Source organism: Rosa rugosa, chromosome 4, assembly GCF_958449725.1.
Source record: "Rosa rugosa chromosome 4, drRosRugo1.1, whole genome shotgun sequence".
Lineage (NCBI taxonomy): Eukaryota > Viridiplantae > Streptophyta > Magnoliopsida > Rosales > Rosaceae > Rosa > Rosa rugosa.
The window spans coordinates 13,148,063-13,253,307 of NC_084823.1; the positions used below are offsets into that span (position 1 = coordinate 13,148,063).

The window sequence follows — 105,245 nt, forward strand, 5'->3', positions numbered from 1 at the left end:
TATAATAAGATACTTTAAAATGACCTATTTTATCATTATTCCAAAAAAATAAAAACAAAAAACAAAAAACTTCTTCTTCGGTTCTCTAGACTTATTTCTTCTGTTTCCCAACTTTGCCAATTAAGAGGGGTGTATTGTATATGGAATTAGTGAAAAAGTTCAAGAAATCTATGGAATTTAAAAGTCTGAGTGTATTCAATATAGACTTTCAGCAGTCCAGGAAAGTCTTGGGATATTCGATTAGGATTTTTAAAGACTTTATGAATTTCACCAAAATCTAGGGGTGTTCAATTAGGACTTTTAAAAATGAATAAAAGTTCAGAGGTATTCAAAATTTCATTCATACTTATGGAATTAGAAAATCAAGGATAATCATGGACTTTATATACATACCAAATTCCAATAATTCTCTAGCCACCAGACCAAAGATTTGAAAAAGTCTATCAAAGATTTTTTTTTTTTTAAATCTATCAAAGTTTTCTCTCTGTGCGCAAAGAGGTTGGTTATCTATCATCTTTCTTTCTTGTTTCTTCTTACCTTTTCTCTAATATTTTATGATATCAATATTTTTTGATACCCAACATGTTCGTTGTAGTTGTTGAATGTGATTTTTTTTTTTGTTCAATTGTGATACTTGGAACCCTAATAGCAATAAAAAATGATTTATGAAACCCTAAGACCCAAATATTGTGGTCTACCCCTAAAACCTTGAATAGTGTTGCTATGAAATACTAGGTTTTGTCTTATTAATTAATTATTCTCATCAATTTGAATTTATATCATGGTTCAAGGAAAGCTTGAACAATTGAATTTTGATTGATTGATTATAGATCAAGACATTGATCAATATTTTTTTTTATATATGTTAATAGGTGAAAACAAAATTGATGAGAATAATTAACCATAAGCATCAAGTGATCTATATTGTATCTTTAAGTTGATTGGGAGATTAGAAATGAGAATAAACTAGCTAGACAGAGTAATAATCATTCATTTGAGACAAGTTCTACTAGAAGATACTTGACCATTGAAGAGGTAACGAGTTATTATCTTGTTTTGCATTTGAATTGCATTGGTTGTGTTCTTTGTTTTTTATTTTTATTTACTAGAAAATCTATAGAAGTCATTCATAATAAAGTATATAGATTTTCAAGAATCAATAAAAAGTCTGTTGCTAAAATCAATGCTTTTAAGAAATCAATAGCAGTCTATATCAACTTTTAAAAGAGTCTGTGAACTTTTCAAAAAGTCTGTCAATTAAAAAAAGTCTGCACAAATACAATACACCCCCCTAAAGATAAAAACGGAAGCGATTTTCTCTCTCTTCTCCTCGCAACTAGAACGCTTCTCATGACGTAGGTTTAACATATCGAAATAGCCTCTCTCTCTCTCTCTCTCTCAAAACCTAGCTGGCCTATTTATTTCTCTCCATGACTCGGCCTATCTCTCTCTCTCTCTCCCTCTCTCTCTCTCTCAGGGCTGTGGGACTGGACATGCTGGCCGATGAGAAAATAGAGAAATCCAAATCCAGATCCAGAAATACCAAGTGAGAGCTCACACGGCTACAAGCCCAGAGGTGAAAAGCTCATCGGCCAACATGTCCAGTCCCGTAGCCCTGAGAAGTCCACCAGGCTCTACTTGACCAGGAGCCACGAACAAGTCGTTCGTAAAAAGATTGAAGCCGGCCAAGACAAAAATTGCACGATCCTCGTCCTCGCTCTGGGGGCGGACTATAAGCTCTGCCAGATGGCGACGGGCTTCTCCACGCTTCTTCTGGCCACTGTAGTACCCGGCTCCTTCAAAGACTTTGGCTCCCTTTTTCTTTCCGGATGAGAAGCGGAAGCCTCCGGAGTTCCGTTCGAGCTTCTCCATCTCGGCCACAGCCACTTCACGACTCGCATCCTTCATAAGATCCCAACGGCGACCACCCATTTTGCTCTCACTTTTTCTTTTTGCTCTCTCACACTATTTTGACTAGCAATGTGCACAATCTGTTTGATTCTCTCTCTCACTTTCTTTTTATACTTATGTTCATGGATAGCAAAATAGAAGTTTATTTAAATTTGTGGCCGGGATGGGCTTTGCGTTTGGATCTTCTATATCATTTTTGTTTAGTATTGACCTACACAAAATTAGTGCTCAATTTAAAACCCTATCAATGTAGTAAGAATAAGTAGGGATCGTTCTCAACCGGGGATTAGAGACTAATTAATTCCTGAAAAATAAAACGTTAGTAAAACATAACTATATATTATACATATATTATTTATGAAAAGTACAAGAAAGGGATTTAGGATTTATTTTCTAATTTAACATCTAAGTAAATATACACATGTGACACATCAAAAACCATAATCAAGTAGAAATATGAATGGAACGATTATTAACACGTTGGCAAGGCTTCAAACATCAAATCACGAATCAAAATATGCTAAAGCATAGAATTAATCAAGAACAAAGATGAACGCATACAAAGTTCTTTTTACTTTTCTTAATTAAATTAACTAGATGAACGCACCATAGTTAACTCTATTAATCATGCAATTACTAGTGGTAGCTAATCACTAACAAAAACACTTTCAATGCATTAAGAATCATGGAAGTTTGATCAATGCAAGCCAAGAACACAAGTTAGAACGCTAATCAAGCATACAAGACTCATTGGTAATTTACCTAAGTAATTTTAGGTTTTCCACCTAAATTATTAAAGCCTAGAACGCTAGTACCTTAATATGGATTCAATTACATGTTCATCAACCCAAGTATGCATCCAAAGATAATTGAAGATGGGATTGAAGCTCGAAATTAACAATCATGCTTAACATATATCCACAATTTTCAATTTAAAAACCTAAAACCTAAAACATGCTTCATAGTATTTGAAAATCACATAACTAAAATCAACACTTCATCAACCATAGAAATCGCAATTCATAGAACAATAAAACAAAACCCGAAATCAAATTAAAATCGAAAATTGTTTTACAAAGTTCTAAAAACCGAAAACATAAATAGAGTTTCATGGTTACACTTTTTTATCTTCAAGGACGCAAGAAGCTTCAAAAGGTGATGGAATGGATGAGGATCACAGCAAGGATGCTTGAATGGAGAGGAGGATGCTTCACGGCTGTTTGGACCCAAAATGAACATTTTGGCCTGACAAGGCGTGTCTTGGAGAAATTGAGCCAATGTCAGTGGCTCAAGCTATATATTGTCGACAAGCTCGAAATATATATTTAGAGGCTAAATAAAGCCTACTATGGAAGTATGACAAGTCAACTTTAGCATATTTTCCTACTTCGGCTAGGAAAAACCGAGCTAGACAAGGAAGGAGGGGTGGCAGACTAACCAAATGAAATCGAAATGTGCTGAAACTTTCCAGATCCATTCTAGACAGCCCAAGGATCATTTCTTATGAAGAGTGCAAGAGTTTTTTTTGAGTGGAAGGCCTTCAAACAATCAGCCCAATTTTCTACAGAAGCAAAACTGGAAAACTGGACCTGTAAGAGGTCCAGCAGCATTTTCGGCCCAACCACATGGAAGAAAGCTCTGAAATTTGGTCAGCATGATCTAGATTCATAGTGGAACATTTTTTATGAAGACATCATGGCCAGAATCTGAATTTCTGATGGAGATATACATGAAGGAATAAAGGAGTCGAAAGTGCTTCCTTATCTCCCAAATTCATCATTCCTATTAGTGCTCCACCTCCATCTCCACCTCCCTTATCTCCCAAATTCATCATTCCTATTAGTGCTCCACCTACACCTCCACCTCCCTTATCTCCAATTAGTGCTCCACTTTCATTTGTTTAATGCCAAAGTAGTTGGCATGGTAGCCTATAAATAGAGGTTACATTGAAACAAAAAACACATTCACATTCAACAACAACATCTCTAAGATGATCTAAGTTCTCTCTAGAGCAAACCTCTCTAAGAGCAACTCCTCTCCTTCTCTTTCTCTTAGCGGTGATCACACTCCTAGTCATAGTCTTCTCAGAAGCCGACTTTCAGTGCCACCAAACCCTCTGTCAACGTGCTTCGGTCCTAGTCTCCTCGGGAGCCGACGGTAGTGCCGCGACCACAACGGTTACAGAACCAGCCAAGCAAGGGTAACGCCCTAGCAACTCAGCCAAGCTAAAGTCACGCTTTAGCAAGTTCTCCTCACTTCCCGGTGGTTCTCGCTCTGCTCGATCTACAACATCGAGTATCGATTGTGATTTTCAAGAAGCTCAGCAAAAGTCCTCACCACGAGGCACAAAGAATCCCACGACGAGGTTGGTGCTCTCCTCGTCTACAATCGCTTGATAGAAGTCAGGTCAAGGGACACCCCCGATGACCGCACCCGAACGGTGCTGGCACGCCCGCGCAGAAAAGAGACTGTTGACCAGCTGCAGCAAAATTGGAGCCAAACAACGGCCTTGAACTTGGAATTCCTTGAAGTTGCCAAAACTTGGAAGAGAAGGGGAAGTGTTTGTGGCTTTTTTATTCTGAATTTTGTGATGTCTAGAAGAGCTTCACAAACCTCCTTTATATAGTGAATGGCAAGGGCTAGGGTTCCCTTGAATTTCTCTTCAATTGCATCACTTTGGCCAATAAGAAAATTCCTTGAAAATTGGTTAGCAAGTAACCTTCTTTTGCCGCAATCTTCCATGTATCTAGACTTTAATTCAGCCTCCTTGCTTGTAGAATGGAATTAGGACTCCAAATTAATATTTATTCCTATATTTTCTTCTCCAAAATTCCATAGAAATCCAAAAATATCCCAAAAAGATACTTGCCGAAAATCCTTGATATTCTCTTTATTTTTCACAGCATAAAGCAATTAGAATGGGCCATGGACTCCTCAAGACGTCATAAAAGGATCTAGAGACTCATGTGCAAGTCACATGCTTCAAATTTCGGGCCAAACTTCCCCAAAATGGGCCAATTCGAGATTCCTCTTATGTATTGCCGAAATTCTTCAATAATCTAGAACAATCTTGAACTATCTTGAGACATCTTTAAGACACAGCATGTCCTAGTCTCACCAGGTCTCCTAGCAGCTTCAAGACTCCTAGTGTCGTCAGGTTTCCTAGTCCAACTGGGACTCTGTCATTTCTTCATTTCCGAACATCATTTTTCCGAGCTCATTCCTAGTTGCATTAGGATTCCTACTTCAATTGGAATTCATTTTCCTGGTAGAACTGGGAAAACTTCATTTCTCCATTTCTTCTCATTTCTGCGCATATAACTCATTGCCTTCCATTTCCAGACTTAAAACTACCTAAAAACATAAAACAAGTTAGAAATGACTTTGTTAAGAAAATAACTAAGCAAATTGTAGAGAGAAATGCTCTAAAAATGTAGTAGAAATTAGTCTCAACAAGTATTGATATATTTTGCTATGGGTTGGTTATAATGATGCTGATGATAGATGATGTGTGTACTTTTTGAGTTGATGGATGGATGATGCGTGTATATTTTGCACTACTTCAAGCTCCGAGTCCATTCTGTTTTTCTCACTGGCTTATTGAGAAGCAGATGGGTGGAATTGGAAAACTAGAATGATTTGATTCAATGTGTTTGCATAGATGTTTGTAGGGATTGGGGTCTGCATTCTTTTGCCAGTTGTTAGTCTTCTGAATCTTAAGTTACTATTCAGATTACGCATTAAGATAACTCGCAAGTTGCGTTGTTGATTTGCCTAGACAAATTTCCTGTCGTCTTATCTCATGAAGATCATAATTTGTGTGGTCTTCCTTGTATTCTCTCATTGAAGTCTGATATAGACAAAATGTTTGGGAGAAGAAGTGAGTTCTTTGTCCTCAATATTTTCATACTTCCTGCCCTTCCATCTTGGACCAGTATTGTCCATCACTGCTTCTAGTTATAAGGGGTGAGTTATTAGTATCTTTTTGGGCACTGAGTGTTGCTCTGTTGCTGATAATCTGTGATCATAAAAAAGTTCACATTTTCTGTTGTTTGTCCTCGTCATTTTCATTGTTTCACCCTTCTCTGTTGGACTAGTGTTGTCCACCTTGAGGTCCTGGTTATAACTAGTTGTGTTTATGCATGGTTGAAACATCCTTGCTATGGATTTAAGGGGTTAACTAAAACATGTAAGCAATCAGGGTTTTGGGTATCTTTGCTGTTATAGTTGCTGTACATTCTCTGTTTTGAATCTTGTTTAATGAATTCATATTCAGAACACTATAGATTGTTGGTTTTGCTTTTGAAGCAACCTCCATACTTCAGCCATATCAATTATGCTAACTGCATAACCTAACATTGGTTGTATCCTTCTCTGACTTGTAGTTAGCTGAAGGTGATTTATATTCTCAGTTGCGCTGATCGAGCTTTTTCTTTGATATATTTACTTGCATAATGTAGGAACCATCATAGCGATCTTCCATTTTACCAGCTGAAATTCTCTTCTTGTATAGCTTAACACATCAGTTCCATCCATTCTCATTTAGTTTGATCTATGAAGTTTAACTAGTAAGTCGATCTCTAAGCCTAGTGCTCCGAAACATTATTGTTTCTAGGTTTTACTCAGTATCTAACTTGTTTACGATTCTCCTGAACTTCATTCATTAGAGCATGGTTACACCATAACTTCTGTTCGTGCTTTTATATAAAAAAACTCGCATTTGGTACCACAATCTCATAGTGGTTCATTTTACAAATGAAGCATTATTATTTTCCTTTTACATTTCAGCCTTTCGTTAGACATTACATGAGATTGATGTTTTCTAATTCCGTTCTAGGGATCCATTTTCTCAAGGTTGTGCTTGCCAGATACTTCTAAGCTTGACATTCTGCATTTTTAGAAATCAGTTGGAGAATATGTTTGTTGGATGGGATACCTTACAAAAAATTCATTTTATCTATATCTAATTATTTATTCCCTTCTTCCTCAGTGATTGGATAACATTTAGATACATAGGACATACATGCCCTCTACAGAAGGCAGCAAACAAGGCAAGATGAGCTGACCTTGGCCTGCCTATGCCTAAGATGCTAAGATCCTATAGGCATGCTTTCTTTTTGTTCTGTTGTCCTTAACTTCGACCCCTAGCCTATCTGGGTTAAAAAAACTTGGAGGCTTTGGTGGATAAGGTCTTTCTCAAATTGATTGTGTTTGCTTTGGCCTTAGTTTGTGTTTGCTTGCTATCTGTTGTGGTTGTTGGTGGTGGTTTTCTCGTTTGCAGAGAAGGCTATTTTCTTGTTCGGGAATTGAGGTTATAAAATCAATCTGGATCCTTGATTTTTGGAGCCAGGTCGTTCATGTCTCAGAATTTCATTACCTATCTCTCTTACGCTTGATCCTAAGCCAAAAATGTTTAGCCTTAAACCATGAAACATCATTCTGGACATAGTTAAAATCATCACTACAAAATTCTTCTTACTTTTCAATGAAAAACAATAAATCTTGCATGCTGGTATCTAAAACCACTAGCAATTATTGAAAGCAATTCTTATATTTTTCACACGCTGCATTCTGCAGTAGGCAACTAAATGAGTCTAAATCAGTATATTGGCTTCGTTCACCATTCATAATTCAGCTGTATATAGCTTCCAACATATGGTTTTACTCGGGACGAAACTGAAAGAACGTTGTGCATAAGGATTTTTAAGGTACAGTTCTTCGGTGGAGACTAGGCAAAATCTGTTCTTCCTACAATTGTTCAGTTTTTCAACGAGGCGGTTCTCTATTTCAAGTCTCTTCTTCACCATTAATGCATACTTGTTAACCAAATTTTTGTCTGAAACCGCTTCAAGTTGGCACTTGACAGACGTATTTATTTTCTTGTTTTCATACAAAGCAAGAGATCGAAGGGCACAAAAGTACCTTCTGTGCTGCATAGCCAACCATGAGCAGCCCTCAATATTGCAGCTCCAAGAGAAGCTGAATCTGTAAAGGACTAAAGGGGGAGAAAGAAACAAAACTATAGTTATATTGATTTTATTCATCAAGAAAAACTTACCTTTTAAAGCAAGACACTAGTATCAAATAGAGAATCCATCTGGTTCATTGTTTCACAAGCTTTTTTCTAGTGTGGTTTTAGAACTCATGTATTACAAAATTTGGCTTTGTTGACTATTCTAGATTCGAATGTAAAAGAATTTGGTAATTAACTAGAAAGGACTCAAAAGAGGAAATGAGACCACAGAACACACACTGCTTACCAGCTCTATGAACTGTGTACCCCTCACATCCAAATACGCATGCTGCAATGTACAGGAAGGAACGATTCACTGATGCACTTCTAGTTGCTATTATTCATTCTGGAGGAGAAGGCATTACAAATCTTTCTGCATGAAGAGAAAATGCCCTAAAACAACTCAATAACACAGAAGACGAACACTTGTCAGGAGTAATCTAGTAAAATTTCAAAGAATGTAGGGGCGAAGTGGTCCGGTTACTATTGAATGAATAGTACTAACAAAACATTCTAGTTTAGAAAAATTCCAAAGAATGCATGGGCAAAATGGTCCGGTCACTATTGAATCAATAGTACCAAACACATTCTAGTTTAGTAAAATTCCAAAAAATGCAAGGGCAAAATGATTCGTCACTATTGAATGAATAGTACCAAATCCATTTTACTTATATATATATATACAATTCGGATGCCCCACCATTTTTATCCTTTCTCATTTAGATAACTAATGTTAAGCAATTCGATCTCATCAAAACTTCCAAGAGATTGATAATCGTTCGCTTTTAGCCACCAAATACCATCAACTTAGCATCGCCCTCCAATGGTGCGCCCCTTGCTTTCTCATGTATATGTCGAATCGTATGCTGAATAACTTAGTTCTAGTATACATGGACGCACAGATTGCAAAATTTGTTGAAGAAGCTTATGTCGCACGCGTAAGGAGTATAAGTGCTCAATGTAAACTGCAAGTCTGATGTGCTTTTTAAGGATGCCGAGCATGACCCTAAGCCAAATTGATTGAAATAACAATACAAAATTCACTAATATTTTGGAAATGGAGCAGTCCCTTAAGGATTTGTAATTATATGGTTTTGTAAGTTTGGATTGTACAACGTTGCAAGAAGTTGATGCTGAGATGGCTAGCTCTTTTTTAACAAATTAATATGAGCGTACGTGATAGAAAAAAAAATATTTTCGTTAGATTTGATAATGCTTGTGCAAGGGTGGGAACATTTATTGAATTTCAACACAGATAATAACACAGAAAAGAAGATGAAGCACATATATAATATGAAAAATTTTAAAAAATAGACTATACCGGAGTATTGACAACACGTTATTTGAGTTGCTACGAGTGGAATGACAAGATAGCATAATATATTCTCTATGAGTCTTTCTGAGAGTTGGAAATATTGATACATGCCATTAAGAGATATCATCCAAGAAAAAAAAAAAAAAGTCTCTTTGTTTCTCATGTATACCAGGTCATGGTTAAAATTCATAGTCGTAAAAAATATCACGGTGGTCTTGATAAGTCAAAAAAAGGATATTTGAGAGAAAATCCCGAACATATTTAGAGACAGTTGGATGACAACATTTTGGGTGTAACTAAGTTGAGAAGAATTTTATTAGTTTTAAATCTATGATAAAGTGACAAACGTACTCAGAGCTTCACTTTGATCAAACAAACATGTAGTAGCTTTTGGCTTGTTTTGACCGTTCTAGTAGATCATTTTATGCTAAAACTATTATTTAGTCCAATACAAGCTAGTTTAGAGCTAGGGTGATGGGTTGTTTCAAAGTTTAAGTCGTTGGTTATCGGCTAGCCATTCAAGTTATTTTCCTTGTAACCTAATTTGGTTTCAATTGTTTCCACTGCTACTTTTTGGTAGTAGTGTTTTTTTTTTTTTTCAAGCCGTTTACTTCTTGGCATTCATTTTCTGAATAATTATACCAGTAGTCAGTAAGGTTGAAACCACTTCATAAACTATTTCAACAATAGTGACCTACACATTTTCTGAAACAAGTTGGTCTTTCAACACACCGAAGATCATACATAAACCTGTAACCATAAATAACATAAAGTTGTAAAAGTGGTTGTTGTATCACGTTCCATGAAATGCAAAACAAGGAGGCATGGAGTATGTTGGCTTAATCATTCAGATCCTATTTCAATTCCATAGGAACTCTGGACAAGTATGTATTTCCCATTTAGGTCATCTTCCAAGCATACAAAAACCTCACAGTGAAAATCATCTCCATACGCACAAGAGAGACACAGGCATGTATACTTCTTTTTTAGGGACTGATGCAATCAGGGTCTTTCATATAGTCATTATCACGATATTTGCATTTAGCCCCGCCTTTAGCCTTCACTATTTCTTTGACAACTCTTTATCAATAATGCCCTACAAAAGAATTTATGATTACCAACAAATATGACAGAGACATAGAGGAAAACCAATAATCAAGTGGCTTTTCATTAACAAATTAAAATAAAGTTGACCTCATGGGGAAATGAATCGGCCAAGTACACTATTGTAACACAAAGAGGATGGTCTCTGTTTAAAGCTCCCATTATGTTCGTATAACCACTTACACAGTAAACTGCCCATTCCACTGCTGTAGCATAACAAAAACTCAACCGCTCTGAAGAAACAATTGATCTTTAACTGCCGGGATTTTAGATTCCTTCACTACACCATAAACTTTCATTTATAGCGCTAAAAAAACGCTATTTCCCGATTTATGATTTAAGGTTATTCCCAATTTTAATTGTAGTAAACATTTACTGTAATGCAGCTAATTTAAATAAATTTCTATTTTGCTATCTGTGAACATAAGTATAAAAAGAAAGTGAGAGAGAGAATCAAACAGATCGTGCACATTGCTAGTCAAAATAGTGTGAGAGCAAAAAGAAAAAGAGAGCAAAATGGGTGGTCGTCGTTGGGATCCGATGCTGGAGAGCAAAATGGGTGGTAGCCGTTGAGAACCGATGTTGGATGCGAGTGTTCAAATGGCAGTGTCTGAGATGGAGAAGCTTGAATGGAACACTGGAGGCTTCCACTTCTCGTCCTGCAAGAAAAAGGGAGGGAAAGTCTTCAAAGGAGCTTGGTACTGCAGTGGGCGGAAGAAAGGTGGCGAAGCCCGTCGCCGTCGTACAGTTTGCCGTGGGCGTTCCCAGAGCGAGGACGAGGGTCGTGCACTTTTTGTCTTGTTCGGCTTCAATCTCTTTGATGACGGCTTGTTCGTGGCTCCTAGTCAAGCCGAGCCTGGTTGGCTTCTTAGGGCTGCGGGACTGGACATGCTGGCCGATGACCTCTTCACCTCTGGGCCTGTAGCCGTGTGAGCTCGCACTTGGTACTTCTGATCTGGATCTGGATTTTCTCGATCTGGATCTGGATTTCTCTGTTCATCGATTTAGGTTTTTATCACTACTTGCATATGGATCTCTATTTTGTGGCCGGGATGGGCTTTATTTCTCTGTTCGTTGATTTAGGTTTTTATCACTACTTGCATATGGATCTCTATTTTGTGGCCGAGATGGGCTTTATCTGGATTTCTCTGTTTGGCTTTGATCTTCAATTTGCATACGGATCTCTATTTGTGGCCGGGATGGGCTTTGCGTATGGATGTTTATATCATTTACGTTGGTTGTTTAATATACGAAACGCAAATGATATAAACGCAATACGAAACGCAAATGATATAAACATCCAAACGCAAAGCCCATCCCGACCACAAATAGAGATCCGTATGCAAATTGAAGATCAAAGCCAAACAGAGAAATCCAGATAAAGCCCATCTCGGCCACAAAATAGAGATCCATATGCAAGTAGTGATAAAAACCTAAATCGACGAACATATATAAACATCCAAACGCAAAGCCCATCCCGGCCACAAATAGCGATCCGTATGCAAATTGAAGATCAAAGCCAAACAGAGAAATCCAGATAAAGCCCATCTCGGCCACAAAATAGAGATTCATATGCAAGTAGTGATACAAACCTAAATCGACGAACAGAGAAATAAAGCCCATCCCGGCCACAAAATAGAGATCCATATGCAAGTAGTGATAAAAACCTAAATCGACAAACAGAGAAATCCATATCCAGATCGAGAAAATCCAGATCCAGATCAGAAATACCAAGTGCGAGCTCACACGGCTACAGGCCCAGAGGTGAAGAGGTCATCGGCCAGCATATCTAGTCCCACAGCCCTAAGAAGCCAACCAGGCTCGGCTTGACTAGGAGCCACGAACAAGCCGTTATCAAAGAGATTGAAGCCGGCCAAGACAAAAAGTGCACGACCCTCGTCCTCACTCTGGGAACGCCCATGGTAAACTGTACGATGGCGACAGGCTTCGCCACCTTTCTTCCGCCCACTGCAGTACCAAGCTCCTTTGAAGACTTTCCCTCCCTTTTTCTTACAGGACGAGAAGTGGAAGCCTCCAGTGTTCCGTTCAATCTCAGACATAGCCATTTGAGCACTCGAATCCAGCATCGGTTCCCAACGGCTACCACCCATTTTGCTCTCCAGCATCGGATCCCAACAGCGACCACCCATTTTGCTCTCTTTTTCTTTTTGCTCTCACACTATTTTGACTAGCAATGTGCACGATATGTTTGATTATCTCTCTCACTTTCTTTTTATACTTATGTTCACGGATAGCAAAATAGAAATTTATTTAAATATATTTTGCTATGGGTTGGTTATAATGATGATGATGATAGATGATAGATGATCTGTGTACTTTTTGAGTTGATGGATGGATGATGGGTGTATATTTTGCACTATTTTATGCTCCGAGTCCATTCTGTTTTTCTCACTGGCTTATTGAGAAGCAGATGGGTGGAATTGGAAAACTAGAATGATTTGATTCAATGTGTTTGCATAGATGTTTGTAGGGATTGGGGTCTGCATTCTTTTGCCAGTGGTTAGTCTCCTGAATCTTAATTTACTATTCAGATTACGCATTAGGATAACTCGCAAGTTGCGTTGTTGATTTGCCTAGACAAATTTCCTGTCGTCGTATCTCATGAAGATCATAATTTGAGTGGTCTTCCTTGTATTCTCTCATTGAGGTCTGATATAGAAAAATGTTTGGGAGAAGAAGTGAGTTCTTTGTCCTCAATATTTTCATACTTCTGCCCTTCCATCTTGGACCAGTATTGTCCATCTCTGCTTCTAGTTATAAGGGGTGAGTAATTAGTATCTTTTGGGGCACTGAGTGTTGCTCTGTTGCTGATAATCTGTGATCATAAAAAGTTCACATTTTCTGTTGTTTGTCCTCATCATTTTCATTGTTTCACCCTTCTCTGTTGGACCAGTGTTGTCCATCTTGAGGTCCTGGTTATAACTAGTTGTTAGTTGTGTTTATACATTGTTGAAACATCCGTGCTATGGATTTAAGGGGTTAACTAAACCACGTAAGCAATCAGGGTTTTGGTTATCTTTGCTGTTATAGTTGCTGTGCATTCTCTGTTTTGAATCTTGTTCAATGAATTCATATTCGGAACACTGTAGACTGTTGGTTTTGCTTTTGAAGCAATTAACCTCCATACTTCAGCCATATCAATTATGCTAATTGCATAACCTAACATTGGTTGTATCCTTCTCTGATCTGTAGTTAGCTGAAGGTGATTTATATTCTCAGCTGCGCTGCATTGAGCTCTCTTTGATATATTTACTTGCATAATGCAGGAACCATCATAGCGATCTTCCATATTATTACCAGCTGAAATTCTCTTCTTGTATAGCTTAGCACAGCAGTTCCATCCATTCTCATTTTGTTTGATCTATGAAGTTTAACTAGTAAGTCGATCTCTAAGCTCCGAAACATTATTGTTTCTAGGTTTTACTCAGTATCTGACTTGTTTACGATTTCTCCAGAACTTCATTCATTAGAGCATGGTTACACCATAACTTCTGTTCATGCTTTTATATAAAAAAAACTCGCATTTTGTACCAGTCTCATAGTGGTAGGAAGTAAGAACTAGCATTTTGCAAATGAAGCATTATTCTTTTCTCTTTACATTTCAGCCTTTTGTTAGACATTACATGAGATTGATGTTTTCTAATTCCGTTCTAGGGATCCATTTTCTCAAGGCTGTGCTTGCCAGATACTTCTAAGATTGACATTCTGCATTTGTAGAAATCAGTTGGAGAATATGTTTGTTGGATGGGATACCTTACAAAAAATTCATTTTATCTATATCTAATTATTTATTTCCTTCTTCCTCAGTGATTGGATAACATTTAGATACATAGGACATACATGCCCTCTACAGAAGGCAGCAAACAAGGCAAGATGAGCTGACCTTGGCCTGCCTATGCCTAAGATGCTAAGATCCTATAGGCATGCTTTCCTTTTGTTCTGATGTCCTTAACTTCGACCCCTAGCCTATGTGGGTTAGAAAACTTTGGAGGCTTTGGTGAATAAGGTCTTTCTCAAATTGATTGTGTTTGCTTTGGCCTTGGTTTGTGTTTGCTTGCTATTTGTTGTGGTTGTTGGTGATGGTTTTCTCGTTTGCAGAGAAGGCTATTTTCTTGTTCGGGAATTGAGGTTATAAAATCAATCTGGATCCTTGATTTTTGGAGCCAGGTCGTTGATGTCTCAGAATTTCATTACCTATCTCTCTTATGCTTGATCCTAAGCCAAAAAGGTTTAGGGGGGTGTATTCAATTCAGATTTTAAAAGATTTTGTTTGAGTTTTTATAATCCATGGATTTACTTAATCCATGGATTGTTTAAATTCTATATGGACTCTGATTGATTCTAATGGATTGATTTACTAGTATTTGTTTAGATTTTACAAGTTCTTATGATGTTTTTGGTAGGTTATTTTTTTTCTTCTTCTTTAAAAGCAATGGATGTATGGATCCAACTACAATGCTAGATCAGTGACAAAAAAGTGTGTGTGTGTCTATATATATATATATATATATATATATATATATATATATATATGGCAATCTACCATTCTTTATGTTGTGTATAATGATATATGAATAATAAGAGAAAACTAATCAACCAAAATGTTACACAAAAAATAAAGTAGTAAACTAATGACATAATTTATTTCATATCTAATTTACAAAAGAAACATGTGTGTATGTAACGGCCTATTCTGGTTTTAGATGAATATATGTATATATATCGGCGGCACCCGGCTTCGGGTTTGATTAAAAAAAAAGAAACATGTGTGTATGTATCATCTTAACAATACCATTGAAAGTGAGCTTAATTAGCTAGAAGGATTAAGGCTTCCAGAGCTATAGTGATAAAAATAAAAATAAATTATTAGATGAGAGCAGAGGCACAGGCAGAGGAGGATAGTGGGAAGATAGGTTTAAGACAAAATAGATGGGTGTCACCTATTGAGAGCTGCTTCTTGTTCTTGTTCTTTTTTTTTTTTTTTTTGGTGAAGAGCTTCTTCATTTTTTGAGTGAGAAAGAATCCATCAAAATCTCTTGGAAAATGGTTGGATTGTTTTTGAGTTTTGATAAGTATAAAAAGCACTATAAAATCATTCAAAATCCAGCATTTAATGAAATCCTTAAAAATCCTTTTACTTTTGAATATCTGCAGATTTGAATGGATAATTTTAAATCTTAATTGAATACATCAAGATTTTAAAGGATTGTTTAAAATCTCAATTGAATACCCATAGATTTTCAAAATACAAAAAAATCTTGTAGACTCTTAAATGAATACACCCCCCTTAGCCTTAAACCATGAAACATCATTCCCATCATCACTACAAAATTCTTCTTGCATGCTGGTATCTAAAACCACTAGCAATTATTGAAAGCAATTCTTATTATTTTTCACACGCTGCATTCTGTAGTAGGCAACTATATGAGTCTAAATCAGTATATTGGCTTCTTTCACCATTCATAATTCAGCTGTATATAGCTTCCAACATATGGTTTTACTCGGGACGAAACTGAAAGTATGTTGTGCATAAGGATTTTTAAGGTTCAGTTCTTCGGTGGAGTGATTAATTGCTCAGACTAGGCAAAATCTGTTCTCCCTACAATTGTTCAGTTTTTCAACGAGGCGGTTCTCTATTTCAAGTCTCTTCTTCACCATTAATGCATACTTGTTAACCAAATTTTTGTCTGAAACCACTTCAAGTTTGCACTTGACAGACGTATTTCTGTTCTTGCTTTCATACAAGCACAAGAAGGGCACAAAAGTACCTTCTGTGCTGCATAGCCAACCATGAGCAGCCCTCAATATTGCAGCTCCAAGAGAAGCTGAATCTGTAAAGGACTAAAGGGGGAGAAAGAAACAAAACTATAGTTATATTGATTTTATCCATCAAGAAAAACTTACCTTTTAAAGCAAGACACTAGTATCAAATAGAGAATCCATCTGGTTCATTGTTTCACAAGCTTTTTTCTAGTGTGGTTTTAGAACTCATGTATTACAAAATTTGGCTTTGTTGACTATTCTAGACTCGAATGTAAAAGAATTTGGTAATTAACTAGAAAGGACTCAAAAGAGGAAATGAGACCACATAACACACACTGCTTACCAGCTCTATGAACTGTGTACCCCTCACATCCAAATACGCATGCTGCAATGTACAGGAAGGAACGATTCACTGATGCACCACCAGTTGCTATTATTCATTCTGGAGGAGAAGGCATTACAAATCTTTCTGCATGAGCTCGCATTGACATGAACTGGCCCAAATTAGACTCTCTTAAGAAGAGTTCATGTAGGATATCATCTACCCATGTGAACAATTGCTATCTTAAACAATAGACCTCATCAAAAACTGGTTCAAAATTGGTGTCAAATTTAACAAGCTCTGAGGTAACAAAATTGAGATTGGAGTCTAGCACAGTAACCTTCAATGACGTTAGAGTACAAATCAATAGCCAAAATTCATGTTTTGTTGTCTACTAGCATAAGACGCTTATCAGTGAGGTTACTTGCAGGTTGAAATGAATTCCAGGAATTGATGACAAAACTTGACGAATTAATTGCGTCATAAATAATTTTTCATTTTCTTTTTATTTAATTTTTTAAAAAAAGAAAAAGTCATCTGCTTGGGGCCGAAGTAAACAGAAGGTCGGCCAAGCAAAGCCGCGTATATACCGATTATACCCTTTGACCCCAGCGATCAAAGTCTCATCCAAAGACGTAACGACCACCGTCTTCGAAGGCTATTTCCGTCATTTCCCCTAAAGCCACAAACCGCCAATAAAAGCAGAAACGCAACTCTCTAGTCCCTCGATTCTACGAGTTTCTGATTCCCTGCGATCGTCTCCGTCCGAAGCTCATAGAATCCATGGCCTCCCACGCCGCCGCCGACGACGACCAAACCCTCAGGGCCGATAATTTCGTCAAGGCCGTCACCGTTAGGGTTCCGTCGACGCCGCGGAAGCTCCGCGACGACGACGACGACGGCGGCGACTCCACTTGTTGCTCGGCGCGGAGTAGTCGGGCCGAGCTGGCCTCCAATTTCAAGCGCAGCGTGGCGCCGGCGCGGTTCATGTTCTACGAGAGCGGGTCGTGGACCAACTTCCCGGGCCGGGTCGTGGAATTACTCCGGTCGGGTTTCTTTGAGCGCAAGGCGGTGCTCCACTTGGAAATCGAGGGGTCAACGTACCTGTTTGACTTCGCGCGCATGCTGCAGATTGATTCCGGCACCGGGAGTCAGCGATCGATTGCGTGGATTGACGACAACGGGAAATGCTTTTTTCCGAGGCGGTTTATCAGCGACGAGCTGGGCTGTGGCGGGTCGGATAGTCCGAAGATTGAAATCGAGATCCGGGTCGACGTTTCGGGTCGGAATTCGGGTAAGAGAAAAAGAGAGGATGAGGTAGGAGAAGAAGAGAACGAAGTGTCGTCGTTTAAGCGGCAGTCTCAGCCTCAGAGCTCTTCGGAAACTTGGCCGAATGTGAAACTGTTGAGAGAGGGAGAGAGAGCTTACACGGCGGTGAGCAATTTCTTTCTCAAAGGGATTAGAAGAATCGATTCTGCGGCTACGATCAGTGCCATTCGTCAGTGTGTTCGCTCTGGGCCGTTGGATAAGGCTCGCTTGGAGGTCTTTCAGAAGCAAATTGAAATCACCAAGGCAGCTCGGGGCTTGGCGAATGTGGTCCACGCTTGGTACGGCGCGTCGTCTAGAGATATACAGGGGATTTTGACTCATGGGTTTGGCTTGCCCAGCAAGGTTTCTGGGTCTCATGGTGTTGGTCTCTACCTATCTCATTTATCTTTACCTTTTAGGTAAATTATGTGTTCTTTACTTGTGTACTATTATATTTTGTTGGGTTGGGGGTTTTGGGTTTTACAGTTACTTATGTTTTGATGGTTGAATTGTGTAGTAGTGGGCTCTTACAGCCCGATGATAATGGCGAAAAACATGTTCTTTTGTGCCGAGTTATATTAGGCAATGTTGAGAAAGTTGAGGCAGGGTCTCAGCAATGCTACCCTTCTAGTATGGAATTCGATACTGGTGTGGATGATCCTAGGACTCCTACGCGGTATGTGGTATGGTCCACTAATATGAATAGGCATGTTCTGCCCGAGTGTGTTGTGAGCTATAAACCTTCTGATCATGTGCCGGGTATGAAGCATTTCATTTTTTATTGTAGTGGTTTCTGTTGATTGAATGGTCATGACAATTTTCTTTCGTGTTCCATTTATGGAAATTGTTTTTGATAGGTTCTCTGCCTAGAAAGTACCATGTTTCGGAATTGATTTCGAGGGTCAGGAATTCCCTACCCCCTTCAAAAGTTCAGCAATTGTCGAATCTGGTAAATGGTTTAAAGGTTAGTAAGCTTCCTTCTATGGTGGTTCATATTTCCGTTTTGTATATTATGGAAGAACCTGAATGTAATGATGAATCTTGATACAGGCTGGGAAGTTAGCAAGAAATGATTTCTGCAGACAGTTTCGATTAGTTGTTGGGGAGCAGTTGCTGCGTTCTGCAATTCCTGAGATGCGTGGCTCGGAACAAGGTTCTACTTAGGTTTTATTTTTCTAGGTGGGCATATAGAAATGTGTTTGTCATGGTCTAGGAAATGATAGAGCATGTGTAATCTCGTTTCTTATAAGTCATACTAGGATTAGAGTGAAATGCCAACAATACAGTATAGCGAAAACTTTTTCTTTTGGGTTCCTTATTTTTTCTGTTTTTGTTCTTTTGGTTCACTATATCAATGATGTAGCAAATATGCTTCCAACTTTTATTGGTAATGATGTTCTGGGTATGTGATGCAACCTGGCTTACATAGCTTTGCACCTTGTAGCTACACCTTTATGTATGAAGTTGAGTATATGGTTTTATTTTTTCCTTTTTTATCTTCGTGAGTTCTTGCTGATATGCTCTTATTTATCGAGTGACTATGTCTGCTAAGATCTATTTGTTATGATCAGACATGATACTTACGTATGAGCTTGCTTGCAAGTGCAAGTTAATATCTCAGATTTAAAATAATCATGATTGGAGTTTGATTACAACCTTATTATTTCCCATTGATGGGAAGTTTATGTTTCTTGCATAACCAGTATAAGTTCTATTATATACAGATATTCTCTAATTAAGGGGATGTAAATGTCATATTCTTATACATATTTCTCTTTCTATATTCAAGTATTTTGAAGAAGAATAATAAGTTACACGGGATTTCAAAGTCTATAACCAACTATTCAAGGATATTCTATAGCAATTGTACTTTTTACATGATGTTCCTCTCTCTCTCTCTCTCTCTGTTTGCGTCTCCTAAATATTAATGCTACGGTGTTCAGAAATTTAGGGAGCCTTTGTTCTCTGGCCCCTTAAGGAGTCTGACCATGGTCTTTTGTTGACATCCATTTTCTCTGGTCTCTATTTCCAATCAGGTCATTTCTGTTCTATGACCCTAGTGTGTGTAAAGATTACGCACATGGTGTTGGAGTCAAATATCAGCATGACTTTGATTAAGAGGTTCAGGGACTGATACTACAAACTTGGGAAGTTAAGTGGACCCAGAAGGTACCTACGGTATAGAAATACTTATATAACCAGATGCCATCATGTTGGAGTCAAATATCACCTTGACTTTGATCAAGTGGTTCACATTGATATAGCATATAACAAGTTGCTGAATGTGATACTGGTTTTTAGAATTCCTTAGCTGTAAGGATCAAAAAAAATTTACATTTGGTAAAGCCTATTATAAGTTGTAACAATTTTCTTAAACCCTGATAGTAATTATACGCACATATTCTCTAATGGCATTGTAAAGAAATCGTGGCCACTGGCAGTGCTGCGGTACTTTGTATTATTTGTTAATGTTTTTCTACCACTGTGGCTATGGTAAGCTTCTTTAGGAACATATTGCTGATATTATACCTCAAGTGACGCCCTACAGCCATTCCATATTAATGTGCCTGTTGTAATGAAGCTTTTATGGTTAATTCTTTATCCTATTTATGCTGCCCAGTGTTGTTTACGGATGATGGTTTCAAATTGAGGGGTGACAATAAGAAATTAAGATTTCATGCTCTTCTGAGTGCATTTGTGGGTTGAAAACTTTTTTTTTTTTCCTTGGATGAAAAAAAAATGCAGATAATGACTGCCAGGAGATGAACTTTCTCAATTTCTCCTACTGAAGCATTCATTCATACATGTGTGAAGTATCTTGGGTATCAACACTTGGTACATCTAATTCTGAAAGTTAAGGAAGAAATATTTAGTCTATGTTATTACGTTTTTCTGGGGATATCTCTCACATGTCGCTTACCCTGCAAGTCAGACATAGGGGACTTGTGTTCATACAGTTGCTGGGTAACCCTTCTACAAATATATAGCATACTGTACCATGTCAGTGCCAGCTGCTATGGATATACCTTGAAGTTCTCATGTGCAGGATACGATCATTGAAGTTTTTGTGGTATGTTGTGGAATCTTTAGTTTTCACCAAATATATATAGTTTTCAATCTGTTTTGAGTTGGTCTCTACTCATAGTATGAATAAGGGGTTTTTCACATCTGTTTTTCTGATCTTCAGATGGCATGTTCTCTTCAGTATGAGTACACTCTTTCATCAGGAAGTACTTATTTTGCAGGTGTTAACTTAAACCAAAAAAAGAAAAAAAGAATTCTGCTTAAAAAGAACAATAATATATAGAAAAATAAGAGATTTTTAATCTTAGATTATGGCTTACTTGGGCTGCAGTTGTTGTTGTTGTAGGATGGTGGTGAAAATTGACTGCGCATAAAAGGAAACCAAATGGGCAGGGTGCCTGGTTTGCAGTACTTAAATGCTTTGGTTCTATATCGCTGAATACATTGGAAGCCATTAGACAACGTATGGCTCTGTCAGAGATGAGGTATGATGTTACATCAGTTCTCTAACATTGAAACTATTCTTGGTGGAGCACTTTGCAGTTGCTGAGCATGTAAGTTAAATATTAATAACATGCGTATTAGATTTAAGTTCGACTTAAAGAGTTGATGTTTGAGAATATTTCCTTACTGATGGGAGATTTGCTGCCTTGATAACTATGTATTTTTCCTTAACCAAGGGGATATAATAGAAGTAGATGTAGATTGATAATTCAAAAGGGAGTGTGTTGTGTGTGTGTGTGTTAAGATTCTAGGGGGGCATTATTTCTACCTCCACTTTAGATAAGTAAATCATACAGAGTCGGATCTGTTGTCTTATGTCGATATGAATTTAGTTGACACAAATTTGTTTGAGACACTCTTATCTGGTCACTTCTATGTCTGATATAGAGATTATACACATATTGTCTTGGAATCGATGACTTTGAGTATACTACTTGGGAAGTGAGTGGAACCTGATAAGGTTGACTTATATGCGCTTTTTAGGTACTGCATTAAGGTACATTGTTTGTTGTATGCCCTTGGATCTTTGATGTTGAAGTTTGCTTTTACACAGAAATGGTGTGTAAAATCTCGGGGTCTGTTTAGCCATCATTGAAGGTTTATCGCTTTTGAGCTTGTAAGTCGAGGATAAGGTCATTGTGAAGTTCATGAACTTTTGTGGACTGGATATTTTGAAGGACTCTTAAGGAAGGTAGGAGCATACTTCATCTGAATTTGGATTTGGATTAAAACATGGTAATAAATGTCATGTCTTTTATTCCTTCTGATGATTGTACTATGTTCCATCACTTCCATGCAGTGCTGTGAAATGTGAGTCTCTGACTGCTATCAGATGAGGGTAACAGAGTTATGTTAGATAGAGATAGAGGGAGTACTCTGAGTAACCTTGAATAAGAACTGTCAAATACTTGTTGGTGAGCTCTGGACCGATCAAGCAATAGATAACTGTAATTTTGTTGATACTTAAACTTAATGACTAGAATATGACTAGTTTTCTTATGCGACATATTGTGGGCATAAAAGTCACCTTAGAGAGAGATCATAGTTGCTACACGAAGTAATAAGGCTCAGGTTTGTTGACGTACCTGTAAATACTGGATCATAAATTTAGAGGATGGAACTTTTTGTTATTCATTATTTGTTGATATAGCCTACGGTTGCAGTGGTAACTCCGTTCACTGATATTGTTGGCCGTTATGCCTTGAGTTGCTATATCCATCATCTTTGTAACTTTGGTTGCAAAAGTTCATCCCAAAACCGTATTAACATATTACTCTTTGCTAACAAAGAAACTAATTCAATATGCGGTAGAACAAGTAGAGCATAAAATCATGTGCAGCCGCAAATTTATTCCCATTGCGCTCATGTTTGTGTTACAGCATTATGTTGAGCTGGAAAAACTATACTTTCCAAGTGCATATAGTAATTTTTCTACTGTTTCAAAAAATCAACCCTCGCGCACAGGCATGCATGGTTCTCTGGGATTAGTGCCAACCATTTTTAAGAGCCATCCCTGGTTGCTGAAGTCGTGATCTTCATTTTTTTTCATTTTTGGCAATGTCCTCAAGGTCCTCGTACATCAGATGTGATGCTTCCGCTAAGCCGAATTGCCGGGTTTGTATGCCATCAGACGAGGTTGGGACTCGCATATGCTCTCAGGAGAACAAACGTTAAAGCTGTATAGTGTAGTATTGAAGAATATTGGCCATCTAATTTGTTCCTCCCCAAAAAAATTCTTGCCGACATTAGTTGCTTGTTAGAAGGCTTTTATGGGCTGGGGATGATGTTAGTCACACTCAGAGTTCTTTGGGTCACGTCTGAACCTGGGATGAGTGGAGTAAAGCTTAGGCATATTTGGAACTCAGTCAAGATTGTTGCACTATACAGGTTCTAAATTGGCCTGACCTGGTTCGAACTCAAAGCCGAAATATGCAGTGAGCAAATGACTGTATTACCGACTATAGAGATGCTTTCATTGAGCCGTCGACCATGCCACACCTCCATGGGAACTAGATAGAGAGAGGATTATTGGATTTGATTGCTATTAAAAACTTAACCGAGACCTAGGGATGGCAATGGGGCGAGTTGGGGATGGGGATCACAATACCATCCTCATCCCCGGGGTCATTCTCCACTCTCATCCCTGCCTCAATCCCCAATAAAAATATTTCCCCGTCCTCATCCCCACTAGGGACTAAGCCTCCAAACTCGCCCCAAATCTCCGATAAGAATTTAATAAATAGAATAATTTTTTTCCCATATTGCCTTTTTTAAAAATCAAAATCTACAACAAATAAAATTAAAACATGATTAAATTCATAATTCAATGAGTGCAAAAGTCAAAATACCATTAAAATAAAAGTGTAGCTATTAAAGTAAAATAGTAAATATATATATATATATATATATATATATATATATATATATTTGTGATTATATTATAAAAAATAAATTAATATATATATAAATTAAATATATGTATATATTATTGGAGCGGGTTTGGGGATGAGGATCACAATACCATCCCCGCCCCATCCCCAAGATAGCGGGGATATCCAATGGAGCTCCGCCCCGCTAGAGATTTTTGCCATCCCTACCGAGACCCCCCGAGCAGTCTTAGCGTGGTAGTCTTAGCGTGGTTTCTATAAGCATTGCAAGCCCTAAATTGGAATTCCAGTTTGGAGTGGCAGTACAGACTTCTTTGTGAAGGGATTAAATACCTGGTTGAGAAGAAATTGACATGCATTAATTGGCCTTTGCATTTGTGGTTTATATATGCAACTGCAAACTGCCCCCTATGAAATTGACAATTCCTCATTCCTGAATCACATTTGAAGGATTCACCGATTGATTTGATTCTATATTGGAATACCAACACCCCAGCTGACACCTCTCCTTTAAGCACTGCATGCGTCATAACTAGAACAACCAAAACAGTACTAGCAGCACTGCATCCAAGTTTTATTTATTCATCAAATTATTTTCTTTTGGACTATAGGTTGACTTCTGAAAATTACCTGTTTTTAACGTTTTTCTTATTTTTTCTTATATAGGATAATATTAAAATATTAAAGGTTTATAACAACCATAGGAGCAGTCATGTGCACTGAAATCAAATCATGATTCTTGTGCACTATTATTGAATGTTTTCCCTAAAGGGTTGGAAAAGTCTCGAGTCTCAACCATACTTCTTGCCTTCCTGGTCCCTCTTCCTTTTTGGAGAAAGCTGTGCTCTTCAATATGCTTTGGGTCTTAATTTACAGATGTACCCATTGTCCCATTGAAGAAAGAAAGAAAGAATGAGAGTACGACTATCTGGTACTGGATTCATGGACTCATGTAGTCACCCACCCACTTCTCCAGATAACTTTTTGTGTGCAATGATGTAATGATTTTTTGCCATTTTGCTACCACCACTAGTAATGACTAGTAAAGGTGTCCTTTCAGATTACTGTTCTCAGGTTGCCTACAATATTTCATATCAGCTCATCCATGAACTCAACTTGCTCACCTAGTAGCTACGGTATTTTGGAATTCTATGACAATGGATAATTTTTGAAGCACTCACCGACCTTAAATTTGTCATTTAATTCTTCGTATTTATATCAAAATGAGATTTCATTTTGGTTTTACAAGCGCTATTCAAATTATTTTCGAAACTAAATTTACAAATCAATATTTGTCCTAATTAAAAGAGCTTTTAGTGAGGATCACTAAAATAATGACTCGATAAAGACTTTCTAATCAACGGTTTTAGGGACCCGTTTGGGCGCTTTTCGATTATATTACGCAAATCAATAGATGTTTATGTATGCATGAATATATCACTTTTGAAAATTTTCTTCCAAATTGCTAATAGTTAAGGTATTGAACTAGATCAAATTAATGGATTAACTAAATTTGTTAAATTTGAACCGTTCATGTTTATAAATGATAAATCACGATTATGAATGTCTGGACGATTTTCAATTTGGTTGCAAAATTACATAAATGATTTACATATGAATATCTAAACATCTAACAGTTGATTTGTGAAAATATGATAAAAAAGCGAGTCTCACAAGAAAGTCCTCATTTTAGTAGTCCTCATTAAAAACTCTCTCTTTTTCAATATATGTCGATACTTTGATCCACGCTAAAATTTTTGTCGACCCTTAGGCCTCGTTTGGTTCACGGAAGGGAAATCAATTCCCTTATCTTTTCTATGGGGGTGGGAAATCAAAATTCCTGTCAGTTTTCCTTTCCTATGTTTGGTAAAGTATGGAAAGTATTCAGGAAAGACCATTTGATTTCCTTTCCTGTGTTTGGTTGGTGAAGGAAAGGAAAGTAAAAATATGTCTAAGTTTCAATAATACCCTTGTATTTTGAAATAAAAACAACATCATAAAAATTTAAAAGCACACCAATTTTTTATGCATAATCAATCAATTTTTTATGGGTAAATTTGGCAATTGTATATTTGAGCAGGGTTATTATCATCCAAAATTGCAGTCATAAATGCTGGGAAAGAAGAGGGGAAAATCAATCCCATGGGTCTTGAGTGGAATGACCTTCCCCCCTATTTTCCCCTCTCTCAGGAAAGTGCTTCCAGATTTTGTGGTTACCAAACAAAGGAAAGGAAAGACTTTCCTTTCCTGATGCCTCAAATCCATGAACCAAACATGGCCTTAATTATATATTAGTGCACCACCATTTCCTCCCTCATTCCATAATTATTACACCACGCAACAAGCCCAGTATTTCGTTTAAATAGTGCAGCAGCACAAGGATAAACAGTCATTGGAGACTAATTAGACTCTCTAAAATAAAAATTAAAACTAAAAAACCATGATTTTATTGGGCACCCTAAGTCCCCATATTTGCTTCCAAATATTTGAAGGGTGGCAACCCACTCAGTCCCCATTAGCCCTGTTTCTCTCAAAATCATTGAATTAAACAACAATTTTACTTGTATGAGAAAAAAATAATAATAATAATAATTCTTCTTGACCGTGCGTACGTAATATATCGAGAATGAACAAGGTAGAAGTTCCAGGTTATTTCAAGGGTCTTTCTATTTTTACCCAGCATATTTCTAAGTAGACCCAGCAACAATATTTTATGTCATATTGTTCCAACTTTGTCCCTGTACAGTTGGGGGAAAAAAAAATTGCACCGCGTGCAGTTTCTCAGCCAACCGTTGCCGGTGGCTCTTTCCCCTCATCTCCAGCAGCATTCTCTTCCTCCTTCTGTGAAAACCATAAGGCAAACACTGAACTCTCCAATACCCAAATAGAACTGTGAAAATCAACCACATATGGCAATTCTATTAGTACTGAACATTAATATGAGGTCAGACCTGCGAAAATCAGACCTCCGCGGCCTCCTTTGCGACGGCGATTATTGCAACCGCATGACGAGCGATGGCTCAACTACCCTTTTTTGATCTTTCACTCTCTTCCCTGAGCACTCGGCTTATTTTTTATCTCTCTTTCCTCCCTGAGCAGTTGACTTAGTTTCCCTTTTGCTACTAGATGATAATTATATTCATGGTTTCATGGTGTTGATTGAACCCACCATCATTCTTTATTTTCTTTAACTAGTTTTGCAATTTCAAACAATTTTTGTTCGCAATTCTATGGAGCAACTCAGAAACTCAATATTCTAAACGATGAAAAAGTTAAACTACCTAGTGGAGAGGGATAGTCAAGAAAACCAGCAAGAAAATTTGATGCAGAGTCAGGGAAGGACCAGATCAAAAAAAAAAAAAAAAGTAGAGGAAGGAAGCTGGATACGGCTAGAAGGCTTTTTGAAAAGGTAAGGGTAAAACCGGAAATATAGGATAATTTTTTTTCTTTGGCTGAGATTAAGTAAGGCCCAAGAATGAAGTCACTTGATCATCCGGCCGAGAATGAAATTAATTGGCCATTCAGCTGAGATGAGGAAATTAGTCAAATAAGTATTAGGTCAACCGAGAATATAGAGTTTAGGTCATACAGCCGAAATGAAGGTATTGACCGAAATCAGAGTTTCTCGGTCACTCGACCAAGATTATAGTTTTGAGTCTGAGATAAAGACATTGTTCAATCACTTAGCCGAGGTTTGAGATTTTGGGTCGAACAACCCAAAAGATGATGAAAGCGGATCACACAGTTACATGATTGAGAAATCCAAGTTCAAATGAGTGACTACACAGATGAGCCGAGAAGGAGCTTAGATATGCTCGGCCAAGCCCAACTGACAAACATCGGCCGAGGAGTCCGTTCAAGGAAGAAATCCTCACAAGGAAAAAGTTCAAATCAATTAAGGATTTCAATTGTGAAGATTTCACATATCAGCCGAATCATAATATTTATGAATGAATCAACCCAAAAAAGGAAGATGAATCCTACTTGGATGCCACGTCTTAGAGAGCAAGTTAGCCAAGGTTTTGATCTGTATATATAGGAGCTTTAAACTCATTGTAAAGGGTCCTGCATCAGACAAACAAATCAATATACAACTTTTACGTACTCACAAACCTTTCTCTTGCTATCTCATAGGTACTTTGCCTTCGATCCAACTTTCATAACTTGTTTTTATTTCTAGTTTCTTAGTTTCATTTCAGTCCTTTACATCCAAGCACTTTACTTTCTTGTTCATTTACTTTATATGCGCTTTACTTTTCGCACTTAGGAGTAGTTCGTAAGGTAGAATTATCGTCCATTGATCTCTTTCGGCCAGTCCAGATTGGATCGATGCGATTCGCTGTTCACACACATATCATCTCACAACACTTTGACAACCGAGTCTACTTCATCTTTGTCTTCACCGTGATTTGTGAGTACCTCCACCCGATAGATCTCTCGCTTGTCGCCCGAACCTTTGAGTTTACCCAAGAAGTGAACGTGATAGAAGATCCCGGTCAGGATTGACGCCTAAGCGATCGAGGTCCTTGAAGCAGAGGCTTTAGAACCTAACAACAGAGAGGGTTCCTTCCTCGGGCTACAATCACTTGAAAGCAGTCAGATACAAGCGCAAATCAGATCTGAACCTCTTTCGGCCATTTGGCTGCGAGTTGGCACGCCAGCGCAATTTTAGAAGGACGATTCAACCACAAGCCCATTGGTCCTCATTTCGGCCGAGACGATTTTGAGGCAAACAGCTTCACGCCTTAGGCACCTCATCAAATTAGACATGTTATTTCAAACATTGAGCAAGTCATTAGTTTCACGAAAAAAAAATGAAGATCAATGCTAACACCAGATAATTGTATTGAACTTTATGGTAAACAAAAAAAAAATAGTTTCACGAAAAAAAAATGAGGGTCAATGCTAACAGTAGATAATTGTATTGAACTTTATGGTAAAAATATATATATATATATATAAAAACTTACACTCTAATCAATTCTAATATCACAAATAATCAAGTAATTGAAAAATGTGCTACAATTGGATGTCCCAATCATTAAACGTATCTTTCTGTGTCCCTGGGTGACTAATCACCATTTATCATTTTTTTTTTTGAAAGAAAAGGTCAATATCATTAGATGACCAGCCAACAAGCCAGAATCTAACATATACTTAACGACAGAAAAAATGGCGGGGTAAACAACCAATCCCCTATTTAAGTAATTGTAAACTCATTACAAGTCAATTTGAGCCCGCTTTGTAAAGCGAACTCATAAACAAAGAACAATTCCGTGTCTTCTAAGGTAAAATCATTTACTAGCATCCCCATTCATCATTTCCTTCCAAGTACTACTTGCGTAATATAAATGGAGCATTATGGCTAATGGCTAATCGAAACAAAGATGATTTAACTATTTGATTAATAAAATCATCTTTATTTCATCCGATAAATTATATTTATACACCCACTTTACATGATCCACACAATGATTTTTGGTATGACTGATTATTTAATTGTAAATAAAGCGAGAAATCTAAAATGTGAACTAAATCTATATATATATATATATATATATATATATTGCACTACGATGTCCATTAACTAAAGACCTTTTAATATTTTATTTTATAATTGATCCTAAAAGGTGTTTTACCTTTTCCAGCAATCTGTATGTTTTGTTTTCGATTCTTGGAAAATCGTAATGCTTGAGATTGAGAGAGATGGTTGGCCACCTGAGGAACACAAATGAACTGAGAAATCTTTGTCATTTAAAAGAAAATATGGACGACTTAGCAGCTATTGCCTACCGGTGGCTCCTAGCTTCACCCAAAGATAAGGTATCAATCGGATCATCACAACTATGTGGACCTAATTAATTATAATACTCAAATGAACAAACTAAAATTAATATAATATAATCCACCCTTTCATTGCTTTACTGTTATATATAAAGCACTCTAATTATATATTGTGCAATGCTTATCCAGAAACGAATGAGCATATATAGATCACTGTCTAACTGACCTCGAGACTGTCATGTAGCTAGGTATTAGGTCCTAGTCTTCAACATATTAGTTGAAAAGCTTTAGGGCTAATTATTGTTTAGTACCCTGTGGTTTGGGTCCAACATCAATTCAGTCCATCGACTTTTAATTTCATCAAAAACACTCCCACACTATCATTTCTCGTCCAATAGGTCCATCCGTTATGATTTCGTCAATTTCAGCCGTTTAGCTGCTGACGTGGCAATCCAACTCAGCACAAGTGGGGCCCACATGGAAGTAAAATTCCCAAAGTGACCCTGACTCTATTCTAACCCACTGCCAGAACCAACCACCGATTCTCTATCTGCTTCCATTTCTCTAATGCCAAACTCCCGAGTTTCTCCGCTCAAATCGGCCTCCGTTAATGGCTACGCGGCGAAGGAGTACTGTTTGGACCCGAAAAGGAAAACCATAAAGCTGACGAAATCGAGGTCGAGCTATTTGAGCAGCTCTATGCGACTGTTCGGTTTTCTCCGATCAATTTTGCCCCGCGGAGATTGGTGGAACTTCTCCGATGACGCCGAAATTAGAATCTTCGCGAAGCCGGTGACTCTGACGCGTAATTTGACTGTGATGGCTTGCCAGGATGGCACCGGAGCTAGACTGCGGTAAATTAGGGTCGAAGAAGTCGAGGTGGTTGCGGCGGTGTCCGGCGACGTAGTTGCGGTGAGGAGGGTGAGAAGAAAGACGGCGGAGAGAGAGAAGTAGGAAGCCATGGATTTGGGGAATCGGATTATAACGAATCCGATTGGGTTTGTTCGTTCATTGAACTTAGCCTGCGACAAGTCAAGGCTTAGCCACCACATCTTCCGGAGACGCTAGGAATTGCGCTCAAGCACCATCGCCGCCGTCAGCTAATCAGCACTCTTTGGGTTTGGGCTCACTAACCAAAGCTTTAATCAAATTGCCGAGAAATGGTGAAAATTGTAGATAGATAGATTGATTGATTGGTTCTAGTTCTAGCCTAGAAGAAGATCTTTGTGCTGGAGGTGAGTGATTCTAGACTCTGATGAATTTTGGTTTTCTATTTGTATGTTGTGATGCAATTTGGGTTTGAATTGTTGGGGATTATGCGTTGTTTCGATCAATGATAGATGGGTCTATTAATCGAAAGGGTTTCAATTTGTTTTTGATATTTGTTTGCAATTTTGAGCAATTGGGATTGTGATTGAGGTTGGATCTGATTGTGGAATTTTGGCCATTTTTTTGTTTTGCTGAATTTGGGTTTGATTGTGACTTTTGTGAATGATGAGAATTATTGGTTTTGTTTTTGCATGGAGTTTTTATCTTTGTTGATCTGAGGTGGGAAGCCATGGATTTGGGGCTGTAATCTGAGTTAGAATAGAGACAGGGTCGTTTTTGCATGGAGTTCTTATCTTTGTTGGAGAGAGAGAAGTGAGAAGCCATGGATTTGGGGCTGGCCGTGGGTTAGAATAGAGTCAGGGTCACTTTGGGCATTTTACTTCCATGTGGGCCCCACCTGTGCTGAGTTGGATTGCCACGTCAGCAGCTAAACGGCTAAAATTGACAGAATTATAACGAATGGACCTATTAGATGAGAAATGATAGTGTGGGGGTATTTTTGATGAAATTGAAAGTCAAGGGACTGAATTGATGTTGGACCCAAACCACATGGTACTAAACAGTAATTAGCCCAAAGCTTTAATTTCCATTAATCTTCTAAGTTCTAACTACAATTAGTCAATGTATTTGGAAATGAAAAAGGACCTATGTCTCAGGGATGCATGCATAGTGTGTAAAACTTATTCCTAAAGCTACAAGATCAAATGCACTAGTACATGATGAGTACAAACATAAGCACATAGACTGATAGCATATGGAATAAGAACAATAAATTAGCAAGTTGTGATGATCAAATTAAAAAACTGACCTAATGAGGTTATTGACCACAACCAAGGTCTTCGATATGCAATACTTCTAATTTATATGGGGCGAGATTATTAACAACTAATATTGAGAGAATATAGAAACAGTAATTTAGTAATTAATTATGAGTCGAATTAATATCAAAAGGCTCCGTCTAAAATAAATAATAAATTGTATGTGCAATAATAAGTCTTCTCACTCAGTCTAAAATAACAAGTTGTGATCATCAAATTAAAGTACCGACTTAATTTAATGTACTGATGCAATTACAAATTTTAATGTACTAATACATTAAGGCATTCAAGGGGAACCTGTATTATGAGGCCCATACAATTTTTTTTGCATTTTTCCCCCTTACATTTTTATGTTTTTGTTGTTTATTTTTAGTAAATCCCTACCAACATTTGTAGAGCTAGATGGGTTTGTTCTAGTCTACACACTCAATGTGTCTTGTTCTGGCTTAGTGAGGGTGGGAGCTGTTAACATGATCAAACTTAGTGATAGGATGAAATGAAGCGTCACCGGATTTAGTTTTGGTCGACAAAGTGGCAAATGTGATTTTATATTATCTTTCTAGTATGTCACTGTTGTAAAACAAATGAAGTTGCTCAGACTGCCGATATGACAACTCTTGCTAGTTTTTTTTTTTTTTCTTGAATAATGGTAATTCCATTGATAATAGCGCATGCCAAGAAGGCCATTACATACTCACCCGCTGACACATAAAAATGGCCATAACAAGGCTTCGTGGAGGAGCCACAGTAGTACATAGGATAAACCAACTATATTTGAACTTATCGCTCACTATAAAAGCGAGCCTATAAGCTATGAAAAAACATAGCAAATAGACAAGCCAAAACTACACTCGTTTGGTTCCTAATACAAGGAAATCTATTGTAATTAGACAAAAAGCTAAAAATATCGGTTTGGGCAAAGAGCCTAAACCCTAGCCCAAATAGAAGCTAATGGACTAAGGTAGAACCTCAGCCCAACAATTAAGCCCAATAGGGCATACCAAGGAGATCTCCAGGCCCAACAGCCTGATTCGGGCCTAGTCCGCCGTCTTCTCCATCACCCCGTCGTTCCGGCAGAGTTCCGTTCGATCCATTCCGCTAACCCACGTCGTCAAGATCCACACTGCCATGGCAGCGATCCAATTGCTCTGATCCATGCCGCCGACCTGCATCAAACTGAACAAAACATCCCTGATCTGGGTTCCCTGACTCCTCGGCCCAATGCCCTCGATCGAAACCATGGCAGCGCCGTCGGCCCAAGATCCGAACCGCCACGACCTCGCATCATCCGAACCGCCGCGACCTGCATCACAACCGACAAAAACCATCCCCGATCCCAGCGTTGCAAAAACCACACCGCCATCGATCGAGTTCCATGACTCCGACGATCCAAGAAAACCATCAGCGGGAACGAATACTAGTCCGAACAGCACGACCACCACCGTCTCCACCATCCCAGCCAAACCAAACTGACAAAACACCAGAGAGAATCCCCGACGGTGTCCCATGGGCAGTAGTTCTCCTATCTAATAGCAAACCCCATGACAACGGGAGGCCCGGAGGTCAGGCCCGACGTCCGGGCGCCGCCGGACGAGAAGATATTTGCAACCGGAAGGCCTTAGGATTTAGGTGAGAGAGAACTTGTTATAGAGAATATAGAAAATATAGTAAGGAGGAAATGTGGTTTTTAGTTACAACTCTTGCTAGTTGGTGCATGATTGCATACATTTATAGCATCAGTAAAGACTCTTGTTATTATTGAGGATGTTACATATTACTTATAATAATATGGGGTATAACTATTACACCCCCATTTGTGTTCAACAGTTTCATTAGTTAAGATTTGAGGGTAGTTGCACCAACACTAATTTAAATTTTTGTTAATAAAATTTCTACTCTGTAATTTTTTTTTTTTTTTTGAGTTGAAAAGGTTATCAATTATGCAATTCAGCAAGCAGTACTCTGTGGTTGTAAGAGTTGAATGTATGAAGTAGATAAATAGGTTAGAACAAAACCAGATCAGCGGTTTGATCTGGTCTAATGTAACCAATATAATTGAATGAATGTAACACTAAATATTCTTACTATAAATAGAAAGCTGGTGAGATGTGACTTGTTGGTTATTTAAATGACAGTCACTATAAAGATTACTGGTTCAAATCTCATAGATCTTGAGATAGATGGAATGAGATTAAGAAATAACTTTAGAAAAAAAATATATAGACTTTTGCAACCACTACTTAACACAAATTTTGTTCTCTTGCCTTTCTATGCATATTCTTCTTCTTGCTTCAAAAGAAAATCAATAATGATAGTTATGATAAATGAGATAATTTTGGATATAGTATATTACTACGGTTTTTTGTAACCATGCACCAAAGATTTGTGAGTAATTCTCATAACGCTTAATATTTTTAAATGCATTTCAATAATAATTATTTTGGGTATAGTGTATTCAGACTATTTTTTGTAACCATGCACCAAAGAATTGTGAGTAATTCTCGTAATGCTTAATATTTCTAAAGACATCTCGATAATAAGATTAGAGCACATTCTTAATGAGTTTAGCAAAGTTTCAAAGCTGTGAGAGTGGCGAATTCATCTATAAAGCCGTTTCTTCCATGATGGTAGTTTCTAGTGTTATGACCCCAAAGCACCACTAACAATAATAAAAAAATATAAAATTTGAGCTCCTGCTACTGACATTAATCATTGTCTTAGTAGAAAACTATGAGTTTAGGCTGAAGCTACCGGTATTTGTCATTGTCTTTCGATAACATTTTGATTTTGGGCTCAAGATTCCAGCGTCAGTCCTTATCATCGAAGGAAACAAAAAAGATGAATCAATTAAATTAGAAAAAAAAAATTCTTAAAAGCTGAACACTATTTTAAAGTGAAGCAACAACTATTGAATTGTATATTGAGTTCCTATTTTTTATTTATACAGTTCTAAATTAGGGTACAGTGCGGGCCCGTTTGGCTCATGGATATTATCGTGGATGACGGATACGTAACTGAGGTTGTTCTTACTTCTTAGGGAGGAGAGTGGGGAATTTATGTCCACCACCAGTTGTTCCCGTTTGTAATCGTATTTTATGGAATAAAATGTTTATTTCATTCTCAACAAAAAAAAAATCAGGGTACAGTGCATTATATATATATATATTTGAGTTCATTAGAGAAGAGTTGAAATTATATAAATTTTCCCCATATGTCCAAAAATGTGGTTCAAATATCGTCTTCATTAATCAAGGCTTGAGGGCAGCCGCACCAGTCCCTTTTCAAAAAAATAAAAATAAAAAAACGAATAGAAAAGCAAATATATGAGAGCAGTACACAACGCGTGGGGGAGTTGAGAATAAAGAATACGAACAACGTGTGGGGGCGTTTTAAATCCCCGAATAAATTAAATAATCCCCAATCAGTCCTCCCTGCCTTATTATAAATATACTCCCTCTTTCTCTCTCTCTCTCTCACACAAACACACCTCTACATCACCGTCTATTTCTCTCTGCTACTCCTCAAAAAATCTGTGCCCGGATCTTGTTGAACAAGAATGAGGGAGGAAATGAGGGACCAATTGGTGTACCGTGAGGGGGAAGAGGAGGCGGAGAAGGAGAAGGAGAAGGACCCGCAACGGTGTCGTATTGGGTTTTCTAATAAGAGGGTTGTCGTCGTGGGTTATGCTCTTACGTCTAAGAAGACCAAGAGCTTCTTGCAGCCCAAGCTTGAAGGTTTAGCTAGGTAATCATAATACTAATAATAATCTGGCTAAATATTGATCTGTGTTTCTGTTAAGGACCCCGTTGATTCGGAAAAATGGTTGTGAGTTTTTTTGTTTGTTTTGGTGGGATTGAATTTCTGGACTGAATTTTTGGGTTTGGGGAATATTCCAGTACAAGTGTCGCTTTCGTTGTGGGCTGGTGAAAGAAAATGAAAGATGAACTTGGGAATCTGCTGGTGCGGCTCCCTATTGGAGTCGGTAAAGATTTTTACTTTGGAGTTTAAAGCATACCCAAGTTATGTGCTTTCAAGTCATTTTCACTAAACCCAATTGAAATTAATGCTAAAGTTTTGTTTTTTTTTTTTGAATAAAATACTGTTAAATGTGTTTTGAAGGATATTTGGAATCTGCATATTTGTGTATCTGCAAGATCTATAAACATGAATCTTTATCAAGTTTGTGACTAGTTTGGTCTAAGTTTAAGGCCTGAATGTTAAATCTTTCTTCTTGGAAATATTTGAATTGTTTGAATTTTTCTCCTTGAGTTATCTGTTATTAAAATGGATTTGGCTAGAGTTTGCTGTTTTGAGTAATGATCTGTGATTTTGTTGTGTGGTTTTTACTCATTGTTTACTTACGAGGGTTAAAATATTGGTTGTTTAATGCAGAAACAAGGGGATATTATTTGTTGCTATTGATCATAACAGGCCTCTTTCGGATCAAGGCCCTTTTGACATTGTGTTGCATAAGGTTAGCAATTTTTCTTTATTCAGCTTCATCTGTGTGTGGTTTTCGTTAAATTCAAAATCATATGATGAAAGAATCAAGAAAAGTTTTATTCTTTGTCTCTTATTCCATCTGTAAGAAATGTCCTGATAAATATAGGTGGTTATCTGACGCATTTTGTTTATCTTTTCTACTCTGCAGCTTTCGGGAAGAGAGTGGCGCCAGATTCTTGAGGTTGGTTTCTGTAAATTTCAATTTTTATCTTTCAGTCTTAGTCCTAAGTAGTTACTTTTCTGGATTGAATTGTTTTGAACAACCTTCATACATGCTAACCTACTACATCATAGTTTCACACTATTTATACTATGCACGACATCCAATAATCACTAACAGTGGCTGGTTGGCAACCAGACTGCTAATCTTAGAACTTATTCCTGTCTGACGGAATGTGCAGAGTGGTTCCCTTTCCTTCGTCACGAACCATGACTCAATATTTGAGGTCAAGGCCTCAAGCTTCCAGCAAGTGATGATGTTTCTACTTCCATGGCCATCTAGCTGAGTGTTTTCAGGTTTTCTAAGCATCTTTTTGTGAAAGATTCTTGATTCTCTTGAATTGATTCATGTGTCCAGGGTATATATAATTACCCTCATTGTCAGCAGAATGGGAGATAACTAACTTGGTCTGAGCGATTTAGATTTTTGATACTTATCTTTAAGTGTCTATGGCTCTATGGCACCAAGCTTTCTAGGATAAGGTCTAGAAAACACCCTTCCATAACATCCTCTTTCATTAGCTTGTTGAACTTTAGCACCTTTAGGTTGTTGGCCATCCATTAATACCGTGGTATATTATAACTGCAAACTTCTGTGTGTTGGATAAAAACCTGTATGTTCTACTCTGTAATTGCCTGTGCTTATGGCTAGGAGGTAAATCAAACAAGTTTATCTTTAGTTATAGTTTGAATGTTTGAAATTATAAGTCACTGAACATGACACATAATGCAGACAATATTAATTTTTGTAGTTGTTTTCCTGTCTATGACATGTAAACTATACAGGTAATATATGACTAAAGCTTTGACAATCATAAGTATTATGATTGTGGTCTCCGTTTTTGTTGTTTTTATGGTGATGTGTCTAAAAAAAAATTGCCTAGGTTGGCTTAAAATCGTATAGCTATATTGTTAAGATCACTCTATAAGTATCGTTGTTGTTTGATCGGTGGGTTTCACAAATTCAATGCTAAGTCAGGAATTGTTCTCTGTTGTTAACAGTTAAAAGGGTCTCTTAGAGTCCGGTTATAGGATGACATCTTCTGTTAGCAATAGTAATTTACAATATCTGTGCAGAGCTTGCATGGAAATGCAGCTTCATAACGAATATATTTTATGCACAAACAGTAAAGGGTAGAAGAAACTGTTTCTTCATGCAATACTTGTTTTCTGCACTTGTTACTGAACATATTTTGCAAATATTTGGTTTTCTATCACTATACTGTAATTGTGAACTTGGATGCAAAGTGCTGTGTGGTATGTAATAGAGTATGTAAACTTGAAACCTCGAGTGACAGTTGAACAAAATTTTGTTCAATCTATGTGATATGTCATCGATTAATTCTCTGCTTGTTCTTGTTATGTGGATCAAGAGTGTGGACATAAATGGTTTGTCTCATTTAGGACAGATTGGTCCACTAGAAAAGAAGCAGTGTTCAGGTTTAGCGGTTTGTTATATTTGTCATTCATCTCAATTCATAATCTATTGGGTTTAGTGATATTTTTTTTTTTTGGCCTGGGATTCAACGATGCTCTTGCAGTTCTTTCACTGTGAAGTTTGGCAATGTTGTAGAACCACTCTATATAACCTGTATTTTGTTTTTGAGGAAATATGAAGCGGACAGGAATTATATAGTACAAGGATGATATGTAATTTGTATGCTTAGAAGAAGAAAAAAGGAGCTAGATGATTCTTTTGTGGGAACATCTCAAACCGTTTATCCTTTTCTATTTTCTCCTGTTATTTGTGGGCAATTGGCAGCCCTGTTTCTTTTTTACTATCACTAGAATTTGGTTTATTGATTGCTTTTACACCTTTGGTCATTATTGTTTTGTACTCCTATTTGCACTCTATGAAGCACTTTGGTTTTAGTCTGTTCTTACCTCTTTATCTCCCAATTGCAGGACTATAGGAAAACACATCCAGAAGTTACTGTTCTTGATCCTCCTGATGCGATACAACCTTTACATAATCGTCAGTCCATGCTCCAGGCTGTTGCTGATATGGACTTGTCTGATTCCTATGGTAATATCAATGTTTTTTGTCCTAAAAGCTGGATTACCTAAGAAAATTATTTTGCTTAAGGTTTGGCTCACTTTTAGTTTCAGGTCAAATTAGAAGTGTAGAAATTATTGTACTCTGAGCTGATTAATTATAATCTGGTTGATAAATGAATGCAGGCAAAGTTGGTGTTCCAAGACAATTGGTTATCAAGAGAGATGCATCATCCATCCCTGATGCTGTTACAGATAGTGGGCTGAAACTACCTCTTGGTATGCATATTTAATTTTTATAATTTCTTGTTGGAAATAATCAGGACCACATATGAATTATTTCAGACTATTCTTCTTTGATGAGATCATTGAGATGTATTGACAATTTGGCATTTTATTTTCAGTTGCTAAGCCACTAGTGAATGATGGAAGTGTAAAATCCCATCAACTATCACTTGCCTATGATCGATACTCCCTCCAAAAGCTTGAACCCCCTCTTGTTCTTCAGGAGTTTGTAAACCATGGTATGCACTCATATACATGCACTTCCTTCCCATTTATACTAGCCCCAAGCGTATCACAATTATTGAATTTTCACTTTTTTTTTCCTGTTGTAGGAGGTGTTCTTTTTAAAGTATATATCGTTGGTGAAGCTATAAAAGTGGTCAGACGTTTCTCTTTACCTGATGTCAGTAAAAGAGAGCTTTCTGAAACCGCGGGTGTCTATCGTTTTCCGAGGGTTTCATGTGCTGCAGCTTCAGCAGATGATGCAGATCTGGACCCTAGCATAGCTGGTGAGTTTTCCTGTCTATGAATTTGGGTTCTTTTCCGGCGTTTAGAAAATAAAGTTTGTGTACATTGCTTTACTGGGTCAGTTTTTCATTATGTCAAAAAGCTTTTGTCGTTTTAATGGGTTGAACCCTTGACTAAAGTTTAAAACTCGTGGGATCAACTGAAGTTACTTTTGTTAGGCATCAGTAATGTGAGTAGTTTTAAATTTCTATCTAGGCTGTGGAATCTGTGTATGCTGATCAGGGATCTAATATGAGTAATTCTGTTTTGCCTGCAGAACTTCCTCCACGGCCATTACTCGAGAGACTTGCTAAGGAACTTCGTCGTCGACTGGTAGGTCTCACTGTTCACTGTGTGGTTTTGTGAGTGTACATGTTGGTGCATGGATTTCTGTTTCCTAAATGTGTCGGTGCTGGGATTTAATTAAAAAATTTCTGTGCTTATAGGGTCTGCGGTTATTCAACTTGGACATGATCCGAGAACATGGAACTAGAGATCGGTTTTATGTCATTGACATTAACTACTTCCCTGGTAAGTGAACTGTCTATCTCTCTTTCCCTGGTTAATCAACCCAATTAGTGTGCTCAGCATCTTCTTTTGATCAGTATAATGAGTATCTATCGCACTTTTAGAAGTCGTGTTCAATGGTTCTTAAACTAGCTTTGCTTCATTGCAGGGTATGGGAAAATGCCCGAGTATGAACACATATTTACGGACTTCCTATTGAGCCTGGTGGAGGCGAAGTACAAAAAGAGATCTGGCTGAAGGAACGTAATAAACTCTGCTAGAGATCGAGGTGTTAAGTCTCCAGACTCTGAACACATAGCAGAGAGCACCTGAATAAGATTTGGCAGGGCAAGATTGCTTGTTTTGGCCCTACATATAGTGGCATGTGTGGGTCCCTGCAGATGGCTGAAGGAGGATGTTTGTCCAGACATTCAACTTGCTCATATATTTGATCTTCCTCCCCACAAGAATGCTGCATCATGTACAGAGTTCTCATAAGTCTAACTTGGCTCTGTTTGTTAATTCTTTTTTGCCTACTACTCAATGTTGGTTGGTGATGTACGTAAGCGCAGTTACTGATACAGAATTTCATAATTTGCTGGGATAATTATTTAGGATTTTTAATTGGATCTACATGTTAATCTTCAAAAACAATAGTTAAGGAAGCATGCAAAAGGCATATTCCTGTTTAAGTCCTATTCCTCATTTTTTTTGCTTTAGTTGAAAATGCTTTCTCTTTTATTGAGCTATAGGAAGTATAGAGAAGATGAATGCACTCCTGCTGGTTCTTTTGGTTTATAATCTGGGGGATTCTAATCTGGGTGTGGTAAATGACAATCGAGCTCATGGTTGGAACTCATCAGACAATGGAATGGTGGTAAAAGGGTTTCAGTGAACCTCCACGCTGTTAGTTTAAGAAATTTCAAAAAAACAAAAAAAAAAATCCTTAGCTCACTCTATCCTGATATATGTATTAGGACTAAATTCATTTTAACTCCTCCAACTTTGGGTCGATCTTCACTTCAGTCCCTGAACTTTTTTTTTAATCACGTTGGTCCTTGCAGTTTCAATTTTCATCACCCACGTCCAAATTTCAAATTTGGCTCCAAAGATGACGTCACAAGCTGAGTTGGCCCCGACATAGGGGCCCACTTTTCAGACTTTAAACCCCCAAGAAGGGCAAAATAGACATTTCTAATTTAATCTAATTTTTTATTTATTAGAATTTAATCTAATTTCTAATTTTTTTTTCTTTCTTCTCTGTATTTTCTCTTTTTCTTCTGCTTCTTAATCTTCCTCCTTCGTCCTCGTCAAGCCCGATTCAGGCCACTCCGTCCTCCGTCAAGCCCGATTCAGGCCACCGCACTTCTCAGAGAAGTGAGCTCAGCAAAACCAAAGCTTCATCTCAAAACTCACACACTCTCTCACTGCCCATCAACCACAGGCCACCACACACTCAAATCCCTGTGAGATCTTCCAGATCCAAAAGGGTCTCTGTTTCTTTCATATCCAGATCCTAAACCCTATCCCACAAGATCTCCAAGCCCATAACTCGAAAACCCAATTTCGACCGGCCTCCTCCTCCGCCTTTTGCTCCGATTACCCCCAAAACGCATCGGTTCAGCTCCAATCCTCTCCTACACAGCCTCAACAGCAGCCGCCCAATCAGCACCAGCCTCTGGTCTACAACGTCATCCAGAAGCTGATCGGTTCACCGACCAACACGCATGACCAGTTCGCTACTCTTTTGCTGATTCACCGACCCAAAACTCAGAGCTCGAGGCTCTAGCGCATCCGCCCTCCGCCGCTGGCGCAGCTCACCCCTTGGCTGCCTCCTCTTCTGCCCAAGACTCCTAGTCATCTCGAACCACATCCCCTACACTCAGCTCCTCGAATTGAACCGGGAATGGAAGCTCAAGCATGTAAATAAGCCTCTGGTAATCGAATTGTTGTAGAAGGTCGAAATGGTCTTGGTGGTTCTCGACGATTCCAGAGTGCTACGCTGCTGGAGGTGCCTCTGCCGTACCTGAGTTTTCTGGCGAGAATGCCGACAGTGGTGGCGTGATTTTTGAGGACGAGGAAGCCGGCGAAGAAGGAGGAGTTGGAGAGAATGAGGAATGAGAGAGAGATGATTTGGTTTTAGGCTGTGGACAAGTGAAGCAGAAGAGAGAGGGAAAACAAGGGGCAATTTCGACAATTACCACAATCTGAGGGGACAAAGCTGAAAAGTGGGTCATAGTGTCGAGGCCAACTCAGCGCATGACATCATATTTGGAGCCAAGTTTGAATTTTGGACGCGGGTGATGAAAATTGAAACTGCAAGGACCAACGTGATTAAAAAAAAAGTACAGGGACTGAAGTGAAGATCGACCTAAAGTTGGAGGAGTTAAAATGAATTTAGTCCTATGTATTATGTAAGTGAGAATCGAAGATGTTGGAATTAAAACTCCACAGCGCACCGACTGTTAGTTTAAGAAATAAACCAACATGCCCCCAAAATTCCATTTATTTAATACCATTGGGTTAAACATTGCCTCCAAGGAGAACGAATTGACAGCAAAAAATTCATAGGCAGCAAGAATGTCGTGTTGCTATAGTGGAGGACTGCAGGGTGTGTATAAACCTGAAAGCAAGAAAATGCATTTTGAACGATCACAAACGTAAATGGTCAGGACCAGCATGTATGGTAATTTCACGAGCAATATCATTATGAGGACATTAGCCAATCTTGTTTTAACTGATTTTGCAGAACCGGACGGTAAAGACATATTCTTAGACAATGGCAATATGTAACTTGTAGCATAGATATAATCGATGGTATATTCCAATGGGTTGTTTCAGACAGGTAAATGCTTGCAATCAAAGAGAAGTATTACTTTACTTGTGTGATGCTCAATGTTTGTAATTTTGAGTTTAGTGTTAATTTATATGCTTTTCACAATGTATATATCATCTATAGGACTGTGACGACCGGCAATTTCTACAAAAGACTATGGATATGATCCTTGTGAACACCGGCCAACTTATGACTTTGAGGCCTCAGCCCTCGCCCTCGTAATCTATGGAAACTTGAACAAGGGAATATTTCACCGGCAACCCTCGACTTCATCGGCAAGCACCAACTGGCGACTAGGTGTGATTTTCATCTTTTCCTTTTATTGTCTTTTTCCCCCCTCAATTTATTCACATTAGTAGGAAATTGCATTCCATTTATAACAACAGAAAGTAGAAGTAGGTTACAAAGTACAACCTTTCTCGGCTTGTTTAGTTACTCATCATGACCACTCAAGGAGCCTCTTCCTCTTCCTCTGGTTTCACCCATTCATGGAAATACGATGTCTTTTTGAATTTTAGAGGTACAGATACACGCAACAATTTCACAGGTCAGTTGTACAACTACTTGACTAAAAAGGGAATCAAAACTTTTATGGATGATGAGCTTAGTAAAGGACAGGAAATATCGCAATCTCTTCTTACAGCAATTGAAGGATCCAGGATTTCTGTCGTGGTGTTCTCTCAAAATTATGCATCTTCAAAGTGGTGTCTGGATGAACTTGTGAAAATTCTTCAATGTAAAGATTCAAGGCATCAACTGGTGTTGCCAATTTTTTACAAGGTGGAACCTGCAGATGTCAGAAACCAAGGAGGTAGTTTTGATGAGGCACTTTCTCGCCATAAGTGCAAATTCAAGGATGATCTGGACAAAGTTCTAAGATGGAGAACTGCTCTTACACATGCAGCAAACTTATCTGGATGGACTTTCTCAAAAGGGTACCATTTCTGACCTCTAATTGTTTTAACATATGTAATCTTCTTCATTTTTTGCATTAGTGAATAAGCCCTTGAGACATCCAATTAGACTAGGTGATCAATATCCATAAGTGGCTTGTTTATTAAAGATCGGTCACGTATATCCTGCAGACAAGGACCGTTAACTTCTGATACATTTCAAGAATTTATATGATTTTGTTTTTTCCCTCTGATTGAATGATTATATGTTTTTTCTCTGCAAGTTATATGTGAGTAATTATGATTCTAATTTTTCTTATATATAAAAGAGTTTTTCTATTGAAACCTCCAAATTTGCTCACTTTACCTCCTATGCTTTTTCACCTCCTATCAAATTTTCAAATTTACTCACTAAACTTCACTCAAGTTTCTCAAATAACTTCAGTAATATAATTTGCAAACAATCTATTATCTTTAAAAATTTGGCCATTTTAAAGATTTAATTATTCTATAGATCTTAATTACATCTCCATTCCGTAATCAGATAACATAAATCTCTTATCTAATAAAAAAAAAAATCAAACACAAGGTATTGGGTTTTAAAAATTATTTTCTAATTAACAAGAAAATGTTTTAACATGAACTATTCTGTGTTTTTTATTTTATTTTATTTTTCTCTTTTAGCTGTGCAAAAGAAATTGATGACTAACTATTTTTTCTCGATGTTTATTTTTTTCTCTCAATTTTTTATACCTCATGATTAAATATTTCAAAAGTTTTTTAGTTTTTTTTTTCTTTTAATTGCTAGCTTATTATTATTATTATTATTATTTTGTGTGCAAATATAATGAATAGACTAATTAGATTTGGGTCATAATAGGATTTCTTTTGTTCTCCTTCACCAATATCCGATCAACATGTATACATCATAGTTTTAATTCTTATTAAATATATATTAATGATTTAAATATATATTAATGATTTAATGAGTTTGTAGTGAAATTGGAAGAATTAGAATGCAATCTAATATTATTGAATTTGAAAGTCTAGAGAAAATAAATATAATATTTTTTGGGTATAATTATTATCATTAATAGTCATTTTATAGGAGGTTATATATGTCATTTAATAATTCATAATGGAGTGAGGTCAAGTGAGCAGATTTGGAGGTCCCAATAGAAACTCTCTATATAAAATTGATCTTATGTTTTGAACCATGACAGAACCAGCATATACCTATTCATATACAAAAAATTATGTACCTTTTTTAAAAAAATAGTAAAAGTTCCCTGTGTTTTTAAAACTGACAGGTCAGAATTGAAATTTATCCATGAGATTGTTGAAGAGATTTCGGCACATGTATATAAACGTACCCATTTACATGTTGCTAAACATGCGGTTGGAATAGAGTCACGTGTACAAAATGTGCTCAAGCTTTTAGCTATTGGGGAATGGAATGTCCGCATGGTAGGAATATGGGGAACAGGTGGAATAGGAAAGACAACAATTGCTAAAGCGATATACAATTCAATTGTTCACGAGTTTGAATTTGGTTGCTTTTTGGCAAATGTTAGAGAAGAATCAATACCATATGGAGGTCTAGTAAATTTACAAAATATTGTTCTTTCCAAGATTCCGGGGGGAAAAGATGTCAAGGTAACTAATGTTGATGAAGGGATCACTTTGATAAAGGAATTGTTGAGTCATAAAAGGGTCCTCTTAATTCTTGATGATGTGAATCAATTGAATCAGTTGAACAAATTAGCTGGAGGGCCTGATTGGTTCGGTTTGCAAAGTAGAGTAATTATAACAACAAGAGATACACATTTACTGTGTGCTCATCAACAGGCCCGGCCCTGAGAAATTCAAGGCCCAGGGCGAAAAATAAAATTGGGCCCTTTATATAAAAAAATAATTAAAAATATTTTATATTGATAAAAAAAATATGATACAGCGGGGGGGACATAAAACCAATACCCCGAAAAATAAACATTACATCACTTTATATCAATCAAATCTCATCTAAAATGATTTCTTCTTACACTTTTAGAAGCAAAATCATCAATTATGTGCTGAAGCTCAATATTTTTCAACATATTCTTTTCAATACTCAAGATTGCTAAACCATTCAACCTATCTTGAGTCATTGTTGTCCGCAAATAAGATTTTAATAACTTTAATTTTGAAAAACTTCTTTCTGCAGATGCCACTGTAACAGGTATAGTCAATAAAATCCTATAAGCAACTAAAATATTTGGAAACATATCCATTTTTTTTGCAAACTCCATAATTTTAATGGAATTCCATGGGTTTCCTGTTTCATATGCTTCATTTGGTAGCATTTCCTGCAATATTTGTAACTCAGAAAGCAAATATTTTGCATCAATATCAGACACCTCACCATGTTTCAAAGCAACTTCAAGTTTCAAACAACAATTTTTCATTTCTTCATCATCCAATGAAACCAACCGTGATGCATCAAATAAGAAGCCAAATACAGATTCAAAACTTTCCATTTGTTCAAATCTACTCTTCAATTGAGAAAGAGCCATATCAACTAAGACAAGAAAGTAATCAGTTCTAAAATCTTCTTGAGCTGATTGTTGTTCTCTATCTGTATCATGAATCTCATCAAAATGTCTCTTTCTTATAACCCTACGCTTCACAGGAAATACAGGCTCAATTCCTATTTCATTTGCAATTTCTTTAGCATCAATTATAGCAGAATTAAATCCATTTTCTCTATATTTTTCAAAAAATGAAATCCTTGGGTTACCTCATTTTCACCTTGATTTTCCGAAGAAACACATCTTTTGTTAAAAAATTTATCTAAAGAACCTCTTTGGGAGCTTATAAAATCTTCTTGCTGTTTTTTTCTTTTTCTTTTTTCACTACCAGAAACATATTTCTTAGGAAACATTTATAAAAAACAAAAGGAAAAATATCAATCGAACAATAGAAGTATAGAACCTGGATATGATAAATCTAATTTGCTGTCAACGCAAACCTCCCTCCTTGAGTGATTTGTAGGACTCCTGGCAACTTGTCTTTACTGCTCTCACAAATTGCAGTTGGAAATTCTAATAGAGAAGCCAAAACATTCATCAGAGTTAGATAATTAAACATCAAAATAGAAAACCATTACTGGATCAATAGAAACCGTTTTTATGCATCAAGTTGCAGACTTGCAGCAAGGAAGAAGAAAGGAATTTGAAGATGAAGAAAGGAAATAAATAAGGAATCTGCTTATCTGCCGAAGACTTGCAACTTGTCTTCCTTTTGTTTTGTTTAATTGCACGCTTGCAGCAGCCTCTATATGCTGCCACAAGTGAACTGCCCAAGCTTCCCTTTTGCTGCTTAGTGCTTAGAGCCTTAGATTAAACAATTGCCCAATGCCCATCATTCCATCAATGCAAACAGAAACCCCTCTGCACGCTTGCTTTTCCTTTTCACATGCAGAAAGACTACTTTTTTTTTTTTTTTTTCTGGTCTACTGCCATCAAATTTAGGCCCCCTGTCTACTGCCACAAAATTTGGGCCCTGGGCTATCGCCCTGCCTGCCCTGGGCCAGGGCCGGGCCTGCTCATCAAGTAAATCTGATATACGAGGTTAAGAAATTATGTTTGAAAGAAGCTTGTGAGCTCTTCAATAGTTGGAATGGTCGGTTAGCAAATAGAGAATTGGTTGATTATGAGAATTGTTCTGACCAAATTACTCGCGAATTGCAGAGTGTAGTACATTATGCTCAAGGCTTACCATTAGCTCTTAGAGTTTTAGGGTCGGTTTTACGTGGTAGAAGTATAGATGAATGGAAAGTTGTATTAGATAGTTATAAAAAAGTTCCTAACAAAGAGATTCAAGATATTCTCAAAATCAGTTTTGAGGCACTAGAAGATCCGGTCAAAGAAGTTTTCCTCGACCTTGCATGTTTCTTGAAAGGTAGAAACAAAGACTATGTAATGCAAGCACTGGACGGTTCTGACCTTAACCCCGAGTTTTCCATTACAGTTCTAGTAGAAAAGGCGCTCATAAACATTGATGAGAACAAGTGTATTTGGATGCATGACTTGATGGAAGAAATGGGTAAAGAAATCATTCGTCAAGAGTCACCTGGAGAACCTGGTAAACGTAGCAGATTATGGTTTCATGAAGATGTCTATGATGTTCTGACAGAAAATACTGTAAGTAAAATGTCTTTTTATATATTTCTAGACATATACAAACCTCATCCAATATATATAATAAATGTTACATGTCCTAATAACTTTTGCATTTTCTATACTAGGGAACAAACAAAGTTAAAGGCATCATTGTGAAATTGCCTCGGCCAATTGAGATATCCTTGAATGCAAAATGCTTTAAAAAGATGAAAAGTCTTCAACTTTTTATAAACATTAATGCAAGCTTCTCAGGGGAGGTTCGTTATCTCCCTAACCAATTGAGGTTCCTTGATTGGCCTGGATGTCCACTACAATCTTTGCCATCCAACTTTAATCCGAAGAATCTTGTTTCATTCAATATGCCTGGAAGTCAAATCTCACGGTTGGGTGGAGGATTCAAGGTATTTTATAGTATTTCATCCACTGTTATAGTTCTGTTGAATTTGTTGCAGCTTTCTTTAAGCTTATTATTATACTTTCCGTCCGTTTTCCATTGGCAGAGTTTCCACCGTTTGAAATCTATGAACTTGGAAGGTTGTCACTCCTTGACAGAAGTCCCCAACTTCTCTGGCATGTTCCCAAGCTTAGAGACCCTATGTCTAAGCTATTGTATGAGTTTGGTTGAGCTGCATCCTTCTGTTGGATCCCTTGAAAAACTTGTTGACATAAATCTTGCAGGATGCTATAGCCTCACTATGTTTCCAAGAATAGACAACTCAACTTCTTTGCGTTCTATTGACCTTAGAGGCTGCACTAGTCTTAAGCATTTTCCGGAAATCGAGGAGAAGGTGGAATCCTTAACAACATTGATTCTCACAAAGAGTGGCATCAAAGAGTTGCCTTCATCAATTAATAATCTCATTAGTCTCGAAGTGTTACATGTCGGATTTTGTAGCAGCCTTGCGCAGATTCCACAGAGCATTTATGACTTGCAGCAGTTACAGACGTTCTGTTTACAAAATGGTCCAAAGTTTGTTACCCTTACTAATACAATGAACTCTGGAGTGCTTCCGACTAATCCAAATGTTGCAGATGACAAATATGGCTCTACACCAGAAAGTAATGATGAAACCAGTTTACGGCTTCCAAATCTACGAAGTTTCATAGCAGGAGACTGCAATTTATCGGACACTGATTTCCTTGTTAGTCTCGATTGTGTGTCAACACTAGAAAGATTAGATCTCTCCGGAAATATTTTTGAAAGTCTTCCTCTATGCTTTACCAAATTTGCCAGCTTGACATATCTTGACTTGGATGGTTGCAAAAGGCTGCGAGAAATTCCAGAACTTCCACCAAACGTGGAAAGTTTACATGCGAGAAATTGCGTTTCATTGAAAAGAATTGCAAATCTGTCAAACATTTTGGAACAAAAAGGGTCAAAAATGATTAACCATATGAACTTGACAAAATGTTGGAGACTGCGTGATCGTCTGGCTCAGGACGTCAAGAAGATGAAACGTACTTTACTGATCAATGAGGTCACTCTCTTCTCCCTCTGTCTCTCTTCTCTACAATCTGAGTTCCAGGTTGTATTTCCAGCAAGTGATGTTCCAGAGTGGTTTAGCTGTCAAATGGATTTCACTGCAGGGTTTCCCTTTTATGAATTTTCTTTTGACATCGTTCCACATTTGCAATTAGAGAACACAGGACTGGCCATCTGTGTTGCTCTTGAAAAGCCACAAGCTAATTACCGTTATCAGTGCGACTTCGAGGTCCATTTTTCTTTCAATCATCATCGTCCCTGGCCTGATAGGGTCCTCGGAGAAATTGATGCAACAGAGCCGGCTCATGTGTTCATGTATTATTACCCCTTCTCTAAAATTCCGCCATTTCTTCGTTTAATTCCTCCGCCTGTTACATTTCGAGTTACAATCGTATGTCGTCTCGCCGACGATGGGGACGACCCTCCTATCAAAAGCTGCGGGGTACATCTTGTAATGCCACCAAATGAGGACGTCTCCATAAAGATTTCCAAGTCACAGAAGCTCCCGCCCGAAGAGACTCTTGACCTGAAGACTAGGAGAACGGACAAGGTTGAAGATGACTACAAGCTTTCTGAAGACGATGAAGATGATGAAGAACCCCTTTAAAGTCACTCGATGAACTCGAAGATCCTACTCCTACTGGAATTAACTTCTCAAGTTTATTTAGTATTTTATAAACCTATTTTCGTTGTAATGCTTGCTGTCTTTCCTTTTTTTTTCTTACCCTATGTCTTTAAAAAAAAAAAAAAAATCAGGTTTACAGACATTTGTTTTCAACTATTGTTATAAAGTATAAACACATTTGAGCCTCGATTATTTCCGGAATATGCAAATAAAATCAAGCCATCAGCAAACACATATATACATTTCAGCACCTCAACTACGTATGTGTGTTAAAAGGGTAATAGGTAGGAAATTTTGAGGGAGCTCTCGATTTAGAATAGAGAGTGGCTTGAGACTGGGGAGTGTTATAAAAGGGTAATAGGTGTCTCAAGTCAGTCACAACAACAACTGAAGAATATAGGCAGGCCAGGTATCAAAACTTCCCTGACCTTCATCACTGATCCTCACTGGGATTAACGACGGCTTGGGGTGTATACTAAACCCTGTATAGTTTATAGTTGTGATTCAGTATTATCTTCTCAAACTCTTGCATTTTGATTAAGAGGGCCAGTTGGTATAGCCGATCATTCAGTTTCCAGGTTTATTCCTAATAAGCCAGCTGTAGTCCACTAATTGTGATATAGATTCCTGTTGTATCCTCGAACATGGCATGAGGTTGCCATAATATCTTCGAGATTTCAGTTATTGACGACTACCCTAAACCAAGTTTTCTTCCTAAAGCCAATTTCTCTGATACTTTTTCAGTACGTAAACACTCTATATAACTTCAATTGATATTGATAATGGGATTAATATTTATGTATTGCATATCACCTATATTGGACTTGACATAGATATTACTAAACTGGTTCTCATGTCATGCTGAGAATTTGTCAGTTGCAACTTATCTCTTACACTAAACTAAATCACAATGTGTTTATCAAAATGGTCTACCAAGAAATGTATCTTCTCTAAAAAACAGAATTGCAGAAACAAGATTATGTTTAGTGCATTGTATATCACATTAAACATGAAGAAGATACATGGACTTAAACATTGTGTAGTGCAATGCTTCCCATTGAGTGAGCAACATACCAAAAATCGACACATTGTAGAAACAAGTTATATTCAGTAACTACTAGGCTAGCATCAAAATGTTTATACTTCGGGCAAATCTATACCATCTTTCATTTTCTTCATTACTGTTCTTACCCAAGAGCCAGAACACTATCTTATGAAATCACTTGTTTTCAAATATCAATCATCAATTGAAACCTAAACCCAATAATGCCATCCAAACTCATCCTCAATTATACCACAAACATAATTACTTAACAGAGCAAGCATCAATTACAAAAGCAAAGCTTAAAATCTCCATAGCTTCAAAAGTTAAACATAATAACAACAACAACTGAACTGGGTACCAAATTCTTCTACTGAACAGTGGGCGGTGCTTGCGGAGAAGAAGCGTCTGCAGCAGAAGCATCATCAGAAGAAGCGAGGAAAACCCAATCGGCGGGGAGAGGCGGCAGAGGAGCGTACACAGTGGGCTTGCGTTTCACGTCCCACGCAGCCGTTTTGCGTGGCCGCGTCTTGCGGTGGTGCGCCGTCGCCTTCTTCTGCGGCCTCGACGAGCATTCTATCACCAACCCACCACCGGAACCCCCGCAGAGTGGTGGAGCCATCTGGGTGACTCCGAACGACGCCGTTGCGGAGGGGTTTCGGAGAGGGACGGGCATGGAGAGGAGCTGAGGCCCCAACATCACAGCGGAGACTGACATTTTGGGTGAGAGTGAGACGAGGGAGGTGGCTTTTGCGTTTGGTTCTGTGGGGATAACGTTATCTATCTTTTCAAGTTCGATTTGGGTGGGGTTGCTCTTTCACTGGCGTTTTTTTACTAGTTACTGCAATGCACAAGTGTCAATTGTATTTACTAAGGTGGGATTATGCTGAGGAGTCATGAGACGCGCTACATGCCCGGGTTTGCTCGCTACAATTTTTGGGCCGCCGGAGTGGTGAGGTGCTGGCTCCGGGCTCCCGTGGTCTGAGTTCCTTGTGCCCCTTCTAAAGAACGTTTTTCTCTGTCCTTTGATAAATGTCATGGTGTATATGTGGAAGCAAATTGCAGGTGCCAGTAGCGGATCTTGGTACAACGATGGAGACTCAAGCTCACCCCAAATATTTGGGCTTAAAAAAAAAAAACTACATGTATACCTTTTTATTTTTATTTTTTTATAATTGGGTATAGCCTATTCAAGCCCACCCAAAAGTCTGGTCAAAGTGTGACCCCAGCCCAACCTTTCTTCTTTCGGTATGCCTCTTCCCCCGAGCGAAACCCTCGTTTTGGGTTGCTGAGGCACTTCTTTCAGTATGTATCCTCTGATTACAGTCAAAGTATGTATCCTCTGCGCCTCCTGCCTTCCTGCGAGTAAACGGATGATAAGACTAGACCTTATCAACTTGGAAACTTAATAGAATAGAGGGCTGGGATCACTTCGAGGGGATCAACCTCCGATATTTAAATTGAATACTTTCATTCATTCTCCCTTCTTATAGGGACTAGATGCACGTTCTAGAGTATGACCCCTAGAAGACCACACCCATAATTAACATTGGGAAATACCAACCCTAATAATTACAATGGAAAACACAAACTTATTTAATATCATAGACTATTAGGAAGTTCTAGAGAAGTATACATTTTTCAAGAATTCACCGACTCTTTGACCGACTCTACCAACGGAAATGCTACAACCTTCTTTTGACGACCGGTACAAACAAGCCAAAGAGTGAACGTCCTGGTTCGAGTGTTCGCGCGACCTAGTTGGCTGGTTCGAGTGTTTGCCGAACGCTGAGACTCTCACTCTCTCGCCGTCTGCCCTTCTCCACTTCTCTCAGAGATCAACTCATCAAAGTAACGTACTTCTCTCAGTCTCCCTCTTCAATTTGGGGAAATCAATCAATTGATTCAATTCAATGCAAATATAATTTCAATTTTGTTTAATTTAATCAATCCAATTTGGGGCAATTTTTAGGGTTAAGGATTGATCTCAAATTCAATTTTGTGGGTTGTAGTGGATTGAAGATTGAGGTCAAGGATCTACGATGTGGGTTTAATTGATGTGAAAAATTATCAAGGTCAGTAGCACTAGCACTGGCAAATGCTTCTTGAGTTCTTTCTGTACTGGCGGATGAGTTCTTTCTGAAAAATTATCAAGGTCATTAGCACTAGCACTACCATCTTTAATTCGCTAGCACTGGTGGATGCTTCTTGAGTTCTTTCTGTACCATCTTTAATTGCTTATTTTTAGAGACTTCAGATTCTTTCAAGTATCATTGTTGCTGGAAAATTGTACTGAAACAAATATTTTTAGGTGTTTATTAGGTGGTTCCTCAATTTTTGACCTTTTTCTATTTTGGTTTTGCACGTATGAGTGGAGTTCACCCACGGCCACATTAATCTGTTTGGCTGTTTCATTTCTTAAAAAGAGGGTTCTTTTGTACATTTGTTTCGAAGACAATGTTTCTTAGAAAAAAGGGTTCTCTTGACAACACATAAACCCTTGCATTTGAACTGCCAGTCTGGAACTATGAACTGGAACACAATGTTTTTTTTTTTTAAGCTAGAAATCCAAGCCCCCCTTAAGATTTCAATCCTGGATCCGCCACTGGCAAATACCCATGCTTGGCCTCGAGAAGACCATTAGTTTACTTGAGGAGATAGACAAAAGGTTGAGATCCTTTTCACTGTTTCACTTACTGGTATTGGATTCTGAAGTCATGATTAATTTTAGCCGCCTATTTGATCTCGGAGATCCAACATTGGACACTTTTGGCGTTTGAGTTGCCGGACTCGTGTATAGGTAAGATCGAAATCTTATCACATGTACGTCGTATTACGTCCCGGATCTCAAGTTACTGGTTTACTAGTCTTTCGGACGGTAAACGACATTTATTTTTACTTTTGACTCTGTTTCGATCTTTTAGGGGAGGCCTAAAAGTTAACTTTCTGTATCGTTTGTCTTTTGAGAAAATTTTCTTCACAAAAGTTGTAAGGGACATTAAACCGAGTCCGTGGACATGTGGTACGCTTAAATCAGAGTTTGTATACGAAAGTTATGGCCTAAAATGTGAAAGTTACTGTTCATGGTAACTTTCTATATATAGGATTTTTACCGAGGTAAGTTATTGTTACATCCTAGATCTCAAGTTACCGGTTTACTAGTCTTTCGGACGGTAAACGACATTTATTTTTACTTTTGACTTTGTTTCGATCTTTTAGGGGACCCTAAAAGTTAACTTTTTGTATCGTTTGTCTTTTGAGAAAATTTTCTTCACAAAAGTAGTAGGGGACGTTAAACCGAGTCTGTGGACATGTGGTATGCTTAAATCGGAGTTCGTATACGAAAGTTATGGGCTAAAATGTGAAAGTTATTGTTCATGATAGCTTTATATATATATATATATATATATATATATATATATATATATATATAAGATTTTTACCGAGGTAAGTTTCCATTTCGAGAAACATACCCCCCCCCTGACTTTCTCTCTCATCCTGTTGTCCTCCTCACTTCTGATTTTTAGTTTTTCCGACTTTTCTCTGCCGTCCAACCGGCGCTCCACCGCTATCATTGGATTCGTCTCCTCCTCCTCTACAAGGTTGTGGCCGGGGCTCATGGCGATTTGGCCGGAGACGAGAGATATAAGCCGAAATCTCCCACTGTAGCAGTTTTGTCTTCTTCAGCGATTTCTTCCTATTCCGGCCACCATATTCGACCAAACCGGTCCTAATCGATCACCCATTCTTGATAGATGAATCCCTCTAAGTTTCACACTCCAATTTGAGGTGTGGAAGGAGAATCGAAGAATTTGGGATTCTAGGGTTTGATTTCGGGTTCAAGTTTTCCGGCCAAATTCCTGCAATTCAAGGTAGTTTCTCATCTTTTGGTAGTTAGAAATGTTGGTTGGGTTGATGAGAGGAAGATTTTGGCATAGGTGAGGTTGCCCACTCGCCACCACTGTTGGTGGTGCTCGGAGGTGTTTAGGGCTGATTCTAGCCTTCCATTTTGGGCTAGTTAGGTTGGTTGTCAGTTGTGGAACTCATAGGTATGAATTCAGTGGAAATTGGAGTTATTTTGGTTATCGATTGTGAAATTCCAGAGTTTGGGGATTTCGGTTATTGAATTACAAGAATTCGAATGTTGGATTTCTCTCGGTTATGCCCTAGAACCTTTAAATTAATGAATTGGAGTTAATGGTGAAGTTTGGGTTAAATCGGAGAAAAAAATTGAAATATTGATTTATGAGGGTATGATGTTGGAACCGTATGTAATTGATGAATTGTTATTCACGAATTATAATTATGTATAAGACAACGTACCGAGCTACTGCTCAACAAAGAAACCCGTAAGCGTGGTACCCAAAATAGTACTGTGAGTGGACTTTTCTTCTAAATAATGATGCATGCATTTATTCCTTGAATTAATGCTTTATTTAATTATCATTATATATATTTCGAGCATATGATTTGATTTCGGAATGATTTTGGCTCTACGTTTTAAAAAGATATTGTGAATTTTGGAATAAAGTATGATTTACGATTTATTAATGATTTTCGACGAATGATTTTTCGAGGTGGTTTCCGGAATTAAATATATTTCTATTCATCGATTTGTGATTTTTGAAAGATTTTCGAAATGGGGTTTCGATGGGGTTATATTTCTTATTTATTTATCAACTTTCCTTTTTGGCATTAGGAATGCCTTAATGATGATTTTAGATTTGGTTTTGTTTCTGATTTACGATTTATAATTTGATCTTGCGTATTTGCTATTGATTTGAGATTATCTTGATGTGTGGGACACGTCGTCGATTTTAGTGGAATTATCACAAGATTTACCGAGTATGGTTGAGAATCGTACTCATGCTTTCTTTGGCGAGATTTTGGGGAAGCTTTATGGATTTACTGGTTTTTGAATGATTTTCTCCACCATACTCTGGTTGCTTTATTTTTTTAGTTCTCCTCCTCACATGAGTGGCAGTCGAGGCTCCTCCTCACTTACTTTGTGTTTGTGGGTCGAAGTCGAGGATAGAGCCTAGGAGGCTCCGACATGAGTCTGGGAGACTCCTTCGTTGTATGGTGATATTCATCTTCCCCTTACTTTATGTTTATTCTTAACCAGCGGGGCTGGTATGATTTCACGAGATTTTGAGAATAAAGAAATATGTTTTCTAAACGTTGCATGCATCGAGATTTTATAAGTTTAACTACGTGGGAAAGTATTAAAGCTTTGCTTCATTTAAATTATCTTGATTATTTATTTTTGTCCACTCACACTAACGTGTTTTTCAATTACTTTCCCCTGGGCCCTTCGGTTTCAAATGCTCAGTTTGCAGGCTAGGTTGGTTGAGGTCGGGCGTACATAGATTCGAGGCATAGTCAACAGCATAGCTTCCATGTATTTATTCTATTTATGTTTTCCTTGTTACCTAGTGGATTAGAATTGCTCTGATAACCTGTAGGATTAATGTTATCAAGTTGAGACTTGTACTTGTGAAATGAGAGATGTTGTGACTTCGGGGAGCAGGGTGGCCCCAGGAGAATAAGGTTGGTTTGTTAGAAGTGCATTTGTGTGGTTTGCAGGTTTTGGTTAGTCCATTTTTAGGAGAAGTTTCGCCAAATTTTTTGCAGAATTTCTTCTAAGGTGGGCCCCGCAGGGCTAGCTAGGATTTCCGGGTGAAACCTGGTGCCAGTTCTGTCACGTCGTCTGATTTCTCACTCTGTTTTAAGTTAGAATTTTATTACTCATTATTACATCGCTAAATTGTTTTTTTCGTTTAAAGACCAATCCAGTTGGAGATTAGGGTGTTATATCAGGACCAACTATATTCCAATAAGCTTGATAAAAAGACCCTGAAAAACCATAAAGCCCTAGAGCACTAGAGCTACCCATAGAAAAAACAACGTTTCTAATTTCTCTGTTGTAGGAATTGCTGATAGCACAACATTTTTTTCATCTGTCAACAGTGATGTAATAACTGAACAAACCTAATCCACGTTTGTGGCAAGGGAGGACATAGCATAAACATTCTAATAAAAAGCCATAGCATGTGTTGCAATATATGAAGGGTCAATAAGTAACCTCTGCCCATCATGGAGTGAAGACATTCGAGCCTTAGCACAATTGTCCTTGGCATAAGCATGGAAAAAGGAAGTACTTTGATCCCATCAGTGAACCATTTAACCCAAGCTCTATCTTTCCAATGACCTTCTTACAACTTGAGAGAATCCAACACTAAAGACTTGTAAATGGACTGGATTTTGATCCGGACCCACTCCAGATCCGTGGCTATTGGACGAGTTTGGATCAAAAATTTTGATCGTTGATCCGTTAATAATCCGAATTCGTTAACCTGTTTATTTAACAGATCAAGTACGGATTTAGGTCGATCCGATTCGTTAATGATCCGGCCCGTTTTCGTAATAATAAAATATTGTTTTTTATTAATATATTATTATTTTAAAAAAATATATAAAATATAAAATATTAAGAATTTCTAATACAAATTGTTTGCAGAAATCTAAGGGACAATCCATCACCCAAGATTCCAAGAAGCATTAAGAATTTTGATAATGTAACTCTACTTTTGGTGATACTCTTCATGTTATTTTAATATTTTATTAATATCTTATGAGGTGTCATGATATAAATTTAATATTACTATTTCAAATTTTAAAATATTTGAAATTATAAACGGGTCAGATTAGCGGATCGGGTATCCGTTAATCCAGCGGATACGGATTTGGATCGAACTATCAATGATCCACCGGGTTAACGAAGCGGGTTTGGATCGAATTTTTTTTTAAGTAAACGGATTTGAATTTAGGTCGATCCGATCCAAATCCGGTCCATTTACATGTTTACGGACTGCAATATCTTGTTGAATGTTGGCTACAGTTTGACTTGCAGCAACCACTTTTTGATGGACATTACCAAAGATAACTTTGTTCCAATCATGTAAACAACATTTCAAAGCCTTTAATTTTTGCAAAGTAACAAATATTGGATAACCCCAAAATTGATTAGAATACTAGCAATTAGACACTATTGCACAGAAATTTAGATGCTGCAACCACATAAACTGAAACCTGAAAGGCTTAGGACCACTTGGGGGATAGTTTTGAAGCTGAGAAAATCAATGGAGAATGATCAGAAGCAACACGAGGAAGTGCAATGCAACTAGTAAAAGGCGGAGCTTCAAACCAAGAAATATCACAAAGAGATCTGCCCAAACAAAGCTCTACAACCATTTGACCAGGTAAAAAACAAACCAGAAGTATCCAAATGAACCAAATCACAAGTATCTGACATACTTTGTAAATCTGCACAAAGAGAGACAAGAAGGAGATGGACCTCATGGTTTCTCGTGAGCACCTAACACAGCATTGAAGTCACCAATAACCATCCATGGAACAATCATTTAAGGCTGAAGAGCATTAAGAACCTGCCATAAATCCTTGCGTTTGACATAAGAGGCAGAAGGATATACAGTAGAAATTAAATTGACTAAGCTCATTATCAAAAGGAACCTCAATAGTAACTTGTTGCTTTGAGTTTGGAAATTATCGCTGGATTAGGAATATGAAGCCCCTTCAACACCCAAAGACTTGGAAGTGCAACCCCATGGTCGTTAGTCACAACAAGATCCAAATTCAAGAACTGCAGAAATTGAGTTGAAAGCCACTTTCGGCTCAGCAATGCAAACAAAATATGGTTTGTGAATAGGGAAAATTTCGCAAACAGTACATCAAGTAAATGCCACTAATAATTCTTATACATAAAGTTCCAAATCAATCATTTCGGTACACGAAATCTGAAACTCGACCCACTATCAGTACACGACGTCAATGACGCCGTTAATTTGACACCAAAATGTCTATTATGCCCTCAGTTTTTTTTTCTCTTTTTTTTTTTTCCTTCGTTTTTATCTCTTTCTTCTTCCTTCTTCCAGCTCCACGAAACCCATCTCTGTTCTTCATGTGAGAAGAAGCCCGAGCTCACCCACTTCGAAACCCACCTCTGTTCTTTAGTTTTCCTTTCTTTCTTTCTGATTTTTCTTCATCTATTCGATTCCTCCTTCCTCAAATCCCTCTCTCTCTCTCTTTCTTGCTGTGGATCCGGAAGAAGGAAGAAGAAAGAGATAAAAACGAAGGAAAAAAAAAAAAAAGAACAGAAAAAAAAAATTATTAAAAAAAAAAATTTGAGGGCATAATAGGCATTTTGGTGTCAAATTAACGGCGTCATTGACATCGTGTACTGATAGTGGGTCGAGTTTCAGATTTCTTGTACCGAAATGATTGGTTTGGAACTTTATGTATGATAATTATTAGTGGCCTTTACTTGGTGTACTGTTTGTGAAATTTTCCCTTGTGAATATGACAGATGTTTGAAAGCTCAAATTGGGATTCAATGTTTCCCACTCCTTTGATATTCTCATATTCTAATAAAGAACCTTCATTGATGGTATTTTTTATTTTTTATTTTGTCCTGCTTTGGATAAGCGGTTTCACGAGCTAAAACTTGAGTAGCTTATCGTCTTTGTTGTTTTTTTTGCTGAGACTAGAGGTGGCAAACGGACCGCTAAGCACGAGCACGGCCCAAGCCCGTTAGTGGCGCAGCACGACCCGAGCACGTTAGAATAACGGGTCGGGTTGGACCAAGGAATATTAGCCCATTGACCCGGCCCGAGCACGACATATTGTGGGCCGGCCGGTTACAAACACAAAATTTCATTTTGTTTTTAAAAATATTAAAAAACCACAATGATGAGATTTGAATATTAGACTTTTTTATTTAAAATCTCATGACAATTCCACAAATGCTATTTCTTTTATGTTATCAAAATCGTGAAATAAAACATTATATCCTTGTTTTGACATAAAGTATTTTTTCTAAATATTAAATATATGTTTATTAATAAAGACTAATCTCATAATAATACAACTATAGAATGAAGGAAAGAATAATATGATACTAAATCTCCATTATATTAATAAAGATTAATCTCACAATAATATACTAAAAGCAATATATTTTGAGTTATTTTTTTCTTTCTTTCTTGTAGTGGAATATAAAAAATTATTAGAAAACTAATCTTAAACAGCTAAGATTGAGAAATACATTGTAGAACTTAATTTATTTGAATTTTTTAAATAATTAAATAAAATTATTTATTCAAATTAAGATTTTAAAATCGTGCTTTATAGTGGGTAGGCACGAGCACGGCCAGTTTATTGGCCCGGCACGAGCACAACCTGACATGATATAGGCTTGAGCCATGGGCCGGACCGGGCTTAATGTTTAAGTAAATGGGCCGGCACGAGCCCGACACGATAATAAATGGGCCGGCCCAAGCACGGCACGAAGCACGACTAGGCCCGCTTAAAATGGGTCGGGTCTGGTCGGGCCGGCCCGTTTGCCACCTCTAGCTGAGACTTAGGGAGAACCAGTGTGAAATCGTTGTCAATATCTCCATTAACCCCATGACTAGTAATTAAGGAGACATCCTTGGCTAAAGTTGCAACATGTTCAAACTCAGGCGGAGCATGACCTATAGATAAGTCAGATTGGCCAATCAATTGTTCCTCTTTCCACCATTTCATGCCAACTCTGACTACTGTGTGGAGAGATGAGTTTTGACGGCTAGGCACGATTGTCACTTATCTCATCATCACTTTCAAGTTTCAACACATCATCGTCAGTAGTATGAACATTAAGGTCCTCCAAAGTGTCATAATTAAATGCCAATAGCAACTGATTTATTAGCACTGAAAATATCTACCTCCTTAACCACTTGAGCAGATAGATTAAAAAACACTGCTTCAATTTTCTTATTTGCAGGGATGACAAATTTATTCTCATTGATAAGAGGAGTATTGACAGCTTCACTACTTCCACCATTCCCCTTTACTATGGGTTCATTAATGACCAAATCCGCAATACGATTGAGTTCCTGATCAACGACTTCAGTGAGAGCATCTTCTGCGAATTTTGTAATCCATTCATTGTTTGCTACCTCAAAACAGTGTTGAACTTGAGGATTACTGCTGAAATTGTTTAAGTTTTTCTCACAAACATTGTTTACAATTGCCTTGGGTCGATACTCCTGACGTACAATGTGAGTAGGTTTTGTAGCAAGCTTTTGTTCTTGAACTTTTGGCTTTTTGTTAGAATTTTTCAAGTGCCTGCAGTGATCAGCCATGTGACCCACCTTCCCACAGTCAGTACACATATTCTCATAAACTACTTCAATTGGAAACAATGAGTTTCCCGCTTCACCATCAAAGATGATGATAATTCACCTGCTAGATCAACATCTACCAAGACTCGAGCCAAATATCTGAATTGTCGCTCCTTTGTAGCTTTATCAATCTACTATGGAGTGCTCACACCCCTGGGTATCTCCATAATATGTTGTTAATGCAAATAATTTTGGCTCAAACCATAAAATCTAACCCAAATTTGAGAGTGTGTTTGTGGAAAGGTATCTCCTGTAACAAAATATGGCTTCCACTGAGTAAGACGAAAAATTCCATCAGGAAGAGTACAAGTACCTCCACCCCATACCCTACGCAGATCCTATTCTGTGGCAAAATGAATGTCAAAATACTCTTTACCAAGCGGTACCAGACGCCATGGCTCCGAAGGCAGCCAGAGACCAGCAAACAATCCTTTTAGCGCATTAGCCTTCAAAGGTTTAGAACCCTTACGCAGCAGTAGACGACTAATAAGATTGGTTTTGAAATGCCCCTGATATAAGGATTCATTGATCTTAACATAAATCTTATCTCCGCAAACAACAGCAGATGACAGTTGACTGAGAGGTATAGCTGACTCGGTTGAGTTGGAGAGAACATATGCAAAAGTGTGCGCCTTAGGGGCTGGTGGAGGAGACGGTGAAGCTGTGTCCAAGCCTCCCATGAACGCCCAAGAACAAACAGTCGTCTCAGAGCTCGTCGACGGCATCACGCAACCCTAGAAAAACCCTTAAACGGCGAAAGTTTTTTTTTTTTCTCCGTCTGTAACTTAAAAAAGTCTTAAAAATTTGTATGATCCCAACATATGCTGTTTGAATATCGATTGATCAGATAGTCAAAAGCTTATATGCCTTTTCTAATTTCAGTTCCTTCTTTTTGGTAATGCAAAGAGGTGGAGAGTTTGGTAATGCAACACTATTAGAAGTAATCTCGAGTCAACTACATTTTTCTTATGAGAAATCATCTTTACATAAATGAGAACTTTAGCACTATGATTCTTGGAGCCTCTCCTTCACTTTCATAAATGGGAGGTAAAAATTGTGGTAGGTTTTCGGGTGTTATTTACCAAAATGACCAAATGTCAAATGCTTCCAATGAAGGTAATGCAAGGTAATAATTTCTGGTAAAGCAAAGGTAATAATTTCTTGTTCCATAGTGCAGGGCAATCTGGAGAACAATCCAGAAGGGAATTAACTCAATTAAGGTGCAAAAATGAAAAATCTCATATATTTAAGTACAATTATGTAGTATAATAATGACATCAGTATGACATGGTGAGTCGAAAGCAAACAATCAAGGGGTGAGTCACAGGCAGCAAAACCCATCGCTGACAGCCACGTGGCCAAACAGGGATCCATCACCTCGTGAGTTAACAGAGGGGTTGGTATTCTTATTAAAATCAGGATAAACCAATGGAGAGATCACCAATGGATATCATTTCATGCCTATTTAATCAGACGGGGCCCACCCGTATCAGGCTGTTATCGTGTGCGCAGGAAAGTCCACGTGGGCCGAGCACACAGATTCGGAGACACAGTGAGTGAGAGAGCCGCTGTGTGTGTGAGACTGAGTTTTTGCATAGAGCGGCGGAGATTCCCTTGTGGCATATATCAGTTCTGTTCAGATAATCGATTTATTTTGATTTTGTACTCAATCGTGTTCAATCGTCGGGTATGAATAAATAGATTAAATTAAATTAAAGAACAAATTAAATGTGTCAAATTTAAATTTTTTATATTTATAAATAATAAATTATGATTATTAATGTCTTAACGATTTTCAATTTGATTGAAAATTTACAAAAATTATTAGTTCATGAATAGATTTGCTGAAATACTCACGAGTCTCACAACAGCTGATTAAAATTTTCCTTATGAAGTCCTCGCTATAATAGTCCCTCATTAGAGCTTCACTCCAATATCATGTTCAATTATCGTTAGATGTAATAAAAAAAATTAAAATACAGTTTAGAACGATCAATTTTCTCCATCATTAAAAAATAAACTCAACGATAATCGCACACAATTAATTGACTACATGAAGTGTCACGACTCTATACACACATAGGGGATACTAGGCAAATGGGTAAAATCGTCATTTAGCAACCCCCAATTCTACAAACCTCAAAATGCCGTCAACTTCAGTCCGACTGGCACTTGCGCCAGCCTGTACCCAGCTGTCTCCCAAACTCCAAAAAAATTTAAATAATATTAAAATCTCCCCTGCGTTTTTAGTCTATCTCTTTCCACACTTTATTGTTTAAGGAAACTCAAAAAGCTTGGAGTAGAGAAACAAGAAACCCCAAAACCATTTTCCAAAATCAATACCACAATGTCTGCTCACACTCTGCTCTTGTGATCTTCCCCGCATTGCCGACTAGAGATTTTGATTTCGCCGCAGCAATGGATCCCTGCCCATTTGTCCGAGTCACAGTGGGCAATCTGGCCCTCAAAATTCCGGTGGCTTCGAAGCCGGCGCGCACCGTCGTCCACCCTTCGTCTTCGCCGTGTTTCTGCAAGGTCAAGCTCAACAACCTCCCGGTCCAGACCGCCGTCGTGCCGTGCCTCCCACCGGAAACCCAAACCCTAGACGCGAATAGCCACGGTGTAATAGCCGCTACCTTCCACCTCAGCAAGTCGGATCTGGACCGGGTCGCGTCCAAGTCCATCTTCGCCGCGAAACTCTGCCTCAAAATCTCAATCTACACGGGGCGAAGGGGCACCACCTGTGGAGTTAACTCCGGGAGGCTATTGGGCCGGGTTTCGGTCCCCTTGGATCTGGCGGGAACCGAGTCCAAGCCCAGTGTGTTCCACAACGGGTGGGTTTCCGTCGGCAAAGGGGCCGGGAAAGGCTCGGGTGCTCGGATTACCCAGTTTCATTTGAATGTCAAGGCGGAACCCGACCCGAGATTCGTGTTTCAGTTCGACGGTGAGCCGGAGTGTAGTCCTCAAGTGTTTCAGATCCGAGGCAATATCAGACAGCCCGTCTTCACCTGCAAATTCAGCTTCAGAAACACCGGAGATCGAACCCAGAGATCCAGGTAGGTTGCTCAACCTTTTCCCTCTAGATTTTGCTTTTAATTTTTGAAAAATATGATTCTTTATGTTTGATTCGTGGGTTTGAAAGCTTTAGAGTAAAGCTCACAATTGCTCCTCCGCTCCTCACTTTACGACTAAATGCTTGAATCTTCAACCGGACTCTGATCCCATTAAAGATTTTTTGGCCTGTAGATTCCAAACCCATTTGTACTTTAAACAATTGGTTCATTTTCATAGCTTTTACCTACTTTTTCAGTTTCAATCTCGAATTCCATTTCCTAATTCCCATTTTGCCCTCGTTTTTTCAGGTCGTTGCAATCGGACCAGAGTAGCTCCAGAAGCTGGCTGAGCTCGTTCGGGAGCGAGCGAGAGCGACCCGGGAGGGAACGCAAAGGCTGGTCCATAACGGTCCACGACCTATCCGGGTCGCCGGTAGCCGCCGCATCAATGGTCACACCCTTCGTGGCCTCACCGGGTTCCGACCGGGTCAGCCGCTCCAACCCCGGATCCTGGCTCATCCTCCGACCCGGGGATGGAACGTGGCAACCATGGGGCCGCCTCGAGGCCTGGAGAGAGCGCGGCGGGGCCGACGGACTCGGGTACCGGTTCGAACTCATACCCGACTCCAACGGCGGCATGAGCGCCGGCGGCATTGTTCTGGCCGAGTCGACTCTGAGTTTAAACAAAGGCGGGAAGTTTGTTCTGGACCTCGGGTCGAATTCCGGGTCGGGTAACCGCGGCGGGGCTCCGGTTGTTCCGAACTCGCCGGCTTGCAGCCCGAAGAGCAGTGGGGACTTCGGGTACGGGTTGTGGCCGTATTGCTTGTACAGAGGGTTTGTGATGTCGGCGCGCGTGGAGGGTGAGGGCAGGTGCAGCAAGCCTACGGTGGAAGTGAGCGTTCAGCACGTGAGCTGCACGGAGGACGCAGCGGCTTACGTGGCCTTAGCGGCGGCCGTTGATCTCTGCATGGACGCTTGCCGGCTCTTCTCGCAGCGGCTGAGGAAAGAGCTCTGCCAGCCGTCGGATTTGCTCGGATGATGATGCGGCCACTATGCGGCGTCGTTTTGTCGTGTTCAGTTCTTTTAGTATTGATGTGAGTGGGATTTGGTGGATTGGATTTTGGATTCCGATTCACCATGAGAGGTTTTTACTGTTACTAGTTACTACTAACAGAGTCCAGTAGTGTGTACAGTGAGTGAAAAAGAAAGAGAGATTAGACAGGGCACGCTTTGTTTTTACTTGGGTGGCTTGTGTTTAATTTTTTTTTCCCCCTTTTATTTTTTGAAGTGAAGGGTTTGCTTAGTTAATTGTAATTTCCTTGGTGGGATAATGTAGTTGCTGACTTGAAAAATTGTCTTTTGTTATTTTTGTTTTATTAATTAATTAGCTGAATGGATGGATGAGCTGTAATGTAATTATTTTTACTTGCCCATGCCATTACAAAAAACAATTGTGTGCCTTTTTGGTTTTTTGTTTCCTTTCTATAAAAGATAACTCTAATCGGTTAAAAGTCGAATGCCCATCTCTCATTGTTTTGAATTAGAGCAACAGCTGTATTCACTGAAACGTTTGCTTCACGTAAAACATGGAATGTGACCCTTTGAATGAAGAAGTAAGAAGCTTGATCCTCCTTAAAATAGTTTTGGTCATCTAAGGTTCGAAGCAACTTAATCAATCAGTAGCTTGGAAATTTCTTTCACTTTTATACAACGATAACTATCCACTTCTAAGCCATGTCCTTCATGCTTCGGCTAAAGGGATGTATGTAACCCCCAACTCTTTTGCACTAGCAAGATTGAATAACCCCCAACTCTAGTGCAAAAGATTGAATTCTCATGTCCATGCGAGACTAGCATAAGAAGCTCGAAACCAACATAAATTTATAATTCAAATATGCTTCAGTTGGTTCGGTTCATTCCACTTTAGTTTTTTAAATGGTGTAACTGACACTGACTGGTACTGATAAAAGATCTTTCGACGCTTAAATTAAGTTAAGTAATGAACTTTACAATTATACCTAATTTGAGGGGTGTGACATCCTATTTACAATAAACTAAGTTAAAAGGTTGTCAAATCCATTATTGACGTGGAAGTCCCAGATTAAGACAGGTCACTGTACCAGTAGAGACATTCCATGATTGGGTCACATATGCTTTTAAGTGTTTTCGAGAAATCCGAGGAATATACCAATTAGCTTGTCATAGACAAGTTCGATAGTAACGAGTAATGATATCAGTGTTAATATAAGTCGGCTGTAATTGGTTCGGTTCAATCCACTTTAGTTTTTAGATTGGTCTAACCAACACTGATTGGTACTGATTGCTCAAATCAAGTTACGTAATGGTTTTTACAAAATAAAGGTATAATCGAGTTACCTACCAAGTCCGAGGGAAGAGACTTAAAAGGTAGTGCAATGTCATGCTGTGACTTGGTTGTGTAACAACGCTCGGTACCGTGGATACCTCTAGGGCTTTCTATCATGTGAAGTACTTAACTAAGGTTTGTTCTTTGGTTTTGGCTCCTACCAGCTAAGCAGATGGACTTCTTTCGGGGGAAAAAATGAATGGTCTTGCACATAATGACATGAGCATCGAATCTTGGTGAGGTACTTGACCAAGGTTTATTCCTTAGTGCTCGTCGGTGCTTCTACACCATAGCAAGTTGCGTCCTTACATGTAACAATTTTTCACAAAATTATAGTCTAGCTCGGACAGATTACGAAATTATTTACTTTTTATATTAAATACACTCAGACTTTATAGACTGTTAAAAGTCTGTATTGAATACACCCGAATTTTTAAATTTTATGGACTTCTTTAAAAGTGTCACTAATTCCATATACAATATACTTCTCTTAGAGTTAAACTTTCTATTTGTCCTTTTAAAAAAAAAAAAACTATCTACTTGTTGGAGTTTTTTTTTTTTTTTTTGAGGAGTTGTTGGAGTTAACTTTAATGTGTATACATTTCTACATATTTTAGGGAATTGACTTCAAAAAGAAAGAAGAAAGATAGAAAGAAGTTGAGTAAGAAAAAAGGGTCCTAGGTCCACCGATAGGGTGGAGAGAGGTTGTTGTGGCTATGGGCGGGAAGGGCGTGCACGTTATGTGCCCGAATCAAGTTCAAGAAGAATGAATACATACACAGATTTATCAATTTAATTATTTGTTAGTAAGTGCATCAAGATTATGTTGGATGATAGCTGTAATGCGCTTTTGAGTAAAGCATATCTTTTATTGGTTGGTAGTTTTGACCATGTTTATCTGATTATTAATATTGAATTAAGTTTTCATAATCAATTAATTTTAATTTGTATTCAATTATGCTTAACTGTCGTTAGTGTTAAAATCTAAGGACATCGACTAATAAGCATTCTAAACACCTTGTTGCTACTGGATCTGCGCTTCAAAGTGAGGCAGAAGCATTGCAAAGTTGGCTTGCTTTTGACAATTCACCAAGGCTGAAGGTATATTGAGGTGGAAAGTGACTGTGCTCTGTTAGTCTCTGCTATGAATCAACATGAGGGGGACAACTCTCAGGTTAGGTGAATTTTGAAGGATTGCAAAGATTATATTGAAGAAGTTCAACATATTTACTGTAAAGTAAATAGTGTTACTCATAGATTAGCGCATTTTTACTATTTATAATTATGTTATTGATTTGTTTTTAGATGAGCCTTCTGAATTAATTTGGAGATGTATTTTATGAGGATTATTGTAATGTATTTGATAATGGTAGGGTTTAAGTTTTATGTCCTCACGATGCATATTTCTTCAATAAATAATAGTATGGATGTGAAGATGAGTCTCTCAGCGTGACTGAATTCTAAATCTCATTTAAAAAGAAAAAATTTATCATTAAATTTTTTTGAATTTAAAATAGAGAATTAGGCGATATTAGCACCTCATTAGCGGTCATTGCGCGGAGCGCCTACCCTCCCCAAAAAAGGGAAGGGACCACTACACCCGGAAACCCACCGCCCGTCCCTCTATTTTAGTTTATTAAATAATAATAAAAAATAAAGTGTATCATTAAATTTAAATCCAACAACAACTGAAACTGTTAATTAATTAATTTATATTATAGTATTAATGCTATTCGGCGCAAAATGAAGGAATCCATGTTTGGGTTTGGTGTGACTTTAGGAGATGGCAACTGGCAGCCACCATAATTAATTTAAGGGAGGGTTTACCCCTCAGTCTTTGCTTACTTCCAGATTTAAAATGTGGTAGAAGGCAAGGCAGGTGTGTGTTAGGGTACACACCGGGACAGAATCGAAAATGTATAAAGTATTTTGGAAAAATTGAATTGAATAGGTTGGTGGCGTGGGGGTGTGGGGTGCGTGCTCTGTTACGCAATTTGATTTCTGGGACTCAATGACTTCAATTATTTTGGAATTTCCACATCCAGAAAATTTGATAATTTTCTTGAAATAGAAATCTACAACCGACGTTTTGGGATGTTTACTGATGAAGGTTCATAGTAAAGACATTAGGTAAATTTTTCTGATTTGTTATCACAGGTAAATAAAGTAATTGATAAGTGAAATTGGACAAATACTATTGAATGTTTCATTTTCTTTTTAGGAAAATTCTGGCGCCACCTCCCCACCTCCTATACATATTAGAGCAAGTTTACCCATTAGGTCACCGGGTCACCAACTATTCACTGTTTTTTAGTGTTTATTTTCATCCTCTGGGTCACAGGCACAGTTTCCAAACTGACCTGGGTCACCAAAATCACTTTCTGGGTCACTTTCGTGACTTGCAAACTGATCCGGTGACCCAGGTCAGTTTGGAAACTGTGCCGGTGACCCAGAAGGTGGAAATAAACACTAAAAAACAGTGAATAGTGGATGACCCGGTGACCCAACGAGTGAACTTGCTCTTAGAGCTAGCATGGTGAGCTTAGAGGGAGTGGCCTTGACCATTTTTCATCAATTTTGTGACTCTCTCCGCTAGTCATGCCACGGCTTTACTTTTGCAGTATTGTCAACAGACTTTTGAGTTTCTAAAGCAGTAGTTAGGGACATTCTGAAATAGTGCACCAACACTCTGTGTAGGCTGTGTGAAAGATCATGACGGTGATCTTTTCATGCTATATTAAGCCTGAGTGATGATGTTGGGTTTTATAATGCTAGTTTTGGGGTGAAGATGCTGGATTGTTACTAGAGTTCTGACTTCGCATCATTTTCTAAACTTAGGCTTTTGTAGTCCTCTGCGGAAAGAGTTCTTACCGCCCCAATTGTCCCACAACTCCACTAGCATTTTTTTTTCTGAGACTTCACCTTTCGATATTGGTGAGCTAAAATGAAGTTCCAGTACGTTCATGAATAGTTTTACATATTAGAGTTACATTTTCAAGTTGTTTTTATAGGTAGTGTCGTGTTGATTTCGCTGTTTGTAGAAACAATAAGGTAAGTGTTTTGAGATCGTTCAACACAAGCAGGAGATCCAGCATTCGCATAGAAAAATGGTGATCAAATAAAGTCCGTTCGTGCCCTCACTTTGGATGCTTTACATATTATAGTATAGTTGAAAGAATTTCAAGAATAATTTTGGCTTTCTTAAGATTTGTTGCTCAATCTTTTATTCGTCGACACGTTTATTTTTAACACGAGTTGAATATTTTATCTAGAAGAAAAAGAAAAAGAAAAAACTAGGAAAAAAAAAAAAAAAAATATATATATATATATATATATATATATATATATATTCGATTAATTACAGAAGAAAGATTAGTGCTTCAATCGATCAACACAAACAGATTTTGGTTTTGAATTAAATCAGACTCTAATATTAAAACATCTGTTAATGAACTTATTTTAAGGAGAGTGGACATTGGCATGGAGCCATCGAGTATGGTCCCGAGTCCGGCAGTCCCTCCCTAGTTATGGTCACTGCAAAAAGCCTAGAGTAGTGCAACCAAACCAAATCAAGCCAACGAAGCCAACAGCACTAGTTGGATAAATGATGATGATAATAACAGCAACAAACAAGGCAATACAAATTCCCAAATGGAGTCAAGAGTCACGTTCACGAGTGTCCTACTGGGACATGCCCAGAGCTGTCAATAGCTTTTTCTGTTTGGGGGAAACAACAGATAAAGAACTAAACGTTAACAAGGAACTGCCTCCCTTACTCTCTCTCTCTCTCTAGGTCTCTCTTGGTGGGTATCACTCAGTACGTCTCTCAATCTGGGTCTCCCAGAGAGGGGTCACATGAGCTAGGACGTTATGGTCGTCATTGTTATTCTGTCACTCTCTTTCTCTGGATCTAACCCACACTGGTACCACTACAACCTAACCTATTACCTCCTTTACCGTTGCACCAAGGCAAAATTGACCAACGGCTTCAACAACTTCTCAACCGATTAGTTTGCGTTTCCTCGTTCATCCTTGATGGCTCTGTTTGGTTCCAAGGTAGATGAGTTGAGTATATACCATTTTTGATCCAAAGCAAACCTACGTTTTCAGGTTCTCATTGTTGTTATATTGTGCACCTTGAGGTCACCACTGTCCACATCAGCTAGCCAAGATATGATATTTTTCACTACAAAAAGGAAGAGTCTGCAATGAACCAACAAAATTGTAGACCAAGGGGGCCCCACTGACGTGGCCGTTTCACATCCTCAGGAATTGCTTAATTATGGTTGACCGTGAATTGAACGTTAACTGTAAAAGTGTTGACGTCATGGTGAAACAAGCTGGGCGTAATGGTATTTCGCAGCAAAATATCTCCATACCCAGCTAGTCATCTGCCTCTCACGCCTCACAAATATGTGGTACTGCCCTTATCGAATCTATCTTTCCCCCTACAGCTGATTAGAAGCAGAGAGAGCAAAGCTATCCCGTAATCAGACAACCATCATTGTGGGTCAATACTGCCGACTCCTTCAATCTCATCCTTGTTATGCAGATGAATCTTGATTTGTGTTATTGAGTTTGATTTTGTCACGTAAGAACGCCCATTCCTCAATGATAAATCGTTTGCGATTTGGTGTTTTCTTCAGAGGGAATTTTGATGTGTAGAAATTATAACCAACAAAGAACTCATATGCAACAAAGAAACTACTTTTGTGCAAGACATCTCATGACTCATCTGGGAATAAAGAGATGAGGATTGGCCATTTTGGGTTACAGGTGGCTGGAATTATAACAAATCTTGAGCCAAAACTACTTTAAAGGAGAAGTCAGCAGCGAACCCCTTCTTTTTCCTTGCATTTTTCGTTCTTTACCCTTTTGCAGGGTCGATTCTCATATGGCTCTTCTTTGGAATCAGAAAGATCATCCTGTTCCTCTTCTCCTTCATTCACTCTACTCCTAGCTCTTCATTCGTTGCATATGGAGGACGATGGATACCACTATTTAGTCTGCCAACCCACACTCATCCCCTACATGTGATCTTTTTGGCATATCGTACTATACATGTGGCACAACGATCGTAGATAAAACCTAATGATGGAGAAGGTCTTGGATATGACTGTTAAGCTCTTACAGTGATTTTCACGTGAAATTCTGAAAATACCCTCACTCACCCCTTACATGTGATCCTATTGGCACACAATGGCGTAGCCAAAAATCTCTCTTAGGAGGGTCAAACTTTATTAACTAACAAATTATATTCATTTCTAGTCGTCCTCTAAAAATGAAACAATCTTTTGCCCAAAAAAATATATATATTAGTATAATTAAGAAAATTTAGGTGTAATATTTCTTGTACTAATGCTGAAATTGAATGATCCTTAAATCATGTTGAATAAATTTTGGGATTTAGGATGAATGATAAATATAGAAAAACTTAAGGGTAATGATGAAAAAGGTCACATTAGAGTGTGAAATGATAAAAATGTCACCTAGTTTTCCACTTGATAAAAAGGTCCATTATGAATTGTTAGTAATATTAATTTAGTCATTTTAAATAATAAAGTAATGTTAAAAAAGGTCAGTTTTTAATTTTTTGATTCCCATTCTATCCTTAAAGGCAACTCTCTCTGTCTCTCTCTCTATCTTCTCATCCTCCACGGAGAACAGACCTCTAGAAGCGGTTCCCTACCAGAGAACCTCGCCCGCACCGGAGCTTACTCGGATCTCTTAGTTTTCATCACTGACGGCGAAGCCGGTATCTACTTCTACAGTAGCGCCTCTGATTTGTTATCCACAATTGGAAGCAGGAGACAGCGAAATGAGCCAAGACGCCAAGAGAAGAGTTCTCGGGACTGTGCCGACGAAGCCGAATTTCGACGACCGGAAACCCTCGCCGGCTGTCACCACCTCCACCAGCAAGCACGTTTGTTGTGTTAATCACTGGATTTGATTCGGAAATAGGTTTTTCGCTTAGGGAATTATGGTTTTGTTCAGGCATTTGAGACTCATAGCGTAGAGAAGGACGTCGCGAAAGGAGTTTGACTCCAGGCACGGACCTATCTGGCATTGCATTGTCGGTCGCAATTTTGGTAACTCCTTCAATTTTCAGTTTCATTCTCTGGCCTTCTTTTTTTTTCTGTCGAGGTGTTTTGGTCAAGATTTAGTATGTGATAGAATTTGAGTGATGGTGAACAAATCTAATGGATTGTGTTGTGCTTTAAGTAGCAATTTTGATGAGAATGGATAATGTTGTTTGAGAAGGAATAGATCTAAGCGTTGATTAATTCCAGGGTTACAGTTTTGTATGGCAATTACAGTTTTTTAAATTGAAAAGTATAATTGTAGTGTTAGGATTTTGTGTGGTTCTGAATCATGAAGTGTTTCGATAAGTAAAGATTGTGTTGAAGACTTGAAGTAAATGTGGAATGTGTAAATCCTCATTGTTTCATTTGATGATTGCTCAGATTGGTAGAAATGAGAATTTCAAAACATTACTGAAATAGAGAACTGAAATCTTTGCTTCCTGTGTAATAATCCGATATCAGAAACATTATAAAGATGTTGTTTGGGTTTAGAACTTATCTGATAAGATTTCGTGTGGTTCTGAATGATGAAGTTTTTGTTTGATAAAAGATTGGCTTTTAGGTTCGCTTCGATCTCGGGTTATGGTTGTCGGTTACGGGTATTTGAATTGTTGAGTATCTATCAGATCTAAGTTTTTGTTTGATACTACTTGAATGGTCCAATATGATTGTTTAGTAGCTGAAACTTTGATTGTTACTCCCTTAATTTGGTTTTAGATTTCTCTGCTTATGTTACCCAAATGATTTTCCCATTCACATGGAATTGTAGAAGTAAAAGGAAGAGTATGGAATTGTATGTGCTCGTCGCAAATGCATTTTACAGCAAAAGGCATTGGCATTGATAAGATCGTACTATTCGTTACAACTCTAAGTAGGTCAAACTACCTTTGAATCCTTTATCTCTCAAGTCTGGTTTGTCACCATCTAGCCAAATATTCTTCATTCCACTTCCTGGATAAATTTTGAGCTCAAGGTTAGTTACAGTTATGATCTACTGAGCTCTCATACCATGTTGTCCAGTTCTTAACTACCTCTCCTGGTTTTGTTTTCCATTCTAGTGAAATTATTTGGCTCTAACTATGTATTTATTTTTCATTTGTTTCATCTCATTTATAATCTGTGTGATCATCTGTTCAGTTTTTGGTATATGCAACTGCGGTTTGTATTTCATGGTTTTACTACATCTGATTTTAGTAATTCTGTAAACTCTGAGAACTCAAATTTGATATGAAGGTTTATTATGTTTAAGCACGTTTCTTTTCAAAACAGATGCTCTAGTTTGTTTACTCACTCTGTACTGCAAAAAGAAAAACTATTCTCCATCTACAAAGCTTTTTCTTTATGCATTTACAAGTTTGAAATATGAAGTTTTTTTTTTTCAAGAGGCTACTGATTTCTTCTTAACTATATGATAATGATTCGAGTATTTTCACCTCCTCAATGTTGAACCCAGATTTATTTTAAGAAATGAATTTCTTATCTTTCTTCCTATTTTAGTCCAAGTTTGGGCATACTTTGTCAAAAGTTTTATATCATAACCATAACACTTCTTGACCTTCAATTGATCGTTGCAGCTATTTAGCCTTGCCCTAATGTATATTTCCTTATAAAGTGTGCTGTCAAGCATTGGACTCTTTGTCTGTCTTTCAACAGTATGAATCAGATGAAACTTACTGTTGATATTCTTGTGCTGTGTTCATTGTATTTGCTAGCTTTAAAGACAGTCATGTATCATCTCCACTCAAAAAAGCTTTAAATCTTCAGTCAAATAAAAAATTGGAATCGAATTGTTTTGTTTCATAATCAAATACAGAAATAATTATATCATATTTCAACTTATAATTTCAAATTGATAGTGACTTGGCTAGAAATTGACAGTATCATGGTCAGGACGTGTATAATAATGACATGGTAAGTGACACACAACTTGGCTAGTGACATGATCAGTGACTTTGTCGATGACTTGAGGTTAACAATAACTTGGCCAGTGACAGAGCATGTGATATGACCAGTAACTTGGTCAGGGATTGACAGTGACTTAGCCAGGAATTGACAGTGACATAGTCATGGACGTGTATAACAATGACATGGTAAGTGACAGACAACTTGGCTAGTGACATGGTCAGTTACATGTCAGTTACATAAAAAGGATTGTCAGTTACATGATCAGTTACATGGTCAGTTACATGACCAGTAACTTGGCCAGCTAGTGATCTGGCCAGTGAAGTCACAGGCCATGTCGTTGTCAGTGACATGGTCAGTCACATACATTGTAAGTGACATGATCAGTTACATGGTCAGTTACCTGGTCAGTGACTTAGTCAGTGACATGCCAGTGACTTGGTTAATGACTTGGCTATCAACTTGTGATCAACATTAGATATGACCAGTGACATAGCCAGTGACATGTTCATAACAGAGACATGAGGTTAACAGTTACCTGGTCAGTGACTTAGTCAGTGACATGGAAATAACAGTGACTTGGCCAGTGACTTGGTTAATGACATGTAATTGACAGTAACTTGGTTAATGACTTGGCTATTGACTTATGATCAACATTAGATATGACTAGTGACATCTTCATAACAGAGACATGAGGTTAACAGTTACCTGGTCAGTGACATGCCAGTGACTTGGTTAATGACTTGGCTATCGACTTATGATCAACATTAGATATGACCAGTGACATAGCCAGTGACATGTTCATAACAGAGACATGAGGTTAACAGTTACCTGGTCAGTGACTTAGTCAGTGACATGCCAGTGACTTGGTTAATGACTTTGCTATCAACTTGTGATCAACATTAGATATAAAAATAATTACAGTGACTTGGTCAATTCAGAATATGCCTAAAACTTGAACTGCTGCAAAATGTCTATAAAAATAATGTTTCATTAAAGAAAACTAAACATAGAAGTGACACCATAAAAATATACAAATTTAGTAAGCTAGAGTTTACAATTGGTTATGTTTCTTCTTCATTATCCTCTTCTTCACTTTCTTCCCTCTGTTTTCTTTTACCCCGGCCCATGTGTCATGTTTGTATATTCTGTACAAAATTGTGAAAATGAGAAGATCATCAGTGATTTTGACAATAGTGACATGGTCAAAGACATGTTCATGATTATGACATGAGCCACTTGAGGTTAACAGTGATCTGACCAGTGACCTCACTAATACTGCATATAACAACACATAATTGGTATTTGGTTGAAAAATAAATAAAAGTGGTTGGTTGAATTTCAGGTAGGTTTACGAATGTCATAATTAGTATAACTAGTAATGCAAAAGCTATAAAGCAATGAAATTAACCACAAGCTACGTAGCTAAAAAAGCCTTGACACTCTAGGAAAGAACAAAATACTGCAAGCTAAGCAACTAAAAAAGCCCCAATTCTCTGCAAAAGAACAAAATGGCGGGAGTACGGAGTACTACCTTCAAAAGAAGGCAATTGCTTATGTTCTTTTTGATTGGTTCCTCCACTGGTTGCAGCTAGCATAATAAACAGATTATTACAACCACCGAAGTCCAATAAAAATAATGCATTTCTTCATTAAGCTAATCCATGGAACTTCTTGCATAATATAGCAGTATACAAACTCTAATTCCAACTCCAAGAAGAGGTTGTGAACCACCTGAAGGATGAATAAAAAATAACCACGTACAAGGTTCTACATAACCTCATCTTTCTTTTCGGTCTCAGCCTCTTTCTCCTCAACCTTCAAATTCTCGAGAAGCCCAGCAGCTGCACTAGCATCTTCATTTTCTTCTTCAGGCTCTTGGGACTCAGCAACTTCCTGGAACTTATCCATGAACAACCTGTTATCTGATACAGAAAAAGAACGACCAAACATCATCAATAAAAAGCACACACCAAGTGTACATGAAAATTGTAGAGCAATTGAACTGTATTTAGGATAACCTAACTAAAAATTGTCAAAGCAACCGGTTTTTCTCAAGAGTTAATATAATGCAGAGAATATAACTAAATAGTCAGCGGTTTATACAAAAAAAAAAAATCAAAGTTTAAAGCTGGATCTTGATTCTGATACATTCAGAAGGAAGGCATCTTTGATTTTAGGAATGCCACCACCAGATTTTAAAGATGATATGATCTGATCTAGCATGCTGAAAGAAGCTGAATTACTCAAAACCAACATAAATGTACGACACAGGAATCTATCTTCTATCTTCAGTGCAGTATTATGGTTACTGACTTCTCCAATGACAAGGAAAAAATATGACACACAATTAATTTTTAGAACTTAAACCATGAGTCCCCATAGATAAGGTTGCGCGTATAGAGAAACATAAGACTGCAGAAAATAATGCTCTAGCTACATGCCACATAAGAATCAACATTCAGCATGAATTCAAAAATTTAAACTCCAGGTTTTTTTCCTGCCAACAACAATCCCTGTAAACAACTATCCATCAAAACTAACCCTGTACTGCATAAAATGTCACCGAATCAAGGAACAAACATACAAAATCTATGACAAACCAATTCATGACACTCAAACTCTAGTCTTCCTGATCATTAAACAAAATTTAAGATTAGTCCAGAAGGCCAAAGACAGAAAGTCACCTCTCCCAGCCACCCCTGCATCAGAGAGGAGCACTATGCCAAGCCCAACCACACAGAAGGCTGCACCAAACAATTGCCATAGGGAATATCGAGCGCCAAGGAAGATCCATGTGAGAATTAGCACCCAAAAGCAGGTAAGTGAACAGGGTCTGTGTAATCGGCGTATCCAGACCTGCATTCACATCGAAGAACCATAATCAAAATAGAAAAGGTAAGAAATTTGAAATGGGTTTATGTGAGAGTTACCCAAATTGACAAGCTTGTAAAGAATCAATAACCAGATATCAAAGCAACAAAAGAAGAGGCTTCACACTCGAGTTTCTTCTCCAAATTCTCAGGCAACAAAGCAAGTAATCTACCAAACAGAAGCACATAGATACATTCTAGCATGTGAAAATTCGAAACAAAAATTGATTAATAATATTGAAAAACTGAAAAATCAGAACTTACAGTGATGAGGGGGTGGATCGCGGCGGCGGCCACGAGGCGTTTAATTTCAACGTCGCCGGATCGACCTGAACGATCTAGAGCGATCCGATTAACGGCGAGTCGTCACCGCTTCAAGAATTCATACACCGATCCTCAACGACGCGTCATTCTTCGCCATTCACACTCTCTCAAGGTATGTGTCTGTGTGGAGGAGGAGAAGAAGAATAAGCGAGAGAGAGAGTTCAGACGGGTTTGAGCGAGATAGGGAGTTGCCGGTGGCAGCTTTAGTAATTATGCTTAATTTTAGTGGCAGATTGTTAATATGTGACCTTAATTATCATAGGAACATTTGTGGTATCTAGATTATAATAAGACACTTTAAAATGACCTTTTTTATCATTGTCCCAAAAACTTATGTGTTACTTCAATTTAGCATATTAATAAAGAATTGTAAATATGCGCATATATCGATCAATAGGGTAAGAAAACCTTGAAAAGATTCATATTAATTAGATATATGTAGTGTATTAATAGTGTAAAATATTATTTCATTCCATTAAAGTTCAAGGATAATTAAAACTAATTAAGATAAATTTGTATTGAATTTTAAAAATTGAGACTAATTAAAGATTTTTCAAAATTGAGAAGGGTCAATTTTATTTCATTCCATTAAGATTCATAAATCATTAACACTAATTAATTAAAAGATTTTCTAAAAATTGAGAAGGGTCAATTGACCCTTCTTGCCCTAGGCTAGCTACGCCCTTGTTGGCACATCGTACTGTACATGTGACACAAAGGTCGTAGATAAAACCTAATCATGGAGAAGGTCTCGAGTCTGACTGCTAAGCTCTTACAGTGATATGACTGCCTTATGATCAATTGTCTGTGTGAAAATTTATAATCATCAAGAGTATTTTCAAAATCTTATGGGACAAAAGCATGGTCAATATGAGTGTGAAATTTTTAATGATGGTTTGAGATTGAATGTTTGACACATTTATTTTACGTTGGTTAGAAAAGTATTTCTCTTTAGCTTGTATTAGTTCAAGTATAATGACATAATGTGCATTGACCTCTATAACTCGCGTCACAAGTTCGTGAACGCTGCGAATAACGTACTTGTTCATTCAACAATATCCTGTACATTTATTGGGACCATGATCAATATATCTTCTCATTCATACTTGATACTGTTCATGATTCATGAATGTGGAAATATATAAATATATGGACCAATACTTAACTTTGGTAGCTACATGTTCAGTGGATCCAACACTTCTCGAAATTAAGAAACTGCACTATTCACCGAAAGCAATGATCAACTTTGAGAATCGATTATGGACTTTTCTTACGGACCTGGAGACATGGTGCTGTTTTACCGCCTCCACTTGGGTAGTGTTATTTTTGTTAATGATCAAGAAAGAAAATGAGAGTAGAACCCCATAACTTTGGTTCCTTAGAAGTAACAACTACTCATAAGTCATAACTTTTTGTTTATCTCCTTGACTTTTCAGGAAGATTTCCGGTTTCTTTTGCTTAAATAACCCGCTCCCTAAATTGGGTTACAATGTTGGAGGGGGAATAATTATGTTTTGGACTATGGAGGTAATAAAAAGTGTTTAGAATTAAAAAATTCTACCATTTGGGTTTAGTCCAACTATCTAAGTGGTAAGAAATTGTTTAAAAATAAGTGAGATGTAAGTTAGAAGTACCTTGACAAAAATTAGAAAACTTAGGGTGCAATTCATCAAAATTGAAAAGTCATGGAGAAAAATTATGTAGGCAATTAAGTTATTTTGCTATTTTGTCAGTGTCTTACTAATTTACTCTCTCTTGAGCTTCATTCAATAGGTGGCTGGGTTGGTAATATATTTACTCATTTAGCGGTGTCTTTCTTTGACAGTCCATAAATTCGGATCACTGTTATTATATTTTTGCTTATTGAATATAATGTTTGACATTCTTCTAAAAAAATAACAATAATAAAATTAAAAAACCGTGAAGTAAATTAGCATACATGAGAAAAACTATAGGCATAATATTGCACGAAAAGAATGAGAAACGTATAAGCCACACCTTCGGGCATAGCATTACATCTAGTATATCTACCATCATTAATTAGATGCTTTTCACACGCTGCACATTTGTTAAGAGTTTATACCATGCATTACTACTATTCTGGCTTGAGTTGAATGATATTATCGCCCCGTGGAAAAAAAATTATTTGTTAGGGTTTACTTTCTAGATTTCTGACCTAGTATTGCTCTGCTAGGGTTTACTTTCTAGATTTCTAGGAAGCAAAATTCTCTCCTGCCATGGATGTGGAGATTCTTAGTTGGAATTGCAGAGGGATCTACAATGACACGACAACAAGGGCGTTGAAGGATCTGATCAATCAGAATCGTCCCCAAATTATTTTCCTTTGAAACCAAGATCAATTGTTTGAATGACTTCAAGGCACTTCAAGCCGCATTAGGGTTTCCTAATTCTTGTGAGGTGTTAAGTGATGGACAGTCGAGAGGATTGGGAATGTTCTGGAGTGACGAAGTGAAGACAACTGCTGGTACGTTTTCTGCACATCATATTGACCTTATCATTGATTGTGGAGCCGGAAACCCTAATTGGAGGTTGACGGGTTTCTACGGCTATTCGCGCACTGCAGATAGGGATCGATCATGGCAATTGCTAAGGGACTTGAGGGACCTTGACTCATTACCTTGGGCTGTCATTGGGGACTTTAATGAAATCCTCAACAGCAGTGAGAAACTTGAGGGGCCAGTCCGATCAGAACAGCAAATGCGCGGGTTCCGGGATGCCCTAGGCTATGGTGACTTGTTGGACTTAGGATTTTCTGGCCCTCAATCTACTTGGTGGAATTCGGAGACGCAGCTTAGATTGGACAGAGTAGTCTGCACGCCTTCTTGGTGTGACATTTTCAGTTATGCTCGTCTAAAGCATTTACCACCAAGCGACTCGGACCATGTTCCGATTCTGTTACAAGCCAGTACAGCTCCTTTGCCAAAACAGCGACATCACCGTCGCTTTAAGTTTGAGGCTTACTGGCTATAACATGGAGAGTGTGATGGGGTGGTAAAAGAGGCTTGGTGCACTGACATTGTTGGCTCATCGATGTTTCAAATTACTAAGAAGCTCACACGAAAACGTTTGGAGTTGGAAAAATGGCAAAAACAGGCCTTCAAAGGAAGGCAGCAACAAATGCTTGGGATTAGAGCAAGACTGATACGCTCAAAGCAAGCGCATAATTTAACCCTGAAAACATCGTTAGTAGTATAAGCAAATAGGGATCGTTCTATTCCGGGGATTGAGGGTACACCTGTCATTGTCAAAAAAAACAAATAAAGAATTAAAATAATAAAGTAAAAAGTATTATGTACAAAAATAAAATAAAGAATAAAAATATATACAAGTTAATATAAAAAGGGGGGTTTTGAGATTATAGAATTGGAATTAAAATTAAATGAAATAAAGAAAGTGTAAAAACACATATACAAGGGTGGAACACAAGAAACAAAGATCAAAACTACAATCATATGAATGAAATCCAATTACAATTCTTATAGTTGATTATCTATGTCATGAGAAATAAGTTGACCATGTGAAACATTCGAAGCAAATGATTTCCCATATTTTACTTTCCTTGAATATTTAATCTAAGTGAAAGCACCTAAATTAAACCTATTGAACATGCAATCATAGTCTAGAAAACTAGCTAATCAAGAACACATTCAATGCATGAAGAACAAAGAAAGGATGTCAACCAAAGTGCACAACCTAGTATGAAAAAGTCCATCTATTTGCAATCCTCCTTAATTGATTTCGACTTTTGTCCAAAGCCTTTACTACTTAAATCTAGCACCAATTACATGCATATATCCTAAGTTGGCCATCAAAGAACACATACATATAAAAGTTTTCCATAATCCAAAATCAATTAAGCAATCTCACATAAGCAACATAAAAATCAACATAAAGAAATCACAATTTTTATTCAATCATAGAAATTGGGCTTAAACTTTGCCCTTAATGTTATTGTTAACTAGAAACAAATTCCTACGAAATTAAATAAGGAAAAAGAATGAATTACACCGTGAGTTGGAGATGGAGATGGAGTGCTTGAAACGTTGAAATCTTGAATCTTGGAAGCAAGCCTTCAAGGTGGACGATGGAGGATATGATATTCCCGGCTCCTTCTTCTTCTTCTTCTTCTTACTTGAAAACGCAGAATTTTGCAACTAGAGAATGGAGAGAAAAATGGAATGGAAATGGAGAGACAAAGAAGATGAAATGGATGAAGGAATTGTGTTTAGAGTGAGAGGAGAAGGTGTTTATATAGGGAAGAAAAAGAAGAGTGAAATGATAAATGGAAGAAAAATAATGAAAGTGGTTTGTAAAATATGGAAAAGATGGAGTAATGATGAAATGAAAGCAAGGCATGAAGGTGTAGAAGTATGGAAGTGATGATGATCTATTGGAGCAGAAAAATATATCCAAGGAAAAAGAGAAAAGCATCTAGCTTTCTTCATGTGGGTAGGAAACTTGAACATGTGGTGTTGAGCTGTTTTTAGATCAGTTTCTGCCCCTTTATTCCTTCAATTATTTCTCCAACAAGCATTCCCAATTTCACTATGACCTCTTCATAAAAAATGTTCCATTATGAGTGTAGATCACCCTGGTAAAATTTCAGATTTTTATTCCATGTGGTTGGGCCGAAAATGCTGCTGGACCTCTTACAGGTCCAGTTTTCCAGTTTTGCTTCTGCAGGAAATTGGGCTGACTGTTTGAAGGCCTTCCGCTCAATTCTAGCTCTGGCACTCTTCATAAGAAACGATCCTTAGGATGTCTAGAATGGATCTGGAAAGTTTCAGCTCATTTGGAGTTCATTTGGTCAGGCGGCCGCTCCTTCTTCCTTGCTTGGCTTGGTTTCTCCTAGCCGGAGTAGGAAAATGTGTAAAATTGACCTTTTAGTACATTTCCATTTTTCTCCATCATTTATAGGTAAGTGTGGACCTAATGCTCATTTCACCATCATTTACTCCAATGTACCTAAGAAAATAGAAATTGAGTTAAAAATCGATTCGTTAAGGAATTAACTAAGCAAAATGTGAGGAATTAACTATTAAAATACCACATTAAAATGCTCCTATCAAAGACTCAAAGAGCTGCTTGATGTACAGCTATCTGAAGCGGTACAGTTGGAGAAAAAGCAGCTGTTCACACGGCTACAAACTCTCCTTGCCCATGAAGAGAGTTTTTGGCAGCAGAGATCTAAAGTGGCTTGGCTAAAAGAAGGGGACCGGAATACCGGTTTTTTTCACCGGAAAACGGCTAACAGAAGAAGGAAGAATACCATCTGTGGTCTGTATAATGCAGACGGTGAATGGTGTGAAGACGACGAGGGGATGGAGAAAGTGATAACAGATTACTTTGACTCTATGTTTACTGCCTCGGATATAGATGTGGAAGCTATGGAGACAACTCTAAATGCTTTTCAACCATGTGTTACTCCAGCAATGAACGAGCAATTGTGTGCTCAATACTCTTATGAGGAAGTAAAATCTGCTCTATTCCAAATGTATCGTACCAAGTCTCCGGGTCCTGATGGGATGCCTCCTCTATTTTTCCAGCACTATTGGGAAACGATTGGAATGGAAGTTACTGAAGCAGTTCAAAACTTTGTGCATTCAGGTCAGCTACTGAAGCAAATTAATTTTACTCATATATGTCTCATCCCCAAGGTGCCTAATCCGGAATATGTGTCAGAGTTGAGGCCTATTGCCTTATGCAACGTTATTTACAAGATTTGTTCGAAAGTTATTGCTAACAGATTGAAGGTGATTTTGCCAACTTTAATTTCTCCTTTCCAAAGTGCCTTTGTACCGGGACGATTGATCACGGATAATATCCTTGTGGCTAATGAAGTGGCCCATTATGTGCACAACAAAAGGGGAGGCAGTGAGGGTGTTATGGCTTTGAAGCTCGATCTTAGCAAGGCATATGATCGAATGGAATGGCTTTTCCTTAGAAAGGTCATGGGGAGATTTGGATTCGCTTTCAGTTGGATTGACATGGTGATGCAGTGTGTATGCTCTGTGAGATATTCTTTTTTGGTGAGAGGTAAACCTCGGGGACTTCTTGTTCCTAGTAGAGGGTTGAGGCAGGGTGATCCTTTATCACCTTACTTATTTTTGCTTGGGGCTGAAGGTTTTTCCACTTTGCTTCAACAAAAACAGGAGCTCGGTTTTCTGCCTGGGATTGAGGTATGTGATGGTGCTCCTGCTGTTAATCATTTACTTTTTGCGGATGATAGCATGCTCTATGAAAATGCATCCTTAGATGATTGTTATCAAATTCAAGATGTCATTGAGACTTATGGCAGGGTTTCTGGTCAGCTGGTTAATTTTGACAAGAGTTCGGTGGTTTTTAGTAAGAACGTTTCTGACTACATGAAGGAAGAAATATCTATCCTTCTGGGGGTTGAGGAGGTGAAGTCTCACGAGAAGTACTTGGGGCTGCCAACTTATGTTGGGAGGAAGAAAACTTCTACTTTTCAATATATTAAGGATAACTTGGCAAAAAGACTAGCTAATTGGCAAGGTAAATTGTTGAGTGGAGCTGGAAATGATATACTCATCAAGGTTGTGGCTCAGGCGCTGCCTACTCATGCGATGAGTGTTTTTCAATTAACCAAGAATTTTTGTGATGACTTAGAACAGATGTGTGCTCGGTTTTGGTGGGGAAGCTCTCTTGATAAGAGGAAGATTCATTGGAAAACTTGGAAGGCACTGTGTAATCCTAAGGAAGAATGAGGGTTAGGCTTCCGAAGTTTGTCCAATTTTAATTCTGCAATGCTGGCCAAACAGGCTTGGCGTGTGGTGAACAATCCTAATTGTTTGGTTGCTCGAATTTTCAAGGCCAAATATTTTCCGGATACTTCTTTTTGGTTGGCTACTCCTCATGCGACCCCTTCCTTTTCATGGAGAAGCTTATTTTCCACAAGAGAACTGTTACGGCAAGGTTCTTATTGGCAGATTGGTGATGGAAATACCACTAATATATGGGCTGACTGTTGGCTGCCAGGGGTGCCAGAGTTTAAACCTTTGGGGAACAATGGTGCAATTGAAGAGGTTGGACAGGTCCGAGATCTCATTACTAATACAAGGCTATGGAATGTTCCCTTGATTAGACGTCTGTTTCCTTTAGCTGAGGCAGAAGCTATTTTGCGTCTCCCTTTGAGTAGAAGGGTTGTTCCAGTTAGAGTTGTGTGGCAGTTGGAGAAAGATGGCAAGTTTACTGTGAAAATAGCTTACAGGTTTGATTTCTCGTCTTCTAATTCTAGAAGCCCATTCCAATTGTCTGTTGGTGTGAATTTTTGGAAAAAGTTATGGAAAATTACTATACCTAACTCTGCCAAGGTGCATATCTGGAGAGTTTGTCATAATATACTACCCTCAATGGAGAGGCTAGCATCGAAAAGGGTAGAACTGGACTCCCAAGTTTGTGTACTGTGCTCTTCTGCTTTGGAGACAACATTGCATATCTGTAGAGATTGCCCTTACACTAAGCAACTGCTGCAATCTAATGGAGTTTTGACTCAGGTGTGTTTTAGTCCTCGTATTGCCAATTCCACATTATTAGATTGGTTCAGTTATTGCGTTTTTGAGCTAGCTTTGAAGGACTTGGGCGACTTGGTCTATCTGCTTTGGGGAGTATGGAAGGAACGAAATTGTAGAGTTTGGGAAAATAAAAGTCTGCCTGCTAGTGATGTGTTAATCAAGTGCTTGACTAGGTTGAGTGCCTTCAGATTTTACAACATGAAGATGGGGGTTGTACGTACAGTAAGGGTCGAGCGTTGGTCTGCTCCGATCCACCTGAGGGATGGTGTAAGATCAATATCGACGGGTCTTTTAATCACATAACAAAGAATGGAGGCATTGGTTTTGTTATTAGGGATCATCAGGGTTTGATGCTTGCTGGGGGAGGTCGACCGCTGTTTGGCCTTTTGTCTCCTGAACATGCAGAAGTGTTAGCTTGTTCTATGGCAGGCCAATTTGCAGTTGATAATAATTTCGTTCCAGCTTTCTTGGAAACAGATTGTCAAATCATGCAGAGGCAATTGTCTATGATGGTTGGAATTAATACCTCTGTCTTGGGTAGGCTATATGAGGATCTTGGACTGGTGTTGGAAAGTCAATCCAATATGAAGTTGGTTCATATTAACAGAAATGCAAATAAGGTTGCACACCTTATGGCAACAAGAGCTTGCACTGAGTTGCACGAGTTCTTTTATTTTTCTTCTCCTTCTTTTTTACTAGTTGCATTAGCAGCTGAAGCTATTTCCATGTAATTTTCAAAAGTTCAATAAAGTTATGACCTCCTTTCTCTCAAAAAAAAATAAAAAATTATCGCCCCGTGGGCAACTTCAAAAAAAAAACTAATCAGATTTTTTTGAAAGTACTAATCAGATTAAATGTTCTAATTTTTGAGAGAAGCTGAAGATTCCAAATGAAATCCCATTGCCACTAGGAAGTAGCCTTCAACCAAAGAGAGTTTCTTTCCAAATGCTTGAGCTAATCATCGAAATTCTCCTATAAGATCAATCTTGTAATAATTTTTCAGGTACTTCCCATTTTGAACTTAAAACCATTGACCATTCTCCCTTTGAACAAGCTTCCACCCTGGTTTAGCTAAAAGAGCTTGATTAGTTAAATAAGTCTTCTTCAAAACCAAACCACCTAAAATCGTTGTCTTGCAAACGGAACCCCAAATGACAATGGTGGATTGTTGCCTTGTCATCTGCCCCATAGAAAATCTCTAATAATAAGCCTATAACCTTGAACAAAGGAAAAAACGAAATTTAAAGCAGATGAAAGTGAGCCGAAGGAAAAAGAATTGGCTTCAGTAATTTAGAATCCAGTATGCAACTTCTCAAGCTTAGTTGAATAAAGCTGTGAAAGGGAAAAAAAGAAATTTAGAGAAGTTGCATAGATACCTTCAAGCAGAGACTAACAAAGTTCCCATATGACTGAGCATCAAATTGATACTTTACAAATTATATTTATTAATAGATTCCAGTTAAGTACAAATTTAGAACTTTTAATTTGCTTATTTTACTGCCATATGCATGGCTTTATATCATAAGAACTTCAGACCAAGAAAATATAAATAGTCATCCAAGCTTAGTGGAAAAACATGTATACGTACAATTGTTCATCTACCTTACCCTCATTTATGCTATGAAAAGGGAATATCCAAGGTGAAACTCAGCAGTGCACCAGTAACAAGCACTCAGCTGGCATCTTCAACCTAGTTTATTTTGGGTCTGCCATTCTTGAGTCTCCCAAGATTGGCTGATCATATCCATCTTCTTGTAGAATGAAGAATCCGAACAGTTTCATCATCTTCCTTGTGCACTCTCCACCCTACCATACGCATTAGATTTCCTATTAGCAACTGCATTGTTGTTACCATTACCAGTGCTTTCCAATTGCTTCTGGTACAATATTTTCAGTAGATACTATTCCTAGGTTGGCTGCATCTAAATTAGGAGTGGTGGAACCTGAATATTGCATATAACTGGCCTAGGGGATTCATATATATAGCTGCCTCTAAAAATTCTCCAAGTATGAGTGCCTTTGGCTAGAAGTTAGATTGAATCATAATATAACTTAAGTAGCATCTCTGTTCCATAAAGAGAACCATTGCTCCTTTTTGGGTTTTCACTTGTAGTGGTTGATGAACCAGCATCTGTTTGACCATCTATCTTGACAGAACCAAACTGATTACCTTTTGTTTCACCAGTGGCTTTATTATCTTTCTCTAAATCAATATTTTCTGCAGTGTCTACCTCTTCTTCCTTCACTCTTCTCAAGCTTCCAATTTCGATTTGGTTGCTTATAGTGCGGATGTTCTGCTTCACAGCATTGGATGCATCATCACCCTTGTATTGCTCCTCTCTTGCATCTTGGCTATACCTTGTATCTCTATTTTGAACTTGATCCTCCAAATCATTTCCTTGCTCTTCACTCTCTTGTTCTTCACTTTCTTCTTCTCTCTCCGTATCATCTTCATCAATCAAATCCTCTACCCCCTCAGATTCTTCCTCGGATTTCTCTTGATCATGCCCGTCAACTTCATCTTCACCGCCTCTTCCTTCCTCCTCACTTTCTTCAGCTTTAGTCTCATCTGCCTCTTCTTCTGATTCTTCCTCTTTTTCCCTATGCCTTCCAACATCCATCGAAGTTTCTTCCACATGAGGACGGAGGCCCCGTCTCCCAAGTTCTAGTACTCCATGCTCATTTTGCACCTCTCCTGATATCTTCTCTGCAGAGCTGACTTCAAGTGCTTTTTTACCATGGGAGTGATTGAGTTGGTAAACCAGCCAGATGCAAATAGCAAGCAACAAAGATATCTGAACAGCATGCTTTACCTTGAAGCCTTTTACCCTCTGGTTTCTACTGGGTGATTGCTTCAACATGGTTGATACGAAATTGTATATAACTTCACCAATTAGCAGCAGCAAGCTGTGAGCCAAATCTGTACAAAGGGAAGTAGGAACCATAAGTGATCCACCATATAAATATACTACTACATCTAAATTTTCTACTGCAGAATCTCACCAATGCACTTATGCACATGTCTTGTGGATATTCATTCTGTTGTTGTGAGATACACAATCGTTTTGTTGCTTTGGTATTCTTAACAAATCATACAGATAGCAGAATGAAAAACATCATCACCTTGGAAGTCTTGATTGGTAGACAATGAAAACAATGACAGGCAAAACAAACTCCACTCTCAAGACTTGAAATGCAACATCGAATTATCCAGGAGATTATACTTCAAAAAACATCTCTTTTCACCATTAGAATGAATGTGCCATCCAGCTAAAGTAAGAAATCATTCAAAGTTACTAATTTTAGACTTGATCAAAGAGTTTGTATATATTCAGCACTTTTAAACAATGCAATGAGTAAGACAAGATACCAAACTTGCATATAGCACAAAAGGACACTGTTCTTGCCACAAAAAAAAAAAAAGGATACTGTTGCCGACAATGAATAAAGAACAAAATCTAAAACCCATTTAGAACCTCATCTGCTGAAACAAATGATTCAAACAGAAGCAGCTTCATTCTTAGAATTTGCAATTAGCCAATTATTAAGAAAACAATCAAAGACAGCAGTTAATTCCACACCTTAATTAGTAAGGGCTCCTTATTAACAGCAATAAAATTCACAAAACCCATATCAAAATGACACTTATTAGTCTTATTACTACCTTGAAATGCCAGAATCTAATTTCAATCACAGAAAAGACCCAAAATTGGCATATGGGGTATAAATACAAAGTTCCAAACACATAGAATCAACATGAGCACTATCTTACCAAACATATCTTACAAGCATAAACAAGCACTAATTCTTAGATGCAAAGACCAAATAAAGAACGAAGAAAAGAAATTAAGAAAGGTATCGTACCAGTGACTCAGTGGGGGAAGCAAGCTAGGTAGCAGAATTTGAGATATATTCGATTTAGTAGAGCTTTGCAGTTGGATTCATCTATGAACAAGTAGTACTTTTTACCCCAACAAGAAATAATCTAGTTTAAATTACCACCCTTTTGTTTCTGCTCTTCAAATATGTGGTTGGAAAGGAGAGGATGACAAAGAAGTAGTTGAGGGTTGTGAATAATGCTCTCTGTCTCTGTGTCTGTCCTTGAATGGAGCTGAAGAAAAGTCACACAAAGCTTCATGCAGGAGAGGTTTAAAACTTTAAATTACTGATCCAGAATAGTGTAACAGTACGAGTGAGTGTGACAATGAGGACTATAAGTCGACAAGGCATTAAAATCAGGTTATATACTTATATGTGTGAGAGAGACACTACTATCAGTACTATGGTACTACCCCTTTCTTTCTTCAATTTTTTTTTTTTTGGTTACAAAATGGTGCTCGGGTGGGACTACCACTCCGGGGCCGAGAGCAACATGGGTAAGACCCCTCCCCATAGGATGTTTTTCACATGTGGATAATCGAACTAGTGACCTCCTTACTACCAGGAGTATCACTGTAGCGTTTGCCCAACATGCAGGACCAACTTGCTACCACTGGACCAAACCCCATGGGTTCTTTCTTCAATTTTTGTTATTAAAAAAAAAGTTGGCTCTCATTATTAATTCTGTTTTTTTTTTTTAAGGATTAACTACAGTTTACCCCCCTGAGGTTTGGGGGTGTCATCATTTCACCCCCTCTACTTTCAATTTTGATTTTTTACCCCCCAAACTTTTCAATTTCAATCAGTTATGTCAAATTTCTCCTATTCTGTCTAAATTGGAAGTTAACTTTGACTTTTTGAGGGTTAAAATGGTCATTTCAAGATAAAAAAATTAAAATAAAAAATAAAAAATAAAATAAAAAACCTTTTTTTTTTTCTTTTTCTGTTTCTTCGTTTTTTTTTTAATATTTTTTTTTATTTTGTCTTCAACCTATACACCACAAGTTATAATAGGTTTATAAAAACAAAAAAAATACTCTGGGTGGTTGAAAGCGGCTCGCTGGTCTACAATATTTGTGATATATCTCCGATACCGTGAAGAATTTTAGGATATATCCCCAATAAAGTGAAGAAATATCTGTAAAAAATAATTTTACACTTTATCTGTAAATAAATATCTGTAAAAAATGATTTTACACACTTGCTGGTCTACGATATTTGTGATATATCTCTGATAAAGTGAAGAATTTTAGGATATATCCCCAATAAAATGAAGAAATATCTGTAAAAAATAATTTTACACTTTATCTGTAAATAAATATCTGTAAAAAATGATTTTACACAGATATTTCTTCACTTTATTGGGGATATACATATATTTACAGATAAAGTGTAAAATCATTTTTTACAGATATTTCTTCACTTTATTGAGGATATATCCTAAAATTCTTCATTTTATCGGAGATATATCACAAATATCGTAGACCAGCGAGTGGCTATCAACCACCTAGAGTATTTTTTTTTTGTTTTTATAAACCTATTATAACTTGTGGTGTATAGGTTGAAGACAAAATTAAAAAAAATATATATATAAAAAAAAAACGAAGAAACAGAAAAAAAAAAAAAAAAATCGTTTTCTTATTTTATTTATTTTTTTATTTTTTTATCTTGAAATGACCATTTTAGCCCTCAAAAGTCAGAGTTAACGTCCAATTTGGATGGAATAGGAGAAATTGGACACGACTGATTGAAATTGGAAAGTTTGGGGGGTAAAAAATCAAAATTGAAAGTAGAGGGGGTGAAATTATGACACCCCCAAATCTCAGGGGGGTAAACTGTAATTAATCCTTTTTTTAATGGGGTGGTAATGTTTTGGTCTTATATATAAGAGGTCAGGAGTTCGAGCCCCATCAAGGGTGGGAATGAGGTGGGGTTTAAAAAAAAAAAGAAAAAAAAAAAAAGGGAAAACAGTCTTGATCACCTGGTCAGCAACTGACCAGGGATCATTTGCTCACTTACCGTCCGATTTCAATCGGACGGTTGACAGATCTCCTCCTCCAAAATCTAAATATCTGTCAACCGTCCGATTTTAATCGGACGGTAAATGAGCAAATGATCCCTGGTCAATTGCTGACCAGGTGATCGGGATTGGGGAACAGTTACTGACCAGGTGATCAGGATCGGGGAAAATAATAATATCGTGACAGAAGATCATGATATTACACACTTACTGATGCTCGGCAAGAAAATATCTCAGTCAAGCAACTTTTTCAGTTATTCTCTAATGCAATTAGAACAGAGAGTTCAGGCCTCATAACCAACAATTAAAAATCGTGAGTTCAGGGTTCTGAGCGGTCACCTACAAGAAAAATGGTTAGAAGCCGAAATCTAAGTGCGCAGAAAATCTTGGTGATACCAACAGCTTGTTTCCAGCTCTGGTGGCAACATGTTTATCACAATGATTCGCAGACAATCATGCCGTCGGTAAGCTGTGGGTTCAATTCACACTAACAACATGGAGATGAGTGAGGTGGGATTAAAAATAGTTGTCACTTCTAAAAGGATAGTTTGGGTGTAGCACACAGAAACTTTGTTATTTTTAACTGTCAAAATTTAAATTACACATTCGTGCATGATCTTTATTGAGACCATTCTAGGAGATATTTTAACTTTTTACTTTGTTATTTTTGTTCTTTATTTGAGTAATTTGAAATGCACATACCTTTTGACTTAGTACATACCCTTTAATTTTTTTTATTATTATTATTTTTTTTGTTATCTAGTTTTGCTCTAAAAATCCTCTCTTTCCCCCATTATTAAAAATAATAATAATAATAAAAAAATCCTGAAATTCACAATCAATCTGATGAAGGTTCTCAAGAACCAGAGAATGTTGCACATGAGAAATTTTTCATCTTTTGATTGCCATTAATTATATAGTAGTTTTGTTTATTAGTGGATTTTTGTTGCTTCTTGATAATCGTAATTCTTTGGGCTTATGTTTCTCCTAAAGGTTAGGACCATTGAAAAAACAGAAGTACTTATTAATTGTTGAGGAAATAATGAAATGTCCCAGATCTATCACACTCAAGCAGCAATGTTTTTCCACTGTGTATGAACAGGCCGGTCAGAGAAGAAAATAATGGAAACAATGGATTTCTTAGTGAACAGGATGGGGTGGCATTCCCAGAAGATTGCAAAATATCCCAATGTTGTGTGTTACAGCTTAGACAAGAGAATCATCCCAAGGTGTTGGGTTGTTAAGAGTCTTGTTTTTGAAAGGACTGATAAATCATAAATGAGGAGAAGTTGAGTTTGGCTACTGTTTTAACGAAGTGAGACAAGTACTTGTTGACTATGGTTGTGAGTATCTCAACCTAGTAACTCAATTGTTGAATCTATACCAAGGGAAAGTGGATTTTCAGGATGTGTGATCTTGGCAACAATATTATAACAGTTCTAGGGTGGTGATAGTGTTGAATCCGGAGGTGCTACTAGGTGGTGATAGTTACTAGCTAGCGACGATAGTGGAGACATGTTTCACCACTGCTCTTAACTCATGGCGCGCGGTTGATGAAGAAAACTTAGTGACTAGGAGAGGAGGAATTCATCGTCTGGAATCAAGGCAAAAGCGTCCTTTTGATAAGAAAGATGTTAGAAAGGAGGAGGCTAGGGAAACTCAGGAATGATGGTGAGCATGCATCTGAAGAGTGCCGGTGCGAGCCGAGCCGGTCGTGGCGGAAAAGACGGTTTTGTCCCTGCTTCATCAGACACCTGTCTCCCGTGTCTTTCTTCTTCGCTTCACACATAGGTAGAGAGAGAGAGAGTGTGAAGGGAAGTCCATTTTCTTCGACAGCTGGGTTGTTGCTCAGTGTGTGTGTTGTTTCTTGCTTCGACACTTGGGGTGTGCTCAGTGCTATCGTGTCAATGATGCTTCACTCCACCGAGAGGTAGATAGTGTTGAGGATTGCGCAATGGGTCTTATATTTGCATTTGAGGATTTCTGGCGACATTACTTGCAACTGATTTGCGGGTAATTTCAGTTCTGATGTTGCATGTAATGATTCCGTCTGTGTTTCTTCGATTTAGGGTTTCTTTGTTGAGTGTTTTATTGGATTTACAGTTCGTCAAATTTGATTGGTGTTGAAAGAGTGGGTTTTGGTGATTAGCTAAATTTTGGGTTTCACGTAATCTGTTTTCTGAAGTTGATAGACAGGATGTTTTCTTTTTTTTCTCTTTCTTCTTGGCTGAGCTTTGTGTTTCTGTTGTTGATAGAGTGAAAGAAAGGGATAGAATTTCAGAGAGTAGGTTCTGCATGTTCTCCGCGGCAAAGCGCGGGCATTGTTGCTAGTGTGATATATAAATTGGGGTCTTAATCAGTCCTTTATGCCTGTTGCTTCAGCAGTGACAAGATGGTTGCTCGGGACTTCCAAGTTGATTTGAATAAAGCCCTCGTATTCCAGGTAAGGTTACATTCTCAAATGTTTCTGTACATTTTAGGGGAAAGTGTGTGGTCAGTGGTCTTGCTCACTGCATGACTTTGTATCCCTACATATCTATATCCCAGAGCTCATAAAGAAAACCCTTTTTTTTCTAGGTTCTCAGATATTGTGTTTCTGTTTCGTTCTCTATATTTCCATAATTATAGATGAAATAGTGTGCTAAGTAATACCTGGCCTTGTGTGAATAATTTCTACACCGATTCTGTAGATTGACCGTCTACTCCTCTCTTAAAGTGTTTGTTTGGCACTTCCCAGGGGGATTTAATTACCACTTGAAGTTTGCTCCTCCTTTTCCTTCTCTGGCAGTTGTAAACATACATTTTCTTTTCTCTTTGAAACTTTCTTTAGTTTTTTGACAAGTCTTATAGGAGCTCGCTCTTTCTCTGTCTGACCCTCTGTTTTGCCTCTAGTGCGTCTTATTAGTTTTAGTACAAACTTTTAACTTTTGATATGTTTCCAGGTTGGCCATCTTGGAGAGGCATATCACGAGTGGGTTCACCAGCCTATTGTCTGCACTGAAGGCCCTCGATTTTTTGAAAATGAATTTTTGGAGGTACTGCCTGCAGCCCCTTTGTTAATGCCTAATAGTCACTCTGTTTATGGATGTGCTATTGTAGAGCTCCACTTCGACTCAAATTAACTACTTGAAACAGTTCTTTACCCGCACTGTGTGGTGGGCAGTTCCTACCATATGGCTTCCAGTTGTGTGTTACTCTATCTCCAAGACCGTACAGATGGGCCATACCTTTCCAGAAATAGTTCTGATGGTTCTTTTTGGCATTTTGGTGTCGACATTGCTTGAATATACAATTCACCGTTTCCTTTTCCACATTGAAACCAAAAGCTACTGGTTCAGTCTCTCTCTCTCTCTCTCTCTGTGTTATATCTGTATCATTTTTTTATTTTATTTTTTCTTTATGTACTTGTTTACATGTTTACGTATTTTGATGTTCTTTGAGAATAATGCGCTAAATTTTTGATATTGTTTTAGGGGGAACACCATACATTATGTTCTCCATGGCTGCCATCACAAACACCCAATGGATGGTTTGCGACTTGTTCTTCCTCCGATTGCAACAGCTATTTTATGTCTTCTAGTATGCAATTTCCTCTCACATCCTTACTCTTACCAGTTACCACGTGGTCACTAACTTACTATGTTGTGCTTAAGAATACAATGTGCACATAATTAATAAAGATTCTAAATTTGAGAGGTTATGTTAATATTTTCTTATGGAAGCAACATTTTATGCCCTGCTCTTTATGAACCATGATACCTTGCCATGTTCTCAATATTGTAAACAGCTGAATAGCTGTTTGCAATGTTGACATTGCGTCATTGTGATGTAGAATTGTAATTACACGGCATTATGATTCTTTAAAATCTTCTAGGTATCAAATTGTGAGTGATTTATTTTTTGCAAATTATTTTGGTATATAAATCATATTGTTTTACTACTTATGGATTTCATTTGCTGTTTTCATGGTATATGTCTGCCAGGTATGGTATATGTTTAGGCTTTTATCACCTCCATCAGTTGCTCCGGCTTTGTTTGGAGGAACCTTATTGGGATATGTAGCATATGATGTCACTCATTACTACCTTCACCATGGGAAGCCATCTAAAAGATTGACTCAAGATCTGAAGGTAGCAATTTGGAGACGACTTAAACCGTCTTCTCCTCTCTTTCTGTCATACTTGACGGTATCTCCTGCATTTCTATGCCTTCATAAATACCTGCGTTTATGTTTGACAGAAATATCACATGAACCATCACTTCAGAATTCAAAATAAGGGATTCGGGATCACTTCCTCCTTATGGGACAATGTTTTCGGAACAGTGCCTTCAACAAAAGCTGCTGAGAAAATGAGTAAACAGTAGCACTGGCTGGGTTAACATGGATCTTCTTGCTACTGTACTAGTAACTAGTGGGAACAAGAGCATTGTAATGTGTCTTGTATCTTTTGATGTGCCTCCCATTTGGTTTTTGAAAGTGCAACAAAATAAAATAAAATTTGGTTGTAATATAAATAAACATTTTATTCAAAAAAATATATATAAATAAACAATTTTCTATGGTTAACTTAAAATTTAGGGATTACTTTTCGCTAGCTGAGTGAAGTAAAAATAAGAAACCTTCCCCTTATGTTACACGCGCCTTGGTACGCGCTCTCCCATTAGAAACCCACCCCGGTCTGAAACCTTGACTTTGGGTTTCATCGACGTTGACCATACTTAGTCCAACACTAGCTTGTTTGGCCACTGACGAGGCTTGGTGGCTCCGCCGGTGTTTTCTACTCCTATTCAACGCAAACGTGTACGATTTGGTGACGAGCTTTGTAATGAGATGCAAGCCAGGACACGGAGCCGACCCCAACCCAATCTACTACGTACTGCGACCACTCTGAAAAACCCAGTTGGTCCCTTCAGTAGAACCATGCAGTATTCTCAAGGTACAAAAGGACCCAAATGTTTCTTTCACACAAAAAGTTCATGATAAACTCGATTTTGAATTACGTTGTGCTGTTATAATCAAATTTATGGGTAAACCCAATTCTACGAACGCGTTCAAGTTCATGTTGGATATGGGCTTAAGACGAAAATGGAAGCTTAAGGATAAAGGATTGGCCTTGACATGCGTTAAGCCTTTGAGGATGTGGATTATGAAGAAACTGTCAGATCATCATGTTTAGAAAGAGTAGATCAGATTGCATCAAAATGAAAATCAGAGTGTAAAAATCGTGTTCAAGTGTCTGGGTGGGGCAATTGGTGGTTGTAGGAGTCGAACTGGCAGTCCATACCCTTCAGCAGGCTATTTCAAGCCATGGTACACCCATTTTTGCAAACGAAGAGGTTGGTATTGGAGATCATGATCATCCCGGTGGTGGAGTAAGCTGCTGGTGGTCAAGAACCCCTAGATTCAGAGAAGCTAACATTTCTTTTGATGCTGATGATCATCTTTTGTTATACAAGAATTTAGATGATTTTTCACTTTATGACCACAGAAGCTTGAAACGCATATATAGGAAATGAAACCAGTTCACAGTTAGAAAAGCCCAGGAGTCTGAGTCAGAAATTCAGGCCAAAGTCTTTCATCGACTTGGTGGGACAAAATGTTGTTGCGAGGTCTCTTTTAGGTGCTGTCTCTAGAGGAAGAATAACTTCATTCTATCTTTTCCATGGTCCACAAGGTACAGGAAAGACATCAGCCTCAAGAATTTTTGCTGCAGCACTTAATTGTCTTTCACTGGAGGAGTACAGGCCGTGCAAGTGTAATGTGTACTTTTCTGGAAACAGCAGAGATATCAAGGAAATAGATTCTGTGAGAATCAACCGGAGAGACCGGTTTAGGTTGTCTTATTATGAATGCAGCTACACCTCCCGTTTCTTCACGGTTTAAGGTTTTCATCATTGATGAGTGCCACTTGATGCGTGGGGAAACATGGGCGACTATTTTGAGTAGCGTTGATAACCTTTCTCAACATGTTGTCTTTGTGATGATCACTCCTGATCTGGATAAGCTGCCGCGGAATCAGTATCACGGTCCCAGAGATATCACTTCCCAAAGATTAAGGATGGTGATATTGCAAGCAAGTTGGGAAAAATCTGTGTTGAAGAGGGTCTTGAGTTTGATCAGGTTGCTTTAAACTTCATTGCTGCCAAATCATATGGTTCACTTAGGGATGCAGAGATGATGCTTGATCAGCTAAGTTTGCTTGGTAAAAAAATCACAATGGGCTTGGCATACGAGCTTGTGAGTGCTTGGCAGTTTATCATCGATTCTTTATTTTTAATTTTTTTTCATCTATAACCCACCTCTATTTGTCTCAGATTTTATAGAAATTTAATCATTTGTATTGTTTTGCAGATTGGAGCTGTTTCTGATGATGAATTACTCGATTTGCTAGATCTGGCATTGTCATCTGACACTTCTAATACAGTTTTAAGGGCCTGGGAGTTGATGAGATCAAGGATTGATCCGATGCAACTTATATCGCAGTTGGCAAATCTTATTATGGACATCCTTGCTGGTGAGGAAGGTGGTTCTGAAGTCCAGAAACAGTTCTCTCGTAGGCATACCTGTAAGTAGTTTAAGATATCATATATAATATGGTCACATCTTAGTATATTTCAGTAAATGTAAGTGCTTTAAGCATGCTGTCTTAGACCATAAATTTTGTTAGATTTCGGTCATAACTTACTGTTTGCTAAACTGACGTTAATGGAAAATTAGGTTTCAATGATTTGTCAAGTACTTGAACAATTATTAATTTGATAAAATTATATACTGTAAATTATCATTATGACTCCATCTTCTCTCTGCTTCAGTGTGCATATCCTCTTTGCTTTCTTCTTGGATGAACAAAGTTCTACTTTAAACTTGTTATACTTGTCCTGTTATAGTTTCTTTGCATATGCTTATTGTTTCTCTAATATACGCAGTTCCTTACTCTGTCTCATCTTACAATTATATGCCTATACTATGGTGTTGTTTCAATTTTCCTTGTCACAGCTGAAATGGACCTCCAGAAACTGAGTCATGCATTGAAAATATTCTCTGAAACTGAGAAGTAATTAAGGGTATCCAAGAATCAAACAACATGGCTTACTGCAGCTCTATTGCAGCTAAGCTCTGCGGAATCCTCCTCCTCATTGGATGCTAGTGATACAAAGAGTATGAGAAATACACGAGAGAGGTGAGAATGTACTCCTATTATATGCAAGTCATTTTTCTTTTCCTTAATTAGTTTTCTACGAATTGCACATTGAACTTTGTTTCTGCTCGGGTTCATGACATATTTTCTTTTGTGTACATGATGTACAGGGCAGAGCTTCAAGATTCTTGACCCTACTTCATGCAATGTCAACACATCAGACAAGTTGGGAATGCAAAAGGATATTGATGAACAGTTGGAATCCGTATGGAAGAGAGCTATAGATTTATGGCAATCTAAGTCATTCAAGAACTTTTTGAGGAAACAAGGAAGATTGTCGTCTCTATTTGTGAATCAAGGTACTTCCACCTAGTTTTATACTTGTTAGATGACGTTTCATGACATGCAGTCTGTTATCATCTGTATAATCATGGATATATGTAACATTAAATGTGGGTGTTCTTTCTCTCATGAGAGTATTACTGAATAGTGGTTTATTTTAGGTCTCGCTATAGCTGAATTGGAATTCTGCCACCCTGATTATGTATCCAAGGCTGAGAAGTCATGGAAAATCATTGCAAGTGCACTCCAATCTCTATTCGGTTGTAATGTGGAGATCAGGATCAATCTTGTACGTGCTACCGAGTCAAAGTATGCAAACGTGAAGAAGCCATCTTTTAGGTTGTTCAGCTGTTCCCGCAGAATGCAACAAAAGTCACCATCTTTCTGTGAGCGCGGAAGTGGTTCAGACTACTCTTGAGTACACATCGGAAAAGCCTATATTAAGTGATGGACGTATTTTACCGTGTTCCTGTGATTGTGCTTCTCAACTGCCACATAACTGCTGTGACAAAATGGTGGTTGTAAGCACATTGAGAAATAGTGAAGTTAACGTACTGAGCACAAGAGTGGCCTCATCCCGCAGATCGTTTGAAGACGATACACCAAAGGCACCTGGATTAATGTTTGATTCTTCAAAGGAAGAGGGAAGCAACCAGGAATGCCAGGTTTGATCTTTTCATCAACCTGAACATCAACCAAGGTGTTTCCCGAGAACTCTGAGGATTCAAAAGAAGTTGTGTTCCACAGTTGCTACTCAGGTGACTTGTTGCACCAAACTACAAAACAAGTTTGCAATCCCAACTAGGACATCTTTTGACGCCTGTCTTTTGGGAAGCAATTCATATGCTTTCTGCAGCGGCTCTGACAATGGGAACAACGCCGGCAACTATAAGGAAGAGTAAGTGTCACTCCCTGGTCTTCTTTCATTTGTTGGTGACCAAAATATTTTGGATGTACAAATATTTTAGGAATTTAAATATTTTGTTTGCAGGTTGAAGGAAAATTCAGGTGTGCTTTGTTGGAAAACCCTGCTTTCCTCAAGAAAGGTAGATATACGAATACACATGCATCTTCTTTTTAGTTATAGACAGTATTGACTATGGGGAAGAGGGAAAAATATGGAAAAAGTTGATAGAAGAAAATTAAAAGAGAGAAGAACCAAAAACTAAGTGGCCTCCCTAATCTCCTAGTTCTGTTATGTGATGCTCCTTGCAAGGGCTTAGGGCATAAATTTCATTCTCATTTTGAGCAATCTACTCTTTTTCCCTAACATGTTAATTTTAGAGGCATAAGATCTGCTACCTGTTTGAAGTTACTTTTTCTTAAATGCTTATGTAAATGCTTGCAAGGAGATCAATATAAAGCTCTGACCAAGTTGCGTGTTAATGCTGCAGGATTGGCAGCTGAGGCAACAACAGCAAAATTCGAAACTAGTTGGGTGGGATGTTCCATGTGCAACTGCTTAGGCTTAGTAGTTATGCTGAAAAAAGTAGCTTTATATGCTTTAGGACCTTCAAAGGAATTCATACCTCAGGAGCATTATTTGTCTACCTATATATTGCAATAGTCATTGATGTTATAGATATATATTTTGGGAACCCAGATTAAGATTAAATTATATACTAGTACTGTCTTCATGCAATCCACTACTGCATGTGTCTTTTCTTAATTTATTTTGTAAGTCATGCTTTTATGAAGCAGGAATATGTAAGATATCTATATAACCAGGACGTCTGAGCTATACTACATTGAGTCATTGACATACCAATGGAAATCATAAGGAATTGCTAACGGACTCAAAAATAAGATAAGAAAATGCAAAAAATTAATACTTAGGTATGACAGTGAAAAATACCCTAAACTTTTGTTACAAAAAAAGAAAATTACCCTAAACTTTAGGGAGTAACATCCTAGGTATGACAGTGAAAAATAAGATCAGAAAATGCAAAAAAATTATACTTTGGTATGACAGTGAAAAATACCCTAAACTTTTGTTACAAAAAAAAGAAAATTAACCTAAACTTTAGGGAGTAATATCCTACGAAATATGATATCGAGCTATCTTTTGATAAGGTTGATGAGCAAACCAACACACGTAGCAGCAGTTAGTATACCACCAGCACACATGAGCAAATCCCAATGCCGCGGCCTTGAAGCAGTTGGCAGTGGGTATCGGCATAAGGGATACGATGGATTCATCTTAAGCCATTGAACAATACAATCTTCATGATAAACATGTAAGCAGGGCAAGCGAGTAATCATTAGCTGACCATCAGTTCCTTGTTCTGCAGCAAAATGATCGAGGGCCTCTCTACAAATAGCACACGGCGTCTGTCTAGCATTGTCTTCCAAACTATCGAATCTCACTTTCTCTAAGCCATCAATGCATGGCTTTGCTGCCGGAATAAACTTGAGAACATATGGAAACATATATTCCATTGTAACCCCATATTCCTCAGCAAATAGTTGAGTGATCCATGAGTTTCGAGGCACATTCTCTAAGCCAAGATTACTAGCACTGTCCAAGATGCGGACAGTCACATCCCATACGCACACAACTATTGGAAAACCATCGATCGCCACTTGAACCACCTCAAATATTTTTTCAATGATAGCTGCCTGATCTTCTACCGGGACTTGTATGCCGGAAAGTTTCTTGGCCATTATCTCCCTATACTTGTTGGGAAATAGCTTGACATCTGGGAGAGAAACAAAACTTTCTGCTTGAGTTATGAGGTCCGGGGGACCATAAACAACGGATTCTGGAGCCTCATGGGGATAATGTCCAGTTACCTTGCAAAGGTTGAATTGGATACTTGTCTCATCCCATGAAAAGGAAGAGTTCAACATAAGGTGAAGAGCTGAGCTCCGAGAGTATTGTGGCACTGTGCTCCGTAAGTATTGTAGCACTGTGCTCCCAAAGTAGTGTGTTTAAGATTATAAAGATATACATTCGATCGCACCCAAAATGTCAAACCATTCGATCAAATAGCTATCAAAAAGACTCATTTTCATGCTCATTTGATCGCACCCATAAAGATATACAACCTTTTCTGAAAATCTTCAATCGCACCCAAAATGTCAAACCATTCGATCAAATAAGCTTACCTGGAGCTTAATCTCTCATATATCTCTGATTGCTCAATCGGATCCTCCGATTTGATCAAATGAGCTCAGTTTCCCAGAATGAGTAGTAAAGAAGGCTTTCAAACGATACTTGAAATCGGTCCAATCGATCATCGAGGTCTCAGACTACGGTGCCTTCTACTGCGTTAAGACGGAAATATCAGCAATCGAACTTCTCATTAAGCAGCCCGTAAGTGAGGAAATAGATTACGGAAGAAACTTAGAGTGTGTTTGGATGAGAAAATTACAAAATCCGTAGTAATTTATAAAGAACAATTCTTAGGTTCACCCTTAGGGTGAATGAGCATATTCACCCATATTGTCGATTAACATACTTTTATTTAATAAATTTATAATCCAACGGTCCATATCTTAAATTAGTCTTTAAAGATCATCTCTGTAAAAAATCAATCGAATCAGAAATCGTTTAATTATCTAATTGAATCAAACAAATGGATGGTTCTAATAACATTTACTACTATTATGATGAACCGTCCATGTATTTCATAGAAATGAATAACTGAAAGGTCTTCAATTTGATTGATTTTTTACAAACCTAATCTTTGTATTACGTTATACAAAATGAATGGTTGGATTAGAAAATTATAAAGTTATTATGCGTTAATCGACAATTGGGTGAATATGCTCATTCACCATAGGGGTGAACCTAAGAATTAAATGATGAGATCTTTAACTCCATCAATTTAAAATTCCATTAATTGCAATTTCTATTGTTTGGTTGCATCTATTTAGGATTTGAAATGTGTGATAAATTAAGAAAGTTTAAAACAAATAAAAAGATAAAATAGAAAAAAGTCTTGTTTTGGAAATAAAAATTGAATACTGCAAAGGAATTCGTAAATGACACCTATTTTGGTGGAAATTGAAATGAGGAATTTAAATAACGAATTCCTTCATTTTTTTCCACAGAGAAATTTAAAATTACCAATCTGATAATGCCAAACGAGGAAATTGGCTTTTAGGAATTAAGAAATCCTCACTTTCAATTAAATTGCATCATTTTTTCCCTCATACAAACACACTCTTATAGAAGATTATAGAAGAGTGACAACCCGTAATTAGAAGAAAATGAAAGGGCAAAAGCATCATTCAATTCAGGTCTCGAATGAACAATGGCACAGTTCGACGCCCTTTAGATAGATGTATAATATAATTAGGATGCCCCCACCATTTTTACCCTTTCTCATTTAGGTAACTAATGTTAAGCAATTCGATCTCATCAAAACTTCCAAGAGCTTGATAATCGTTCGCTTTTAGCCACCAAATACCATCAACTTAGCATTTCCCTCCAAAGGTGCGCGGGGCTTTCTCATGTATATGTCGAATCGTTTGCTGAATAACTTAGTTCTAGTATACACGGACGCAGAGATTGCAAAATTTGTTCAAGAAGCTTATGTCGCACATAAGTGACCAATGTAAACTCCAAGTCTGATGTGCCGTTTAAGGATCCCAATTAAGCATGACCCTAAGCCAAATTGATTGAAATAACAATACAAAATTCACTAATATTTTGGAAATGGAGCAGTCCCTTAAAGATTTGTAATTATATGGTTTTGTAAGTTTGGATTGTACAACGTTGCAAGAAGTTTATGCTGAGATGGCTAGCTCTTTTTTAATAAAACAATATGAGTGTACGTGATAGAAAAAAAAAAATATTGTCGTTAGATTTGATAATGCTTGTGCAAGGGTGGGAACATCTTGAATTTCAACACAGATAATAAAACAGAAAGGAAGATGAAGCACATATATAATATGAAAACATAAAAAAAAAAAAAAAAAATAGACTATACCGAAGTATTGACAACACGTTATTTGAGTTGCTACGACTAGAATGACAAGATAGCATAATATATTCTCTATGAGTCTTTCTGAAAGTTGGAAAAAGTGATATATGCCATTAAGAGATATCATCCAGAAAAAAAAACAAGTTTATTTGTTTCTCATGTATACCAAGTCATGATTAAAATTCATAGTCGTAAAAAATATCATGGTGGTCTTGATAAGTCAAAAAAAAGATATCTGAGAGAAAATCCCGAACATATTTAGAGACAGTTGGATGACAACATTTTGGGTGTAACTGAGTTGAGAAGAATTTTATTAGTCTTAAATCTATGATAAAGTGACAAACTCAGAGATTCACTTTGATCAAACAAACATGGAGTAGCTTTTGGCTTGTTTTGACCGTTCTAATAGATCATTTTGTGCTAAAACTATTATTTCCAATACAAGCTAGTCCAGGATGATGGGTTGTTTCAAAGTTTAAGTCGTTGGTTATCGGCTAGCCATTCAAGTCATTTTCCTTATAACCTAACCTAATTTGGTTTCAATTGTTTCCATTGCTACTTTTTGGTAATATTGTTTTTTTTTTTTTAAGTCGTTTACTTTTTGGCATTCATTTTCTGAATAATTATACCAGTAGTCAGTAAGGTTGAAACCACTTCATAAACTATTTCAACAATAGTGATCTACACATTTTCTGAAACACGTTGATCTTTCAACACACCAAAATGATCTATAAACCCATAACCATAAATAACATATAGTTGTAAAAGTGGTTGTTGTATCACGTTCCATGAAATGCAAAACAAGGAGGCATGGAGTATGTTGGCTTAATTCTCCAGATCCTATTTCAGTTCCATAAGAATTCTGGACAAGTATGTATTTCCCATTTGGGTCATCTTCCAAGCATACAAAAACCACACAATGAAAATCATCTCCATACGCACAAGAGAGACACAGGCCTATAAACTTCTTTTGTAGGGCTGATGCAATCAGGGTCATTCATATAGTCATTATTACGATATTTGCATTTAACCCCGCCTTTAGCCTTCACTATTTCTTTGATAACTCTTTATCAATAATGCTCTACAAAAGAATTTATGATTACTAACAAACATGACAGAGACATAGAGGAAAAACAATACTCAAGTGGTTTTTCATTACCAAATTAAAATAAAGTTTACCTCATGGTGAAATAAATCGGGCAAGTACACTATTGTAACACAAAGAGAATGGTCTTTATTTAAAGCTCCCATTATGTTCGTATAACCACTTACACAGTAAACTGCCCATTCCACTGCCGTAGTACTAACAAAAGCCCAACAGCTCTGAAGAAACAATTGATCTTTGAGAAATTCACACTCCCTAATTTGTAATCCACTCTCATTTTTTCCTTCTTTGGTCAAAATTCTCATAAAAAGACAAAATTTAAGTTACAAAAAAAAAAAAAAACGTGGAGTGTTAATTGTAAAATAGGGAGTGTGGATTTCACTCTACTTGTTCATTCTCAATTGTTGCCTTTATAATGTATCTAATATAGGGATAACATAGACACTTTCAACCTAATAAATATAGTCAATCACAATGATAGAAAACCTAAAAAAGAGGTTGATGTGAAAAATGATTCTAATATATATGTTGATATCAAAATTCCTAGAAATCAGGTTAGCTAAACATAAGCATCCCATATTTAGGTTGTAATTAAAAAAGTCTAATCTATTAGCTAGGTTAAAAACTCAAACCTTTACAACTCTACTTCTATATTTTAGTTAGGTTGCAAGTAAATCAATGAAAATCAAACAATATGTGGCAAACTTCAAACCAAATCTTACAATCCTTAAGTTCTAACCCAACAATAATAATAGAGCAACAATTAGTGCT

General features: G+C 37.7%; 7 protein-coding genes, 3 long non-coding RNA genes and 1 pseudogene across 27 annotated transcripts; 7 read left to right on the plus strand and 4 right to left on the minus strand.

Moving 5' to 3' along the window:
• Positions 1 to 3,864: 3,864 nt before the first annotated feature.
• LOC133741984 (uncharacterized) lies at positions 3,865 to 82,588 on the minus strand. Its single transcript, XR_009862291.1, has 3 exons — positions 81,530 to 82,588; positions 80,663 to 80,758; positions 3,865 to 3,930 (listed from the first exon to the last, which is right to left on the minus strand). It is a non-coding gene; the product is annotated as an uncharacterized LOC133741984 (long non-coding RNA).
• On the plus strand, positions 17,168 to 22,419 carry LOC133741919 (probable inactive poly [ADP-ribose] polymerase SRO3). 14 transcript variants are annotated; one of them, XR_009862239.1, is made up of 9 exons: positions 17,168 to 18,176; positions 18,275 to 18,516; positions 18,615 to 18,721; positions 18,808 to 18,910; positions 20,690 to 20,827; positions 20,945 to 21,002; positions 21,113 to 21,335; positions 21,769 to 21,976; positions 22,085 to 22,419. XR_009862239.1 is itself a non-coding variant. In XM_062169632.1 (6 exons), the coding sequence occupies exons 1-5, from the start codon at positions 17,233 to 17,235 to the stop codon at positions 20,544 to 20,546; spliced, it is 1,440 nt and encodes a 479-aa protein (XP_062025616.1). In that variant the 5' UTR covers positions 17,168 to 17,232; the 3' UTR covers positions 20,547 to 20,592; positions 20,690 to 20,813. The 14 variants fall into 14 exon arrangements, 6 of the variants coding, with proteins under 6 accessions (XP_062025616.1, XP_062025614.1, XP_062025613.1 ...); XR_009862238.1 differs by having other exon boundaries at positions 21,839 to 21,976; XR_009862237.1 differs by having other exon boundaries at positions 21,113 to 21,266.
• On the plus strand, positions 35,068 to 40,311 carry LOC133741977 (inositol-tetrakisphosphate 1-kinase 3-like). 2 transcript variants are annotated; one of them, XM_062169679.1, is made up of 11 exons: positions 35,330 to 35,347; positions 35,996 to 36,077; positions 36,255 to 36,287; positions 36,508 to 36,622; positions 38,231 to 38,351; positions 38,507 to 38,599; positions 38,725 to 38,844; positions 38,938 to 39,114; positions 39,390 to 39,445; positions 39,559 to 39,643; positions 39,789 to 40,311. In XM_062169679.1, the coding sequence occupies exons 5-11, from the start codon at positions 38,309 to 38,311 to the stop codon at positions 39,875 to 39,877; spliced, it is 663 nt and encodes a 220-aa protein (XP_062025663.1). In that variant the 5' UTR covers positions 35,330 to 35,347; positions 35,996 to 36,077; positions 36,255 to 36,287; positions 36,508 to 36,622; positions 38,231 to 38,308; the 3' UTR covers positions 39,878 to 40,311. The 2 variants fall into 2 exon arrangements, with proteins under 2 accessions (XP_062025662.1, XP_062025663.1); XM_062169678.1 differs by lacking the exon at positions 36,508 to 36,622 and having other exon boundaries at positions 35,068 to 35,347.
• Positions 41,922 to 50,505, plus strand: LOC133741975 (disease resistance-like protein DSC1). 2 transcript variants are annotated; one of them, XM_062169676.1, is made up of 6 exons: positions 41,922 to 42,464; positions 42,579 to 43,002; positions 43,099 to 43,390; positions 47,357 to 47,529; positions 47,634 to 47,909; positions 48,009 to 50,505. In XM_062169676.1, exons 3-6 carry the CDS (start codon positions 43,354 to 43,356, stop codon positions 49,596 to 49,598), a joined length of 2,076 nt encoding a protein of 691 aa, XP_062025660.1. In that variant the 5' UTR covers positions 41,922 to 42,464; positions 42,579 to 43,002; positions 43,099 to 43,353; the 3' UTR covers positions 49,599 to 50,505. The 2 variants fall into 2 exon arrangements, with proteins under 2 accessions (XP_062025660.1, XP_062025659.1); XM_062169675.1 differs by having other exon boundaries at positions 41,922 to 43,002.
• LOC133741982 (large ribosomal subunit protein cL38) lies at positions 50,906 to 51,564 on the minus strand. The gene has a single exon (XM_062169686.1). The coding sequence runs from the start codon at positions 51,374 to 51,376 to the stop codon at positions 51,029 to 51,031; it is 348 nt and encodes a 115-aa protein (XP_062025670.1). The 5' UTR covers positions 51,377 to 51,564; the 3' UTR covers positions 50,906 to 51,028.
• Positions 52,167 to 52,992, plus strand: LOC133741983 (uncharacterized). The gene is made up of 2 exons (XR_009862290.1): positions 52,167 to 52,509; positions 52,671 to 52,992. It is a non-coding gene; the product is annotated as an uncharacterized LOC133741983 (long non-coding RNA).
• Positions 63,142 to 65,380, plus strand: LOC133741976 (uncharacterized). The gene is made up of 2 exons (XM_062169677.1): positions 63,142 to 63,958; positions 64,265 to 65,380. The coding sequence occupies exons 1-2, from the start codon at positions 63,321 to 63,323 to the stop codon at positions 64,992 to 64,994; spliced, it is 1,368 nt and encodes a 455-aa protein (XP_062025661.1). The 5' UTR covers positions 63,142 to 63,320; the 3' UTR covers positions 64,995 to 65,380.
• On the minus strand, positions 75,255 to 77,648 carry LOC133741985 (uncharacterized). Its single transcript, XR_009862292.1, has 4 exons — positions 77,443 to 77,648; positions 76,993 to 77,164; positions 75,840 to 75,896; positions 75,255 to 75,453 (listed from the first exon to the last, which is right to left on the minus strand). It is a non-coding gene; the product is annotated as an uncharacterized LOC133741985 (long non-coding RNA).
• Positions 82,589 to 86,464: 3,876 nt separating the features above from the next.
• LOC133741978 (uncharacterized) lies at positions 86,465 to 89,176 on the minus strand. 3 transcript variants are annotated; one of them, XM_062169681.1, is made up of 3 exons: positions 88,923 to 89,176; positions 88,182 to 88,328; positions 86,465 to 87,978 (listed from the first exon to the last, which is right to left on the minus strand). In XM_062169681.1, the coding sequence occupies exon 3, from the start codon at positions 87,917 to 87,919 to the stop codon at positions 87,089 to 87,091; it is 831 nt and encodes a 276-aa protein (XP_062025665.1). In that variant the 5' UTR covers positions 87,920 to 87,978; positions 88,182 to 88,328; positions 88,923 to 89,176; the 3' UTR covers positions 86,465 to 87,088. The 3 variants fall into 3 exon arrangements, with proteins under 3 accessions (XP_062025665.1, XP_062025664.1, XP_062025666.1); XM_062169680.1 differs by lacking the exon at positions 88,182 to 88,328 and having other exon boundaries at positions 88,923 to 89,175; XM_062169682.1 differs by lacking the exon at positions 88,923 to 89,176 and having other exon boundaries at positions 88,062 to 88,196.
• Positions 89,177 to 93,347: 4,171 nt separating this feature from the next.
• LOC133741981 (dihydroceramide fatty acyl 2-hydroxylase FAH2-like) lies at positions 93,348 to 95,524 on the plus strand. Its single transcript, XM_062169685.1, has 6 exons — positions 93,348 to 93,400; positions 93,900 to 93,992; positions 94,093 to 94,289; positions 94,431 to 94,536; positions 94,941 to 95,087; positions 95,197 to 95,524. Exons 1-6 carry the CDS (start codon positions 93,350 to 93,352, stop codon positions 95,320 to 95,322), a joined length of 720 nt encoding a protein of 239 aa, XP_062025669.1. The 5' UTR covers positions 93,348 to 93,349; the 3' UTR covers positions 95,323 to 95,524.
• Positions 95,525 to 95,878: 354 nt separating this feature from the next.
• LOC133744372 (protein STICHEL-like 2) lies at positions 95,879 to 99,904 on the plus strand (annotated as a pseudogene).
• Positions 99,905 to 105,245: the final 5,341 nt, after the last annotated feature.

Bases quoted from the DNA above. Each gene is read 5' to 3' on its own strand.
- LOC133741919 (XM_062169630.1), top strand. From the start codon at position 17,233: ATGGCCTCCCACGCCGCCGCCGACGACGACCAAACCCTCAGGGCCGAT. The intron at 18,517-18,614 runs GTATGAAGCATT...TGTTTTTGATAG, and splicing joins ACCTTCTGATCATGTGCCGG to GTTCTCTGCCTAGAAAGTAC. The intron at 18,911-19,793 runs GTTCTACTTAGG...ATTTCCAATCAG, and splicing joins GATGCGTGGCTCGGAACAAG to GTCATTTCTGTTCTATGACC.
- LOC133741977 (XM_062169678.1), top strand. From the start codon at position 35,160: ATGAGGGAGGAAATGAGGGACCAATTGGTGTACCGTGAGGGGGAAGAG. The intron at 38,352-38,506 runs GTAATATCAATG...AAATGAATGCAG, and splicing joins GGACTTGTCTGATTCCTATG to GCAAAGTTGGTGTTCCAAGA. The intron at 39,644-39,788 runs GTAAGTGAACTG...GCTTCATTGCAG, and splicing joins TGACATTAACTACTTCCCTG to GGTATGGGAAAATGCCCGAG.
- LOC133741975 (XM_062169675.1), top strand. From the start codon at position 43,354: ATGCAGCAAACTTATCTGGATGGACTTTCTCAAAAGG. The intron at 47,530-47,633 runs GTAAGTAAAATG...TTTCTATACTAG, and splicing joins ATGTTCTGACAGAAAATACT to GGAACAAACAAAGTTAAAGG. The intron at 47,910-48,008 runs GTATTTTATAGT...TTCCATTGGCAG, and splicing joins GGTTGGGTGGAGGATTCAAG to AGTTTCCACCGTTTGAAATC.
- LOC133741982 (XM_062169686.1), bottom strand. From the start codon at position 51,376: ATGTCAGTCTCCGCTGTGATGTTGGGGCCTCAGCTCCTCTCCATGCCC.
- LOC133741976 (XM_062169677.1), top strand. From the start codon at position 63,321: ATGGATCCCTGCCCATTTGTCCGAGTCACAGTGGGCAATCTGGCCCTC. The intron at 63,959-64,264 runs GTAGGTTGCTCA...TCGTTTTTTCAG, and splicing joins GATCGAACCCAGAGATCCAG to GTCGTTGCAATCGGACCAGA.
- LOC133741978 (XM_062169681.1), bottom strand. From the start codon at position 87,919: ATGTTGAAGCAATCACCCAGTAGAAACCAGAGGGTAAAAGGCTTCAAG.
- LOC133741981 (XM_062169685.1), top strand. From the start codon at position 93,350: ATGGTTGCTCGGGACTTCCAAGTTGATTTGAATAAAGCCCTCGTATTC. The intron at 93,993-94,092 runs GTACTGCCTGCA...TACTTGAAACAG, and splicing joins TTGAAAATGAATTTTTGGAG to TTCTTTACCCGCACTGTGTG. The intron at 95,088-95,196 runs GTAGCAATTTGG...TATGTTTGACAG, and splicing joins GATTGACTCAAGATCTGAAG to AAATATCACATGAACCATCA.